Genomic DNA, 144,179 nt, shown 5'->3' with positions numbered 1-144,179 from the left:
CTTGTAGAACGAAAAACAAATGAAGTAGAACAACCTACTACAGTGTATTAGAGCATCCACAGTGGCCAGACTATTCTGCAGCAGTAAAAATTCATCTAACCCAAGCTGGCCCAAACAATTTACAGTGAAAGTAAAGTGAAAGTAAACTTGGAGTTCTGCTTTAAGCAAAAGCATTTGAAGTGACTGTTGCTGTGTCTTATCATGAGCTACCTAAGAACTAAAAGTTCTAAAAGACTTATGTGCCAGTTGCCTGTTTTGTTGTCAACCTGGATTGATTTGACTACTCTTTTGACTGCCTTGACCCCATCCAGAATCTGACTACTCTCTCACCTGCCTTCTGGCTTGAGCCCTGCCTGGAGCAGACTACTTTCTAAACTGCCACACCATGTCTTCCTGTTCTTGACGAACCCTGGTGGGGTGAGTTTGTCGGACTCAACCTGGTGCCAGTTGCAGCAGAGGGCTACCATCAAGAGCTGTGGTGAAAACCAACTGTTACCTAAACTCCATGCCTTAGGTGAGAACTCGTCACCTGCCAGGGGGCACCATAACATCAACATTCTGGATTTAACTTTTGGGTTTTTTCATTCAAATATTGCTGATTATGACAATTACAGAGGGTAAATCTCCCTAATAGGGACACAGTTAGCAATAAACACCTTTAAATTAACACTTCACCACTCTATCCAAATAAAAAACATTGTTTTACTTTAGTAATAAAGTTCACTCAAAGTTTAAAGTCAACTTTTTGTCCATGTCGCATAGATATACATATGAAAAAGGCCAGGTTACCTAAAACAATCTTACCAACAGGGGCGGACTGACAACTCATGGGGCCCCCGGGCAATAGGCGATCATGGGGCCCCTGTGTCTTTGCCCAAACTCAAAAAAGCCTATGAAAAAGGTATCAGGGGCATCTCATTGGGCCCCCTACTGACCCCGGGCCCTCGGGCAGTGCCCGAGTTTCCAAATGGTCAGTCCGTCCCTGCTTACCAATGTATATTCAGGCATTAAAACCATGTTTTCCTGCTATTGAGTTACTTGGGGACAGGTCAAAGCTGCCAATAGATGGATCACAATTTCAATTCATCTTTGGCAATTCCTTCTTGGCAGATGTCAACTTCTGTCAAATGGTACTGTTGGAAAATGTATGTCGATCATCCAGCTGCAGTTGCTGACCAATGTATTCTGATAACAGGGCTCCAGTGGATTCCTCCATCCATCTCTATTTTTTTCTATCAACCCTCTGGCTAAGAGAAAAAAAAATAGAGGCGTCTAAGGCCAACCTTAGCTTTAAAAGAGAGGTATGAGATTTAAACAATACAAACATTTATACTCACCTAGGCAGATGTAGTAGGGGTCTGATGCTACATCTGTCCTCTGCCGCCTCTAGACTGAGAACTGAGCAATAAAAGATTGATGAACATTCAGTTGTCAGTCCTCACTGAGCAGAAAGCCAGTAACTATCAGTCACCAGTGCTCTGCTCTGCCCCTCCAGTGCTTACTGGAGTGCTGGGCTATGGAGGGGGTGAGCCAGCTGCCAGTCAGGCATCTGGGTGGATCCCGACATTAAACTTGGGATCTCTCCAGAGCCTGAACCAGCTGAGTAATGGCCATCAACAGTGGACTTTAGCCTACAAGTCACAGGAGTGCAAAAGTAAGTGGAAACCTGTGACCCACAGGAAAAGTAGGGTCAAAAGAGCTTTAGCTCCTTTAAGTAATGCTTCACAGAGCTGTGCCTTGCTGATCTCCCTATCTCACTGCAAGTCTTCTGCCAGCAAACACTAGACTCTCTGCAGTATAATTATTAACGTATTTAAAGGTCAATAATTCACCAATGAGACTTTCTGTAGCTCCCGTAGCAGGCTGCCACTTCCTATTTCCCTGTAAGCCAACTGATATCAGTGGAATTTACATATGAATCACATGCTGTGTTATTTATCTCTGAAAGCAAAATGGATGAGATATTAATACCAGAATTGCCATGGCCAACAAAAGTATACAGTTTGCCTCCTTCAACAGCCCATTCTGTTTTTTTTTTCCTTTATCAGAGTCATGAGCACAGTTGATTACAAAAGGAATAGAATCTTATCAAAACAGTGTGATCAATCTCATATACCCAGGATTTCATGGCTCCCATATAAAACCCTGCAGAGATCTTTCCTTTTCATTATGACACAACAGGTTTTTTTTTACCCTGTCATCCATGTACAGTTATATATATATATATATATATATATATAAAACCTATTTATTTAAAATAAAATTTTCATTTTATGATATTGGTCAACTGATCTATATTACCTAATCAAAGAATAAATGGTGAGCGCAAGACAAAAAAGGAAAAAGTAAAGCAGCTAACACAATATGGCAAACCCTCTGTCTCCACCAAAACAAAAAACTATAATATCAATGTGCAGCGCTAATAAAAATGTGTGTTATAATCAATGATGACCAGTGTGATTATAAAAAAGAAAGGAAACATCATAAAAAAGAAATAGAGAATTGTGAATACTCAAATGAAGAAACAAAATGGAGGGTATAACAAATGAATATATATGTCTTCTAAATATCATAATAGTTCCAAAAATAGTGATGTGATCAAATCAACAAAATATAGTGACTTCTGTGACTTCCGCACTGCACCTCCACCTTAATGCACTCACCAGAAGTAAGTAGCGAGCAAGCCCAGAGCGGAATGACACTAAGGGTTGTTCCTCCTGTCGGTGATTGGCTCACCGAAAGGAGGGACAAGCAGGAACACCCCTTAGTGTCAGGGTTTAATATCACTTTAATTATGGACTTTTAGGAGTATGTCTAAGATACAAACTATTGTCTGTAAAATCTCCCCAATGGTGTCCCTAATACAAGGTAGGCGTATGTGGGTAATTTCACCTACTTTCCAAAATTTAGAGTGGAATTGCCCTTTTGGTTCATAAAAACGAACGAAACTGATAACATGTTAAAGTCTTGTAGAATTGCAACATATGGTTGTCCTGAAGCTATTAATGATTTGTCATCTGTACAGTCACCTTGGTTCGTTTAGTGGGTCAATTACTGGAGGTTAAAGGAATGGATACACCCATATGATCTCTTGGCAGCATTCCTGGATAAATTAACTACAAGCCAAACAGTCAGTGCTATTAGTAACCGTTTGCTCATCACTCTAATAGATTTTGCAGGCTTATAAATGCTGTTTGTTTATTCCATTTGTGTTTAATTGATGCATGTAATGCAAACCATATGTAAGTACAGCCCCCCTCAGTCCCATACTCTACACTCTGTATTCACTTAGTGAATGGGGGTGAAGCTTTACTGACTTCCATCATTCATTCATGTGCATGCAAAAATACTTTTTTTTTAACTTTCATTGTGTTGGGCATTTTTTGAAAAGTGAACTCTCACCCTATTCACTAAGCTAAGGGAACGCTAAAGCAAAAATTCCCTGGCAAAGTGAACAGCTTATTTGCCTTTAGTAAATCAATCACTATGAGTCCATTGGCAGGATGAAGATGAAGAGAGAACGGTGTCAATGGGGGATCCCAGAAGGGGAGGTTCAAATGTCATCTCTTACCTGGAATATCACTATGCCTTGGCGGCTTTGTTCTTCCAAATACTGTCCCATGTAGTAGCCGTGTCTTTACTGATATCACTGTTTTCTGCAAATTCATTTTAAAGTGATTGTAAAGGCTTCCTTTTTTTACCTTAAGTAAAAAAGAGGTTTACACTTACCTGCTCTGTGCACTGGTATTGCATTGATTGGCCCTGAACCTCCGCTGCTGGGATTCCCCCATTGACACCGTTCTCTCTTCATCTTCTGTGTCTGCCACCTTAGCAAGCCACTTGCTATGGGGGCATGATCCCATGCCAGGTTGTGTGCTGCCCTGGAAAGGAGCTTCCCTCTTGGGACCAGACCAGCCAGGCTGAACCTCACTCTCTGAAACAGATGCTGTCTGTACCTCTTCTTCGACACATCTGACTACATTGAACTGTGAGTTATTTGGCTCCCACCAGGCTGTTTGTAACATTGGCTTTCTTATTATTACAATGTTCCAAGTTTTAATTACTGCCCATACGATGCTGCACCTCTCCACATACAACTATGCTGCTGAATGCATATGCCCTCCTGTATGCCATTATCATGACCCCGACAGGCACATGTAAACCCTGCCCTCCTCAGTTCTCAATATTCAGGTCTGACCGTCTTGCACATTTATTTTCATTCTTTCCATAAGTTTCTTCCACATGCTCTGAGAAACTTTTATCAACATCCTTTACACCTGCATTCTTCTACATCTTGCCAACATTGTGCCCGAGCTCCCCAGTCCCCCAGCTTCAGAACAGGAACTCTGATTTACTACCTAGGACTCAATGACCTGCAAGCAAGGACATTCACATATAAATATTCTGGAGCCATTCAGACAACAGATCAAGTTTTATACTGAAAGCACTGCAGCTATGCTAAAATCAGAAAAGTTGCTAAATTTTCCTTAATCTGAGTTCTCTGAAATATAAAGCTTATAATTCCTCTTTGAAGTATAACTAAAGGGAAAACTTTTTTTTTCTTTTTGGACAGAGTGGAGAGGGATTAGAAAAATGGTTTTTAATGCTGTCTTTTTCCTTGTTAGAAAGATTCACCCTCTCTATTTGTTCTGTTTACCATTATCATCAAAAGTAAAAAAAGTCCTAAATTTTGGGTTGTCCCCAGAGAGGGGAAACCTTCCAATGGCACACTAGTTCTGATAGCCTGGGAAGGGGGGCCCTATGGATTCCATTAATTTTCAGGTATTTCCTCCCAGTCTCTCTTTTGGCTATGAGACAGGAAGTGAAGGTAAATCTCCCGGATGGGACACAGATGGCATAAATAAAACAGGGGTTATAACCTTCCATTACTCTACCCAAAATTAAATAAAAGCTTGTAATTCTACTTTAAAAGTCAGATAGGCAAAAATGAACCGACATCTTCAATTTTTTTTAAACCATAGACAACAGTTCCCAAAGTTTTTACATGAATCCAAATTCTCAGATAAAAACCAGTCTAATAATACAGGACCGCTATAAATTGGGAAATATGACTGTATTGTTTAAAGCAAATCTGAACTCTTAAAATACGTTTACGCCAAAACAAAATAAAGAAAAATAAGACAACTAGCCAGGATGTCATCCATCCCTGTGTGCTAAAACAATTAAGTTCAGTAACTGATCAGTCGCTAGCTCTTAGTTTTTTAGCCCACTTAACAGCACAAATGAAGGAATCTCTGCTATCTAAACACTCAATCAAAGTCGGTATCTGATTGGATGCAGTCACTGTTTGGCCGATAATTTTCCACCAGCTCTGTCGATTTTTCAATCTACATTGGTTGGGCCAGGTAGTGCTTGTATGGCGACCCAGAGCTCTGATTTCATTGTGGCTGTGTTTCATGTTACACCCTAGATTTGGGTCCTAAAGATGGACTATGCCTATAAAGAAAGGTGACAATATTCCCTGTGGCTAATGTACATTCCAGGGGTGGACTGACCATTTGGCAACTCGGGCACTGCCCGAGGGCCCGGGGTCAGTAGGGGGCCCCTGAGATGCCCCTGGTACCTTTTTCATAGGCTTTTTTGAGTTTGGGCAAGGACAAAGGGCCCCATGATCCCCTATTGCCCGGGGCCCCATGAGTTGTCAGTCCGCCCCTGGTACATTCTGTCCTTGGGTTCCACAAAAGGTAAACATTTCTCTTAGGCTGAACTCACACAGGCAAGTGGGGATGAATAGTAGATTCCTGTGGCAGGAGACAGAGTTGTATTCAAACAGCTGCAGCCAGAAAACCTGTACAAAGCAATGACAGGTGCCACGGCTGTTCATCTGTATCCACACATCCAAAGATTATAGAGACAGATGATTAGCCTTGGAGGCAGAATAAATGTGTGCAGGGATGATCATCTGTCCTTAACTGCAGGAAACCACTTTATTTATTTATTTCAGGTACTTATATAGCGCCATCAATTTACGCAGCTCTTTACATATATATTGAACATTCACATCGGTCCCTAACCCTCAAGTGGTGTACAATCTAAGGTCCCTAACCTACATTCATACACACACAAACTAGGGCCAATCCAGACAGGAGCCGATTAACCTACCAGCATGTCTTTGCTGTGTGGGAGGAAACTGGATTACCCAGAGGAAACCCATGCAGGCACAGGGAGAACATGCAAATTCCAGAAAGGTGGTGTCATAGTTGGGATTATGAACCAACTAACACTAGTGCTGCTAGGTGGAAGTGCTAATCATTTAGCCACTGTGCTAAATGGTATGATATGTGGATACATACAAACAGCCTGTCATTGCTTGAACAGGCTTCCCAGTTTCCCCAGATGTTTGCATACACCTCTGTCTCCTGCCGCAGGAATCTGCTATTTAGCCCCAATTTCCCTTGTGAATGTTGTCTTGTAGTCATTGGGCCTGGCCCAATGTAATCACCCACACAAATGAATGGTGAGAGGATGGTTTGATATGATACGGCTTCTATTCTGTTCTCTCTTTTGTTATGGTACCCATGTTAAATAAAAGGGCATGTATTTTTTGGTGTTGTTAAGATGTGCTGTCAGCCTATACAAAATGCTGTGCGCAGCATGCATTAATGCACAGTAATGTACGCATAGTGTGAATGGAGCATGAGTGCACATTAATGATGTTTTTATCCTGACCAGAGTTTTCTTTAACTTAAGTCCGTCTCAGTTCACAAATCTAATTATGTTTGGTGACTATACAGTATATTACTCTGTATGTGACTGGATATACATTGCTAGTAACTAATGATCACTGCCTATGGTTAGATCCACCCTACAAGCCTTTAATGACCTCTTTCCATCTGTGACACTCTCCACCCTTGTAACACTTTCCTGCCTATGGGCACTCCTACCATCGGGAGCTTTTCACAATACTACAATGTAGCTGAGAGGCATGTGGTAGAGGAAATGAGTAAACATGCCATTTATGTCATATTTGGGTCATGTGATGTAAGCACGGTGATCATGGACTATAAGCCACAAAAGGCTTTATATAAGACTGAGTCACAATGTTGTTTTGAGCCCTATGGCAATATAACTGGTAACTTTAAAGTAAACTTGTCACGGAAAAAACACAGGCCATTACTGACCTAAATCTGAAAATGCTGCTTCTATGCTGACGCCCACCTTCATAATTTCCACATCTACTCATGAGGATGCTAATTCAAAGATGGAAAAAAGTCCTCATCATCTGTATATTTGTTAATGACTCACTGTATTGTAGCAAGAAGATTAGTATGGCAGCCAGGCAGCTAGCATTTCCAGAATGATAGGTCAGCGGTGTGTGTGATGTAACGTGAATCAACAAGTAACCAAAATAACCAAATAACCAAATCTTTTTATTTGAAGTAAAGGTGTTACAAATGTGGTTGATGAAACTGAAGATGTGATGAAAAAATGGTTAAAAGAGAAGTTCGGGAATCAAAATAAAAAAAAACATCTGCCAGTCTGATGCTGCATCTGTCCCCCACAACTTCTAAGACTGAGTGATCAAAGACTAGCTGATCGCTTAGCTCTCGAGGCGGTGACTGTCATTCACAGGCTCTGTGCTCTGCCCCTCCAGTGCTTATTGGAATGCCAGGCTGTGGAGGGGGTGGAAGTGGCTGGCTCAGGCTCCCAGCTGACAGGCTGAGCCAACTGCCGATCAGGAATCTGGGTAGATATTAATATTAATATCAGGATTTTTCCAGAGTATGGAGCAGCTCTGTGACGTCAACCAACAGTAGGCTTTAGCCCGCTGTCAACTGAAAATGAGTCACAGGAGTGCAGAATGAAGTGCACTCCTGTGACAAAGAGCTCCTAGAAGCTATTTGCTAAATAATGTTATCCTATGTGTCCATGCACACTACTTTAGGCTATTAGCATTTGTTTGAGCTTCAGTATCTAGGAGTAGAAAAAAATTGTTTTTGTAGAGGTTTTTGAAGCGTTTTTCCAGCATAAAAAACGCTAAACCCTGCTAAATGCTCCTAAACACTGCTAAATGCTACTAAAACTCTCCTAGTAGCTTTTTTATAGCTTTTTTCTATGTGTACTGTAAAAAAGCGAATAAAAAGCTAACAATCATAAATGCTTCTCAACGCTACTAAAATGCTACTAAAATGCTACTGAAAAACACTATTACCAATTTTTTTTATCCAGCACTTTTTCCACCATTTTTTGAGCTTAAAAAAATGCTAGTGTGTATGGTGCCTTAAGGGTTAGTTCACCTATACTAAAAAATTGCCTAGGCAGATAAGGGGTGTCTGTAGATAAAAACAAACTGTGCAGTCACCACATCTAAAAGCTAGTAAGCTGTAATAGATTCAATTATGTTATGTTTTGTTGAATTTAGATATACTTTATCAATTACTTTATTTTAACAATGATTTCAGTATGGTACACATGAGTAAAGCAGGCCATGCACAGAGTGAATTTATTTCCTGCAACCAACCAGTCAGTGTTACTGGGGTAATCCCCTCTGTCAAGCCATTGTATTCTCCTGGCAGGAGGGCAGGGGAAGCCACCCCCCCCCCCCCCAGAAGAACATTGCCTCCTCACCACCTGTCAAACACCTTAAAATAGCATTCAGTTCATTTTTCATAGGAGTGGCAGTTTAGATCTAAGTATAAATTTAGTCTCAGTGGTCAACAAATGTTCCCTCTCATGCTACAATGTGTCCTGGATAGTTGAGCCCTAGGTGTTTGTACTGGACTACATAGACAGTTTTCTTTAATATATTTTTTTAAAGGCCTTTTTTTCTACCATTATTTAATAGATTGGCCTCAGAATCAGCACATGGCGAACGTTTGACAATCTACCAGGAAATAATTGGATTTTTTTTACATACCAACCTGTAAAATCCAATTCTTGGAGTATATCACAGGATACAGAGCAGGCTATTCATGACTATGTGGGTTATAGGCCTCCTATAGGTGAATGGACACTGGCCGACCAATCAGAGAGGAGGTTCTCCCCCATATAACCCCTCCTATTCAGGAGGTTTTTGTAGCAAGCAATGACATTCCAGAGAGAGGGGTATGTTTGCAAAGAAAATCCAATTTTCTTTATCGTACATCACAGGATAGCAGGCTATTCATGACAATGTGGGATGTCCCAAAGCAATATTACATTTGAGGGAAGGGTGACACCATGATAGCCACCATCAATAATCCCTCAGGACCTACTCAGCCATCTGTAAAACACTGTGGCCAAAGGCAGAATCATCTGCGGCTCTGACATCCACCTGGTAGAACCTTATGAATGTGTGAGTCAAAGACCATGTAGAGGCCTTGCAAACCTGAGCCGCTGATGCCTGATGGTGGATTGCGCAAGATGCCCCTACACTCCTGGTGAAGTGTGTTTCACTCGAAAGGGTGGGACTTTACCTTTCAAACCATATGCTTGGTTTATCAATTGGCGGATCCAATGAGAAATAGTCGCCTTGACAGCACAAATAGAGCATCTGACCTTCACACCTGTGCTGTCACCTTCAAGAAGACCCTTACAGCATGAACCACATCCAAGGTATGCAGAGACCTTTCTCTTGCTGACTGAGGCCTAGGAAAGAATGAAGGCAGAACTATGTCGTGATTGAGATGAAACCAGAAACCACCTTTGGTAAAAAGCATGGATGAAGTCACAGGACCACCTTATCATGATGCAAAACCAGAAATGGTTCTCTGCAAGATAGAGCTGCCAGCACCGACACCCTTCTTGCAGAATTGATTGCCACTAGAAACAACACCTTACGAGTCAACAGGACCTCTCCAATGCACAGTAGTGAATCTCTCCAATAGGTTTAATTGGGGGCTTTTGCAAACCCTACAAAACCTAGTTCAGGTCCCAAGGACATAAAAGGCAACCTGACAGGAGGAGCCATACGCATCACTCCTTCTAAAAAAGGGTTGGCCAGGGTTGGACTGACCATTTGGGAACTCGGGCAATGCCTGAGGGCACGGGGTCAGTAGGGGGCCCCATGAGATGCCCCTGATAACTTTCATGGGCTTTTTTTGGATGTGGTTTGAGTGTGGGCGAGGACACAGGGGCCCCATGATCACCTGTTGCCCAGGGGGCCCATGAGTTGTCAGTCCACCCCTGGTTTTGACCAAAGAGTGAGACGCAATGGGCCTCTGGAAAAAAATAGTGCTAAAACCTGGCCCTTAATGGTACAAACAGCCAAATTTTTCTGCAACCATGTCTGAAGAAACAACAGAATCCTGCTAATCACATACTTTCGTGAACATCACACTAGTCAATGTAAGCCTTCCAGGTTCTGAAATAAATGTTCCTAGAAACTTCCTTTCTAGCAACCAACATGATGGGGATGATAGAATCCGACACTCTCCTATCCTTCAGGATCTGGGTTTCATTAGCCAAGTTATCAAATTTAGCGACCATAAAGCTGGGTGCAATATAGGACCTTGAGACAACAGGTCTGGTTGATATGACAGGGCCCACGGCCCGTCTACTGCCATATTCACTAAGTCCACATACCAGGCCCTCCTGGGCCAGGCTGGAGCAATCACTATCACTGGAATAGACTCCTCAGGAATCCTGCGTAAGGCAGCAGCTGGATTGGAGGAAAGGCACAAATCAGTGAGAAAAGGCTCCAAGGAATCACTAAGGCGTCTACCCCTTGCCATGCGAGGGTTCCTTACCATGGACACAAAAACACTGACCTTGTTGAATCTGGATGCCAATAGATCTACATCCGGGCAACCCCATCACTGGCAGATTTCCTTGAAAATGTCGAGTGCAAAGCCCACTCCCCTGGAATCAACTGCCAGCGACTGAGATAGTCCGTCTGCCAATTTTACACACCGGGAATGAACACTGCTGACAGACTTGGAACATATCTCTCTGCCCAGGTCAGAATGTAGTTCACCTCCTTCTGAGCACCTCGACTCCTGATACTGCCCTGGTGGTTGATGTAAGCCACTGCTGTGGCATTGTCGGACTGAATCCTTACAGGCCAACCCTGAAGTCTGGATGTCCAATACCTCAGAGCCAGCCTCGCTTGAAGTTCCAGGACATTGATTGAAATAATCCTTTCCTGCGGCAGCCATGTTCTCAGAACTGTGGCCTAATCCAGAATGGCCCCCCAACCTGAAAGGCTGGCATCAGTGGTTACCAACTTCCACACCACTGGCTGAACAGATCTTCCCTTCTCCAAATTGTGAGTTATCAACCACAAGTTCAGGCTCTGCTGTACCTCTGGAGACATGCAGTAGTCCAGGGCTGAAATCTTTTTACTCCAAACAGACAGAATGTACCTTTGCAGCGGTCTGGGGTGGAATTGGGCATAGGGAATAGCCTCGAATGAAGAAACCATCTTTCCCAGCAACCTCATACAGAGGTTACCTCTTGGCCTTCAAACTGCCAACCTCATTCCTCAGGGTGGCACATTTCCCTGGAGGCAGAAATACCTTTGCCTGAACTGTGTCTAGGATCATCTCCAAAAACTGCAGGCTCTGCACTGGTTCCAGGGCCAAACAGCCCAGCTTTTCCAGGATCTGCATCGTAAGGACCACATCCTGCTTCAGATCTGGCACCGACCAATTTCTGAACAAGAGATCGTCTAGATAACCTGATACTCCACGAGTTCTGAGTAGCCCCAATACCGGAGCAAGAATTTTTGTGAAAACTCTGGGAACTGTGGTCAGCCCAGATGGTAGTGTTATGAACTAGAAATGCTGAGCCTCTACTGCTAACTGCAGAAATCTTTGGAGAGGAATGAATATTGGTACATTCAGAAATGCGTTCCTGATGTCTGTGGACACTAAAAAAATCTCCCTCCTGTAGGGAGGCCACTACTGACCGAACCGATTCCATACAAAAGGATCGGACATTTAGGAACTGATTTAGCTCCTTGATGTCCAAAATGGACCTTACATCCCCATTTGGTTTTGGGACTGTAAACAGGTTTGAATAAAACCCCTGAAACCTTTCACCCACTGGAACCTCCGTGATTACTCCTTGAGCCAATAGGCAATCGAGTGCCTGAAATAAAGTTCTTTTCTCTGGATTCATTGGTACATTTGATCTTAGAAACCAGGGAGAGGGAAATACCCAAAACTCTAGTCTGTACCCCAGATAAATCATAGAAATTACCCATTTGTCTTGGATTAGAGCCCTCCATGTGGCCACAAAATTCAAAAGCCTTCCTATTAGAGGGTAGAAGAGTACTTTTAGCCCCAATATATGTTGGATATATTTGTCCAAATCTTCCCCAAACAGCTGTTCCCCATAAAAGGGAGAACCTGTCAACAATTTTTTGCATGGCAGTTCTGCTGACCAACTCTTCAGCCAAAAAAACCTGCGCATGTGCACTGATAAGAGGACCAAGCAAGAAATTTGCTGAACTGAATCCTTAAGAGCATCAACCACGAAACACTAAGCACGCAGAACATCCTCCAAATCCTCGGCCGAGCATTCCCCCTGCACTGATGATCTTCCAATCTGCTGCTTGACATGGTCAGAAAGACTCTGGAAAATGGCAAAAGCTGCCACAGCTGGCTGTGCGGCAGAACCTGCCAGGGAGAAAGAGGCCTTTAGGAGAGACTCCAGCTTCTTATCCTCTGGGTCCTTAAAAACCTGTACATTATGCACAGCACATGTTAAAGATTTATTCAAGGATGAAACAGCTGCATCCACTACAGCCAACCCCCATTTCTTAACAAACTTTTGTTCCATGAGGTACAAAACAGAAAACCTCTTTGGTGGAACAAAAACCCTGTGTGGGTGATCCCAGTCAGCATACATAATTTGTTCCAGAAGAGGATGCGCCGGAAAGTACTTTGTGAAGGCTTCAAAGAGCCCAGGGAAGAAAAAGTAACCTCAGAGGTTTCTATTGAAGGTAGCCTGAATCCAGACTGTACCATATCAGGTCTTGGACTAAAAAACTCTGAGACTGGGAGGAAGAGACCTCCTGCTTCTTCTCAGGCTGTGACTCAGACAGAAATTCTACTGCTTGACCTTCCTCCAACTCTTTCTCATCCTCAGGCTCCACCCATTCCTGCTCCAGGATTGGTGGTTCTAGTAAATGGGATCTATCCCGCTTCTTAGTCCCCTGAGAAACTGATGCAATCATCCCAGCGATCTTATCTTTTAAACCCGATAAGGCTGAAGCAAGATCATCCTTGGTTACATATGTTGAGGCAGACATAATGCCAGATAGAGGTAGCGGCTCAGACTGCACAGTCGCTTCTGGCCTGTCAGGAGAGGATATTACAGCGGACCTTAAGCTAGGTTCCTCAGAACTTGGTGGTGGTACATTAGTGCCCTTTCCTGCTGCATCTCCCCCACTTCGCTTTCTGGAAGACATTACTTCAGATAGCACAAACCTGTGCACCTCGACTAGTAACACAGATCACAATGCAAATAGTGTGCTGAAAAACACTCAATGCAATTGCTGCCTTATGAGCCACGTAGGGCGGTTCCTGACTGACTGATCCACGCTTTCTCCTCAGGGGAGTTCTCTCGTGCCCGTACCGAATAGCCTGCTCTGTGTCCCGGCCACAGGAGATTCCTCAGCAGCAGCCGCCCACGTGTGTCCGAAAACAGTCTGAAAACTAGTGGCCGAAAACAAAAATAGCAAGAACGTCTCGGGAACAACAGTGAGCACTCCCCCTTTTCCCTTCAAATTAGAGCTTATGTTTGTTTCTCCTTACAGAGTCCCGCCGCAGGTCCCTCAGGCACCAACCTTCACCCATCACAGCAGGTATTGTCATATAGACCTTCAAGGACTAAGTCCCCATGCTGAGGGGCTACTGCCTTGGACCCATATAGCACCCCACTGGAAACACCTTAGTCAGATTTACAACTGCACAGGTTTCCATCTGCATGTGGTCCAGCTCCGTAAGACTGCATTACAGGCAAAACCTTGAGGATTCTTCTCCTTATCCAGCGAGGCTCGTGTACCATCCATTTTAGCTTATAGCCTTCCAAATGGATCTGATTAAAGTCCCTGATTCTCGAATGGAACTGTTCTGGACTTTCAGGTATGCTTCAAGAGCACAGCAACATTTCAGTGACCATCCACCTTATAGACACTGGCAAAAAAAAAAGTCAGGTACTTCCTGTATAGGAGGGGTTATATAGGGGAGGACCTCCTCTCTGATTGGTCGGCCGGTGTCCATTCACCTATAGGTGGCCTATAACCTACATATCCATTAACAGCCTTCTCTGTGTCACATGATGTATGATGAAGAAAAACTGTTTCTTGTGCACGTAGCAGCTCACTAATTAGATATGTAGCAATAAGCGAATAGTGCATTCATTGGTACATAACTTTGGAGAAGTGCTTGAGGACCTGACTAAAAAAAGTTGGAAATTGAGTACTAGCTCTCCAAGGGACATAAGACACATCAGCACACGTATTAGAAATTAGCTTCATAATGTGACATAGCCCACACAAATGACATTGACATCTTCAGGCAGGTTCACGTTCTTCACATATTTGGCATTCGCACATGTGGAAAATGTGTTGTGACATTGCCTTCTATATACACGATTCACTATGAGTGTAAAAGCCATTGTAAGGGTGTCTAGGTTTTTTTTTTTGAACTGCAGATTTTCACACGGCGACACCATTATTGAAGCAACACCAATAAAGTGGAAAGAGGAAGAAAATATAAGATGTGATGAGAGGAACACAGGCTTAGGCCTGATTTCTAATTACAGAAACATTCTTGCCTTATCTCTTAAAAAAGGAGTAAAGGAAGTGACAAAGTAAGAGAGGAAATTAGAATGAGGATATAGAGGCGGTGGAGAGTGAATGTGGTCCATGGCTGACAGGAAATGTGAGGACTGCCAAATTACTGATGTGAAACACAATCATGGCCACATCCCACAATGCACTGCAGCCTCCCCATTAGTAACATCTTGACCACAATTCTTGGACTGCTTCTTGGCATGGCTATTATCTTGGAGGAAACACCACTTGTGTGAAGAGGCATTCCTGATCCCCGAGAGCCATAATGTTATGTTCTTTACTAATTCCCAGCTTGTTAAATAAATGAGCTCATGTTTTCAAGGGTTCTGCATATATTTGTAAAAGAATGCTATTATCATCAATGAATGGCAAACCCTATGTCCTCACAAAATGGAAGAAACTGTTCATCACAATCTAGATCAGTCTTTTTCAACCTTTTGAAATCATTTTTATATCCTAGGGAACCCCTGCTAAATTATTACATCTACAGCTCACAGTGCATTAGCCTGATCACAGTAAGTTGAAAATATATAAAGATTTCTAAAAGAATAAAGTGGTTTTCCTAGCATATTTGACACTTTGTGCAGATAGTTCTGTTGTAATAATTGAATAGTAGTAAATATGTTCTGTGACAACATGTGTGTCTGCTAGTAAACAAAGTCTGATATGCCCCAAACCCAAAAACTGAAAGTGCAAATTCAGTGCAAATAATGTCATAATGTGCTAGTATGCATTGCATACTAGCACATTATGAAAGACTTACCTTAGAACGAAGCCCTCCAGTGGCATGCTGTCACTGCTGACAGGGCTTTTATCTTCACTCGTCTTTCTTCCAGATTTATGGGCTCTGGCCGCTTGATTGGCTGAGCCACGATAATGTCCCTCCTGCACATGGGAGTCTTGGCCGCTGTACAGAGCTCTGAAGGAATAGCACGGGTATGCCATTCCTTCAGAGCTCATGCGCCGCTGACGTAATTTGCTGCAGGGACACTGAATATCTCCAAAACAATGCACATTTAGATTTTAGTTGTACCTACAAGCTTTATTGTAAGCTTATCTGTAGGTACTAGTGTCCAGTGGGAGTTTACTTCCACTTTAAAATATTATGAAATGATGCAGTACCAGTGAATATAACAAAAACATACAACAAAAACCAAATAAGTAAACGATGTTCAATGTGCCAAGCGTGAAGTCTCTTAAATTGAAGTCCATAGACACTATATTGCCAAAAGTATTGGGACACCCCTTCACTCCCTGTGCCGGTGTGGGTTTCCTCGGGGTACTCCGGTTTCCTCATACACTCCGAGTATGTGTATGTATACATGTGAGATAGGGACCTAAGATTATAAGTTTCTTGAGGGCAGGGACTGATATGAATGGGCAATATACATTATATTGCCAAATGTATTGGGACACTCCTCCAAATCATTGGATTCAGGTGTTTCAAACACCTCCATGGCCACATGTGTATAAAACAAAGCACCTAGATATGCAGACTGCTTCTACAAACATTTCTGAAAGAATGGGTCGCTCTAAGGAGCTCAGTGAATTCAAGCGTGGTACCGTGATAGATTGTCACCTGTGCAATAAGTCCATCCATGAAATTTCCTTCCTACTAAATATTCGGTCAACTGTTAGTGGTATTATAACAAAGTGGAAGCAACTGGGAACAACACAACTCAGCCATGAAGTGGTAGCCCATGTAAAATGACAGATAACTAAAGACCGCCAAACTAGGTGTGACCTTCAGATTAGCAGAACAACAGTGCACAGGGAGCTTCATGGAATGGGTTTCCATGCAAGCCTTACATCACCAAGTGCAATGCAAAGCATTAGAGGCAGTGGTGTAAAGCCCGTCGCCACTGGACTCTAGAGCTGTGGAGGCGTATTCTCTGGAGTGATGAATCACGCTTCTCTGTCAGGCAATCCGATGGACGTGTCTGGGTTTGGCAGTTGCCAGGAGAAGGGTACTTGCCTGCCTGCATTGTGCCAAGTGTAAAGTTTGGAAGAGGGGGGATTATGGAGTAGAGCTGTTTTTCAGGGGTTGGTCTTGGTCCCTTAGTTTTAGTGAAGGGAACTCTTAAGGCGTCAGCATACCAAGACATTTTGGCCAATTTCATGCTCCCAACTTTGTGGGAACAGTTTAGGGATGGCCACTTCCTTTTCCAACATGACTGCGCACCAGTGCACAAAGCAAGATCCATAAAGACATGGATGAGCAAGTTTAGGGTGGAGGAACTTGACTGGTCTGCACAGAGTCCTGACTTCAACCCGACATAACACCTTTGGGATGAATCAGAGTGGAGACTGCGAGCCAGGCCTTCTCATCCGACATCAGTGCCTGACCTCACAAATGCGCTTCTGGAAGAATGGTCAAACATTCCCATAAACACACTCCTAAACCTTGTGGACAGCCTTCCCAGAAGAGTTGAAACTGTTATAGCTGCCAACTCAATATTGAACCCTACGGAGTAAGACTGGGATGCCATTAACCGCCTCCTGCCCGCCATATAGTAATATAATGGACGCAAGGTGGTTCTCTCGTTCTGGGAGTACGTCATATGACGTCCTCCCATTCTCACCGCTCATGCGCGGCTCCCGGAACGCGCAGTATGGCGATCGGCAGTGCGCTGTGTCCCTCGGACACAGCGGATCACTGATCCGCGGAAGGAGCCGAAGATATCGGCTCAGTCATGTGATCAGCTGTGTCCAATCACAGCTGATCACATGTAAACAGGGAAATGCCGGTTATCGCTGTGTGCCCTCACTGGGGGGATAAGACTAAGTTCACCAGCAGCTCTCTAGGGGGTGCACTATATGTACATTACAGTACCCCTTTTTTTGTTTGCTTATGTTGGCCATTGAAATTTGGGTAAATGTGTAATAACTTGTTGTTTATACATGAGTTCTTCATGCTCTTTGTGTTCAGGGAAATGGCAGAAGTCGATCTTTTCATAAATGTTTCTATTCCTCTTTCTAATCTCAGTGTAGAAGTGCTCATCACTCTTCATCCGTAGAGTTATTGGGAATTTAATAAAGCTGCTGCCCACTCTTTTGGCATTAATTTCTCTTGTTAATGTATTACACCTCATTCAAGAAACATCTGTGACAGCTTTGGTTCTTACAGCAACTCATGCATCACATTCCGGTAGTTCTAATTTGCTCCATTTACATTGTGGAGCAACACCTGCGTCAAAATAAAATACTAATAGTATATATATTACAAAAGTGGAGCTAATTAAGACCAACTTTCTTTTGGCGTACAGAGAAACATTTTGAGAAAAGATTTTGTGTGTCTCACCTGCGCTCTCAAAGTGGCACAGCATGCACCATATTCAAGTACAAGTTCTAGACAGGCACATGAATTTGGTGCACACTGTGTCACTTTTGGAGTGAAAGTCAGACACGTCTTTATGAATTGCAGTGATTGTGCTTTGTGTGTGGGTCATAAGTATGCTTTATTCTGTTATATGTAATCTTTTATTTATCATTTTCCCAGTGTCCTATATTTCTTATATTCAGTACTGGATAAAGTCCTATCAGCTGTCACACTGACCACAGGATACTCTCCAGCAATATGTTAGCATTCAAAACAAGAGGAAATTGACTGTTTATCTGTGTCCGGACACATGCATGCAGAGCTCATTTCATATCCATTTCAAATTATGCAAGCCTGAGATAGCCGTTGATGCTCTAAGAGGGAGATGTTTTTCCTTGAAATCCCCCCAGCAAGTTCCAATTAGTGCGTTTGAAAATAAACTTGTCAGCTTGGTCTAGCGTTGTGTACGCCCCGCAGTCAGTAGAGTGACTTAAACATGGGCTTCCCTCTGGGACATGTAATTCTCCTCCCTCATATCGTCACCAACCTTGTTCTCCTTGTAAATGTGATCGTTTCAATCCTCACATTCTGCGCAGCCGAGCTACATGGGCATATCACATTAACTCATTCATTGACAAGACGTCTACATCTTTCCCATGACACAAGCTGCTCAAAGGCACTTATTTATGAAGTAGATAACTAGACAAAGTGGAGCAAGGGAACACAATTGTATTGCTTATGACAGCCAAACCTTTTTCTTCTCTTATTTTTCCACATATATAGTTGCTGATTTCCAGGGATGATCTCTGGATCTGAAGAGTTGTCCTAAGGCAAAGCACAACATTTTCCATAAAGGTTAAGTTTTACCTTTTGCAGAAAATGGCCTATGCAGTTAATAAACCCCAGTGATTAAAAAAACAAACAAAAAAAACTATACAGCTTTGTAACATTTGTAGGCTATTTGGGATCCTTTGAAGCCTGGCTGAAAAAAACTCCTTGTTAGCAATCTCTTAGTCAGTGGAGCAACGGTGTGGAATGCCATCACGCAATGGATTACAGCCATCTTGTTGATTTGAAATTTTCACTTCTTTTATGTGATATGCCATTTTATATTTGACTTATGTAGGTGTATTACTTTTGAGTAAGTATGTGAAACACTATTTACTATGCTATGAGATGGTTCTGTTTCCTCTCTGGTTTACATATTATTGAGAGATAACTTTCCATCCAAGTGGAGTGGTCCTCGGTCCTGGGAGAGTTTTGCTGTATTAGCATACCTGTGGAGGGGGAACTTGGAAGTCGGGCCAACATATTATGATATCTGAATGTGCTTTTTGACCACTTGGCTTTGGTAGTCATAACTATGTGGTAAGAGGCTGTGTGCGGATTGAAGGTGGAGGATTTCTTCTCTGGGTTCTATCACACTCTGTAGCACTCTTACAGGTGGTCAGCTTTTATCTACTCATTGGATATCCTATAAAGGAAAAATCTGAAAGGACTTAATTTACGGTTCTAAGTATGGCTTACTTATCTAAATGAATATCGCTGCACCTTACACTTTTTGTGTTGTCTTATCCATTGAATATAATGATTAGTGCTGCACTTCTTTTCTAGAGTGTTTACTATTGGTTCCCGATAAATTGTGTCAGTTGCTTTCATTTTGATTTTTGCCTTAGCAAAGGTGGATATCTGTTATTTTGGTACATACATTATACAGTATGTAAAGCCACTATATCCTTACAGTCTCTACAGCAAGGTACACATCACATGTCAGTGATACAAGGCAGTGAATAATGAACAAAACTGTGAAAAAAAAAAAAAAGGTTTTATTGATACAGCATCCAATTAGTATGATTAGCCTTTATGGCAAGTTGGTCAGCACTCTGAGGGATTAATCTTACAATCATTTATGCAGGCTGTGCCACAGTAGATTAAAGGGTCAGGATTTTGGCAGGTTGAATCATTCATTGGCTTTTTATAGCCCTGTACAACACTGTCAGTGGGATCTCTGCACTTGAATTCTAAAGGGCTTGTTCTCACCTAGTAATTGCAAGGTTGCTCACATTCCCTGTTGGTTTTGCAGAATCCCAGACAAGGAAAGAAGCAGATCAATTATAAATATATGGGGATGTGATACTTGATCTGTACTATGCCCCTTATTACGCTCCACAGATGTTTGCTCCACTGACAGACAGAAAACACTCCTTATCCACCATGTGTTGGCCAGAGATCATGCCACCAATTACAAGCCATAACTGCAAAAGCAGGATTGGTTAATAGTTCTCCAATAGATAAAACTCTTTTAATTGAAGTCTATTTGTTCATACAAACTTTCCACTACCAAACTAGAAAGTGTTCCCAGACAGATTATGGTTAATTGGACTAAAAGCCCTCCACTAAACCTAGGAACTATGTGTTTCATTGGCAGAAATGATATGCATGGCTCCATCCACTATTCTAAAATAAGGTATAAACCTCTTTCTTTTTTTTGGATTGGCGGTAGACATTAGTCATGAAGATCCCTTCTGTTTCATGAAAGCTGTACTACAGAAGTTCTTACATTTTTTTTATGATTACAGACTGCCAAATGGATATGCCCCCATAACCTCTCCATCAGACTTTTAAAACCACCATTGTTATCTGTCATATTAGGCACCAGTATAAGTTTAAAATGTGTCAGTAATTTTAATCAGTAGAAGTTACCACCTCTCCAAATTCACACATCTCCCTCCAGCTATGGGTATTCTAGATGCCAGCCAAGGAGCCCATATTTTCTTCATGCACTCAAGCCCAAGAAGACAAATGGTACCAATGAGGTCACTTCATTCAAACTTTGTTGAATCAGCCAGGAAATACATGGACCTCCCCAAACTTATGGCCACTTTCCAGTGTGTTTTTATTTTGGCTGGGTCAATAACGTTTTTATGGAGATGTGACCTCACTATTTGTCTTCATGGACCTAATGTCAGTTGTTTAGTTTTAATTTACATATAGATGGCTGGTAACAGAACGACTGATATATAAAACTAGATGTCTATGGTCAGTGTCAGCAATTGTCTGCCATGATGTTGTTTGCGTACTCAGTGAAGCATGTGAAACAACAGAAGCAAAGTTCCTGATGGTTTATTGAAGCTGACCTTCTTTTGTACCCAATTCAGAGCGTCTTGGCTATGGTATGCAAAGGAGTGACCAACAGTGACACTGTGACCAACAGTGTACAGAAAAGTTTGATGTTTTCCTGAAACTGAACTAGGCGTACAGAAGCTGGTGAGATTAGAGGTTGTTTAATTGAAAGAGCGCATTCCAAAAGCTGCTGCATGTGGGAGGCAGGAAAGGGTGGATAAGGTTTGGTGCTATCAAGTAGTGGCATAACTTTGTCAGAAAAGCCTAACATGTGGCCACGACTGGAGTATTTCGGAGCCTGTTATAAGCATGTGTAGGTACCTCCTGGTTCCTTACCTTTATACCTGTAGCAGATTTTTTTCATGTTAAAATCAGATTATCTTCAAACCTCTAGCTCACAGCTAGTCTTCCATACACACCAACCACTGATACTGCTTTCTGCTGATCACTTTCTTGCTATGCAGTGGACCACCAAAAGGCCTCTGTGTGAAACAAAGATCTCAGCCCCCATGTTTCCATCATTGTTATGGAACAAGCAGGTTAAATACAATTTTTACATACATTGGAGAGGGTGGGACAGGGTATAAATTATTGAGACAGACTGGTAACCAGAAATGTTGAACTCTATTAAAGCTGAACTCCAACCTTCCCTTCACTCTTCTACAGTTGTACTGCCTCCTCTCCTGTACTAAGATTGCTTACTTTGATTTCCCTGCACACTGTAACTTTCTTATCGTGTGCACTAAAAGCTGCAGTAAGTCAGACAGAGCCCACATCATTTCCTGACTGGAGGACATATAGCATATTCCTCTCAGATGCACTGTCCCAGGCCTGCCACTTTCATTCATTGGATTTCAGTTCTCTCAATCATAAAGGCTCAGCATTTATTGTGGGCATTACCTATGGTTCTCAGCCTAGGACCAACCACTCTTCCAGACTGACATCCACTGTTAAGCCATTTAAATACTTGAATACACCTCCCAAAAGCCAGTCTGCTGCTTGCATCAGTGCTGAGGGTTCTTGCCTAGGGAAGCACAAAAACCCATAAGGTATGTAATGAAAACAGAAAGGTATATTTAAAAATTTCAGTAGCATGTTGATAAGGGGTAAAGGGAAGAACAGAGGAAGGAAAAAAATAAGCAAATTAAATTTCAGTTTTAAGCACTTTGGTGGTATTACTATTAATATTACAGCTTGTATAACTCTTTTCAAAACACATGGAGACACAGTACAGTTAAAATACAATTCAATAGAAGAGGGTGCAGAATACAATTTTGATGAGCTGTGGTATAGGTAAGTGTATTGATATTTATTTTTCTAGGATGCAGTTGAAATATTACAACATCATTTTTTAGCTCTTGATCAAAAGTAGGTTTCTTTTATTTATTATTATTTTTTTTTCAGTCCTGAGCACTGTATCAGTGCTAGACACATGGCATCCATGTGAATGACTGGCCAGAAGCTCTTAGATTAGAAATGGCAATTACGGATGGGAGAGAAAAGACCGATAATTATTGACTCAGGAAGGTTAGCATAGAGGTTAGTTTGCCCTTTTTTATGTATAACATTTTTTTGCATTTGCACGCTAAATTTGGCATATGACTGTGTTAACCTTCAATTTCTATGAAAGGCATTGATCTATCCATGTCCGAGTAGGATTCCATTAACATGGGAACCGTTTTCCTCTAGGGTTCAACGTCATAAGGAAGCTTGTGCATTCATAATGGCATAACTATTTATGCATGAAAAAAATGGTCTTGGCTTTGTGCCTCCACATTTCCTCTGGTCAGAAATAGATTTTATTTTTCTATATTGTTCACTGAGTTCTAAGACATGGAAAGCCATCCCTTTGCTTCACAGGGCTTGTTCTCTGTAAGTACCTAATAGAAGTAGAGTGATTTCTGCTAACCATGTTCACTGCCTGGGGCTGTTGGCTCTGGTAATGACCTACATTCTGCTGTTTCACATGAAAATCTGACAGTCCCATGACATACCCTCTGAGGACAGTTCGGCCTATCGGTGAGCACAGCTTAGTCACTATGCTGCATCCTGATGGAGTGCAGTGGCCTGGAATCTGCATTTTGCTATGTATTTTTGGCTGGGAAGCTATGTGATTTATTGCTGTCCTATCTTTTACTGAGCTCTGGTAAAACTAGTCAAATGTGGCAAGATCTTAATAAAGCTTGCCATACACAAGCAAATTGGACAGGGTGACGCTTCTCAGCTGCTGGAGTCCGGAACTGCAACAGGTTGGCCATCCATGTGATGGCAAGATCTGACAGATATAAATGTATGGCACGCATGCCTGTATTATACAAGGGATAAAGGATGTCTTATATCACATGTCAAAGGTTGCTTAATATCAGATGCCTTAAATTAGGGTTAGGCAACCTTTCAGGGACTGAGATATACCTGAATACCATGGACAAAATCAAAGCTCCCTGGGGGGTTTGGAGAGGGGCAGCACCCTTTTTAAAAATGTTTTAAACAAAACAAAAGTAAACTATCAAGCGGTAAAAAGACAGTATGAAGAATACAGTGTGTCACAGTAGTGTCCTCTGCCCCCTTCATATCACTCCGCCCACAGTAGTGTCCTATGGCCCCCATCCCAACAGTAGTGTCCTCTGCTCCCTTCACATCATCACCCCACAGTAGTGTCCTCTGCCCCCTTCATATCACTCCTCCCGCAGTAGTGTCCTCTGTGCCCCTTCATATCACTCCCCCCACAGTAGTGTCCTATGGCCCCTATCCCAACAGTAGTGTCCTCTGCTCTCTTCACATCATCACCCCACAGTAGTGTCCTCTGCCCCATTCATATCACTCCTCCCGCAGTAGTGTCCTATGGCCCCCAATCCCAACAGTAGTGTCATCTGCCCCCTTCTCATCATCCCTCCACAATAGTGTCCTCTGGCCCCCCCCATACAGTAATGTCCTCCACCTCCTTTCACATCACCCACTCACTGTAAAGTCTCCCCCCAGCAGTGTCCTCTGTCCCCTGTGCATCACGACCCGCTCCAACTGTAGTGTCCTGTGCCCCCACTCCCACAAAACAGTGTCCTTGGCCCTGCCCCAGCAGTGTCCTCTGTTCCCATCACATCACTCCCACCCGCTATCCTAGCAACCAATCATCTGCTGGTTAACTTAAAAAGTTAACTGAAGCAGCTCCCACCCTCCATCCAGTATTATGCTGCCTACTGCTTTCCGCTCTGCAGAGAAGATGTGAGAGCGACCATAGCTGGTGGGGAAGGACAGGCAAAGCAGGGCTGTGTTTGTGATCTATCTGTCGGCTGCCCACGGTCAATGGGTAGATAGTGATTGACAGCTTGCCGACTTTCCGCCTTAAATCATTCTATGAGGAAAATAGTATGATCATTCAAACACTGTAGACTTTATACATTTCTGTAAGAAATAACTAACACTTAGAATGGACACACATTTGCCATTGCGCACATAGAGCCCCTACACCCTACTTTTTCAGTTTCAACACAGAGGCTGGATTTAGTGGCAGCACTTAAGAAAATCCATTCCCTACAGCTGGCCATCAGAACACCTGACCCACCCAGAAGTTTAAAATGATTTAAATCAGATGTTTTGCATTTGCACCAAGTTGCTGAGTTTGGATCTCTGCATCAGTCACACCGTGACTACACCTTGTTCTATTGTACATGCTTATTTTCCACTGTGCTAGTTAAATTGCTGCTATTGGGTAAAGATCTGCACTAGTAAAATTCAGAAAGCGAAACCTTGAGATGGTCATCCACAAACATTGCCTATGCTAAGTATTTCAATGTTTCATCCAGGCTGCAATGCACTAATATTTCCCCCAATCACTTTTTTTTTTTAGTAATCTGGTGATCTGAGAACCCCCTGCTTGCAATGCAGTGAAACTATTCCAAGTACACCCACTGTGAGCTTCTTGCTTTTTCAGATATAAGATTGCATTTGCATTTAGCCTTACTGGTGGTAAGAATCTACTGATGTGCGGATAGCAAACAGTGTGTCCAGCCACAATCACCACTAGTATAGCTGACTGTGTGAACAGTCATGAATATATGCGGCTGCTGACAGCCTGTCATTACAATGGACGGGCTCAGTGGCTGCAACTATCCACATAAAGCTGTCAATCAGCAGAGATCAGCCGCTTTCACATGGGCGTTCCATTTGTCATCAGTTTACATCTTTTTTTCATCAGTTCATATCAGTTTTTCATCAGTTCATGTCAGTTTGTCATCAGTTCACATCCGTTTTTCATCAGTTTACATTCGTTTTTCATCCATTTTTCATCCATTTTTTATCTGTTTACATCCATTATTTGTCCATTTATATCCGTTTTTGTCCGTTTACAACAGTTTTCTGTCTGCTCCGTTTTTTTTAACAGAAGAAAAATAGGGTTTTCTTCCATTAAAAAAACGATGTTAACGGATGCGGACATTAATAGATGTAAACAGATGATGATCCGTTTACATCTGCTAGTCCATAGAAATACATGGGTGCCTGTTTTTCATCCATAAATGGACAGATGAAAAATGCACATACAGAACGCCCGTTAGAAGATTCTTGATGCTGGAATTCACAGCATGACTAAACACCTACAGTATGTTTATGCAGCCTAAGGAGTATCCTGCAGCACAAACCTGACTTAGAATTTGTTTTTTTTTAATAGGCAGATTAGTCAATGTTAAAATAAAAATGCAGATTTTGCTGCGATGCTCACCTTATCTCACTTATGCTCACTTACTGCTATATCCAGAAGTTGCATTCTGGGTAGACTTACAGCCAGCATCATCCAACTCACTTCCTATTGGTCAAGGATGTTACGTACTAATATGATGTCACCAAACCAGGCCATAGAATGCAGGATTTATGGTATGTATAGTTACAACGTCTTTAAAATAAAAGTGTGTGGTGTGTGTGTGTGTGGGGGGGTTAAAAAAAATAAAAAAAATAAATTACAAGCTAAAATTCAGCTTTAGATGTACGTCAGGAAGTAGTGAGTGAGGAATCTGAGTAGCACAGGCTTCAGGATGTACTCCCCCAGTGGATTATACAGAACTCACCAACTTGAGTGAACTGTTTTCACTGGAAGTGTTGGAATTGGGGCCTTCTCCCCTGGTACAGGATGACTATTGCCAGTTACAGCCTAAAATAATGCAATGGGTTATATGGGTAGCAATAAATAAATCCAACAATGCCCAAGCACCTGTAGCTGCTAGTAGTTTTCCATTGCATTCATGATAATATTTATTATGGTTTTTGCTTGTATGCCATTACAGACGTGCACCCTTTTATTGCTGTAGTTTAATTAAAGTAATAAGTTAATGGAACAGAGATCTATGCTTTTGTAAGCAAAGCTCCAGCCTTTTCCAATTCTTTGTTTTTTTTCAGTTTGTTTTTTAGTTGTTCATTATTAATATGCTACAACGCCAGTCTTTGGCCACTTGTGTAAGGTATATGAACCTTAAAGTGGTTGTAAACCTCAAACATGAAATATGAACAAAGCATATCCCTCTAAAGTGTGTGCTTGTCTCAATCCAGACTACAAAGTGTCATTTCTGTCCTCTCCCTCATTCCTCAGCTATAAGCATAAGTCACTTCTGACAAGTTTTTCTGACACCAAGAGCAAAATGGTGACAGGGGAGGGCACAGTCTGTGATTGACAGCCTCAGCCCGGTTCCTGTAAGCTGTGTGAAGAGGGGTGTGTCCCTTCCCTCCAATCAGCTCTCAGAGCTTGCCTCACTGATGTAACTTCAGCTCTCCACCCCCTGCTTTTCAGAGCTGTGAAATCCTGTGTAAATTCTGCACTTTGAATGGATGCGGGGGACAGATAGCTATGGATAAACAGGTGCAACGTATTTATCTATATCACCTGAGGCTAATCACTTCACTGGGTATATGTAAGAGTTTGCAACCACTGTAACATAGTTTTTTATTTTTGCAACCATGCACTATTATTATAGCTGTAGTATCGGCATACTTGTGTTTGCATAAACTTCGCACAAATGGTAAATTGGCCTTAATCAGTAATTATGTTAGGTAGGGAGATTATTGGTAACTATACTATGACTTCATCATTGTAAAGTCTGTTATTGCTTTTCCTATAAGACACAACACAGCATCCTCTTGTCCCTAAGTATGCAAACCATGCTGAGAGCCAGAGGCAGCAGAGAGGAAGGGGGAGGAGGGTAACATATGTTAGGCAACAATGGTGACTTTGTGCTATGGATAAAATGTTCAGGATTCGTCTTTACAAGGGGCAGTTTACCAAAGAAACCATCATCAAAGACACACATTCAAATGTTCTTTTGTTTCTTGTTTCGAATTCTAGCAATGGTTGCATACATTTACACTAAACCTGTTTTTTTTAACCTTTAAAGGAATACTCCACTTTGACAAAAATAAATGCTATAATGACCTTTGTATAGCAAGCTGTTGCTGTCTGTGATTTTCCAAAACAGACAAAAATTGAAAATGTGATTTCCTAGGAAACATGGAAACTGGAGGAAATGTGTACGGTTTGTGAATGGATAGATATTTCACCTCCTTGGGTTTACGGTTTACTACTGCAGAGTTTGAAGTCACATTACAGACAGCTTCTGCAATGGGAATGTTTATATTTGGGAACTCATTTTAAATGCTAATCCACATGTTTAGTGATAAAAAGGCCACGATTTCCTATTATTATGCTGACCAGTTGTAATTATTCTTGCAATATCTTCAAAACAGTGAAAGTAAGAATCTGCTAAGGTCTCTGAAATCCATGCAATGTTAAAGTAGAATTCCAGCCTAACACTGACTAGCCTTTACATTTTCTATCCCCTATCTTCCTGCCTATGCGCCCTGATCTGTATACTCACCTATTTTTAGTCTGCTGTGTTCCGGTCATGTGATCCCCTGTGTCAGTGAGCAGCAGCTGCAGGGGAGAGTAGGGAGTGCTTGACTACAGCTGGGAATTCTGTTAGCCATGGCATCACCTATAGGCTCCCATGTCCCAGCCATTGTTTAAGCTCTCACCTCTTCCCTACAGCTGCCAAACAGTGGAACCGGAGCTTCAGATCATGTGACCGAAACTGAGCAGATTGAAAATACAAAAGGAGGGGAAGGTAAAATTTTTAAGATTAGTTAGTGTTAAGCTGGAATTCTACTTGGTCAAAAGTGTATTGACACCTGACCATCACATCTATAGGAGCTTGTTGGACATCCTATTTCAAAAGCATGGGCATTAAAATGGAGTTTCTTCCCCACCCTTGTGGCTATAACAGTCTTCACCATCCTTCTGGGAAGTCTTTCCACAAGATTTGGAATGTGTCTATAAGAAAAGCCAAGTGTCATGGTGAGGTCATGTACTGAAGCTGGATGAGAAGACCTAGATCATAATCAGCATTTCAATTAATGCCAAAGGTGGTAACTAGGGTTGAGACGGTATCCAGTGCGGACCATTCACGTTTCTCCACATTAAACTGGTCAAACCATGTCTTTATGGAGATGGCTTTGTGCACAGGGGCACAGTCGTGGTGGAACAGAAAAGGTGGAACAATGGTGAAACAAATTGTTGCCACAAAGTTGAAAATACAAAACTGGATAAAATGCATGCTGCAGCATTAACAATATTCTTCCCTGGAAACAGCTGAACTCAATAATTTGGAAGGATGTTCACATATGTTTGGACATATTTACATTTACAAGGAAATATTCCCTTAGTTTAGTGAATGTGGTGAAAATTTATTTTGCAAAGAATACCCAATCATCCTGCATTTTTGCTTGCATATGATTGGAAGATGGAAGTTTAACCCCATTTACTAGGTTATTGGAAAATTCCCTTGCAAGGTGAACAGGCTATTTGCCATTAATAAATCAACATCATAGTGCATAAAATATTTTCTTTCGACGAAGGTTTACTTTAAAGTGACACTAAAGCTTTGTTTTTTGTTTTAAATAACAAACATGTCTATACTTATCTGCTCTGTGCAGTGATTTTGCACAGAGCAGCTCAGATTCTTTTCTTTTCAGGTTCCCATCAGCGCTTCTGGCTCCTCACCCTCAAGCAGCGCCCCCAGGAAAGGCCACTTACCCTGGGGGCACCTCTGCATGCTCTTCTCCGAGCCGCTGCTCTATGCGTCCATAAGACACATAGAGCCACGGCTTGGCCCCACCCCCGCTCTCTCTCTTTATTGGCTCACTGGCTGTGATTGACAGCAGCAGGAGCCAATGGGCTCCCACTGCTATCTCAACCAATGAGGAGGATGAGTCCCCATACAGACAAGGCTGTCGAGAATGTCACTGGATCGGAGGGGACTTAGGTAAGGATTGGGGGTTTAGCTGAGGGGGGCCGCTGCACATAGAAGGTTTTTACCTTCATGCATAGAATACATGAAGGTACAAAACATTGAGCCTTTAGAACCACTTTAAGGATTTATTCATGTTATAGTTTATAGCTTATTTCTCTTAGAATTAAATTTTACTAACTAGATTTAAAACAACATATGTAGAAGCAGACAACAATATAGATACTTCAATAAAAATGTCCATTTTCGGCTAAAACGGCTTGATACTTATTATACTTTTCCTAGAAGAAAGTGAACAAATATATTCTGCATTTTCATAACTTCAAAATTGTATTCCAGTAAAATAGATCAAAATGTATGTGTTAAACTATAATTAGGCAATCCAGCATCAATACAAATATTCAAAGAAGAAATGTTTAATGGTGTAATGTGTGGACATGAGCCATTCTACTACTAAAATAAATAACATTTCTGCTGAATCAGTAAGTGTCTGGAATAATGTTACAGTGTAATCTTAGGTTCATCCTGGGGACAGACATTTTGAATGTTTAACTGCAGTTTCCAGGCTTAGAATGGTTTTGAGAACTCCCAACTCCAATTTTCTACCATATGGATGGAGATATAAAAATATGTTGTTAAGCTGCATATATTTCACTGTCAGTGTGAATTTAAAAAGTGATTTTATGTCTCTCACCAATCTCACATTCCACAGGATTTCAGTACAATTTCAGGGTCCCATGGTCATGCACAGGATTTCCCAACCAGGTTTCCTCCAGAGGTTAAAGGGGTTTCTTGCACAACTGGCAATTTCTGCCTCTCAGATATGTTCCCACTGACACCATTGATCTTTTTAGCTATCTATAAGGGGGCAATTCTTCCCAATACCCACAAGTGTAAGGAGCATTCTTCTCATTGACCAGCACACTAATAAGTCATGAGTTGTAGATATAGTCATTTTTAGCAAGGGATCCTGGAGATCAGAAAATTAAAAATTGTTACCAATACTTACCATAATTTTCCTTTCCTGGCTGGTCCTCAAATCAGCACAGCTGGGTTCGGAGGAGAAGTAAACCCAGATGTGCTGACATGAGGCTGTGCAGGAAAATGGAAGATTGTTACCAATACTTACAGTAATTTTCCTCTCCTGGTCCGTTCACACGTCAGGACACCTGGGTTTACTCCTCCTCCAAACCCAACTGTGCTGACGTGAGGCTGTCCAGGAAAAGTATTTCAAGGGTTCATCCACGTTGAAAAGGTTGAGAAAGGCTGGTCTAGCATATGTTCTGCTTGGAACGCTTATAAATAAGATACCCAGGTAATCCACCGAACACCAATGTTTCCTCTTTCCCCGCTGAGCACTAGTGGGGGGTTTCTACTTTCGTCAGTATTAGTTTTAAAATTCTAGTGTTAGTATAGAAATAAAGTATCAATTTTATTTTTATTTTTTTATGACACTAATATTACTTATCTGGTATAAAGCAATGCAGTTATTTAAAATTAAAATAAAGACTCTTTTTTACATTTTGCACAATTGTTTAATGTAATAACCAAAAAAAATTAACAAACAAATGGAATAACAGTAAAAACAATATTAACGGTTTAGTAAAATCAGCAGAAAATGAATAGCCAAAGTAAGGAATAAGTATACATATATAAATATATATATATATATATATATATATAGTATATATAAACCCTCATGCTGTAAAACAACCCATTCAGTTTAAAATATTTGTATATACACAAAAAAATATAAATACATTTTTCCCCTTTTTATGAGTGATCACACATACCCTGTGTTCTCAGCTTCAAAATGAGCTTAGGGAGGAGAAACAGCAGTACACTGGTCTTCCCAATGAATGGCTGTGCAGGGAGGAGGGTGTCAGCAGAAGTCTGATCATTGGAGGAGAGTAGGCTGAGTTCTAAGCACAGCTAGAGAACTGACCACGCTGTGCTTTTATGCCTAGTGTGGTCACTTTTTAGTAGAAAAACAGAGAGACTGGCAGGAACACCAGGGATTTCACACAAAGTAAGCAATACAAAGAGAACAGGATACTTTTTTTTACACAAGTACATGGTACAGCAGGCACATATCAGGAATATGAAATGTTGGGTTTACATATTCTTTAAAATAGTTGTTTCCCCCACCCCCTCCCTAAACCCTTATCCTAATCTTCTCTCAATCCAGCGCTGTGCTCATCTGCAGCAGCATTATTCACTATCCCTACTTTCACAGGCACAGAGGCAGCAGCGGGAGCCATTGACCCCTGCTGCTGTCAATCAAGTCCTGTAAGGAGGGAGCAGGGGGCCGAGCCGAGCTACACTGTGTGTGTCTATGGACGCACACAGCCCCTATTGGGAGTGTACCCACACATGTCCCCCCTTAGCAAGCGGCTTATTATGGAGGCACAAGAGGAGGAATGGACAGCTCCGGTTTTCTAACATCCACCCAACAAACAGCATTTTAATATTTACACAATTCCTCTCAAGAGCCAGACAGCTGCTTGAATCAGGTTTGAGGGATCGTGAGTTACATACTGAGAAAGGGTGGTGTGATGTTTTCAGGAAGTTATGTACAGGACCCTGCCAACCACTCCCACCAGTCATAATTAGCCTATATTGCATAGGGAAACCCAGAAACCCAGTGGTGATGTCATTGAAACTAAAATTGGCTGTGTATCGAAAACAGGTTTTATTTAAGATGTCATTAGTATGTTGATGGGGTCGAGGGGGGTGGGGGTGGAATAAGGGAGGGTCAAATATAAGCAGAATAGATTTCAGCTTTAACTCTGTACAGCCAAATTTGTAATTTACACACATCTACCACATTACATAGCCAGACAGGTAACACACCATTCAGCTTCCTTTGACACATTCCCCCCTTTCTTATTTTATGTACAATGAATCAGCACCTTCAAATATGTCCAGTGAACAGCTTGATGATGCAGAAGTAGCAGAGTGATATGTGGCAAAGGTGTAAGATTCACAAGAACAGCAAAACAGAACTGAAAATTATATGGCAGGTAAAAATAGATAACATATATGCTTTAACCAGTAAATGAAACAGTCTGTTTTGCATTCCACTTTACAGAAGACTAAGGGGAGCTCAGATACGTCAAGCTGATTTTAGGAGTTCGGCAGATGTTTGCAACACGTTTACACATTTATACAGTACAGATTTTTGTTATAAAGCGTAGATAGAACTTTTTTCTCTTTCTGCACAGAAAACAGAGCAGCTCTTTCAATGTATATGTGGGAACAAATATAAAAAAGGTACTAATAAAAATAATTGGCAACATACTAATTTCATTAAACAAAAAATATACACTGAGATATTTGCTGTAGCAGATGTAATTGTTTACTGTACTTTACACTGCAGAGTCAATCACTCAACCCTATCTCCAAGCCCTGAAAGCAGTTGATTATGTTACCCCAAAAACGTTTTGGCTTTCAAGCTATAATAAAAGACAATCATGTGCAGCTAACCATCTCATCAATTCATCCTGTTCAGCACTTCTTTTCTTCGACACCTCATCTCTTCATCTAAGGGCCTTCAATGTGTGGAGAAGTCCTTCTCAACCTTTTCAGCACTTTTTTTCTTCTACAACTCATCTCTTCCCCTATGGGTCCTCAATGTGTGGATAAGTCATTCTCAACCTTTTTAACACTGAGGGACCCTTGAAAAAACTTTCTGGTTTCAGGGAACCCCTGATAAAAATTACTGTATCTACAACTCAGGGTGAAGGTCATTTGGAAGAAAGCTCCTTACATTTTTGGTCAGTGGGGAGATTTCCAACCCTACAATTCTAATTTCCCTATTTAGATCTTTAGTTAGACCTCATTTAGAATACTGTGTCCAGCTCTGGAGTCATCACTTACAAATAGATATTAAAGGGATAGAACGGGTCCAGAGATGAGCAACAAAATAAGTGAAAGGTATGAGGGATAAAACATATCAGGAGAGACTTCAGGAACCTAATGTGTACAGTTGTGCTCAAAAGTTTGCATACCCTTGGAAAATTGGTATATACAGAATGTACCATTTTCAAAGAAAACATGAGTGAGCAGGCATAACACATTTACTTTATTTCTTATTGGATTTATATTCAACTGTAGGTCATAGCAGTATGGCAAAATCATAAAACAAAACATGGCAACAACTAAACAAATTAAATGACCCCTGTTCAAAAGTCTACATGCCCTTCATTCTTAATATTTTGTATTGCTCCTTTGGCATCAATGACAGCATGCAGTCTTTTGTAATGGTTGCCTAAGAGGTGCTGAATTCTTGCAGGTGGTATAGCTGCTCATTCGTCTCAACAAAATGCCTCCAGGTCACACAAAGTCTTTGGTCATATTGCATGAACCACACGTTTGAGATCTCCCTAGAATGACTCAATGATATTAAGATCAGGAGACTGTGATGACCACTTCAGAACCTTCCCCTTCTTCTGCTGTAACCACTGGAGGGTCAACTTGGCATTATGCTTAGAGTTATTATCATGCTGGAAAGTCCAGGAGCGTCCCATGTGCAACTTTTCATGGTAACATTTCACAAGATTCCCTGTGCCTTTAGCGCTCACCCCCCCAAAAAACAGCAGTGAGCCACCACCATACTTCACAGTAGGGATGATATACTTGTCGCTATAGGCCTTGTTGACCCCTCTCCAAACATGGTTTATGTTTGTGACCATAAAGCTTTATTTTGGTCTCGTCACTCCAGATTACAGTGTGCCAGAAGCTGTGAGGCATATCAAGGTATTGTCAGGCATATTGTAACCGGGCTTTTGTGTTGTATTGGCATAGTAATGTATTGTTGTATTGTACTCCTCGAAACAACCACACCGTATTTTTTCCAGAGCAGCCTGTATTTCTCCTGAGGTTATCTGTGGGTATTTCTTTGTATCCTAAACAATTCCTCTGGCAGGTATTGCGAGATCCCTGAATTGTCAACTTCTTAATAAGTGATTGAACAGTATTGACTGGCATATTAAAGGCTTTGGATATCTTCTGATATTTTTTTCATTACCTTGTTGCGCAGGTCTTTTGACAGTTCTTTTCTGTTCCCCATGGCTCAGTATTTAACCTGCTCAGTGCATCCAGGTGAGAGCTAACAAACTCATTAATTATACACTTATACATTTATACACAGACACTAATTGCAATTTAAAAAGCCACAGATGTGGGAAATTAACCTTTAATTGCCATTTTAACCTGTGTGTGTTATCTTGTGTGTCTGTACCAAGGTCAAACATTCCAGGATTTGTAAACTTTAATCAGGGCCATTTGGGTGATTTCTGTTATCATTATAATTTTAAAAAGGAGCCAAACAACTACATGATAATAAATGGCTTCATATGATCACATCCATAAGTAAAAGAGAGCTTTTTTGGCATGATCAGTCATATTTTCAATATCAATGCCAAAAATGCTGCCAGGGTATGCAAACTTTTGAGGGCAACTGTAGAGTCTGGAGGAAAGAAGTGAAAGGGGAGACATGACTGAAACCTTTAAATACATAGGGGTAATACACAAAGGGGTTAGACAAGGTTCAGGAGGGATGTATTTTCAATATGAAGCCAAGATCAAGAACATGGGGCAATGACTCAAACTAGCATGGAGAAGGTTCAAAACTAATCTTTGAAAGTATTATTTTAACCAAAGACTGGTTAATGCTTGGATTGGACTTCCAGCAGAGGCAGTGAATCATTCAACAGTATATGGATTCAAATATGCTTGGGACAAACATAGATTTTAAAAAAAGCAGCAGACTCGACCCCACCACTTGGCCTTTTTTTTTTTTTGCTGTCACTCTTCTAAGTTTCAATGTAACTTACAGATAACTAAAAACTCATTGGTGTCCACAATTAATTGTCTAATAGGCAAAAATTGCTGGTTGAGATAGGCTGGTGTAAAGGGTAACCTTGGTTTGGGAGCAGCTAACTGCTATACAGACTCTGCTAACACTACAGTCCTCCACGTTGCCAGGGCTTATGGTCTCCCTCAGGTCCAGCTGCAGTCCCAATGAATCTCTTCTACTTTGGCGGCTCTGTACTTTGGCTGCTCTGTGCCTTGGTTGGCCCCTGTCCCAGGCTGGGCTCTGTCAGGGGTCTGTACCTGCGCTACCTGGGCTGCCTATACCTGTGCGAGGGGCTTCACTACCTGTCAAGGATCTTACATTCCCTCCCCCTCGAGGAGCTAGTGTCCTGAGATATCGTGGACAGAGTCGCTTCCCTCTGAGGGGACCTAGTTTATACTTCTTCAGTCATATGTGGGGGCCAACCAGCAGTGTTCCACGCCAATTGTTGTAGTAACCATTTATTCGGGTGATGCGACAGAATATTGGGGATGACTAGAGGAAAACCTGCGACCGCTGACAGAAAGACCAAAACTACGCAAACTGTGAAGACCAGCAGGCCCTTGGGGGCTAAAGCGGGGACCACCATGGCCGCATCCCCCTCTTAAGAGCCCAATACACCTTCTGCGCCGGCGGACTTTAATTCTCTCATGATGGCAATTACCAACTGTCAGGCGATGCTCACCACGAAAATGGAACACCTGCAGACTGATGTGGGGCTGATCCGGAGGGATCTTGAATCATTCTGGGGCTGAGTTGCAGCGACCGAGCAGCGTGTTAGTGATGCAGTGGACACTATCCTCGACCATTCGGCAGAGATGCAAGGTAATGTTGTCTCCTGACTACTCAGTCAATACCCAACGGCAACGTCGATCCTTTGATGTTGTTAAGGCTCAACTACGTGTAAAAGGCCTTACTTATGACATGTTGTTCCCTGCGAAGCTCAGAGTTCAAGATGATGAAACCATGCACTTCTTCACTGTGCCTGGGGAGGCAACATCCTGGTTGGAAACCTTACGATCTCAACGCTGATCTTGTTGCATCCTTGGAAGATTAGTCGATTGGCTACCTCTGTTCCACTCTGCAAGTTGCATTGGGAATCCCAGACATCTGTCTCACAAGTTATTATTTAATTTAGTGCCTACGAGGTGGAATCTCTTTAACATGGGAGCTCTTCTGACTTGCTCTATGTACTCGCTCCGTGGACATTCCCATGGCCTGTTGCCTATTTTTGTTTAGGGAACTATGACTCTTTTTTTGAAGGTTTTTTATGTTTTTTGAGTGTTTTTTTTGTTTTTTTCCTCTGCTGCAAGGTGCATTTGAATTTTTTTGTGCTTCAGTCTGTGCACGGTATTCAGATAATATACTGATCTTTCTGATTTTTGGTTTGCAGTTCTCTGTTTCCTTCCAGGGGTTCAGCCTGAGTGGTTACAAATTGATTCTCTAATATTTATCTTATGGCACCTCCTGATTTGAAATGTATCTCTTGGAACGTGCGGGGCCTCAATTCCCCTGTTAAGTGTTCCTTGGTCTTCTAATTTCTCAAATCCTATGCCCCACATATTTGTATTTTGCAAGAAACACATTTGACGGGCCGTAGGATACTGGGTCTCAGGAGAGCTTGGGTTGGTCACTATTATAATGCTACATACTCTTCTTATGCTCGAGGGGTTAATGTCCTTATACACAAGTCGTTGCCATTCACTCTCCTTTATCTCAGGCTGGATCTCGAGGGTAAATATGTTATAATCCATGAGATGATTAACTGCTTTGAAATGGTAATCGGCCGGGTAAATCTTTTTAAAATGATATTTTTACCTAAGTTTATCTATTTTTTTCTGCATACACAGGTGGAGATCCTGCAATCCTTTTTCCATCGTGTGGATGGCGTTGTGTCTGTGTTTATTTGGGTTCGTAGGGCCCCCAGACTTTCCCGCTTACCTGCACTTACCTATTGATCGCTGTGGCCTGGCACTTCCTAAACTGCTTTTATATTACTAGGCGGCTGTTCTGGTCACAGTGCAATGGTGGCTCTCCCAGCCTAGGTATAATGCTGCGGTGATCCTGGAGGCGGCAATACTGGGTTCATATGCTGAACTTCGTAACCTAATTCATAGAGGTCCAAAGTCCAACTCGGCCATCACTCTTCCTATGCTGATGACCCTGAGGATGTGGAGTCAGGCTAGAGTTTAATTTCGGGTAAATAACTCATACTCCCCTCATACGCCACTCTGGGGCAACCCTGCCCTCCCCCATCTGCATACAATATGGGATCCAGTGGTGTGGGCTCAAAATTACATTAAAACGTTGCACCTGCTTCTATTTGATGAACTCAAACACAATCATGGCCTGCCTAATGAAATGTTTTTCCAGTTTTTACAATTGCGTCATGTGGTGGCCGCTTAATTTCCTTCAGACGGATCCGTTAGAAAACTTGTTGTTAATGGAGGATTTGCCTAAGCCGTTATCCGCTCTCGATTCCCTGTTGATACCCCTCTCTACCCCTAGAATGCAGGTGCTATTTGATAAATGGCACGCAGACCTCCCTTTGCTATCGGAGGATGACTGGGAGGATTGTCTTCTACAGTGCCTCCCTACCATGATCTCAGCCAGGAACCACTTCATACAGCCTAAATTTATCCATAGAGTATATTACACCCCGCAGCGTTTGGCTGTGATATATCCTGATAGATCGGCCACATGCCCTCGCTGTGATATGGAGATGAGCAGGTTTCTCCATATGTTTTGGGAATGTTCCAAGGTTCTCCCCTTCTGGGTCGGGGTGCTAGGTACTATTAACGCTGATAGTAAACTGTCTATTCACATAGATCCGCTGATTATGTTGCTAGGTCTCTTGGACCTCGTGGAGACGTCTAAGCATAATAGAGATTCTTCTATGCTTTTTACTATGCTAGAAGAGAAATTTTGTTGAAATGGAAACAGTCAGCTCCGCCGACAGTCTTGAGATGGAAATCAGCAATCAACGGGGCGCTTCCATTGTACAAACTTACTTGTCTAGCTAAATTTGATAAAATATGGGCTGGGTGGGTGGAGGCTCAGGGCCTTACGGTATAACACTTGGATTATTCTCTTGCGGGTATGTCCAGTTTGAACTGTTTATTTGCTTGGTTATTGTTTATGATTTGCTTTTCCTCTTTGCCCCTCTTCCTCTTCTCCACCCCCATTCCCTCTCCTCCTCTTCCCTTTTTCTCTCCCCCCCCCATTCACTCAGGATGACCAGTTGACTCCATATGATCTTTAACGTTGGAATACCATATATATTGTATTTCTACTGCTTGCCATAAGTTTTCTTGTTCTTATGTACCTTGCTTTGTTATACTTTTGTATGATTTCAATAAACGCAACTGCTAAAAAAAAAATGTACTCTCACTTTGTCTCTGCTACCTACCACAAGGCAATATCTAAATTTTGCAGTTGGATCCTAAATCATTTATTTATTCTACATATTAGAGTCCATCAAGAGGTACTTAAATTACCATTTTTTATCGATAGGCAACTCCTATCCTCATTGATTAGTGGTTCCAAATGAATAATAACTACTGCAGTAGGGAACAGGCACAAAAAGATACACTCAGCATCTTTCCAAATAACTGTTCTGTTTATTTGGTGCAATTGAAGTTTTTTATACACATGATTACATAGGTATCACATTAATATTACAATTGTACTTTTATGGTAACAAGAGGCATTACATAGGCAGGCTAGTTTCTAATCAGAATTTGAAGGAACGCAAATATGTAATGAAAACATTATTAGTGCCATGTGCACAATGAGTGCAGTGTACAATACATAGGCAAAGTATTCAAAATAGAATACAATTTTATACAGAATTTACTAATTTCCTTTACACCATGTATATCTGTTGGGTACAGTTGGTAATTTGGGGTTCCATGATTCCACATTTAGCCTGGGTTCACACTGATGCGGTCCAGAATTTGCAGCGTTTTCTGTGCGAATTGTGCACCACATCAGAATTGCACCCTATTCATGCGAACTGCTGTGCGTATGTATGTTAAGTTAACAACATCCCAAATCAATCTGAAAAATGCGGTGCGATGTGCAGAATGGATTGCATAGGTGTGAATACCTATGCGATCCGATTCTAGTGCGGACCCAAAAAAGGGTCCTGCACCTTTTTGGTGCGGATGCAGTGCAATTTGAGCCATACATAATGTATGGCTCAAATCGCTCCGCACACAATTCGCATGTGATTTGAACAGGAACGTGGTGCGGTTCCTATGCGAATCACATGCGATGTACCGAACCGCATATATGTGAACCCAGGTTGAAAGTTTTACTAAACTCAGGACCCTGCATTCACTATATATGGTCACAGTACACACTACATGGAAATGCAATTATTTCAGTAAATATAAATTGCTAAATACCTTTTCTCATCAGAAGTTAGAGCAGTCTTGTGATTTCTATCAGTGTTCAGCAGAGCACTGGTTAAAGCTTGTAGGAGGAGTTTTCTTTCTGCTCTTGGAAGATGCAGAACCCTTGACCTCTGTCTGGACAGTGCTGATTGGCCCTGTGCTGATCACATGCACTCTCCCAAAAAAAAGAAACCTCTCTAGCAACACACACCAAACTGAGCATGTGCAGAGTGTCTCCACACAATATATCTTATCAGGAGATAAGAGGGGGACACTGAAAGGAGGGGAGGATCAGAGAAGTCAGGATCAAACAGCATTTTTACACAATGCAGAGGATTATCCGCTTAGCTTCCACAGTGAGTATATCAAACATGCTTTACTGCATATACAGAATGATTTTACTGTGATGGGTTCAGTAACACCTAGCAGCCAGTTTTTATATCTCAGCTAAAAAAATACTGAAAGGCAACCAATACTGAGAGAACAGTGTATACTCTCGTGGTTGACCTGCTTCTGAAAGTTCTAGTTACCTGACTGTTTACGGCTTTGAGTTGCAAAGCTGAAATAACGGTGTGGCAGATGAAGTCAGAGCAAATGTAGAACGTCTGGTCTTTTTCCAGATCAGCAGAAAAAAAGTAATAATGAAGCTATCACATCAGCAAACCTTAGCAAGCTGAAATGCTTACTATTACAAACACCTGATGCTTAATAGATCAGTCCTCAGATGAGGGCACTGAATTGGGTTATACAATCTATTCACTGTAGAGGGAATTGTAAAAAAAAACCCCCCAAAAATGTGTTTTGGCTCTTATGAGCAAATGTATTCATAATGTGGGGGAGATGTGCTGGTGCTCTCGCATTGCCCCTCTTTTAGCATGAGTCCACTTTGGTAAGAAAGTAGTCCATCAATTCTAATGTACTATCAAAACTATTGTATTTATTTTGCATATTGATTATTATGGTTTTGTTTGAGAATACATGCTGATTTTACTCCTGATAAAGCAAACAATATCTGCAAAATATGTAGAGGAGTAAGCATCACCCTAGGGGTGTAAAGCTACAGCATCTGTGGCTCTTGTATGGCATTGTAACCCTTTTGTTGGTTCATGTGATTTTTTATTTCAATATTTTTATTGAAAATTTTTAAGACATAACAATCATGTATGTACGGTTCATTGTCAAATATACAGTACAACTTAGTATGAATTACGAGATATATTCCCCACTAGTCGGCTGGGGATAAAAGTGATTTATACAGCGTTAGCATGAGAGGTATGCTCGGAGTGATCTGAACCATGTTGAAGTGTATAGGAAATCTAACAGGGGTGAAGAACAAGGATGGAGGAGTGGTGAGGGGGGGGGAGGGGAAGGGTGGGTACACCAGTCTGGGCATAGGGGTCATAGTAGTTCACCATTAGATTATCAGATTTTAACGGAGCAATTTGGGTTTTGAAGCCAACGAGACCACTGGAACCTAAATGTGTGGTAGGTGGAGTTGTTGAGGGCTGATCTTCGTTCCATGTCACATTGGTAGTTAAGGTCTGTTATCAGAGAAGTGAGGGAAGGGGTTTTAGTAGTATTCCACAGCTTAGTAATGTTGATTTTGGCTGCGGATAATGTATGGATAATGATGATATGAGAGTCTCGAGGGAATTTGTCAATTCCGATGTGGAGGAGCGCAAAGGCAGGGTCTGGGGTTATTGAAGTGTTAGAGTAGAGAGCATTTGGAAGACGTTATTCCAGAAAAAGCTAAGTGATTTGCATGTCCATAGTATATGGAGTGTTGAGCCTAATTCTCCACATTGTCTCCAACAGGAGGAGGAGTGTTGTGGGTGGTACAGTGAGAGTTTAACGGGTGTCAAGTACCATTGGTGTAGAATTTTCAGGTACGATTCCCAGTGGGAACTACATCGTGAGGCTTTATAGATAATGCAGAAGGTTTTTTCCCACGAATGTGATGTGGTCAGTCGTGAGAGAATTTTCTCCCAGTTAGATAGAGAGGTAGTTTGTAGGGTAAATTGTGAGTTCATTATGTGTGAGTAGAAGGTAGAGATACCTTTACCAGGGTATTTTGTTTTGTTGAAGAATTGGTATGCAGTGGTAGGAATTTTGGCTAAGTGAGGTAGGTTTACTGTTTGTAAGCAGTGAGCTATTCGTAAGTAGGTGAAATATTCAGTATCGGGCAGGTTAAATTTATGTAAGACTCTGGAATGACACCATTTTGTGGTCTGTGTAGAGGTCTATTATGTTGAGTAGGCCACAGTTTTCCCAGTGTATTAGATTTAGAGAGGGGGTAATGAGGTGTAGTGTGTTAATTGTGGTGGGTATATGTTTGATTTCTGTAGATGCAGTGGTTATGAGGTCATGCCAAGCTTGAAGTGAGGCTTGGATACATGGGTGTTTAAGTAGGTACTTGGTTTGGGGTGTGTGTGGTACAAAGAGTATGGTTCGAGGGGTGAGTGGGAGGTAGTGGAGTGTTTCCATGGTAGACCATAATTTTTCTTTCGTTGGGTGCCACCAGAAATATAATTGGTCAAGGAGAGTGGCATTGTAGTAGGACTTTAAGTGCGGGAGACCTGTGCCTCCTCTAGATGTTGGACGTATTAAGAGGTTTGTGGTACATCTGGGTTTGTTAGAGTTCCAAAGAAAGTTGGATAGGATTGCTTGTAGTTTAGAAAAGAAGATATTAGGAATGGGGATGGGGAGTGTGCGGAATATGTATAGGATTTTAGGTAGTATGTAAATTTTCAAAGTCGCTACCCATCCCAGTTTGGACAGTGTTGATGTACAGAGAGTAGCGAGTTCTCGTGGAATGGTTTTGGGTAATAGTTTGTGGTTTGAGGAATATAGTTGGTCTGTCGTTGCGGTGAGTTTAATTCCAAGATAAGGAATATTGTGTTGTTCCCAAGCGAAGGAGAATTGTTTGGCTAGTATTTTTTGGGTTTGAGTGGGGGTATGGAGATTTAAAATGGAAGATTTGGGTTCGTTAAGTTTGTAGTAGGATACTTCCGTGTAGCCTTGGAGATGTGAGTGTTTAGTCTGGAGTGATTTGCGTGGATTAGTTATCATTAATATGATGTCGTCGGTGAATAAGCTGATTTTGTGTTCTGCATTACAGTATGTGATTCCTGTAAATGTTGGGTCGTCTCTGAGTTTTGTGGCTAAGGGTTCAATGAGTAGGGTAAATATTATGGGGGATAAAGGGCAACCTTGTCTAGTGCTGTTTGAAATGTTAAAGGGGTCCGACAATGTTCCATCTGTTAGTACTCTGGCTGATGGATTGGAGCAGAGGGATAGGATTGCGGATAGCATCCAATCTGTAATGCCAAATTTTTGTAAGGTGAGCTGCATAAAATGCCATTGTATACGGTCAAGTGCTTTTTCTGCGTCTAAGGACAGTAGTAGGGAGGGTTGTTTGGTGCTTTCTAGGTTGTGAAGAAGGGATATGAGTCTTCTCATTAGAGACCAGGGATAAAACCTACTTGGTCTGGATGTATTAATGTGGGGAGGTAGAGGAGAAGTCTTTGGGAAATTATTTTAGCGTAAAGTTTTATGTCTGTGTTAAGTAGTGATATCGGTCTGTAATTCTGGACAAGTAGAGGGTCTTTGTTGGGTTTAAGGATGGTTGTGATTATGGATTGCAACATTTCTTTGGGAAATGTGCCTGCAGAGGCGGCGTGGTTGAAACGCTTGGTCAGATATGGTGAGAGGGCGGAGGCAAATAGTTTGTAAAATTTGTTGGTGAAACCGTCGTTGCCTGGCGATTTATTAAGTGGCAAAGTTTTGATGTTTTTTTCTATTTCTGTAGGAGAGATTGGAGAGGAAATAGAATCGAGTTGGGATGGAGTAAGTTGGAGGAGTTTAGTAGTGCTTAGGAATTTTTGGATGGATTTGAGTGTTGGTTGGGTTGTGTCTGGATTGTTTTTAAGATTATATAATTTTTGGCAATATGTCGCGAAGCATTAGCTATTTCCTGTGGGTTTGTGAGTGAGGCATGAGTAGTCGGATGTTGGATTGAAGAAATTTTGGATTTTAGTCATCGTTGTTTGATTAATTTAGTTAGGAATGAGTTTGCCTTATTGCCTAAAGAATATAATTTTGCTTTCGTTTTTTGTAGGTTCAGGTCATATTTGTAAAGTAGACGGCATCAGAGTTTATTTCTGTCTGAGGTGAGGGATGCGGATGTGGAGGGGTTTGGGTTTTGTTTATTCATGTCTTCTTTTAGTTTTATTGATGAGAGAAGTTGGCAATTTGTTGGGTTCTTTGTTTGGCGATGCGGGAATTTAATTGCATGAGGATACCTCTCATGTATGCCTTGTAAGTGGGCCATAGAGTGGTAATGGAAATATCAGATGTGTCATTGAGTTCAAAAAACATGTTGTGTGCATCCAGTAAGCGTTGTTTATCATCTGGATTCTTCAATATTGACGAATTTAGTCTCCAGATTTGGGGGATCAGAGAGTGTTGATTGTCGTCAAGGGTGATATTGATTGGAGCGTGGTCTGACCAAGTTATGGTGCCAATTGAGGAGGAAGTTATGTGTTGTAGGGTCCATTTGTCTGTGACGAAGTGGTCGATTCTAGAGTAGGATAGGTGGGCTGAAGAATAATAGGTATAGTCTCTTTCTGTGCTATGTTGACATCTCCAAATGTCATAGAGGTCATTGTTGTGTAAAAATTGGTTGAGGTTATGTTTGGAGGAACGTTTGTTGGATGTAGAGTCCAAAAGTGGGTTGCCGATAATGTTGAAGTCGCCACAGATGAGGAGTCTCCCTTGTTTTTGGGATGAGATAATTAGTTGAAGTTTGTTGTAGAAATGTAGTTGGTTGGTATTAGGGCCGTAGACGTTGACCAGGGTATAAACAATGTCATTGAGTTTATAGATCAGGATGTGATAACAACCTTGAGGGTCTACTGTTTCTGAGATGTGGTGGAACCAGATAGTCCTTTATAGCTGTGATGACACCATTTTTTTTTTTTTAGGGTTCATTGCCATGTATACATGGGAGAAGCGCAGGAGGTGGCATTTGGAAATCTTAGTCGATGCAAAGTGCGTTTCCTATAAAAAAAAGTATGTCCGCACGTAGAGAGCGAGTTTCTTTCATGAGCATTGATCTTTTGAAAGGGGAGTTTAGGCCATGAACATTGAGCGATGAGATGTTAATCATTTTAAGGGTTGATAATTGGAGTAGATGAGTAGGATAGTTGTTTCTTGACTCGTAGAGGAAGGTGAGCATTCTTTGGTCATAGATGGCGGTCTTCCATGGATAGGATGCTGTGGTTTTGGTGCACTAGTCGGATCACGTGGTGTATTTTTTGTCGTGTTGGGTGTTTTAATTGAACGGCTGGTTGACTCGAAGGACTGGTGGAATAGGAGGGTGAGGAGGGTGGAAAGGATAAAAAAGAACTTGCGAAAAATACAAGTAATATGAGTAGCGTGGCTTGCTACTTCGAAATGAGGGGGTATGAACAAGCATAGACCGTAAGATAGGTCATGCTGAAAGAAATCTTGTAACATGGAGATAACCGATGAAGGGCCATTTGCCAGCAAGTGGTATAACAAGGGAGAGTGCCCAGGATAATGATTATTTTGTGGTTAGAGGGCATGGTGGGTCAGGATCAGTCCGCATCCATTTGTTTTGTAATGGCGGAGGTGGATTGTTGAGATTCCACAGGTATTATTTTCCAAGCTTTTAGAAGATCGATGCCTGCTTCTAACGTTTTGATGGTGTAAGTTTTACCGTGAAGTTTGACAGTAAGTTTTGCGGGAAAACCCCATTGGTAGCCTATTCCATGGTTCCGCAATGCTTTGGTTATGGTGACTAGCTTTTTGCGGTTTAGGAGTGTGGCTTTGGACAAATCAGCGAATAATTTGATATTTGCATGTGACGGCGGGAGTGAGACGAGGTTTCTGGCGGCTGACATTACTTTTTCTTTTACATGGTAAAAGTGTATGCGTGCCAAAACATCTCTTGGGATGGAGGCTGGTAGGAATGATGGTTTAGGTATCCTATGTGCCCGGTCTATGGCGAGCTCCACATCCGATAGTGACGGTATGAGATGTTTCATATATTGTTGAATATACGGCACTAGGGTGTCGTTGACTACGGATTCAGGAATGGCTCTGAATTTAATGTTGTTCCGCCTGGAGCGGTCTTCTAAGTCCGCTAGCTTAAGATTAATTTATTCAATATCAGCTTCATGGTCTGCGTGCGCGTCAATCAGGTCGTTATGCGCTGTATATATTTCTCCCATTTTGTTCTCAATATGGCGTAAACGGTGTTCTTGCTTTTGTACCACAATTGAGATTTGGGATAGTGATGTCGTCATATCGTTGTGAAGCATTTGTTGCAAAGAGAAGCATGTTTTTCATGGCTATTTCAGTGATAGGTTGGTCAGAAGCAGGGAAAGATTCGATCAAAGATGGAGTAATATTGTGAGGTAATATTTGTGAGGAGAGGTGCTGACTGTCAGAATGGGAGTCAGTGTCCAGTCTGGGTCTGGATTTGGCTGGGCTACTTGTGGTGGGAGACAGGGGAGGAGAGGACTCACCCGGGTCTCCTGGGTACAGTGGTGCTCCGAGCCTAGGATCCAGCTGGTGCTGTGGAGTGTCTCCTTCATAGGTGCTATGGCCATTTGTTATGCAGCCGGCGCCATCTTGGCTGCATGAGGTGACAGCAGGGAAGAAGCTGGTAAGCTTCCCTGGCTGTCCTGGCACTTTGCGGCGGTGTGGCATTGTGTGTCGGGTGTCCCCGGATCCTTATGGGTTGGATCAGGCACTCGGTACTCCCTGGTGCTAGTGTGAGCCGCGTCTGAGCTGGCGGGTGGACGGAGCTCTGATCACAGCGTGTCCATCCCGGAGCCGGCCGCGCATGCGCCCCCCAGGTTCATGTGATTTTAAATATAAATTCATGTACATGTAAAAGAAAACTTTTTTTTGTTTTTTTAATCAATACTTATATGAGTTTTATACTTTTGTTTTGTCAATGCCTACCAGGATAGTTCATTTATTTCAGTTTGGGGGTTATTTTCCCCTTGTCTCCTTATTCATAATGTTGGATCCAGGGGCGGACTGACAACTCATGGGGCCCCTGGGCAATAGGGGATCATGGGGCCCCTGTGTCCTTGCCCAAACTCAAAAAAGCCAATGAAAAAGGTACCAGGGGCATCTCATGGGGCCCCCTACTGACCCCGGGCCCTTGGGCAGTGCCCGAGTTTCCAAATGGTCAGTCCGCCCCTGGTTGGATGAGATTGTAGTACACAGTGATTGGATATATTGAAAAGGTTAAAGCAGGCCTACCATTTTATACCATGAAAAACTAAAGGTTGAATGCTACAAAAAAAATTCTCAAAAAAAGTAAAACACTGATTGAAAAATAGAAATCTATGGCCAGCTCTGCAATAAACTTATTTTGACTGTAATCCTTTTATCTAAATATTCAGCACAATTGGTCGCTTGATTTGTGCGAAATTGTTTTATTTTTCTTCTCATGTCTGCAATAGAAACATGTTTTGCAGATAAAATAGATTTCACTGGTTTCCCTTCACTTTTGTTAACATACGGTGATGGTGAGTGCAGACATATCTACTATTTGATCTTCTGATTTTCTACAGAAAATAAATACAGTCTTTTCACTGCATACCTGAAAAATGTAGAGTAACAAGTTTGAAGTGATGTCACTTCCAGGAATGACAGATCCTTTGGGATCTGCCCGCCTTTAGGCATCCTAAGGGGCCTCTTGTTTATCTAGGACACCTGGCACCTGAAATATATGGTCTTTTAATCCGGGTTCCATTTATAGCAGGCGTAATGATGGGCTTCCAAGTTTTGGTTAGCTCAGGGCAAATGCCTTCTGATTAAAGGATGACTGCACCTGCATATAGCTACCTGCACCAACCCTTATAATTAGATACACTCTTATCATGTAAATGTGTTATTCCTTTTTCTCTTGTTACATAACTATGCGTGACTCATCACAGTAATAACAGTTTTATCAGTGATTATTGATGTATCAGTGACATGCAACAAGATGATTAATGCAGCATGTTACATCCTTACAGGGTTTGTTACTGACAAGCAATGGAAATGACTGTAAAGGATTTCTGATGATGCCTAATTCCGGGCTATGAAGGTGAGAGAGACTACCTACTGTTTTATGGCAGGAAACCCTATTAATTATAGGGTATGTCAGATAGTAGATCTTATCTACTCAAGTGTGCAAAATATCGCTAAGGATTGAAATACTGCATTTAGCAGAATGGGTCGATACATGAGTGGTTGGTTGGGTAAATCATGTCAACTGCATCATTGAGGCTTTGATGCATTGGCATCGCCTAACAGGATTAAAGCCAACTTCTGAAGCAGTGGAACCTGAAAACATGAATACCAAATGTGCTGTGTTTGCAGAACTCATGTGGATGAGCCTTAAAGCCTCAAATCCAATGATTCTTTTAAATTTCTGATTAGAGTGGTGAAGGGTTAGAACCCCTTTAAGGTTTTTTATTATTGTCCTTGTCCATGCTAGAGAGATTCACTCTCTCTGCTTGTCCTGGTGGTCATTGTCATCTGGACTAAAAGTAAGAATTAACCCAAATTTTGAGGAAAACAAATAGAAGGAAAATCTCTTAAAAGGGGAAGTTGTAGGTGACATGGAGTGGGTTTCCCTCACTGCAGAAATTTCCTATCACATCCTGTGGAGTCATTGGCCATACACTAGTAAAATTTTGTTTTAAAACTTTAATTTCAGGCATCTTTGTTCAATTTTTTGAAGTGTTAGTCAGGTCAAATCGATATTTGTTTTGGACAGAAGTGATGAGAAAATTTGAAGGAGCAAGATGGAAAATTTTTCTTGAACAAACAAATTTGAACAGTGAATTTGGTATTCATTCAGAAAATTTCATTTATTCCTAAATCAAATGTTAAAAACAAGCAACATTTTGAAGCACTATTGAATGTCATGATTAGAATTTTTGTCCGAATGTTTGAAAAGATTCTACTAGTGTATGGACAGCTTAAAAGAGAAGTATGGGTTTGTCAAGAAAAAAAAAAAAAATATATATATATTTATATACTCACCTAAGTGGATCTAATCGATGCGGTGTCTGTCCCCCACTGGCTCTGCACTGAGAACTGAGTGATCAAAGACTACTCATCACTCAGTTCTCAACCTTCATTGAGCAGAGAGCCGGGACTGTCAATCACTGGCCCTCTGCTCCGCCCCTCCAGTGTGAACTGGAGTTCCGGGCTATGGAGGGGGCAGGAGCGGTTGTCTCAGGCTCTCAGCTGCCGGTCCAGGTATCATGGTGGATCCTGAACATATAGTCGGGATCTTTTCAGAGAGCCTGGACCGGCTCTGCGATGTCAGCCAACTGTTGGCTGAAAATGTCTCACAGAAGTGCAGAATGACCTGAACCTCTGTGATCCATAGGAGAAGTACAGCCAAAATAGCTTTGGCTATACTTTTCCTTTAAGGTAAAAGGAACCGATAGGAATTGTCAATAGGACACAGAAAACAAAAACAAAACTGATAGGGTTTATCCAGAATTTATATTAAAAAAAAAGTGTTTATATTTGTTGATGGGCATCTTATTGGTGCTTGCAAACAGCATGTAGGAGGCATTAGTATTTTTAAAAAATTTAAATGGAAGGTAATTATTTGCTGGATTGGTTTGTTGTTCTGTGCCCTTAGGCTAAAGGTGCATAAGTTTATCCAGTCTGGCCAGCTAAGATACAAATGATAAAACAGATATCTCTAAGGCAGCTCAGTAATACTGTGTAAGATATGAGTAACTTCAGAGGTGCATGCAGACTGCCACCTCTCATTTATAGGATGGACCAATAAACACTAAAGGTATTGTAATATGTGCAATTATACTGTACAATAGTTTTCAGCAGGTGTGAAAAAAATGCTGTAAATTAAGAATGCTTTCAGAAATAGAAGTGTTAATAATTTATTTTTAACAATTAAAAAGTGTAAAGTAAAGGAACAGAAGAGAAATCCACACTAAATCAATATTTGGTGTGATCACTCTTTGCCTTCAAAACAGCATCAATTCTTCTAGGTACACTTGCACACAGTTTTTGAAGGAGCTCCGAAAGTAGGTTGTTCCAAACATCTTGGAGAACTAACCCCATATCTTCTGTGGATGTAGGCTACCTCAAATCCTTCTGTTTCTTCATGTAATTCCAGACAAACTCAATGTTGAGGGGCCAAACCATCACATCCAGGACTCCTGGTTCTTTATGTTGAAGAAAGTTCTTAATGACATTAGTTGTATGTTTAGGGTCATTGTCCTGCTGCAGAATACATTTGGGGCTAATCACTTGCCTCCCTGATGGTATGACATATTGGATAAGTATCTGCCTGTATTTCTCAGCATTGATGACACCATTGATCCTGACTAAATGTACAACTCCATTTGCAGAAATGTAGCCCCAAACTTGCAAGGAACTCATGCTTTGCTGTTGGCTGCAGACACTCATCATTGTACTGCTCTCCAGCTCTCCTGCTACAGCCAAATATTTCAAATTTTGACTCATAGGTCCAGAGCACCTGCTGACATTTTTCTGCACCCAAGTTCTTATGTTTTTTTTTGTGTGCATAATTGAGTCGCTTAGCCTTGTTTCCACATCCTATGCATCAAAACATAGAAACGCAGCCAAAGCACAACACAAATTTGACAGGAGCTCACAGGAAGTAGAACTATTGGACTTTGTAGGGGATGTGGTTGGAGGGTAGTGGGCTGCAGAGTCTATGTTGTATGTTACACTCTATGGGTGTAACATTAAACATGGTCAGAAAGTTGGACATAAAATAAAAAAAATACAACCTTTACTTACAGCAATACTGTCATAGCTGACCTCCTCCTGAAAATACTAATTGCCTGGTTATTTCTAGCTACAATATTTTAGAACAAGCATGAAAATCAAAGTCAGAGATTTTCCTCTTCAACTGTATACTTCAAGGTCAGTGAAAAAGTTCTGAAGCCTTGTGTTCAATATGACAGCTAAGCAACTATTTTATTTACTGCTCACCTACACATAGACATACAGTACATAGTTTATGTACCTCATGAAGCCTGACTGCAATATTCCCAGGACATTGCTTAGAGGCCTAATAATTACTGCTCACCCCCACCATCACAGGCGTGAGCTCGTTGTCTAATTCAAACCCCCTTCACAGGTGCTCTCTCCCCTGATGCAGTATATTGGAGTTCAGCATTTGAGAGCTCACTCCTGTGATGGTGGGGGTGAGCAGTAATTATTAGGCCTCTCTAAGCAATGTCCTGGGAATATTGCAGTCAGGCTTCATGAGGTACATAAACTATGTACTGTATGTCTATGTGTTTCTGCCAGCACAATTCCCTTTTAAAGCTGATAAAAAACTAATTGTCACATAAACCACTTTGTAATTTGATGTTATTAAAATTGAATTCTACATTTTAATCTGCAGCTGTGATGATTTTCTAAAACAAAAAAGTATCTGTAATTGCTTTGTAACTAGAGGCTGTTTTGCACACTGTATACAGAATAACCCCAAATATCTACTCCTGCTCATGTGACTGGCAAACGGCTTCTCCCCAAAGTCTGAAAAGAGCTTGAAGTCAAATTGCAGACTCTAGGAGCTTTATTTTTGGCGAGACACTTTAATCCTTCAGACTACTTTCTTCTTACTACTACCCTGGGACTGCTCAGTTTGTGCTAATGAAGTTAAATCCTTGCACTTAGCAGTCAGTTTGAGAAAGGACATGGTAAAACTAGGGCTACACTGACAATTATAGTGTGCTTCTAGGTAAAAACTTTTCTTATTTGGATAGAGAGGGGTAGGATAGACCCTCTGTCAAGTTTTTATTTGCTGTTTTTGCCAACACTGGTAAGATTTTCCACTGACACCAAGAAAGAGAGTGGGGAAAAATCCAACATTTTAGAGTTGTGCACAGAACAAGAGGTAAGAGGAACTCTTCCATTAGGAATACGTTTTGTGGTCCCTTCTCTAACAATGGAATTCCCCCCATGCAGCTTCTTTGCGTCTCTAGGACAGGAAGAGAAAGTACATTTCCCAAATAGTACATACACAGTAAAAGATAAACTGGCAGGGCTTTTAACATTTTCCTACACTTTTCAAAATTTAAAGAAATGTTTTGGATATACAGTACTGTGCAAACGTTTTAGGCAGGTATGAAGAAATGCTGTAAAGTAAGAATGCCTTCAAAAATATATATTTAATAATTTTATTAATTTACAACATTCAAAGTGAGCAAACAGAAGACAAAATTAAATCAAATCAAATATTTGATGTGACCAGCTTGGCAGGTAGATCTTCTGTGGATGTAAACTGCCTCAAATATTTCTCTCTTCATGTAATCCCAGACAGACTCGATGTTGAGACCAGGGCTCTGTGGGGGCCACATCATCAATTCCAGGATTCCTTGCTCTTCTTTACACATAAGATAGTTCTTAATGACTTCGGCTGTATGTTTGGGGTAATTTTCCTGCTGCAGAATAAATTTGGGGCCAATCACACGACTCCTTGACGGTGTGGCATGATGGATAAGTATCTGTCTGTATATCTCAGCATTGAGGACACCATTGATCCGGAACAAATCTCCAACTCCATTGCACAAATGCAGTCCCAAATTTGCAAAGAACCTCCAACATGTTTCACTGTTGCCTGCAGACACTCCTCATTGCATCAAGGGCTTTTATTTTCAGAGAATAGGTGCAGGAACTCAACCATGCCCCACAAGGGAACCCCCCTCCAAGCCCACACACAACTGCCAAACCCCATAAAATAGTACAGGTGAAACTCGAAAAATTAGAATATCGTGCAAAAGTTCATTTATTTCAGTAATGCAACTTAAAAGGTGAAACTAATATATGAGATAGACTCATTACATGCAACGCAAGATAGTTCAAGCCATGATTTGTCATAATTGTGATGAATATGGCTTACAGCTCATGAAAACCCCAAATCCACACTCTCAGAAAACTAGAATATTGTGAAAAGGTGCAATATTCTAGGCTCAAAGTGTCCCACTCTAATCAGCTAATTAAGCCATAACACCTGCAAAGGGTTCCTGAGCCTTTAAATGGTCTCTCAGTCTGGTTCAGTAGGAATCACAATCATGGGGAAGACTGCTGACCTGACAGTTGTGCAGAAAACCATCATTGACACCCTCCATAAGGAGGGAAAGCCTCAAAAGGTAATTGCAAAAGAAGTTGGATATTCCCAAAGTGCTGTATCAAAGCACATTAATAGAAAGTTATGTGGAAGGGAAAAGTGTGAAAGAAAAAGGTGCACAAGCAGCAGGGATGACCGCAGCCTGGAGAGGATTGTCAGGAAAAGGCCATTCAAAAGTGTTGGAGACTTTCACAAGGAGTGGACTGAGGCTGGAGTCAGTGCATCAAGAGCCACCACACACAGACGGATCCTGGACATAGGCTTCAAATGTCATATTCCTCTTGTCAAGCTGCTCCTGAACAACAAACAATGTCAGAAGCGTCTTACCTGGGCTAAAGAAAAACAGACCTGGTCTGTTGCTCAGTGGTCCAAAGTCCTCTTTTCTGATGAGAGCAAATTTGCATCTCATTTGGAAACCAAGGACCCAGAGTATGGAGGAAGAATGGAGAGGCACACACTGAAAGATGCTTGAAGTCCAGTGTGAAGGCCCAACACCGTAGTATGAAAAACATCCCCATATCATGATGCTTGCGCAACCATGCTTCACTGTCTTCACAGTGTACTGTGGCTTGAATTCAGTGTTTGGGGGTCGTCTGACAAACTGTCTCCGGCCACTAGACCCAAAAAGAACAATCTTACTTTCATCAGTCCACAAAATGTTGCGCCATTTCTCTTTAGACCAGTCAATGTGCTCTTTGGCAAATTGTAACATCTTCAGCACGTCTTTTTTTTTTAACAGTGGGACTTTGCGGGGGCTTCTTGCAGATAGCTTGGCTTCACATAGGCGTCTAATTGTAACAGTACTCACAGGTAACTTTAGACCTTCTTTGATCTTCCTGGAGCTGATTGTTGGCTGAGTCCTTGCCATTTTGGCTATTCTTCTATCCATTCGAATGGTATTTTTCGCTTTCTTCTACGTCAGCACAGCGGCTAAGTGATTAGCACTTCTGCCTGGCAGTACTAGGGTCACTGGTTCGAATCCCCACCACCTGCCTGGAGTTTGCATGTTCTCCCTGTGCTTGCGCGTGTTTCTCCGGTTACTCCGGTTTCCTCCCACACTGCAAAGACATGCTGGTAAGTTAATTGGCTCCTGTCTAAATTGGCCCTAGTATGTGTATGTATGAATGTGAGTTAGGGACCTTAGATTGTGCACCCCTTGAGGGTTAGGGACTGATGTGAATGTATAATATATATGTAAAGCGCTGCGTAAATTGATGGTGCCGTATAAGTACCTGAAATAAATTTTAAAGCATTTGCTATCATTTTAGCTGAGCAGCCTATCATTTTCTGCACTTCTTTATATGTTTTCCCCTCTCCAATCAACTTTTTAATCAAGGTATGCTGTTCTTCTGAACAATGTCTGCAACGACCCATTTTCCTCAGAATTTCAGAGAGAAATGCACTGTAACCAGCATGTACAACATTTGCTGCCTTCCTTCCTTAAATAAGGGCAATAGTTGCCACCTGTTTGTCAAAGAATGAATGACCTCACTAATAGAACTCCACACTGCTATTTTGAACATGCCCCTTTCAATTAGTGATTCAATTACACAGAATCAGCAGCATGCATGTCATGACTGTTGGGTCTGTTGGATTTCTATTACTCTACTACACCTGCTAGTAAATTATTTGCCTTGTATAAATATCATTTCTACCAAAAACAGTGATTGATCAGGTTAGTGATGTCTGACTGCTATTATTTTGAACACAACTGTATATGATTTTAGATTTCTGTAGGTGGATCTTACACAGGGTTGGGGACTCTCTCCCTGCCATCATACAACAGTGCTAGGCCAAGCACCAAATCGTATGAAAAGAGGAGTCCCTAACTAAGGGCAATGCAGCAGGCAGATCATATCTGCAATGTGTTGTATATCATTTCAATTTACTCCATATTTTTAAATTATTTTTACAGTGAATTCTATACTAATTGTATTAAACGACAGTGTAAAAACAAAAAGGTAGTTATGAGAAGAAAGAGGAAAGGATAGCAGCAATAGCTGGCTGTATAAGGAATAATCCCAAAGCTATTGAAAGAACAGTGCGTCGGTTATGTAGGTACACACAGGAGCTGCTCTTCAGTTGACGGTTATATCATTTGCATATGTTCATCAAGCTAACAGAAGACAGATATTTGTGGCAGAGCCTGTCCTCTCCCTGAGAGCAGACTCACACAGTAAAAGGTTTGTGTTCCTGACTATGAGCACAGCATATGAATGTGCTTCCAGGAAACAGACTTCTTTCTTTCCCTTTTTTACAGAAACTGCTTCTGTCAACTACGGTACATTAAAGAAAACCTGTCATGAGGGAAACATCGAGGCTGCCATTGCGGTCTTTTTTTTTTTTTTTTTTTTTTAAATGCTGGGTTTGAGTGGCCTCATGCTGACCCTACAGTTTTAGTACGCCAAAATACGGACCTGCAGCAAGCTTGCAAATGAGAAATTCGGACCTTCCCGATCTGCATACTTGTAATGCACAATGAGTTGGCGTCATTGGCTCAACACAGCAATCAGACAACTAGCATTTTCAACAGGAGTCATCAATGGCAACCTTGATCTCAGGAAAGAAAAGATGGAGCTCACAAATAAATGTGCCACATAATAGCTATACTAGACCCCAAACTGAGTCTAAGGTCCCTCATGGCATAAAAAGATAGAAAATCATAGTCTATCTTCAGATTTACCTTTGGAGCTCACAAGGATTCTCATGGAGTGCAACCAATCCTACAACTGCATTTATGGGGCACCCCCTATACTGGATATACCACAGAAGAAGCAGCATAAATGAATATTGTACAATGGGCAACCACCAGGTGGTATTACAGAGACCCTGTAGATGTAAGATGTACCACATTCTAATTGTAGACCAATATTGACATTAACAAAATCATGGACTTCATGGGCACAGGAAGAAACATATGTAAAATGCAGATCAACTTTATTAATACATGGTTAAAAACACTGAACTCTGAAAATGATTTTGAATAAAAAGCACATTTAGAAGAACATAGTATATTCTAGTTCAAGTTATTGAGCCATCCAGCTTTCATTATCATAATTGAAGGAGAATTACATTCAGGCGGTTCCCTGCAAAACATGTCGAGCTATTAATCAGACATGAGATCAAACTGGACATAGCACACAATGTCCTGCCACCTATATAATATTTTCTGGACATATGGCACATTGACCTTCGTTGTGGGCTATGAAGCTCCTAGTTTAGGCTCCATTAGGGCTACCTTAAATGGATATCCAGTTTAATCTTATGTCTTACATTGAGGGTGGATAGTCTATATATGTCTTTCCAATGCGTTTCTCTAGCCACAAATGCATTTGAGCTTTAACGGCAAAACATGTCGACCTATTAATTCAAGGAGAAAGGTTATAATTTTGAAAGCAGATGGCTCAGTAACTTGAACTAGTATACACTATGTTCTACTGAGGGTGCTTTTTATTCAAAATCATTTAACTTCAGTGTTTTTAACTATGCATTAAAAGCAGAGTTCCAGATGTTTCTGTGGTTATTAACAGTCAGCAGCTACAAAAACTGTTGCTGGTGACTTTTAATAAAAACACACACTCATCTGTCCCTGGAGTCCAGCGATGCTCTCACCCACGCTGTCCCTTCTCTCCTCCACAGCGCCTGCATCTCAACTGTGGGCACCAGGCTGTGACAGCTTGCAGCTTCACAGCCTGGTGCCCACTACACATGCACAAGTTACACTGCACACCCTAATTGGTCCGGCAGTCTCCTGGGACCTGTGAAAGTTCCCAGGAGCCTGAGGGAGGAGGGGGCCAAACGTCCGGCTCACTTTGCCACAGCGAGGAAAATAAGCGGAGCTTCTGCTTTTGAGTGGAACTCCGCTTTAATAAAGTTGACTTGTATTTTACATACATTTGTCTTTCTGTGCTTATAAAGTCCATGGTTTTTGTTAATGTCATTAGTGGCTACAGAAAGTTTGCGATATATGGCCTTCAATCCACAGGTGCCTCTGAATTAAAGGAACTACAGTGGGGAAAATAAACATGTGATTCCTTGCAGATTTTGTAAGTTTGCCCACTTACAAAGAAATGAAGGGTCTATAATTTTTATCATAGGTGTACTTTAAATGATAGAGAGAATATCAACCAAAAATCCAGAAAGGAAAAAAAAACAAAAAAAAAAACAAAACCACGATATAAATGTTATAAAATGAGTTGCAGTTCAGTGAGTAAAATAGTTATTTGATCCCCTACCAACAACAATTCTGGCTCCCACAGACTGGCTATGTGCTCATGGGGTACACAGATTAGTCCTGTCAATTTAAGAAGGTGCTCCTAACGACAATTTGTATATACATGTGTATAAAAAAAAAAAGATACCAGTCCGTAGAATCTCTCTTTCTTCCATTCAAATCTCACCACCATGGGCCAAAGGCCTGTCAAAGGACATCAGGGACAAGACTGTAGACCCAAACAAAGCTGGAATGGGCTACAAGACCATCAGCAAGAAGCTTGGTGAGGAGACAACTATTTGAGCAATTATTCGCAAATAGAAGAAAAACAAAATAACCATCAATCGCCCAAGACGAGTTCCATGCCTGATTTTGCCTCATGGGGTAAGGATGATCATGAGAAAAGTGAGGGATCAGCCCAGAACTACATGAGAGGAGCTTGTGAATGATCTCAAAAAAGGCAGTTGGGACCACCAAACCATTGGTAACACAATACGCTGCCATTGCCGAAATCCTGCAGTGCCTGCAAGGTCCACCTCCACAAGAAGGCGCATGTACAGGCCTATCTGAAGTTTGCCAATGAACATCTAAATGATTCGGAGAAAAACTGGGAGAAAGTGCTGTGATCAGAGACCAAAATTGAGCTCTATGACATTAACTAGACTTGCCGTGTTTGGAGGAAGAAAAATGCGGACTATTACCCTAAGAATACCATCCCTAGAGTTAAGCACAGAGGTGGAAACATTATGCTTTTAGGCTGCTAAAAGGTACAGGCTGACTTTGCTGCATTGAGGGGCCAATGGACGGGCCATGTATTCAAAAATCTTGGAAGAGAACCTTCTTCCCTCAGCCAGAATACTGAAGATCGGTCTTCCAGCATGACAATGACCCAAAACATACCGCCAAAGCAACAAAGGAGTGGCTCAAGTAGAAGCACATTAAAGGTCATGAGCCAGTCTCCAGACATTAATCCTTTAGAAATTTTATGGAGGGAGCTGAAACTTTGAGTTGCTAAGCGACAGCCAAGAAACCTGAAGGATTTTGAGAAGATCTGTTAAGAAGAGTAGACCAAAATCCCTCCCGAGATGTGTGCAAACCTGGAAAACCACTACAAGAAACATCTTACCTCTGTGTTGCCAACAAGAGTTTCTCCACCACATACCAAGTCATGTTTTGCTTGGGGATCAAATACTTGTTTCACCAACGGAACAGAACTACAACTAAATTTATAACATTTGGATCGTGTTTTTTTTCAGGATTTTTGGTTGATATTCTGTCTCTATCATTTAAAATACACCTACGGTAAATATTATAGACCCTTAGGGGTTTATTTACTAAAGCTGGAGAGTCCAAAATCAGACCCCCTTCTGCATAGAAACCAATCAGCTTCTAACCTCAGCTTGTTCAATGAAGCTTTGGCAATGAAACCTGGAAGCTGATTGGTTTCTATGCAGAAGGGAGTCTGATTTTGGACTCTCCAGCTTTAGTAAATAAACCCCTTAATTTCTTTGTAAGTGGGCAAATTTACAAAATTTGCATGGGATGAAATAATTATTTTCCCCACTTAATGTGTGTACAGAAATATGGGAGCTGGGAACTGCTGGCTTGATATTATTGGCCTGTGCCAGCTTTTGGTCACATCAGTTTTACATTTCCACGCAGGTCAGAAGGAGGTCAAAGGCATCTGTCAATGAATTCTGAATAATCTCATATTGGTATCAATGTAAGAAGCCACTCATATTGATGCCATCGATACAAGCCCAAAGCCTATTGACACAGGTATGGTATTCAAACTGTGTTCCCTATCCTGAGCACATCCTAATTAGTGACAGACCTTCATATTGAATCTCCACCTCCTTGTGATGCCAGGTTTTACTCTTAGACGATGCTCCTTCACAACAATATCTTGTGCCAGCATTTAAATGTATCCACTCCCAAAAACATAAATGTAATATACTGGCGCTTACCAGTTCCTAGATTTTCTTCTAACAGGTGAACAAGCAAACACATTTCGTCCAAGCCACTGGTAGACTTTGTCAGGACATGGCGGAAATGCATTGGAGTGTTCTCCTGTTAGTTCTGGGACACTTCAATTACAGCTGTTTGGGCTACATGGGGGACGATAAAAAGTATGGCAGAAATAGTTTGCATTATACCGGCTTCTTTTCTACACAGTGGAGTAGTTGTCTTCATCTCTACCATAGTTATAGGACTATTGAACCCCATCATGAACATTAATAGATACCATGAACCATTTATTTGAAAAACTATTTGGGCTGTACGTCAGTCCTCAAATTCTTTCACAGTATTTAAATGATTATGTTATAGATCATAAAATGTGGCCATCGTTAAATTGTAAATGCTCATATTTTTAAAAATAACATACATGTTTTACTTACCTGCTCTGCGCAATAGTTTTGCACAGAACATCCCCGACCCTCCTCTTCTGGTGTCACCAGTTGGTGCTCTTGGCTCCTCCTCTTTTTGGTGGCACACCTGCAGGCTCCATCCTGAGCCAGGCAGTGTGCATCTATTGATGCACATAGTACAGCCCCATCCCCCACTCCCTCTTCTCATATTTCACTGACAGCAGCAGGAGTTAATAGCTCTCACTGGTCTCAGCCAAGTTGTGAGAAAGCAGAGAGAAGAACTGAAGCTGGGCACAATGCTGAATCAATACAGGACTTGGGTAAGGCTGGGGGGCACTGCTGCTGTAAGGTTTATTACCCTAATGCTGAGAATGCATTAAGCTGAACAAACTTTTAGCCTTTACTACCACTTTAATTGTGCATTTTTAGTCCAGACGGAGGTGTTTGTGAAAGGTTTTTAATTTAACTTGATGAACAATTTGTGAATTTGTAATTTGATTTGTACTCATGTAGAGCAAGTAGTAACCTCCAGCATCTGAATAAGAAACCTGGTAATTAGTCACATACTGAGAGGAAGCGCACTACATACTGTCAAAAAAGAAATTACATCATAAGGCAGCAGCTCATAGAATATTTGCAGGAGATAAAAAGGGAGATTTAGCAGTGCATATGCAAAAGATAGAGGATGAAGGGCCACTCTCCTGTATCTACCTTACGCGTCAAAGTTTACTGGTGAGGTTCTGAGTTTCTAGCAACTATAAAATACACAGACAGATGAACTTTAATATGGAGAGGATTTATTATACAAAAGTATAAAGGCAATCAGCCACCCCCTTCCATACAATACATTAATTCTTCATTCAACAGAGATTTTTTAGACAATAAATAAAAAAAAATACAACAAAATAATTCAGACACACTATAGAACATCAATATCACAGTTGCCAGATCCATCACACGGTTTCTAGATCTAGAATTGTCAATAGGTTCCAGATTTTCTACATAAGTAATCATGTCATTTCACCGTAGCACCTTCACTGTACTGTACAGCGCTGGATATGGCTCGTTAGTCGCACTGTTGTAAAACCCGCCACAACAAACTGTGCACAGCAGATATTTATTATTGGCACTCCATCAGTAAAATAGTTTGTACGAATGGCTATCAGAATTTAGACAAATTTTATCAATTATTCTGGGATAGTGCAGGTTATTCTGTAAGATAACATTAAAAAAAAAAATGAAACAGCTCTAAAACTGCCTAATAATAACTAAGTACCTACTGATCTGTGATTGCTAGTCTTCAGCACCACACTGATCTTATAACTAGAAACAGGTTGTTTCTGCTGAGGACCAGAAGAGCCAGATCTCACCCATACATCTGCAACCAGTGGAAAGAGCGTGGTGCTAGTTATGGGATCAGTGGGGCTGCAGCCCATAATAATGCATGCAGGTTACACAGTCCATTAGTGTTACTACAGAGACCTGTAGGTACTTTGCCATCATTAGGAAAGCAACCTACAAGCCCATTGTCAACTCTTGTATCCCTTTTGCACTGAAAAACAGATAAGGGCATATTCCAAATCAAATATAATTTGACAATTAGACCAACTTGCAGCCCCCAACTTATTTTTGCATTGGCCACTATGCTCAATGTAGTAGATGTGATACTCTGAATAGCCTTAAAATGGGGATGATGAGAAGGTAAGCCTGTGTGTGTTCTCTGGTTCAGAAACTGTTCTCTCCCTTTGTCCTTATACACTGAAGCATGTTAGGGAGGTAGCAGTGTTGTACCATTATCATGTGACAAAAGGCTGCAGTCCCCTGCAAGAAGCTGTCCTAAACTAGCTGACTGGTCTTTTATGAAACTCAGATGAATGGAAGCGGACTAGACTTTGATTTAAATGCAGTGGGAGAGCATGGTCAGTTTATTGGTCAACTTCATAACAGTAAACTAAAAGAAAATGGGAGCCTGCCACTGCAGACCTTCTTCTGAGAAGGCTACCTACCTGGCCAATATAAAGACTGTGTAGCATTAATGTTTATTCACTAACAAGAAACATGTACCCAGGAAAATCAAAATTCTTTATCTGCACACTTGTTCTAGATCAGTGATAGAAAACATTAAACCAAGATAGTTATACTAGAAACTAGCAATTTTCAAAAGATCAGCAATAGCAGAATTCAATTTTTCGGCAAAGATTTCCTTTTACTTAATAAATATTCAATTTGTCTTGTTTAAAAGAGCAGTAGCAACACCTTCCAGTTGAACATAAATTAGTTTCAGAAGGCTGCCAAACCATGACAGTATCCCACAATAGGTTATCCATTATGTAATTTTTGTTTTACGTGTGCAATACAATGCCATATCGAGAACAGGCCAATAACAGAGCTGCGCACATATTTTATGGATTGATATGCCAGAAGATTTTTTAGTGAAATGTATAGATCATATAGTGCCACAGCACACCTATTCAACACATCACATCAGACAAAGAATTCCTGTCATACGACTGATCAGTAACAGAACCCCCGGATAAGAAATCATCAGAATCAAATCCCAAAGCTGTCTCGCATATTTAATTATCAAACGGTCAATTACAAAAGGAGTAAAAAGGCTATAAAATTTAGAGTAGAAAATCTTGCTGCCACTAGAGGCCACGTAAAATACAAACAACCCTGGCAGCCATCTAGAGGAAAAAAGGACCACAAGACATGGTCCCACTTTGTCACGTGGCATTTTGCATTTTGTTGAGAACTTATTGGCTTTTACTTGTTTCTCTCTTAACATTGACCCTTTTGTAGCCAAAAGACTCATTCAAGTTACCAGTTAAATAATCATCCTTGCACAGGACTCCAGCACCACAAATATTCCTGAGGTAGACCCATCTCTGCTCTATTGCAAGGGGCACACCTCACAGTTCTCACTCTGATTGGACACTTTGGCTTCATCTTAACACCTGGTCTTTAGTTCTGAGTGATGAGCTCTCAGGTAAAAACTGCTGTTGACCTCAACAACAACATAAATGCCTAGCAGAGCCTTCCACATGTCACAGTTAAACCAGTTATCCCTTGGTGCCAGATGTTTAGATATATTGCACCAACCATATGTAAAAATCCACTGTTGTGTGGCGCAAAGGAATGTTATTCAGTATAGGCACCCAATGTGTTATTGTTAAATGCCACGTGGCAGTTTCAGACTATTGCAGCAATTATCACACTGTTCCCAAAAGAGAAGAACAAAGGTGAGCATTTTGGTCATATACACATTTTGCTCTTTATTTAGGGACACCATCCCCCCCAAAAAAGCATTATTGGTGCAGTGAACCACCAGTTTTCACAAGGCATCACAGTTGACTTGGTCATATTAACTCAAAATTAACTGTTCACTGGCTAGAGGAGAAGATATTTGCAGCTCTTCTGTAACCATCCTCCTTTGTGGAGCAGAGCATCTTGAGTAGTGATCACGAACAGTAAATAATGAACCAAAACACTACTAATTTCTAACAAGAGTCTATGTTTCCTCTTTACATGTCCCAGCTTTGTAATTATGCAATTATTTTCTGAGGGATATCTACAGACGCTCGAAGGAATACAGCATTGTCACGTACATAGTTACGTTTCCGTATGTCCTCATGAGAGATAAATTTGGGGTATCCAAAACCAAGTGTACTTTCATCCAAGGAATTTCTAGAGCCACTTGGCTTCTGGAAGTTCTTCCAGTTAGGGTCAGGGTTGAAAGTTTCGGTAATGTGCTGGGGTTTGGACAGCGATGGATCACTCTGGTCAAGAAGGGAAAATGTAACACGATAGGAAAAAGGCCATTCCAGTAGGTTGTCATACTCTCCGGGAAGCACCCTAATATACACTGAAAGGTAGCTTCCTTCACCACTGCCATTCCCATTCAAAAAGGCAGAAACCTGGAGCTTGTAGCCATATCTGTGTGTGTAGAAGGGTGGACTAAAGGACTCATAATTGCCTCTGACTTTGGCTTCCTGCAGTTTGCGAGAGTAGTCACTGATCTTCCAGATAAGAATCCCTTCACTGCTCACAGACAACTCTTCCACCTGCTTCCTCAGTTCTTGGATCTCTGTTCTCTGACGACTTACCAGAGAAGACATCATGCTGAGGTGAGCCCTCATGTTCTCTTCCAGGTGCCTGCTCATGCCAACCTTGGGGCACTAAAATACAAGTTGAGATACAACAAAATTAACTTCTCAAAACTTTTTTTTTTAAACAAGACAATGTATTTTATACATAAAAGCAGTACTGCTCAGCAAATATATAAGCATTATACTAAACCTAGTCATAGATGGATCAAAATGTGGCCGGTTCAGCAGGGAGTAGCCGAAGTTTAGTCCATCTGTGGGCAGACTGGTTGTACAGAAATCAAGCTCTTGAACAGTCATATTTCCCCCCCCCCCCCCCCCATTTGATCAGTGCCAATGGGTATAGCTGCCAATAATAATCATTGTATTCTGACAGCGGGGAACGCTCCCTGCTGTCAGAATGCAATAGCCCCACAGGAAGGAAAACTGTGTTGATGGGGGAGTCAAACCTTTTTTTTCTGTTCATCCCCTTGGTTGAACAAATAAAATGCATCATCTATGGCCTGCCTGAGTAGTAAAAGAGCTGAAAATTATTTTCAAGTATTTATGTTAAAGTAACTAAACAGTTCCTTTACTTATTTAAGGGGTCAGTACAAAACCGAACATTGTTTTAGATGTTACAGTATCAGCAGCTCCAGCAATAAAGGTGCTCCTGCAGAGACCAAGGCTTTGCCCGACCCCTGCATATACTCTTGCTCTTCTTTTTATAGCACACAAGTCAGCTCACTCCACATCTACATGCTCCTTATTGTAAAATGAAGATGTGATCATTTCTGTATTAAAAATGGGTAGACATTAAAAACGAAGGTTCAAAGATTCCTAGAGCTGGATTCCCACTAAGCTATAACCAGTGGGTGATTCAAACAGCAGGCATCTAAGTAAACCTATAATAGTTGCGACTTCAAGCCATTGGCAGATAATGATTTAATAACAGCACAAAGAATGACAACCATAGCAACCATGAAATCCGTTCAGAAAAATGACTGGTTATTAGGCATTACAAAACATTAATGCTTGTTTCTTACCCTGTGTTTACATCCAGAATCTTTGAAAGGGCAGAGCACTAATGCAGAACTACAACTGTCCTTCAGGTGCCCACTGAGGTCTTCTCTGGCAACGTTGGCAATGCCACACTGGTTAGGACAGGAAACAGGGTACCGAGGACACTGGTACTGGTGACTCTGCAAAAAAAAAAAATCAGTCATACAATTAGTCCTATTATGCATTGTCTTCCACTGCAGTCATCATTGTTCAAGAAAACTCTAAGCTCTCAATATCAGTAAACACAGTGCATTTCAATGTGGTCCACCATTTTGAAGGAGTATGAAGAAGAATATAGAAGACAGGACTGCATCTACATCAATTCTGATCATGGTGGGGGGGATGAAAGAAGGAAGAGAAATAACAGCTACTAGTGTGCTTGCACTGAGGCTTAAGGAGAAAGAGGGGACCTTTTAAGTCAACTGTAAAGCTGTGAAGCAATAGGCCCATCTATAGGTACCTGGGGCCTGGCCATCTCTGAAGGTAACCACTTGCATCCACAGCACAAAGCAGAACACCTGTGTTTGCATTACTTCATCTATGTAAATGACTAGTTAACCTCCATAAAGCTGCCATTTACAGTTGCCCATCATGACAAGCTGTCACCTTCAGTGTTTTCCTGTCATAATTAGTTTTAGAAAATAGATGTGGCGGTGTAACCTCACATGATTTACAGAATGGGAAAAATGTATGCCTGAAAACATATTTCTATATAGAGTGAAAAGAACAGTGTCTATCTGGTTAGCACTTCTGTCTAGCAGCTCTAGGGTTGCTGGTTCGAATCCCAACCATGGCACTATTTGCATGTTCTCCCTGTGCCTGCGCAGGTTTCCTCTGGGTATTCCAGTTTCCTCACACACTCCAAAGACATGATGATAGGTTAATTGGCTGCTATCTAAATTGGCCATGGTATGTGTATGTATGAATGTGAGTTAAGAACCTTAGATTGTAAACTCCTTGATGGTTAGGGACTGATGTGAATGTACAATATATATGTGCTGCGTAAATTGACTGCACTATATAAGTACCTTTTATAAATAAGGAGATTAGAAGCTTTTAAGAAGTCATTTACAAATAGGGCCACATCAAACAAAAATTCACTTTAACAAAACTAGTGATACCTATTATAATAAAAGAAAAAAAAATTGTTGAAGGTTAAAAAGGGACTTAGAAGAAAGATAACTTGAGGCCATGTCAGGGTGTTAGTATCAGAAACCCACAAACAGTCATTATGACTCACATTACAAAGACGTCACAACAAAGTTCAAATATATTACAAAAAACTTAAAACAGACATTTCAGGCATACCATATGTATATACAGGGAGGAAGAGCCAATTTATCCATCCTAAATCATTGAACAGTTCAACATTCCAATCATGCATGTACAGATTATTTTCCTGGTTATGTGAAATTCCCAGAACAGAAGCAGTGGATGATTCAATATTCCTATAAAAGCCCTATGAAATCATTAGAGACCAGCAATATCACCACCACAGGAGGCTTTGCACCCAATACCCAAGACATGTTGCTAGTTAAAAAAGAACTGGTAGGGTAGGTATTGGTTTGCCTAAAATATGGCTTCATTGTAGTTTTCAGCCTTCTGACATCCTCACTCTTCAAGAAGAATCACCTCTATATTATAGCCCACCATGCAAATTATTACCTGTATAGTGTCATAAACAAATTCCTTGCTGCAGTACGAGCATGGCTGAGTACGCTTCGGGCACTCCGACAGGGAATGCTGGGACAAAACACGTCTCATCATACGAGCGCCACACTTGTTCTCACAATAAACGCTCTCTTGAGGACAGCAGCCTTGGTGTTCCTACAGGACAAGAGGGTTGGAACGGGTTAAAGCACAGAACCATTGGAGTATTCTCTGCTGAGACAAAACGGGCACGACGTACTCAGCGTGAGAAGGATGAGAGGCATTTAAATGTTTGACAGTGCTAATACATCAAAGATTATCGCTCCAAATTGTAAATGTGTAAGTCATTAGCTGGAAATGTGAAATATTAGGCCAGGGAAGGAGCTCAGAAATAGTGGCCTGTATTACAAGAATTTTCTAGGGTAAAGTAAACGGCCTTATATGGTCTCAAACATAGGAAATTAAAGATTAAATAAATTCATTCAAGTGTAAATGTTTAGTGAAACACATGGATATAATCCAATTCTCACCAAGTAGTTTATTGACATCTGTTTTTAATAGACAACAAAACAATAACACACACACACACACACACACACACCTCTAATATGTCATATGCAAAAATGCAAAAAACTAATGGGAATTTATTGGAACAAAAAAGACGGACAACCACATGTTACTGTATAAAACATGTTTATTGAAACATATCTTCCAAACAGTTACCATAAAAACAGTGTTTGGCTAGTCAGCCCAATAAATCACAGCATTGTGTATTATGACATCTAAATCCTCCAGATGTCGACGCGTTTTGCTTATTAGCTTCCTCAGGACCCTGAAAGTTTGGAAGCAAAGAAGTCCAATGCCCTAACTGGAAGAATATAATATATATATATATATATATATATATATATATATATATATATATATATATATATATATATATATATATATATATATATATATATATATACACACATACATATACATACATACATACATACACACACACACACACACACACACACATATATATACACATACACAACACCAGTCATACAATTATGATTATTACAGAAATCTTACAAAAGGAAACCTTCTCCACAAACTCACGTCAACATGAGTGGTGATATAGGGCAGCAGCATCCACACAGCGGTCAAAGGATGGTCATGGATGAACATCCATACACAAAGCTATGTCTATGGATGTTCTTCCATGACCATCCTTTGACCGTTGTGTGGATGCTGCTGCCCTATATCACCGCTCATGCTGACATGAGAGTCTGTGGAGAAGGTTTATTTTTGTAAGATTTCTGTAATAATCATAATTGTATGACTAATGTGTATCTATGTCTATCTTCCAGTTTTGGCATTGGACTTCTTTACTTCCAATATTTCAGGGTCCTGGAGGAAGTTAATAAGCAAAACGCATCGACCTCTGGAGGACTTAGATGTCATAATACTGTGACTTATTGGGCTGACTAGTTTGGAAGAGATATTATATATATATATATATATATTTATTTATTAGAGCAGGGTTTGGGGGCTGTGTCTTGTGGGGCCAAGCCATGGCTCTATATAGAGCACCAGTGCCCCCCATAGCAAGCGGCTTGCTGTTGGGAACACTGGTCAAGGAGACGAGAAGAAGAGGATCGGGGCTGCTCTGTGCAAAACCATTAGACAGAGCAAGTAGGTATGGGAAAAAACAAATCCTTTAATATCACTTTAACTGCTGCAAAGGAAAAGATCACCATTCTATATGTGCAGCTTGTGTAAACTCTAAGGACTGGATGAATAAAAAGAGGTACCCTGTCATATGGTCTTCTATATGGGGCACACAGAAGCAAATCAGTAAAAGATGGGTTGTACATGTGTTCTCACCTCGTAGGCCTCTCCTGTAAAATCGCTGCCACAGAATTCGCATCGAACTTTGCGCTTGGGACAGTCGTGCTGCATGTGCTCTGGCAGATCTCTGCGGATCAGTTTGGTGCTACAGCGATTGGGGCACGGGATCACATTAAAGGCACAAACACTGAGATGAGTCTGAAGAGACAAAAATTAAGATTTAATGACATGGGATTAATTTTAAAAAAAGAAATCGCAAATGTTAATTTGCAAAGGGAACATATTTCTTTAGCCATGATGTTTCTTACCAGTGGAACTTCACCATCTCAATCAGCATTGACCATTTTTAATCCTTATGCTGCTGGCATTAGTAAATAGATAGGAACATATACTATATTTATTGGTTCTAAGCTTTTTACGTTTCTTCAGTTACTTCCTGGTTTCTTGCCTAGAGAAATGATGTCATACATCCCAGGAGTCTTCTAGAGGGGAGGAGGGGTTTTCTCAGCTAGGGACGCCCTCCAGAGGGATTTCTCACCAAAATAAAGCATGGAGACATGGATGGATGGGCGAGTTTGCTTTTAATCTTAAAACTGAATTAAGTAGTATTTTTGCTTTGTGATGCTCGGATGCAGTGTAGATCCACTTTAATGTATAATGTTGAAGAGTTGTTGAGAGGCTTAAAGTCACAAACAGCACAACATTTTTTGCCTTAATCAGTTTGCCACCTGCAATGGTAACGGAGTGAAGATTACAACTTAAATTGGACCTGAACACAAAAAGTGAAGATTTGCCATGCCATTGAGAATATCTAGAGGTGCTTATGGTGCATAAGCAGTACTCTGAAAAATGTACCTTGGTGTCTGGACTGAAAAACAGCACTGCATGTCCTGGTGTGCAAGGGGGCCTATGGTCTCCTGTGCCTACAACCACATAGCTGTGTCTAAGCAGTGTAAGATCTAAGGCACTACAGCTTATGACAGCTGGTCTCAGGAGATCTTCACTATTCTCAATGCAAAAGGCTCTGACAGGAGGAAGGATAACCTTGCCTCTACCAAGATGGCCACCTTCATATAGAAACACAATGCAGAACAAGGCATTGTAAGCCACTACTGAAGAAAAGATCAGTCAATACAGGGGGCTAGTCCAGTTCATTTTTAATGTTGCAGCAATAGTGCAAAGAGCAGCCCCAATCCTCCTCTTCTGGGGTCCCCCCGACAGCTGTGCTGCCTGCGTCTATAGACATAAACAGCATGGCTGAGCCCTATCCCACCTCCTCGTTACCGGATTTGATTGACTGCAGTAGGAGTCAATGGCTCTCGCAGTCATCAATCTGACCTGTGAGGAGAGAGAGAACGGAGTGATCCGCTGCTTGCGGGCATAGCACGGGATTGAAATTGGGCTAATGTAAGTATGGAAGGAAGGAAATGGGCCTGGGGGGGATCCTGTGACACAGAAGGTGGTTTACCTTACAGAGAATGCATTAGAGTAAAAAACCTTAAGCCTTTAGAATCACTTGAAAAATATCAAATTCATTTCTGGAGAAAATACATGCTAGAAAATAGAATACCCTAAATGTTTATGCTACAACTGGACTTTAGTACAACATACAAAAGAGAAGTACTGCACTGCAGCCAGAGAACATTTCTGCAGTAAGGCAGCTGGTTCCTCAGAGTGCACCATTCCTCAAAGAATGACATTAATACAGAAACTCGTGCTTCTTTAATAAGTCATACAGGCTAATCCAATCAGGCAATACTCATGACAATGGGAACCTTGCTCTTTGTTTTACTGAATAAATCCAGCAATAATTACCTCTGGTACTCTAAATATAGCTGCCAATTGCCTCACCTGGAGCTGCTTCAGCTGCCCACTCCAGCGACAACCCTCTTCACTATGTATACATCGTATAGACAGACTAAGGACTTGAGTTTCCAGCTCTCGATCCGGGTAGATCTGCAAAACAGTCAAAGAAAAAAAAAAAAAATAGAACTTTCAGAAATAGTTTCTCACCAATGCTAAAGAGACTGTGTATGCTGCCTAAAACAAAGAAAGCATTTTCATCTGGGTGCCACCTGCCGTGTACCTAGTATGTCCAGAGCTAAATCCATGCCAGCGGTCATTTTCCTGAGAAGTGTGTAGTAGAACACATGTGACAGCTGCCAGTTCAGCTGTGTCTCAATCATTCAACGAAGCATTTGTCACAGACTGGCACCAGAGGAAAATAAGCCTTTGTAATATCATGTCAGAACATTCCATCAATGGTACAGAACATGTGCAGCAGGAAAGGGGTACAGATATAGAAGGAGGAAGGGTAGCGCTAGGTCTCCATGGATAATGATAGACCATGCTGACATATTCCGAATAGCCATTCATAGCACAGCCCTATACACACCAGCACTGCCTCTCCTGTAGTGCTGCTACCACAAAGCCTCTTTCTCTCGTGCATCTCAATACTGTACTGACATTGCTTTATCTCCAGTCAGTGCTGGGCTTGGCTCGGACACAAGGCACAAAAGCACGGTTTATACTCCTCTAGGAGCTGCATTTAAAAAGGCGCCTGGAACAGAAGGGCATTGTTGTGGGTCAGGGTGTCGCCTGGGCTCAGCTTATAGTGGTTCTGGAGACGTTTTCTTTGGCAAGGGCTGCATTGGCTGGGTCTACTTATTGGCTATTTTAGAAGACAGACCTTCGAGTTGAACAAAAAATATATCTGTCACTGAACAGCAGAAAACTAATCTGCTGCATACTAACAAACTAATCCTTCCAATGACTTGGAACACTTCTTCCAAGATGAAACAGTCCTTTTGTTCAGGTATGACATTCACGCATAGGACCATGTTTACCAAAGCTCTGCAAATAATAATGGAAATATAAAGCTCCTTTCTTCAGTCATCACTGGAAATCTTTCTTGAAAAACATACTTTCAGAGACCAGAGATGGGATTACAGTTTCCGGTCATGGTTTTATGGCATTTGAAACAGACCGAGACTTGGATGTGTAGGAATGAAAGTGTTTTGCTATACCTGTTTAAAGCAGAGGTCCAGCTAAAATGTAAAAAAAAAAAAAAAAAAAAAAAATTAAAAAAAGTCATCAGCTCCAAAAACTGTAGCTGCTGACTCAAAAACAGCCACTCACTTGGCCCATGATCCCATGGTGTGTTGGCACTGGCCGGTTTCACCAGCCATCCTGTGTCCCCAGCATCTTCAGTGTGGGCACCCGGCTGTGACAGTTTGCATTGGAAGTGGGAGCGTGTACCTGTCAAATTCGGGTACCCCCTCCCCCCCCCAGTTTCCTAAAGGTGCCAATTCTCAATGGGAAGCGGTGAAAGAGGCCTTAAAGTGGAGCTTCCCCATTTGGATGGAGCTCTGCTTTAAGTGCAAAAAAAAAAAATCTCACACACACACACACACACACACACACACACACACACACACACACACACACACACACACACACACACACACACACACACACACACACACACACACACACACACACACACACACACACACACACACACACACACACACACACACACACACACACACACACACACACACACACACCCCTAGTTGATCCTGCCAGAAACATAACGGTTTGTGCTGCACTGAAATCCTAAACAATTCAATCATCCTTAACCAGTTCAGTCTGTGGGCTACAGAGCCTCCAACATTGATATGAGGAGAGAGGAAACTGTTCTGCAATCCTAACCCTTTTTTCACAAGGCTTCTCCACAGGCACAGAACAGTGGGAGAGTAAGCATTGTCACCCTAGGACAGGAAGTGTGATGTTACTGGCAGGATCACAAAAAAATTAAAATAAATAAATAATATTAATTCAGCTACTACATCGAAGGCATGCTGCATTATAGACTGAGGCGGATTTAATGAAACCGGTGCACACAAACACAAAATCTGGTGAAGCTGTGCAGAGTGACCAACAAGTTTCCAACTTCAGCTTATTCAATTAAGCTTTGACAATAAAACCTAGAAGCTGATTGGTTACTATGCACTACTACACCAAATTGTGCGTGTGCCAGTTTTAGTAAATCTCCTCCATAGTGTATGTTCTTGGGTTTAAACACACTGTAAGGAGAAAAGTATAGATAGTGAGGGAGTCTGATGTTTGTCAGATAAACTATGCTTCTCCATATTTTCCAGTTAAATGCCAATTCTCGTGAATATGCATTTGCCAATTTGTTCACTTCCGGGACAAGCAACAAATTCAAGAATACCAGCAAGCAATTTGTATTTGTTAATGGCTTAGTTCTAATTCTGCTTATACATATTCAGATAATTGCCCCAAAATGATACACATCTCTACTAACCATACACGCTTCATAAAGTCTCAAGTGTGAAAATATATCTGCAATATGTACAAGTAGAGATTGATTAGAAGTGAGAGTCTAATGGCCTTATTAATAAGCCAGTGCTTAGCGGAATGATATGTAAAGCAAAATAATTCTAACAATCATATTCAGTTATTGCAGTCAGATCAGTTAGGTCATTATCTTCAAATTGTTGGCACTTCATAGCTCTCTGCACTGCTTTACTAGATCATTTTGATTAGAGAGAACATAATCTGTAGCAATGGCTGTAGATTTCTTACAGTTACTTGGTAGGTCACAGATATTGTCATATTATCTGACATATTTAATAAGATAAATGTGCAGTACTGAATCACAATCCATTAGAACAAGGATGTCCAACCCATGGCTCCAGCACATCTGGAGAGATTCCGGGGATGCCATTCCAAGTACAGCAGCCTTGGCTCCAGGCATATACCGTTAGCTGCAGTGTAGCTCCCCTTCGGCTGTGCATCCTCCAGAGGTTTCGGTTTGTGGCTTTCCTTTCCATTTTCCTGACCAGGAGTAGGATCACTGTCTTTTATCTGGGACCCCTTCACTGGGCATACACTGGTTTTTATGTGTAAATGGATTATTTGTTTGTTTAAAAAAGCTGCTATTCGCTATTGATTGGAGTCCCTCTGTGTTTCCCTGTCAGATACCCCCACAGATCTCCAGGTTAGTGCCTGGCCTCCATACAAGATTAGCCCTCGGATGAGACAGCTCATCCAAGCTCTCTAGCAGTGCAAGCCTTTGGATATGGACTTCACATGAACTCCTTGCTATGTTTCCCAATACATACAGTCATTATCAACTATTGGTTTCATCTGCAGAAGGAGTTGTTGAGCTTTTTTTATGTGTGGCCCAAGAATTTCTCTTTTTCCAATGTGGCCCAGGAAGGTCAAAAAGTTGGACACCCCTGTATTAGTCCTCATGCACACTGGACATTTTTACAGCTGCTGCTTTTGAGTTTTTTTTCTATAGCCAGTAAACTTCCCAGCATGTTATCCTATGTGCCCATGCACACAGACTGTAATCAACATTTTTTTGGCTGGGACGTTTTTTGGCTGTAAAAAAACCCAGGACTAGTGGGTTTCTAGAGGAGTTTTTTAGCTGTAAAAACGCTCTAAACGCTACTAAAAAAAGAAAAAAATGTTTTGTTTTGGTACAAAAAAAACCCTAAAAACACTAAAAAAGCAAATGTGAAAAAACACGGCTAAACGCTAATACATAAACACTACAAAACGCTGAAAAACACAAATTTTTTTTTACAAAGCTAACATCACCAGTGTTATTAAACGCCCAGTGTGCATGGAGCCTTAGAAGGAGAGTGATAGCCAGCACTTCAGGCAGTGGGAGAAGCTGGTTATCACATGGAGAAATACTGCAGCTTGTGAGCAGACCTCTTCACAGAAGAGTTAGGGGTCAGGGCTGGATACAAAGTACCACGTATGCACTGCAGACAGCACTGTGCGAGGATTATTATTGGTTCCTGTTGCTCCCAATTGAGTGAGGGCAGGAAAAATATCTCCCCTTCCATTGTTTATATAGAAATATTTGCTCCTTTATAGCCAAAGTTTGTATTTGTTCAAAAAACCTTGGGCTATCCACATCAAGAGTTGTTCAACAGTTTTGGTTAAAAAGGAAAACAAATTGTGTCTTACCTTTGCGTAGTCTAGCGGAAGCTGATCTTCTGGACATTTAAAAACACCTTCACTGCAAAACAAAAAACACGATGTTTAAATATACGGAAACTAATGAGGAGCTAGTATCAAGCAGAAAACAAAAATAATTGCAGTTCGCTAAACATATGTATTGCAGAATGGAAGATCTTCTAAACTTCTCTTAATTCATTCAGGTCCGTGCCTTGCACAAACCTCCTGTGATGCAGTGTGTCAGTTTCATTAAGATCGTTAAGAATATGAAAAACGTCACTCGATGGAACTTCCAGGAAACACTGAGAAAAACAAATCATCATGGGAAAGAGAAACTGTGCTAGCTTTACTAGCCATGCATGAGATAAATGCTGCATAACCAAATCACAGACTGGGTTATGCAAGAGACCAATGTTACCATTGACATCATTTATAGTTAAACATTCATAAACATTTTAGCAATAAAGATAACTGTGATAAAGCAGGGAGGGGGGAATAAACCATACTCTCTTATCACAATTACAGAGCCACTATTAACAGTAACCTGCTTCGTCTAAAATCATTCACAACACAGAGCAACTCATTGTGGTTGAAAGACCATTTGCGTTTTATATTTACAGGTCTTTAAGAAACTCCAATGCCATACGATTACCTGACAGCAAAGCCATACACATGCATTCATGTTAAAAGATAAATATACTGCATGGAAATTGACAATTTCTAACATATCTGAACAGGCACATATTAGGTCGCCATCCAAACAGTGCCAACAGATAAAGGTGATATACTTAAACAAATTACACAGGTGGAACCTACATTATTTAAACCTCAGATATCAAGTGTCTCATCTTCACATTGCTATGGATTTGTGTGGTGTAATCATGCGAATCTATGGACTCTTTGAGGCCCTCAGAAAGAAGGTTACCTAGGAGTCTGGCAAGGGATTTAAATAGACTGACAAAATTTTTTATATCAATCATTCTACTGTAAGGAAAATAAAAGGACAATAATTTACAAATGTCTTAGATTTCAAACAATTTCTAGGTTGTCTAGGACTGGCCAGCTTAGAAATTCAGGCCAAGAGCTGACTGCTTGATGTTTAAAAGAAGTCTTCAATAACCCCAAAATTTCATTAACTCCTGAAACAGCGTGAACGTGTATGCATCTACAATCATCTACATGCTTCTACAATCAGGAGACTGCACCAATTAAACTTACATAGGACGCATAAATGTGGAAAAAGCCTTTGCTGTCCACAAGTACAATGGAGCCAGACTACCATTTCCCACTAGAAGGTCTAGAACAATGTGCTGCAGACTCCCACAAAGATAGTGGTTTGGCCAGAGTAACAATAGACAAGTTTGGCTGTAAAATGGCAGTTCATGCAAGGAACCCAACAAACATCTTGCAAGTGAAGGAACTTTTAGCTTGAAGTGGCCGAAAATTGGATATTGAAAGACTGGTAGGCAATTAGGCAATATACCTACAAGAAGTCATTTTTGCTAAATGGCTTAATACCAGCTTCTGAGGTCACGGGTGTACTTACTTTAGCCACAGAACATCATTACATCTGTTACCTGATATTTTGTTGAATAGTTAAAATTTTCTTTATGTTCATTCTTTTATGAGCAGACACTTTGAGTGAAGATTGAATGTTTGCTTGCTCAATATGTTGAAAAATCAAAGAAACCATTTCCACTGTCTTTACATAATTTTTCACTTGACTATAAAAATTATACACCATCAGTTATACAATGACCTCATATACCTGTGTATATGGTCATTATAAAAACACATTTGCATTATCACGCGCATGATTTTGAAGATCAGTATGATATTGAAGGACAAAATAAAAAAAATAGTACTATACAATTCTAGGGCACTTTTTTTTTCTTTTTTCTTTTTTTTTTTTTAACTGGGCAGACCAAGATCAAGTCCAAAATTAGTATCCAGATCTTTGGATGAATGGGCAGCTGTAAACATGTTTAATCCCCTTTAAATTAGAAGATTCAGTTACCAAACTTCTATTGTATGGAAACAGTGTCTATCAACAGTCATCTATACAGAGGGAATAATCTCAAGTATCATATGCTATTATTTTCTAGACCCTACAGGAGGATCTTGTGATAATATTTTAGATTAATTAAAATGAACATATCTAACTTTTCTGGAAAAAAAAAATGTTCTCTTGCTCCTCCATATGTTTAACAGAAAAAAAAAAAAAGAAACAAAAAGCTATGCATCTGTTAAAAGCTGCCACATGGTTAATTTTCCCTTCTATGTTCCGATCTGAATCTAGGCTAACTCTTCTGCTTTCAACTACTTCCAAAAAATGAACGAGAAAGACCAGTACTTATTTATAGGGCAGAAAATATTTAGCGGCCAAATAACAACTTTGAAAACAGCCCACAGTCCTAACCTTAATAATATGAGAGAAATGTAAATTCTGCCTCAATTCAGCAAGCCGGTACGTTTTTCATGTTTTATATCAAAGACTTTAGCTTGTCACTAAGTTTAGCATTTGCTATATTTAATGAGCGTAAAGTACAGTAGTAACCAAACTGAACACGAGATGGCTGGCTCCAGGCCATGTTCTATAATGTAATAAAAATATAATTATGTATATCAACCACAACAGTATTAAAAGAGTCTTTACTTCAAGATAATTAGAAGGAAATTATATTATTCCAAGTTTGCAAATTAAATAGTGCACGAAAAGCAATTTGACACAAAGTAACCCTGGACTGTAACTAAGAAGCACTTTCGATATAATGTGTACTCTAGTTTAGAACATGTGAGCAGATATACCCATGCATGTCAAATAAATTGACATCACTTTCAGGCTTACGCAATAACCCATAGCAACCAATCAGAATTCATCTTTCGGTAAGCGGTCACAAAATTCAGAGGAGGGTCACCCCGGTATCCATGTTTTAGCCTATAAAGCAGAAAGGAAGAAAACAGCCAGATGCACCAAGTACTGCACATCTCAGAAAAACAACTAAAACAAAACAAAAAAAAACAAAACACCACTTACTGGAGAAGTCTTAATATGTCCACTCGACTTCTCCTCCCCAAGATCAGTAAGCTTGTAGCATCTGTTGGATTCACAGACATAAGATTGTTGACCGAGCTAGCTGAAAGCAACAAGGTTTAGGCTGGCAAAAGATGGCTAGAGTTTCGAAAGAAAATTCTTAGGAAACATCTTAAGAAAATTTATACAAAAATTCTTAGACCACTCGAATGTCATTTGAGAGATTTTGTTTGCTTTTAACATTTGATTTTGGAATAAATTGAACTTATTGAATGAAAACCACATACACAGTTAGAAATTAGTGCAATCTGTCTGGTTGCGCAAAGTCACAGACATCAATGAGATGGAAGACCTGATCGCCACGGAAAGAGGCCTACATGAAAAATGTCTTAAGAAATGGTATTATTGGCATGACTTTCTCTACTCGGAAGAGGATATTACTCTGCTGAGATAGTTGAACTCAGGAGTTGGCATTGCTGACTTGAAGTAGCTGGAGAGGGGGAGGCAGTGAATGGATCTCCCTTTTCTCCTCACTCCCCTCTTTCTCCCCCTTGTCTCTCCCCCCCCCCTTTTCTTCTGACGTTTATAAGGTAAAATACAACACGGGGTGCAGAGACTCTTATCAGGACCAGGGGCGGACTGACCATTTGGAAACTCGGGCATTGCCTGAGGGCCCGGAGTCAGTAGGGGGCGCCATGAGATGCCCCTGGTACCTTTTTTGAGTTTGGGCAAGGACACAGGGGCCCCATGATCCCCTATTGCCTGGGGGCCCCATGAGTTGTCAGTCAGCCCCTGATCAGGACCCTTAAGATACTCTAGCCAATGTCCACTATCTCTCCAGAATTGGACCTAGATATTCTGATCTCTCTCCAAGATAGTGGGTAATGAATGACAATGTACAAAACAGACCCATGTATAGAAGAACAAAAGTGTACACAGTAATTGTAGAGATGTGGATATTCTTTCTTGGTCTCTGTACGGTTACCATGTGTTGTAACAAAAATAAAGTATTTTTAAAAAGAAAAAAAAAAATTAGTTCAAGAAAAAATGTTCCATCCTACTTCACGTTTTCTCATCACTTTGGCTGAAAACGAACATTGATTTGATCTACTAATGATTAGAAAAACAAGTTTCTTAGAACATTCCTTTCCTAAGAATACTCATTCGAAATTTTACCCATCTATGGCCAGTTTTAAATAGATGTCTATAGTTGGCGTGGTTAGCCAGCAATAAAAACTATGTAAAGCCACCCTAGAGTTGGGGTTTATTGAAGGAACCAAATCACATATCTTTGGCCAACTGATGTTTGGAGGAAATTATGAGGTCTATCAGTTGGTTGGGCTGTTTCCCCAAGATAAGCATACATAGGGGCATATGAGTAAAAGACATACGTAAACACATTCATAACAAGAGTTAACATCGGTCCTTCATAGGGAACAGATGCCTCTGAAAACAATTAATGGCCTTCATGTTCGAAAGTCGGTTCTTTTAATTTTCAATACACAGGGCTCTGTTCTGGAGCTTACATACAATACTTCATACAAGCTTGTGTCACAGCTACATGTTATAGTGCAGCAGCGCTGCTCAGCATGTGAAACATCAGCATCAGCCCATGGATGTGACAAAGTGTTAAGAAACAACCTGTTCTGCCAAGATCTTCTCTTTCTCCAAGCTGTTGTAGCAGAGGTTTTGTCATGACATACATTTGGGTGAACGTTTTTGGGTTTTTTTTTTTGGTTTTTTTTTTTTACAGGCAGACAGTAGGAATGGCATATTACATATCTTCAAATGTTGCGCACTAATAAATATCTTATATTTTTTTTTAGACAAATTTAATGAACAACTAGATTTATAATAGTTTTCCAGAGGGTACAATATCTGTAGTTTACATACACAGACATAAGAAGACGCCTTAGAAGAAGACACCTTATTGTACTGGAAATGGCCTTACATCAAGTCTGGTTGTTTTTCGGCTTTAAAATATATTTTGGCAAAAAGCTTGCAGTAAAATTAAGATGAAATTTGAAGTTATCATCCATGCATTATTTAGGATATCATCCATATGAGTACCAAAATAAGTATTAGAACAGTAAGCCGAAGCCCTGCAGACCTCATGTCAAGTTTTTCCCGAGGGAGCCTAGAGGTCTCATTACATGAATACGCACTCTTCATAACCCAACATACAATCTCCCAGAGGTACGAAGATCTGTTGAGAGAGATTTAGTAAACTAGTTTCAATATATCTGGCACTCCTCCTATGCTACAAATGATTCAATATGAACCCAATTACTGAGCACATCTGGGCTAACTTGCAGATGCTTCTACAATCTACTCTGCCAGCTGGCAGCTGAAGGCTTTCATTCTGAACCCTCTCCCCCCTCATGTAACTTCCTCCCTCTGTATAACCTCAACTCTGCTACATAAGAAAATACTTGACACACTGGCTCATGTGTTTCATGCAACATGCTGCGTGTTCCGTCCTCATACAAACTCCGAGGTGTGATTAACCCACCAAAAATGCTCTACAGTAGATCTGAACAAAATGATTAAGTCTGTTCTACTGGTCCAAACTAAGGCAATCAAACTTCTCAACTGTTTTTATCCCCCCCAAAGTATCCAATGTTCTCTGTAGGTTACATAGTTATACAAATACATAGTAGATAAAGGTTGAAAGACCCAAGTCCATCAAATTCAACCTGTGTTTGTGAGTTATGTATGGATTATGTTCGAGCATTTTTAAACAATTTTTCATTAGGGTTGGTTCATACCAGAATGCAGTGTGGAAAGGCACATTCTGTGAGCGTTTCCCACACAGTGCGCAAAAAACGCATTGCCTTTGCAATCTGCTGCGGGTGCCAATACATTGCTATCGTACCCCAAATGCAGATTGCAAACGCAGTGCATTTATGGGCACCAGATTGCATGGTACTGCAGTACAATGCAATAGGTCTTTCAAAAGTAGTGCATGCACTACTTTTGTGCATTTCTGTGTGATCTGCAGCTTTTAGTTTAGAAAAAAAAAAACAACCCATACATTAACATCTTTTGTCTTAAAAGAAATAAGACAAATAACAGAGTTCCGCTGGCCACCAGCACAAGGGGGCAAAGTTCCGCTGGCCACCAGCACAAGGGGGCAAAGTTCCGCTGGCCACCAGCACAAGGGGGCAAAGTTCCGCTGGCCACCAGCACAAGGGGGCAAAGTTCCGCTGGCCACCAGCACAAGGGGGCAAAGTTCCGCTGGCCACCAGCACAAGGGGGCAAAGTTCCGCTGGCCACCAGCACAAGGGGGCAAAGTTCCGCTGGCCACCAGCACAAGGGGGCAAAGTTCCGCTGGCCACCAGCACAAGGGGGCAAAGTTCCGCTGGCCACCAGCACAAGGGGGCAAAGTTCCGCTGGCCACCAGCACAAGGGGGCAAAGTTCCGCTGGCCACCAGCACAAGGGGGCAAAGTTCCAAGTAAAACAAATGTATTAAAACTCACAGCCAGTCCAATCAATATATATCCATGGCAACGCACTGAGCAGCCATACGAAAGCTTGAACGAGTTGCGGTTAATGAGTCGCGGCTCGTGACATCATCACCTGGTGCTGCTACTCCTTTCTGAGCATGTTCATGGCCCCTATGTGCGCGGTTATCAATGCTCGGCTGCTGGGGCGACTTGGCTCACGTGCCGACAGATGGCTCTGCATGCCCACTTCGGCACGCATACCACAGGTTCACCACCACTGGCCTAGGCAATCTGAGCAGAAGTTATCTTCACGCCTCCCTTACCTACAGTCTTCTGGGACCTATCACAGGTTCCAGAAGACTACAGGACCATTCACAAAGCGCAACATTGCTCGAGCATACCCAGCTGTGAATCTGCAGGCAGCAAAGTCAGTTGCCCATAGTTAGGATACCAGCGCTGTTAACCCCACAGCTAGCGAGGAAAAACTAGCCCAGATGATGGTGCTGGATCCCTGGACAGGTAAATGTTCTTTTATTAGGTCCCCGGTCACATCGGTGCTAATTGTCATACGATTTGATAGTTTAAAATTGCATTACAAGTCGCACCCTATTGTCAGCAATGGAAGTGTCAGAGTTGCACTGATTTTGAAAGTAGTTCATGCAGTAGTTTTTGCAAGTTCAGGTGCGACTTGCATAGACAGATGTCTTCCACGTTGCACCGACATCCGCCTTTTGAAATTGTGCAAATTCAAGTAAAGTCGCACAATTTCAAACTCGGATTTGGTGTAACTGAAGACAAAAAGTCAACAGCTACTGAATTTGTAGCTACTGACATAATTTTTTTTTTTCCCCCCCAGAGTGAAGAACCATTTTAAATTACAGGTATTTAGGCTCTGTTCACACTTGTGCAATACAGAACAAACTCAAAATCGAGTGTGTTCCCGTAGTGCACTTTTTGGCGGGCATGCAGTGGTGCCATTAATTGCCAAGTGGTACTTTGATGCACCTCGCTAAAGTGTGTGAATAGCAAAACAAAAATGCATATTAATAAAAACACCATGTGTTTTGGTGCAGCATGAGGTTTACAAAAATGGGCCATGCATTTCTTTGGTGCAATGCAGGTGCGGTAGGCAGTCCATTCAAATGAATAGGCTGCTCTACAACGCACATAAATGTGCGGCAATATATGCACGCTGAAGCATCAAATAGATGTGAACCCTGCCTTGGGTCTTGTTTACATAGGTGGCCAATGGGCATCAAAAAGAGGCAGTTGAGACACAGTTTTACCACTCCTCTGACCACAGGGCCACAAGTTAACATGGCCTGCGACTAGCGATGTTAGTACACATCGCTGCAGTGGTGGCACTGTAAAAGATATATAACCTATTACATTTGGCAGGGTAAACTGCCACCAAACACAACCTATTCAAGTGCATGAGATTCCACTGCAACTGCTCTGCAACAGCATGTAATGCATGTGGTTGCCGAACATGGCTATGGGCTTTAACTAGTTAAATCGTGCCTTCAAAGGAGGTGGCATATTTCCTCCAAGTTTTCTGTCAACTACTCAGGAAACACTACCACACAGGTAAACAAGGCTTTACATATTGTATATTCACATTGGTTCTTGCCCTCAAGAACAGTCTAAGGTCCCCATCTCACAAGCATGAATACTCACAATCACATGCATGGGACAATTTAGAAAGGAGCCAAATTAACCTACCAACATGTCTTTGGAGTGTGGGAGGAAACCGGAGTACCTAGAAGAAACCAACTTAAGCACAGGGAGAAAATGCAAAAACTGCATGCAGACCGTGTCTAGGCTGGGAGAAATGAGGACCTTAGTGCTGCAAGGCAGGAGTTTGGTGGCATAAAGCCACCAAAAACATATACAATGTTTCTCACTTTTTTTTTAGAAACAATGACCAAAAACACAGTTCAGATCTTCACAGCTTCTGATCACTGCCCTGATGTTGGGGCTCAAACAGTACCCAGAGTAAATCATTTTAGGTGGACACCCTAAATCAGGGAACTTCACAAATACAAGCTCCAGACCATCTGTGCATCCACACTTCAGAAATTTCCAAAACACAAAATCTGACTGTTCGTATATCACGCCTTACCCCGAAAGGAAGAGAAATGCTTCAATTTGCCACTTACCTTCACCATCAGTAATAATAAACCCCACAAAATAAATGAGAAGTTTGCATAATCTGAGCCAGGCTCAGTGTCTCTACCCTGCTGAGAAGAATACCCCCTCCGAGATAATATTTAACTTCACCTCTTGCAGAGAAAATAAAAAACAGCCATTTGAATAGTCAAATACAAGGACACAGAGGTTACTGGAACTTTAAAGCAAACATTCAGTTTTCTCTAGAAATGTAACAGAGTTCACATCATCCACCCACCTCGGAGATCAGAAGCCCGCAGCAGAAAACCACCAAAACCAGAAACATGGGACAGGACCATACCGAGAAGGATGCACTGTCTAAATTCCCACGAAGGAGTTTTGCAACCAGCACAACAATCCAGCCCTTCGTTTGCAGCAATGGGAATAGGGCCCTCCCTGATTCTGTCACTTTCAAGTTATGACACATATCACTGATATATTACCGGGTCCAAAAGGGCAAGATGAGAACAAACCCTGTTAGTAAATACAATTTATTTCCACTTCGGAAGATTCCAAGAAAGTTCCCTAGAGCACGCAGTGCCACGCATAGCATATTTCTGTAAAAGCCAGATTTCTTTAGTGTTAACTGAATATACACAGAACACTGGATGCACAGTATATTCAGCCACAGGGGAGCTAACAGGAGATACAATTGTTTTGGATACATTCAATTTATTATATAGCTACAGCTCATATTTTACACTGATTTACCTACAACCCTTGCGTGACAGGAAATGATAGGTTTTCAACAGACCGGACAGCAGAAACTGTTTGATTTCAGGCTGTGATTATAAAGAGACTGATTAGATGTGCATACTAATAGTTGTGGGAAAAATAATACAAATACTACATATATAGTTCTAATGAAACAAATACAAAAATTAAACATTCTGTATTCTAGCCATGCCCCCCTGCAATATTGGGGAGCTGCAATTGCATGCAATGCACACGTGTGCCATGCTGGTGGGAGGTTTACAGGGTCAAACAGGCAGTGAGAAGGTGATATGACCTGACAAAGGCCCTCAGAAGATTATAATTATTGAAATTTTTCACATTTTGTCATCTTACAAGCAAAAACCTAAATGTATTTTATTGGGATTTCATGTGATAGACCAACACAAAGTGGCACATAATTGTGAAGTGGAAGGAAAATGATAAATTGTTTTCAAAATTTATTTACAAATCAATATCTGAAAAGTGTGTCATGCATTTGTATTCAGCCCTCCTAAGTCAATACTTTGTAGAACCACCTTTCGCTGCAATTACAGCTGCAAGTCTTTTTGGGGATGCCTCTACCAGCTTTGCACATCTAGAGAGTGACATCTTTGCCCATTCTTCTTTGCAGAATAGCTCAAGCTCTGTCAGATTGGATAGAGAGCGTCTGTGAACAACAATTTTCAAGTCTTGCCACAGATTCTCAATTGGATTTAGGTCTGGACTTTGACTGGGCCATTCTAACACATGCATATGCTTTGATCTAAACCATTCCATTGTAGCTCTGGCTGTATGTTTAGGGTCGTTGTCCTGCTGGAAGGTGAACTTTTGCCCCAGTCTCAAGTCTTTTACAGACTCGAACAGGTTTTCTTCTAAGATTGCCCTGTATTTTGCTCCATCCATCTTCCCATCCACTCTGATCAGCTTCCCGGTCCCTGCTGAAGAAAAGCATCCCCACAACATGATGCTGCCACCACCATGTTTCACAGTGGTGATGATGTGTTCAGGGTGATGTGCAGTGTTAGTTTTCTGCCACACATAGCATTTCGCAAACTGCAAACGGGACTTCTTATGGCTCTCTTTCAACAATGGCTCTCTTTTCTTGCCAGCCATTTATCATTTTCCTTCCACTTCACAATTATGTGCCACTTTGGGTTGGTCAATCACACAAAATCCCAATAACATACATTTACGTTTTTTGTTGTAACATGACTGGGGTATGAATACTTTTTCAAGGCATGTATGTACGTATATTTTATTTAAATTTTTTCCCCCATTTTTTAAAGATTGCAAGTGACATTACTAGTTTAAAAAAAATACAGTTTTCTATATTTGACCAGAGCTAGTCTTGCCAGGTTCACTGCTGTGCACATTTATTGTAATAATTACAGACAAGTCTATATAGGAAAAGTTTTCAAGCCAGTATTAAATTCATGTGCACATCTGGAGCTTATAATACATCTTTATTAGTCTTCTCCACACTACCAGTGTTTCCAAGAATCCTTTTACGGTCAGATGGGGGAATGAGCTGATCCATGGCAAGAGTAGTGAGTGTTAACAACAGGAGGCTCCGCAATACAAACAGCTGATGTAACACACAATAGTGTGTATCCTACAAAACCCAGAACCTCATCTCCTGTGCCAGGCAGCTGCTCCTCTCCACACCCAAGAATGCTGTGGGAATTCTCTGGAATTTCCACTTTTGCTGAAACGGGCCAAAGCTTTTCCCTGCCAATCACCTGCTGTGTGATTTGACATCGGAATCCCCAATGGAAGCATTACAGTATCAAGTGTGTACAAGGCTCGGACACCTGTCCTACTGCAAGGCCATATACAATGCACAGTTCTTGGAAAATTAAATGGACCAGGCTGTCAGCCATAAAAATGTATTTCCATTCACATCACTCTAAGTGGATGTATAGAGGTCAGATGAAGTTCAATGTACCTACAAGTTCTAATAAAGTACAGATGTAAGGCTAGTTTCGGCTTCATTATGTGACTACGTCAAACATTAATAAGTCAGACCATACACAGGTTTCATTGTGACAATATCAGACCACAGGTTTCACTGTGACAATATCAGACCACAGGTTGGCCTGCATCCTTACATTTCTCTTATGAATGAGCATTCTCAGGGCTTTTACAGGTAAGCAGCATGCCTAGGAAACACTAAAGGCACATATATTCCTATGGGAAGATCTTTGTTGATCTGATCTCCAAACTGTGGCCGCAGCCCGGATGCAGGACTTTGCTTGCCTTTATCTGGCCCACTTGGGCACTATTCCTCCCACTGATACGAGACACTATCCCTCCCTACTGACACCAACTATGAGGCACCATGCCTTCAACTGACACCGGCAGTGGGCAATAATTCCTCCCACTATTCAAAAGGTGGGGCACTATTCCTTCCAATGATGCCAACAATGGGGCATTTTTCCCAGTGACACCAATTATTTGGCACTATTCCTCCCACTGATAACAATGATGGGGCACTATTCCACCTACCAGCCATAGTCCCAACCCCCCCCCCCAAAGTCTAAAAGGACAATGAACTGACTCTTTAAAGAACCCTGCTCTAAGGTATCAATCCCCACAAGCATTTTTATGGTTTCTCCAAATATGTAAAAAAGTAATACAAAACCATCAACAGCAATATGACACCAAAAACTGAAACAGCGGAATTTTTTTGGTTTGCTTCCAGAAGATTTCTCTGACTTTCTCTTTTTTTGAAATATGTCAATATCTCTTTAAATAACCCCCCTGCACACACACTTAATATCCCAGTCTAAACCGTTTTGCTTAGGGCGAGACAATGAACAGTTTTTTTGTTTTTTTTTAATTGTCAGTTTCCTCCCACTCACCAACATAAAGCCCTCAGACAATAAAGCCACACACTTATGTGTTACATTTTCAAGCAAGTAACGCGGTGATATGAATACATTTACAATGAGTAGATACCAAGAACACATGTTGACCTTCACACTAATAAAGTCATCTTGCATTTGAAATAGAACAGTCCCCTTAAGTTTTAAACATTGGTCAATCTAGGGAAAAGAAAAAAAAAATTCAGTTATAGTTGAAGTCTGGTGTTCTGCTTCATCTAATAAATGTTTCTACCTCTTGAGAATTCCATCAAATAGCTTGGAAAACCCCACAATAGTTTCTGGCATTGTTGTCAACCACCTACTATGGTGTCTCCTTGAAAAAGGGACAGCTAGAAACAACTGTCACATATGTAGGCGCAGTTCTGGAAACTTAGATAGCCCATGAGCTGAACGTAAGAAAATGACTAGATTCCCCTATCCACACACTTACCATAGATAGGGATTCCCTCCCACTGTGGTATTATATTCGACAGTGGGGCACCTTCCCTGCCATCAAAATACAATGATCAGTGTAACAGCTATAGCCAGTGGCACTGATCAATTGGGAAAGTGGACAGATCGTCTTCTGTACAACCATGGCTCTAAGTGTCAGGTAAACTGACAAGAGATAGAGGCAAGGAGTGCATTGGCACAGCATTTTGTAACTCCAAGCAGGAAGCCCAGATAAGCAAACTGACCACACCAGCATGGATCTGCTTCCATGGCATGGTCAGATTGAAACAGGAGAAGGGGAACATACAGGATCACCAGGCATCTCTTAGCAAGAGCAGAAATAGTAAAAAGGAAAAAAACAAAAAAAAACAAAAAAAAAAAAAAAAAACAACTTAAATTTACATTAAAGCACAAGACACATATGAAATGCCCGTTTTTGGGATATACTTTAAGCAATGACATTTCACCACCAGAAACCTTGTTAGCGACAAGATTATACTGAAAATTAAATACAAAGTTTTGGGAGGGCTTATCCTTCAACCTTTTAAAAAGTAATACATAACCTTATGGTTTTTTTTATCCTTGTTAATTTGGAGGGGGTCAATGCACAGAGATCCACTGCAGTCTATAATAATGATTTTGACACTTTCTTTGCTGCGTTATTTTAAATAACAGGATAAAAAAAAAAGTGAGGAAAACATATTCAGCACCAAGGAATCAAGTTTGAGTGGAAAACAGCGCTGGACTGGTGCTGCTGGAGGCTGCCTAGTGAATTACTGTGTGGAGGGCATAGAGAAAATTGCTTCCAAAAGGTTAATATCCCAATTGTAGCTGGTGGGTGATGCACTCTGTTGGGGGTCTAGGGTTGCTACCTTTCTGATAATGACAATGGAGGCGTTACCACAGGGAATACTTGGAGGATTGGAGAGGAGCCCTGTAAATCCAAAAAAAGTCTCACTTGATGTATTTTAGTTGTTTATTGAAGATAAAAGTAAACAAGTAGAGCCAACTTGTTTTGGGGGAAGAAGGGTGAGCCAAATCCCCTGAAGCACATTGAAGATAAAAGTAAACAAGTAGAGCCAATGTGTTTTAGGGTATTTGGCTCCACCTTCTTCCCTCAAAAAACACATTGGCTCTACTCGTTTACTTTTATCTTCAGCAACTATAACATTTATCAAGTGAAACTTTTTTTGGTATCGGGTACGCCTCTCCAATCACCCAAGAGCACCAAGCAATCAATCTAATCACAATTGGTTGGCCATCAATGGTCTCAGATCCAGTGCCCAATATTAAAATAGGCCCATTTATGGGTGCCTAGTGAAACAATAAGATCACGTCTGATGCTATTTTCACAAGTCTTTGAGTGACCTAGCAATTTCATTCTTTTGGATGAGTTACACAATACAGTGGAGGTCCTACTGTGATATCTGGCCCATCTATAGCAAGCCTTTGTTCTCCACCATGCAGAGAAAGATTGAGCTATCCGAATAGCAGTAACCGGCTACTCAATCAAGTGAAACTTTCCAGTCAGGTTTACACCTCCAGGCTCTAACAGAAAACTGCAACTGCTCTTTATCAAATCCCTCGTCAGTTATATGAGGACAACAGATCTATTTAACAAAAACATTTTAGACAAAGGGCATATTTTGTATGTTTGTGTGTGTGAGGCAGTTACTTTGATTGCAATGCAATGATGCCCTACAGACACATGCCATTTGGAGTAACCCTTTCCAGGTCATTTTATCAACAACATCAGCAATGCGTATCTAGCCCTTGAATGGAACAATTTAATTTACTTATATAATAATGATATGGGTGTCCTTTAAGTGGGCAACCCATCCCCTTTACTTTCTAGGAGGGCAATCCATTGCAGTTAGTGGCATTCAATGCTATGTGGAAAATACTACGAAAGGATAATCTAATGAAAGAAAAAAAATAAATAAATCAAAAAAGGGCATATAAGATTGTGTGTAGGATGAAAGACCACTGCTAAAACTTACTGCATCCATTTCACAGAAATGGTCAGCCAAATATAGTGAAGCAATAGCAATACGGTGCTGGGTAAGACAAAACTGAAACAATATACATTGAACAGGCCCTGCAATGTGCCTCACCTGTGTAACCCAATATAAGTTCATTATCTGATGAGCTGCTACTCCCAAGTCATCGAGACATATATGTGACACAGAGCTACCTCAACAAGGCATGAAAGCTAGATACTGGTGTCAGAGAGCTTCTGAGTAGTAGCCAGATCCTGGTGTCAGGAAAAACACCAAAATGAATGACTTGTATCTGACATCCACAGTGCAAAGAGAAACAGAGGGGCCGTTTACCACATCCGAAAACAATAGCATCCTTCTAAACTCAAATTAATCCAAAGGATGACTTCATTTGATTATGTGTTGGAGAATCACAGTGAACTAAAGTAGATTAATTCATCACTCTGGCAAACGATTCTTAAATCCCAAAATAACTTGCCTTGTTTATGTATTAAAACGTAACTCAAGATATCATTGCAAAATTTGTCAGTGAACTCTTAATGCAATCCTGGAAGGGCTGTTCCTTAATCTTTCTGAGGCAATTCTTTGTAGCCACAGCTCCCACAAGTGCTTTTGGCAGCACTGTAGCCACTTGTTACATGCTTCTATGCTAGGAAACTTACTGCTCTGTCTTTGGTTAAGAACTGAGCATACAGAAGGTGGAATGGAAAATACTTGGCTTGTGTATCTCCAGGCTCAGAACCACGGTTCCCATATTGAGACTTTATTGGTGAGAAGCAATGGGTTGGTTTGGAATGTTATAAACATAAGAAATTAACAAGACAAACCTTGGAAAGTATTCTCTGCATAAATAGGAGCTTGTTACCTGGACTTTGGCACTGAAAATGTATTGTTGAACATTACACTTCTCATCTACTTCAGTTTACAATCACTGGACCTTTACTAGAATCTAAATAAGGAAGAGGCTGGAAGAAACCTCTAACTGTGCAGGTCCTCTTCATGAAGGTGACAACACCCTGAAACTAGGACTTGTGGGTCCTCAAAACAAAAAAAATGATACATAAAGCCTGAAAACTACATTGCAGAGTGATTGCCTATTTTTTACCATTTTTTTATAATGACAACACAACAGTTGGCTGTGCACCCAAATGATCTTATTGCCTTAAAGGAATGTGTGAAGGATAGACACGAATAATGATTATACCAGAATCTAATGACATCAGTTTGTGGTGGGATGACAGAGCTACTTCCAGCCTGCAGAACTGACTATCATACTCAAACAGTATCCTTAATGATCAGGTATGTAATGCAGAGCTGCCCTTATGATGCTGTTGTCCTCCATACCAGCCAATTATTATACGAACATTATCACTATGAGGTTCCTGTATTTTTGAGAACTGTATTCACCAAACTCACATACACACTACTGCATGCACAGATTGCCTCAGAAATACAGGGTGTTGGACAAAAAATAAATAAATGGAAACCCTACATGATTTGCAGGTGTGAAGGTGACCACATGTTTTGCGTCAAAAGCAGAAGTGATGTAACATTCTTTTACTTCTGTTGTATGATGAGACGCCTAGCTAGGTACAATATCAAAAGGTTAGAACAGCATATACAGTTTCTTGGAAAATGTCATCTGATAAAGGATAAGCATGGCCAACTGATCAAAAGAGACAAAAGGACATTTCGCAGGACTGTGACCAGGAATAAGAAAACTACTGCTTCAAAAGTGTTGCAGAGCTCAATCTGTCTTCACAGGACTGAGATTGAGCTCGGCAGTCACTTTTGCAGCAGTTGTTTTCTTATTCTGGGCCACAATCCTGCGCAATGTCCTTTTGTCTCTTCCAGTCAGCTGACCATGTCGACAGCGCTTATGCTTATCAGACGACATTTTCCAAGAAACTGTATATGCTGTTCTAACCTTTGATATTGTACCTCACAACACAGTAAATAAATTGGCACCTTCAGTCACAGAGGCACCAGCCAAGTGGCCACCAACAATCTGCCCTCTTTGAAGCTCAGTAAGCTCTGACATGACTCCATATTACTAGCAGTGCTCACAATTAATGAGGAAAGTGAGGCTTCTCACCTGTTAGCTAGGTGTCTCATCCCACAGCGGAAGCAAAAGAATGTTCCATCACTTCTGCTTTCAACATAAAACATGCCATCACTTTCACACCTGCAAATCATATGGCGTTTCCATTTCGTTGTCTAACCCCTGGACGTTTCTCAGACTGAAGAATAACCATTTTCACACTCAGATATATACTGCCCTAGGATCTAGGTCTTAAAACTCATTAAAGTAATAATGGTGAATAAGGCGGCATAGTAAGACCCATGAAAGCTTCCACGTCACGCCTACTGAGTTTCTGTAAATCTCAGCTAAGTGCCATTGGAGCTGGGAAGATACCATGCAAACACCAACTTTGCACATGCTAAGGAACACGCTCACCCCCATGTGACAACGCTCAGGCATGGAGCACTGCATTATGGGATGATGGCAGGGCCTTACCTATTCTTCCATAACCAGAAAGGTGTTTTTTTTTTTGTGGCTCCGGAAGTGTTCATAAAGGGGTGTGCAGCAATGTTACAGGCTTCATAATACAAACTTACTTTGACTGTTTTTTCTAAAAAGCAGAGGCTAGCTTTACATAGCCTGCAGACGTGATGGCAGTCACTGGAGCCAGCTTGGATTGGACAGCAATCTCCATGCTGTACATGGTGGCAGAAAGATGTCAACCAAAGGAGAGCTTGTGAAAGCGTTGGGGTGGGAGTTACACCAAACAGATTGGAAAAAGTGAGATAGTGTTATATCTATTAAAAGACAGACAGACAATGGTTTTTTCAAACTAGTACAGTTCACTGATAGGATGTTGTAGGTAAACAACTTCAAATACTGTTGTAAAGGCAAACTTTGAACTCCTCTGATTGACTGGTTAAACAATTATGGAGCACCGACCTGAACTTTAAAAGCACATATGCAGCTAGTTGTCTGAAGCAGTCACAACTGTTCGTTCTTTGTGTCCAGGCCCCATTATTAGTCCAATTCTCCATTTCCGAGTGAGAACTACATATGACAGATAAGGCCTGCACAGGCTAGTCTCCATGCAACAAAGCCTTCACAGCAAATCCTTATTCACAAGATAAGCAAGGGAGAAAGTGCTACATTGTAGTGTGTGGCGGACACAACATCACATTTCCTTCCCATTCACCTCAATGATTCCAGCCAGCGGCACTTCCAGGCTGGGGTTATTCTGGGGCAGCATGACAATAAGGAGATTCTGTTCTCTTACAGCTGAGTTCGCCAATACCTGCCAGCATCTGACAGCTCCTATCAGAGAGATTTGGCTAGGATGTTTGTGGTCAAAGAAAGCAGAAGCACTTAGCTTTGAAAACGAATTAGCCAGCATGAGGATAAAAGACATTTTATCTTAAAGCAAAAAAAACTATTGTTCACATAAAGCTGGAGAAGTGAAAAGAGCTTTTATTTAGCGGATAAGCCAGTCAGACTTTTTTGAAAAAAAAGTCAAAGAGGTTCATATAACCTACATGCTCCTCCTCTATTCTTCAAAGTCCAATGGGGTGCAGCAGCCCTTATCAATCAATCAAAATTTCCCCATTCATCCATTAAACCAGAGAACAGAGATTGGTTACCAAAATACTGAGCTTTGTTCTTCAAAACAAAACAAAAAAGTACATTTTATTAAAATGTGTTTGTTTTTGTCCAGCCCTTAAAAATCTAAACAACCACATCAAGATCCATCTGCTAACAGGACTCGAATCCCACCCCCCCCCCCCCCACCCCCACACACAATGAGAATATCAGATGACTCGAATGATCATCCGTTTGTTTTTGCATGCTAGTCACGTATCAAAAATGAAGAGATTACTAAAGTTATGAAAATTCTTGTACAACAGAACACAACTTCAGAAGTGATGCAATGTATTCTTTTGTTTCAGAGCATGTGCGGTCTTGCTATTCTGATTTTTGTTTGGATGAATACTGTACTAATTAAATGAAAATTGTATGATCTGGTAGCATACCGAAAAATATTTTCGTGTCTGTCCCTTCAAATAATTTCAGACTAAAGCTGTGTATGAACGATCAGATCATCATATGATCGCTTTGAAAGTGGTGTTTCTTGTCCAGTTTTTTTTATCGTGTATACTAGGCCTTAGCTTATAAAACACACGGTTTGTGTTTGTTATTTTTGAAAACAGAAAAAAAAAAAAATAATAATGCTGTTTTGTTAAGTTTTGAACCTGCACTAGATAAACAGCAAAACACACACACACACACACACACACTTTTCTTGTGCATTAATGGTAGTAGCTTTTACAAATCAAACCCATTCTATGTGAATTGCGAGACTGACAGATTGTGCTTCCGGTTTACCATGTTCACCAGCCAAAAAAATTAAGATCACATCCAGTTCTCAATACTGCCAATACACAGTAGAGAGCGTCTACCAAAGCTTCACTGAGCGCACACCAATCAATTCCTGCAATGGATACTACATATTCTAATAGCAGTTGTAAAAATCTGGTATTGTATGAATAACAAATTAACTGCAAGCACAAGAAAGCTTTGCAGCATGGCAACATAAATATCCCAGCACCCAATGCTTTAACACTGTACTCTGTACCATCTATTAAAAAAAAATTATATATATATATATATATATCTCTATCTATCTATCTATCTATCTATCTATCTATCTATCACAGGGGTGGGCAAACTTTTTGACTTGAGGGCCGCAATGGGTTCATATATTGGACCCGGGGGCCGGACCAAGAGTAGATGAATGATGCGTATGTGTGAATTAATATAAATTAAAATTTGTAACATTAAATGTTTAGATTAATTTAAGGTACAAAAGCATAAAAAGAGTTATTTTACAAAACTTTTACGCCCCCCACTAGCTGCTGACCGGCCCAGCCACTACCATGCCATCCATAGTAAGTATAGTAATATTCCCCCATAGTAAGCATAGTAATTAATCCCCCATATAGTAATTAATCCCCCATAGTAATTCATCCCCCCTATAGTAATTCATCCCCCCTATAGTAATTCATCCCCCCTATAGTAATTCATCCCCCATAGTACTATTCCCCCCCAAGTAGTAAGCCAAGTCCTCCCTGTGTCAATTTACTTACCTTTGCTCCGCGCGTTCCTCTCGCCGTGTTCCCGCGCCGTTCCGGTCTTCAGGGCGGACTGTGAGAGGAGCCTAGCTCCCCTCACGTTCGTCACACTGCCCCGCCTACACACATCCTGACAGCCAATGTTTGCCTGCCCTGGCTGTTTTTTTTTTGTATCACGCTCCGCGGGCCGGATTAAAAGTTCCGCTGGGCCGTATACGGTCCGCCGGGCCGTAGTTTGCCCATTGCTGATCTATCATATACATACATACATACACACATATACATACACACACATATACATACACTCTAAGGCTGCTTTCACACGGAAGAAAGTCACGTGACCATGTATTCCTATGGAACTCTGCACTAATCCATTGCGAGTTCAATGCGTTTTTTAAATCCTGCTTGCTGCATTTTTGGTGCAGTAAAAAAAAATTAAACACCGCAAATGCTGTAACTGCAGATCAGCATGAAAGTAGTCTTAGAATTACATTTTTTATTACATATTTGAAATCTACAACTGTTACAAAAATAATAATTGCCCATGCAGGGCTGGTTTTTGGTTTGGATCAGCAGACAGACTCAACAATGTCCATGTCATTTATGCTATTGGATAGATCTGACCAATGTTACCATTCAACATGTGTGCCATATAAGAACTGGAAAACGGTATTAATGGTGCCCATGTGTCTGAATCGCTGCATAATATATATATGAAATAAAGGGAGCAGAGAACAATTAAGCTTGGTCAAAGCCAAATGGTCCAGCTCTGCCATCAGTGTCAGTTTCAGTGATACTGGACCTTTGACCTCTGCTCAAACACAGAAGGCGAAAACATATTGCAGAAAACATTGACGCACCAACAACCATTAGGCCTCAGAGAAATCAAACACGATATTGGAGGATCGCTTGACACTTCCAGCACCTTCCCCCTGAGTTCTTCACTCTGGGGAGGCTGATCTTCAAGCAGTACATTCAATTGTAACAGAATTTCATGCGGGAAATTATCATTTCTTTGCATAAAAAGGGACAGCAGCCAGAGCATTGACAATACAATGCAAATGATAGAAGAGCCGCTTTCCTAGGAAAGAACAATCCATAGCCATCCTTTCTTTGTTAGAAAGGCAGATCCTAGAACAAAGCCTAGGTCTGCCTCCTAACACCTACTCTGAGTAAGCAGATGTCAACATGGCTACACCATCTGTTGCTAGGCAGAATGTGATCACCGAGGGGAAGTGCAACCTATGCAAAACTTCCTAGCCGAAGGATTACATTCTCCGAGATTTTTTTTTTAACTCTGCAATTAACCTGCAGCACTAAGATTATGGATTATAATGGGCCTCAACCTAATTGATTTCTGTCAACATGTACCTCATTCTGCTATGCAAGTTTTATTCTATATTGAACACGCAGCGGTCGCTCAGCTGGCTGTCGCGGAATGTTGCAGCATGTAGTTCCTTCAGAGTTTAGGAAGCCAATCTCTGATCTTCAGCTACTCAGCCTCGGAGCGGCAAATTGTACAACCTCGGCAAAACCATCCATAAACATGATGCATTTCTGCAGGGGCAATAGAATCTACCATATGAGAACACATTAATATGAAAATGGTGATTGTATACTTGTATCTACAGTCAATTTGTCATCCAGGCATATATGCATTTCTGAGAATTTAGCTACAGCCCACTCAAGAATGCGGGTGATGCTGTTGTACCTAGAAATCCACACATGAGAACTCTACCAGATTAATACAAAAAATGTTGAAGTGTGACACTGAAACAAAGGCACTGGTTCAATGCTTTCAACAGGGTCCTCAAATGAAAAGTTTTGGATGGATGCCAATTCTCTTGCGATTAAGAAGAAATAAATTTGCCATGGACTTTAGAAGGGGGGGGGGGGTTTGGTCTTTATTAATGGAACATCTAAATGCCTTTGTGGTTTGATGCTGCAGAGCGCACGTAGTTGAATAGCAAAACTGGTAACGGTACACGTTTTAGAATCAACATACAGTTGTGATCAAAGTTTGCATACCCTGGCAGAAATCATGACATTTCTGCAATGATATTGAAAATGACTGACCATGCAAAAAAGAAAAAACTACTTAGAACACACACACACACACACACACACACACACACACGTTTTGCAATTTCTTATGTCACACGGCATTTGCACAGCGATTTTTCAAATTCTATTTTTGTGAAAAAACACACACATACAAAGGTTTTGAATTTTAAAGCAAAAAAAACAAACAAAAAAAAAAAAAAAACACAACCCATTTTTTTGTAGACTATAAAAGATGATGTTACGCCAAGTAAATAGATACCAAACATGTCACACTTTAAGATTGTGCATGCCCGTGCAACGGCGGCAAACGACGTCAATTTTATGATCCATAGCCGACACTTTCAAAGCCTTTACAGGTTACCACTTTAGGATATACAGAGGCGGTCTGGTTCTAGAATTACTGCCCATGATCTGAGGCTCGTGGTTATACCCAACGTGTGGGTTGATCGCGGCTTGCGCGATTCTGTGCCGCACTCACGCATTTACCTTTCCGTGCGAGCACTTTTTTTTTTAATCACTTTTACTGTGGTCACAAGAAATTTAAACATCCCTTGTGACAGCAATAGGCATGACAGGTGCACCTTAGGGAGAGATATGGGGTCTATAGAGACGCTAAATACCACCTCTGCACTTAAAAGCATTCTAAACACCAAGATCGATGATTTGAATGCTTTTATTTATCTTTTTTAAAACGGCTCCGTTTACTTCCGAGTAAACTGGAAGTAATATCAGGCCATAGTTTCCTCTTTACTATAACAGAGAGCCGATCCAGACGAGAAATAGTTAAGAAGTGGAATTTGGATCTCTTGATACCAAGCCAAGGTCAGGTAGACCAAGAAAGATTGCAGCCACAACTGCCAGAAAAATTGTTCGGGATACAGAGAAAAACCCACAGGTAACTTCAGTAGAGATACAGGCTGCTCTGGAAAAAAAGACTGTGTAGTTGTTTCAAGCAGCACAATACGATGATACCTGAACAACAGTGAGCTGCATGGTCGAGTTGCCAGAAGTTTTTACTGTGCCAATTCCACAAAAAAGCTATTTTCAGAATCGAGTGATATTTGAAAAAGAAAAACATAGTCATAGATGAAATAAAAATCCTTAACCATGCGTTAAATCTTTGTGAATCAAGCTCATTATATTGTATTGTGTTACAGGCCTCCAGTTAAGCACCTCTAGTCCAGGACATCTATTATATAACAACAATTACATGAAAACACAATAAAACCAGCGATTCATTCCTCAGTACAGCCCATTCTAGGAAAAATGTTTGTTGCTCTTTTTACGTCAATGCCATTGTGCCTCCCTTGTGGTATTAGGGTGCTGAATGCACTCACAAAGAAAACACATATTCAATAACATGTATGAAAATGGAAGAGATTATAAAGACTAAGTCAATAAAAGCGGGGCAAGTAGTAAGAAAGTGAGACTTTGAACAACTTAAACATGAAGTCACGTAATATGTTTATAATCATACGTGCATCCATGTGTATCGCTGTCACGTTCTATGCCGATAGGACAGGCACTAGCAAGCCTCTTCCCTGCTCCTCATGCTTTCATCACTTGAGGCTTACACAAGACTCAGCCTGCTACCCACGCTTGTTGTACAGAGTGTGGAGAAGAGCTTCAGGAGCTGTGATGAGAGGTAATGGTCATCAAGATAAGACAATTATCCCATCACTTTTAGGGCTTCTGGCAAACACTACAGGGATGTCTAAATGGACCAGCAACCATTTCCAAAGTATATCTGTAAAGCATGGTAGAACTAGAAAGATAATAGAACTAAAAGACTTGCCAATAACAAGCAGTCCTATTTCATGGTGCAGGTCAATAACCGGACCTACATGTAGCTCTTCTATAACTTTGACAGTTTGTCTGATATTAGCACCTTATATCCATTAAAGTGGCCTTCCTTGACCAGGGTTCTATGGAACCCTAGGGTTCCTCCAGAGGTCGCCATGAGGTTCCTTGAGCAATTTTCACCTCTCAGATAAGTAATTGCTGACGTAAATGATCTTTCAAGCTATTTGTAACAAGGGTTCTTCCCAGTGACCACAAATGTAAGAAGCATTCTTCCAATCACCATCACAGTAATACACCATGAGCTGTAGATGAAGTAATTATTTAGCAGGAGTTCCCTAAGACGGTAAAGATATGTATTTCAATGTAAAATGTTAAAAAGATTGAGAAAGGCTACATTAAAGTGTGGCAATATTAAGTGTTTGGAATTTTCTACCGTAGGGTCTGACCGGGAGGGAACACTTTGATGCAGCTGTCCGGTTAGAGTATGTACTGCAATATGTGCAAACCACTAATCTCTATTTTTGTTAATGCAAACTTTGCTAGATATATATAGCAGTGTGAAGAGGGTTAATTCAGAATCCTGCTCGTTTCCCAAGAACATCTATAACATGGGGCAGCACAATGGCTAAATGGCTAGCACTTCCACCTGGCAGTGCTAGGGTCATCGGTTCAAATCCCAACCATGGCACCACCTGCATAGAGATTGCATGTTCTCCCTGTGCCTGCGTTTGTTTCCTCCAGGTACTCCAGTTTCCTCCAACACGCCAAAGACATGCTGGTAGGTTAATTGGCCCCTGTCTACATTGGCCCTAGTATGTGTACAAATGAATGCGAGTTATGGATCTTAAATAGTACGCCCCATTAGGATTAGGGACTGATGTGAATGTACTAATATATATATATATATATATATATCTGCATAAATTGATGGCACTATATAAATACCTGTAATAAATAAACATGCTCATGACTTCCTGCAGACCCATGTCAAAAATTAGATTTTAAGTGCACCGGTCCTTGCAACCAGGGACAAACAGCCGCATAACTGCATTCTGCTGCACACAGTGCTGTGACCTCAGACAAGACCCACACCAAAAATAGGAGATCTCAAAGTGCACCTGTCCTAGCAACCAAGGACATCAATGAGCTGCATTCTCAGGGAAAGTATTTTTGCCCGGAAAGTAGCAACAGTGCGACGATGACAGGTGTAGATGAAGAAGACAGTAATCCATTGCAGCCAATAGAAATAAATGCCATTTCAGTAATGTTCAGTCTACTGGGTGCTACGGGATATTGCTGTTTGCACAAGATTATTCCTCTTTACACCTCCTCCTGGAATATTCCTGCTAATGAACAAACTGAAGTAGTCATGTTTAAAAAAAAATAATTATATATATATATTTTAAAATTCCCATTTCTTCTCCTGTCAGATCTTGTGGAGAAGATTTTTTAGAACAGATCTTTTATCTGACAAAATCTCTACTCTAGTAGTTTACAATAACTAAAATAAACATTCAGAACCAATATAAACATGAGGAATGCCTCAAAGCACTTTTTCCTCTGTACTTTGCCACAGCAACATGTATTACATGTGATTGCAGTGCAGTCTGATTCATGTGAAAGGGGAGCTAATGGCAGCTGTAAAAAATTTGCCACAACACAACTGCAGCAAAGTTTTCAGACATGTCTGCTGGCAATATTAACTTATCGGTAGGTGGAAAAAAAAAATGTAACCATCTGTGTTTACCGCCCCTCTGAATGAGGCCCAACAGTGTATGTGCACAAATCGCAACATATGGATATGGAAGAGTTGTCCCAAATAGTTTTTCACCATAAAATTATAGAAAGCAAAAACAAGTACACCGAGAAAAAAAAAAATATGCTACATATATATGGCCATCTGGCATTGTAAAAACTCAAGTTCATATCAACATACTGTATGATTTTATTGCTCTGTGTGTACAACCAAATTTTTCATCCATTGTTAACCCATAATGGCAGCACAGTGGCTAAGTGGTTAGCACTTCCACCTGGCAGCACCAGGGTCGTTTGGTTAAAATCCCTATGACACTACCTGCCTGGAGTTTGCCTGCGTGGGTTTTCTCCAGGTACTCCGGTTTCCTCCCACACTTTAAAGACGTGCTAGTAGGTTAACTGGCTCCTATCTAAATTGGCCCTAGTAAGTGTGTGTGAGTTAGGGATCTTACATTGTACCAGCCTTGAGGGTTAGGGACTGATGTGAATGTTCAACATATATATGTAAATCGCTACAGAAATTGTCTGCAATATATAAGGACCTGTAATAAATAAATAAAATTCTCTATTTTCACACACAGCACGTGTTCTTCATTGGCCATTTAGATTGTTGCCAGCTACGGCTATAAGCACTTGTACTGAACATGCAAAAGCTGATCCCCCTATTGCCAGAAACCCTAATGAACAATCTCTGAATCCTTCACAGAAATGCATTAATCAGACTGACAAGTGTGTATAAAGTGGCCCTGGGCAAGCAGGGAAGGGGGTGGGGGGTATCCACCATACACGTGTGCAAAAAGCCATAAGAAAAAAACAGCTGCTGAATGAGCCCCCTGCCTCCTCTCCTTATGATTAGCCAACTCCTCCCCGTGTCAATCACAGCACAGCGACCATTGTGTGTCAGCCAAGTGGTACTTAATGAAGTCAGGGATTGAGAGGGGATGTTCATCAGGCCCAAGACCATGATGGGGGAGGGGCTGAATAAATGGCTATGGTGCTCTTATCTTCAACCCCATGCTTTACCAATAAACTAAGCAATCTACTTCACACACACACAGTAGTATTAAGTACTGTGCAATGACAAGAACATACTTCTCTACAGGCTTCATGAACAGAAGACGCAGGGCTGAAGACAAACATAACATTTCTGTAGAAGATCCTGCTCTATTTTGCAGATAGAATGATGTACAATTTAAAAAGCACACAAGGATGAGGCCAACTGGTTCAATCTGCAATAGCATACTGACCGCTGTAGATGTTCATCATTTGAGATGAATAAGAATTCCATAACTATGAGGTCCTTCTACAGGGTTGCATCCAACACTTTGCATTGCACTTGGTGATGTAAGGCTTGGATGCTGCTGCTTGGCCATGGAAACTCATTCCATGAAGCTCTCTATGCACTGTTGTGCTAATCTGAGGGCCACACAAAGTTTGGAGGTCTTTAGCTCTGCAGACATTTGCCGACTTCTGCGCACTTCAGCATGCGCTGTCATTTTACGTGGCTTACCACTTTGTGGCTGAGTTACTGTTGTTCCCAGTTGCTTCCACTTTGTTATAATACCACTAACAGTTGACCGTGGAATATTTAGTAGCAAGGAAATGTCACGGTTGGACTTATTGCACAGGTGGCAACCTATCACGGTACCACGCTTGAAGTCACAGAGCTCCTGAGAGCGACCCATCCTTTCACAAACGTTTGTAGAAGCAGTCTGCATGTCTAGGTGCTTGATTTTTAAACCTGTGGATATGGAGGCGATTGGAACACCTGAATACAATAATTTGGAGGGGTGTCCCAATACTTTTGGCAAGTGTGTGTGTGTTTATATAATAATATTGAGTAAACCTTCTCCTTTAGCATAATACAGAAGTCAAGGGGGTTAAGGGCTTATATAGTGAGATATATATATATATATATATCTCTATCTATCTATATCTATCTCTCTCTCACTATATAAGCACATATATACACATACACAAAAAAAAATGTCACTATGACTATCCCCCTTGACTTCTTTTTTGGGGGGTATGCTAAAGGAGAAGGTTTACTTGATATTATATACATATTTTAATAATAATAAATATATGTAAATATATGAATCACCTGAAGGAACGCATCATGAACGAATGTGCTCAAATTGACAGAAATGTGGAGTTGCTGCATCGGGTTCATATGAATCTTGCAAGGGTATGGAACTATGCCTCACAAATGGTGGAAATCACACTGAAGATGTTATTGATTAATATTCCAATGAAATAAAATGCGGATACATTTTTTGAAATTTATTGAAAATATGCATTTTGCCTATGTGTCGAGACTTTAGGGACCCCCTGTATAATCACCTAATTCTATATCAATATGAATAACCTTGGAAGCTGGAGCTTTATAGTACAACTACACAAGCAGGAAGAGTAGGCCTACATCTACAAACAGTAAAAAAATGCACAGAGGGGAGTATAACGGATGACATACATTACTAGAGGGAGGACCAACTTGACCTCCTTAAAGCAGAACTAAAGTTTCGCTATGATACACAGTGTGCAGGTAGGCATTTTATTGCAGTTTATCTGTAATAAAACAAACCTAACTGCTTTCTCACAGAGATCCCTGAACTGTAAACTGAGCTGGGCATTCACAGCTCAGTTTACAGCAGCCGGGCCAATCCTGAGTGCCAGGTGACTAGTTCAGTGACGCCATCCCGCACTGTCCAATGAATATGGCCGACAATTGGCACACAAGAGATATTGGTGCCAGCATGGGAGTGTTGGGAAGGAGAGTACCCTCCCTTTAGTCTTGTTGTAAGCAGCCTTCCACACCTAGGCCTTCTGTAGTGTTTATGCTCAACATGTAAAGTCCCATTGTTTGTAATTGTGCCTGTTCACATTTCAGCACTTGTAGCTTGATATCCTACACTCAAAGAAGTACATGAGCTATTTTTTAGTGTAATCATGCCTGAGGTTTGGGACATTTTGGTGTGTTAGAAGCCCACGGATTTCAATAGGATACCTTGTGAGGAACACTTCACATAACATACATTACGACACTGAATAAATATACATGGGCCCTTTGTTCACTTTGAACACCACCTCCACCTCTTTGACTCGCCATTGGAGCATTCCAAAAATCATAGGCAAATATTTACTTTCTGAAAGGGGGCAAAGCACCCCTTCCCCCACAGGACAGTGCACACGCCTGGGAATAAGGCAGGCCATAGATGAGATTTTTCTTTCCTGCAACCACGAGCTACAGGAAAGAAAAATCATTTGATTCCCTCATCAACATAGTCAGTGTTGATAGGGGAATCCCTCCCACAGAGCTAGTGTGTTCTCCCAATGAGGGGAGGGGGGATGGGCACAGGAAGCTGTCTCCGCCAGGGAAACACACTGATTATTGCTAGCCTGCCCATAGATGGTTTGAATTTTAGTCGGTCCCTGTTGAACCAGCTGGGATTCGAACTATCTATGACCAGCATAGGTCACCCAGGCTCCCTATTAGATTACCAACAACTACATAATGGAAGAAACCACCTAACTGGAAATAAATGGAATGGATTGCTTAGTTAGGTCCTTACAGGCCCTGTGCCATCCATAAAGTTAGTATTGGAGGCTGCCCCATTGGAAGCAATCATGAAGATATAGTGGGGGACAGCAATGAGGCATGAGTTTCTATAGTGGAAAAAGTGCGGCCCCTGGGCCACACAGAGTCATTGTTCAGCCCCAGCAAGGCCCTGGACCCTCACTCTCCATACTGACTGGGGATTATACATAGATTGCACAATCAGAAATCTACTTTGTGAAAAGTAATGCGGAATTTGATCAAAGAGGTAACACAAAATCCACAGAATGTGCTAGTGCAGTCTTATCACCCAGTGTCAAGCTACTACACATCTTTCATTTGGAGGTCTGCTTCCAAAAATGCTCTTGTGGTAAAATGGGTTAATTGGTCATCAAAAGTCATTCAGAAGTTTCCAGTCTGCCCAGATACAGGAGACGACAGGATCTGCTTACACTTAGCACACAGAAGGACACTCTGGGATGAAAAAAGGCTGTTAAATGTGCAAATATTTGCTCAGGTTGAACTGTTTCGCATAACTTGAGCAGAACAAGCCATAATAACAAGAACCTTCTTCAAGTACAGTAAGAGCCAAACTAAGAGAAACCACATATGAGCTGCACATTGCATTAAACATTCATAATCTCTCCACTCAGCTGTATTAATAATCTCATGCAGAGTCAAGAATGTAAAGCTCCCCCTCCAGCAGACCTGGGATTGTAATCACTCACGTGTGTTGTAATAAATGATATAATCACAACTACTGAACATTTCACATTGCCTTGGTACATTGACTTAATGTTCATTTTGATTATCCAATAGAAGAATCTGTACACTGAAGAGGATTGTTGCCTGATCTAGCCAATTGTTCCGAGGGAACTTTGAAGTCTACGTCAAGGAACATGAAATCTCCGCTTGTGGCTATTGTATTCAACAGCTACAGCACCCACACGGCTCAGTAAATTTTTAAGATGACTTTTGTTGAGCCAGATGGTGCTTGTAGGGCCACCCACTGCTCGAATATGAGACATCTATGGCTAGGTTCAGGTTTTACTTTTGTTTGTTAGCGAGAGCTCACATTATCTCCTGCCCAGCCAATTTCCATCACTGAGGAATGAAGGGATAGGAAATCTCCCCAACAAGAACACAAAAAGCAATGAAAAAAAAAAAAAAGAAGAAGAAGAAGAAGGTCAGTATTTTTATAAAGCTGGCCAAATACTAAGACTTCTCTCATCCTGATATTGTATTCTGAAAAAGTCAGCACCCAACTACTATGGAATACTTCACTTTTCCTTGAAGGGTTTGATGCCACCACTGTTCAGCCAACCCATTTTCTACCCAGTTACTTCAATTTTCACACTGAAGAATGTCGGGCAGGAAGGCACCAACAGCACCACCCTTGGCTTGAAGTTCCTGATGAACCAAAATTTGCTTCATGTAAGGTCAGATTTGCCGTCTGTGCTCCTGTTGGAGAGATTTCCTTCACTTCCTGCCCTGGTGACCATGATCGGGAGAGGGTTAGATCACCTTTTCCAAAAACTGCCTATGCAGATAAGGGGCATCTGTAGATACAAGCACGCTGTGCAGCTTTGACCAAAGGTGAATTATGCCAATACTATAGGTGTAGGTCATTTACATACCTCATGAAGCCTGCCTGGAAAACTATTAGGACATTGCCAAGAGAAGCTTAATGTCACTTTTCACCTTCACAAGGGCATGAGCTCAGAGCTACTACATCAGGGGAGAGAAAGCGCATGTGAGGGGGTTTGAATCCAAGAAAGAGCTCATTCCTGTGATGGTGAAGGTGAGCAGTAACACATGGCTTCTCTTAGCATCCTAGAAGTTTTGGTAAAGGTAAACCAACCCTTTAGGGAAGGGTCTTGTTAGACCTCTCCATACATGTTTTAGTCTGATGAGCCTTTTCTAAGTACAGTGCATCCAGAAAGTATTCACAGCGCTTAACTTTTGCCATATTTTGTTATGTTACAGTCTTATTCCAAAATGGATTCAATTCATTTTTTTCCTCCACATTCTACAAACTATACCCCATAATGACATCGTAAAAGAAGTTTGTTTTGAAATCTTTGCAATTTATTAAAAAAAAACAAAAAAACAAAACCAAACACACCACGTACACAAGTATTCACAGCCTTTGCTCAATACTTTGTTGAAGCGCCTTTAGCACCAATTACAGCCTCAAGTTGTTTTGAGTATGATGCTACAAGCTTGGCACATCTATTTTTGTGCAATTTATCTGATTCTTCTTTGTAGTATCTCTCAAGCTCCATCAGGTTGGATGGTGAGCGTCAGTGCACAGCCAATTTCAGATCTCTACAGAGATGTGAAATCAGGTTCAAGTTTGAGCTCTGGCAGGGCCACTCCAGGACATTCACAGAGTTTGCCCATAGCCACCCCTTTATGTGGGCTGTGTGCTTAGGGTTGTTGTCCTGTTGAAAGATGAACCGTCGCCCCAGTCTAAGGTCCAGAGCGCTCCGGAACAGGTTTTCATCAAGGATGTCTCTGTACATTGCTGCATTCATCTTTCCTTCGATCCTGACTAGTCTCCCAGTTCCTGCCACTGATGGTATTGGCCAGGTGGTGAATGGTGTCTGGTTTCCTCCAGACATGACACTTGGCATTCAGGCCAAAGACTTCAGTCTTTGTTTCATCAGACCAGTGAGTTTTGTTTCTCATGGTCTGAGAGCCCCTCAGGTGCCTTTTGGCAAGGTGGGCTGCCATTTGCCTTTTACTGAGGAGTGGTTTCCATCTGGCTGTTGGTGGAGTGCTGCTGAGAAGGTTGTTCTTCTGGAAGGTTCTCCTCTCTCCACAGAGAAATGCTGGAGCTCCTTCAGAGTGACCATCGGGTGCTTGGTTACCTCCCTGGCTAAGGCCCTTCTCCCTCGATCACTCATTTTGACCGGGTGGCCCGCTCTAGGAAGATTCCTGGTGGTTCTAAACTTCTTTCATTTACTGATGGAGGCCACTGTGCTCATTGGCACCTTCAATGCTGCAGAAATTTTTCTGTACCCTTCCCCAGATCTGTGCCTTGATACAATCCTGTCTCGGAGGTCTACGGACAATTCCTTGCCCTTCATGGCTTGGTTTGTGCTCTGACATGCCTTAGGGCTCGTTCACACTTGACTTTATTTCTAACTCTTGCCAAACGCCCCTATAGCGTTTGACAAGTGTTAGACAGGCGTTTGTGAAGCTTTTGTAATGCTCCGCAAATGCTCCCAAAATGCCTATGTGCGGTTTTGAGACGGTTGATAGGCGTTTGCCAAGCGTTAAAACCGCACCACAAACGCCTATAATGAAGTTTAAATGGTATTAAATGCTCTACAAATGCAACCGCACCGCAAATACCGGCCAGGTGTTTGTGGAGCGGCACCATAGACTTGAATGGGAGGCTTCAACTCCTCCTGACTTGACCAGAGGCGTCAGTTTTGCCACAACGCAACGCTAACGCTTCTGTGTGAACAGCACTGTGTGCTGCCATGTGCATAATTTTCAGAGGCGTTTGAGAAGCGTTAAAAACGCTTCCCAAACGCCTGTCTGATGCCTGCTGACAGAGCTAGTGTGAACGTAGCCTTATATAGACAGGTTTATGCCTTTCCTAATCATGTCCAATCAACTGAATGTCCCACAGGTGGACTCCAATCAAGTTGCGGAAACATCTCAAGGATGATCAGTGGGTACAGGATGCACCAGAACTCAATTTTGAGTGTCATGGAAAAGGCTGTGAATACTTATGTACATGCATTATTTTTGTTTTTTTATTTTTAATAAATTGCAAATATTTAAAAACAAAAAACTTTTCACATTGTCATTATAGGGTATTGTTTGCAGAATGTTTAGGAAAAAATTAATTTAATCGATTTTGGAATAAGGCTGTAACATAACAAAATGTGGCAAAAGTTACGTGCTGTGAATACTTTCTGGATGCACTGTAAATATATGGAAGCTCATTGTAGATCTCCTTCCACAGAGAATAAACGTCTAGCTGTTAAGCGATCCTCTGATATGAATGCTTCAAAAACAAAAAGGTATGCAGAACAAGAAAGTCAGACTTCTTTTCTGCCTACACGTTCCAGGACAGCATATGCAGAAGTAAGGGCAATGTGAGCAGTGTGATGTTGAGGGTGGAATAGGTGCCTGGCTCATTTGTCCAGTCCAGGATTAGGGTCATAGAAACGATTACAAAACATACAAAAGGAAGGCAGTTGCAACTTCCTCTTTAATTTACATTCAGGTGTTTTAACAGAATAGGCTGAACCTGCAGGACTGGTCTTTTTCAGTCTTACTAGGTTACTTTGTAATGCAGTAGTTCTAGAAACATTCCCCCAAGGGGTATTTAAAAAGAGTTAAAAAACTGCAATAGACAGCTGATAATGGTGACCACTTGACATGAGAGCGAGTACTCTGCACAGTCCTATCTCCAACCTCTCAGACAAGTCCACGGCTCCTATGACTCCCTTCTAGCTGAAGAAGTCCTTGCATCTAATAAGTATTTCTATCAAACCCCGACAACGCGCAAATGACAGCCATATGCCAGGAAGAATTATCACAGTGCGAGATCACCTTGAATGCTGACAAGTTCTCCAAGTTCCCTCTGGTGGCTGCCATGAGTGTTCAGCAAGGACAAGAGGTACAGGACGGGCTCGCACATCGCACAAAGGAAACGTAACTTTTCACAGCTACTGCAGATCATTTCCTCAATAGAAATGTTTATTATATTTCTACATACTAAGGCTACATTCACACATGCCTTCTGCGTTTGGTTTATTTAAATGCTGGAGAAATTATCTGCATGGTAGAAGCACACTTTATGCTTCCTAGATCAAGTTCCCCTGTGATTAAAATGTACTTGCGTTTACATGCATTTGGACGCACAAATTTCTCTTTTCTGTAAAATGTGGCTAAACTGTATGCACCTAAACACAGGTGAATGCAGAGTGTGAATTTAGGCCTCTTGCACATCGCCACTGGAGCCTGCCGAATGTAAATTCTGGCGTATTTACCACTACCCTGGAAAGCCCGGGTGTTGTGTACAGCCACCCCCAGACATGAATGGCTGGTATATTTCAGACCTCAAGTAAGGAAAAGTTTAAAATGTTTTATCTTGGAATATGCCTGTATATTATACTCATGTTTTACACGAGAAATGACTACAGATATTCAGGTCTATGGGTGGCTATACACAGCACCTGGCCTTTCCAGGCAGGGACCATTATTATTATACAGGATTTATATAGCGCCAACAGCTTTCTCAGCGCTTCACAATATAAAGGGAGACAATACAGCAACGATACAGTTAAAAACAAGAGGGTTAGGAGGGCCGTGCTCCTTGGAGCTTACAATCTAAGAGGGAGGGGCAGATGGTACAAAAAGGTAAAAACTGTGGGGGATGAACTGATATGAGGAATAGAAGATTCCGTTATTAGCTGAAGGCAGGATAGGCTTCCCTGAAGAGATAGGTTTTCAGAGATCGCCTAAAAGTCGGCAGACTAGGCGATAGTTGGATAAATTGGGGTAGTTCCAGAGGATGGGGAGGCTCTGGAGAAGTCCTGGAGATGAGCATGGGAGGAGGAGACAAGGGAACTAGAGAGCAGGAGGTCGTGGAAAGAGCGGAGAGGACGGTTTGGGTGATATTTGGAGACAAGATTGGTGATGTAATTTGGGGCAGAGTTATAAATGGCTTTATATGTTATTGTTAATGTTTTGAATTTTATTCGTTGGGCAACGGGAAGTTAGTGGAGGGATTGGCAGAGAGGGAACATATGCCAGAAGGTACATTGCACAGGCTCAGGAATCCATACGCAAAAAACCTGGTGTTTCTGGGCACATGAAGGCACAGGTACAGTTTACGGTTTTTAAAATGGTTCTAAAGGCTCAAGGTTTGTACTCTATGCATGAAGGTAAAAAAACCTGTGTGCAGCCCCCACCCCGGCACCGCCATTTCTTACTTGAGCCCCCTCCAATTTAGCGACATTCTCGACAGCCTCTGCTGTTTGGGGACCCTTCCTCTTCATTGGCTGAGACAGTAGCAGGAGCCCATTGGCTGGCGCTGCTGCCAATCTTAGCCAGTGAGCCAAAGAGGAGAGAGTAAGGGGGGGGGGGAGCCACGGCTCTATGTGTCTTATGGTAGCATAGAGCTGCGGCTTGGGGACATGCACACAGCGGTGCTCACAGGGCAAGCAACTTTCCCTGGGGGGGCAGTGCTCAAGGGGGAGGAGCCAGGAGCGCTGGCGGGAACCCAAAAAGAAGAGGCTCAGGGCTGCACTGTGCAAAATCATTGCACAGAGCAGGAAAGTATAGATATTTTTGTTATTAGAGAAACCAATGAAGTTGTGTAGACAGAAGCTTATGTGTCTAGATTGTATCATTACAACCCATGTTTATGGGACTACATTTTTAATATTGTATTTTATATTGTTTGCATACAAAAAAAATTGTGTTTTTATGAAATATCTTGTTATGTTTTATGTAGAACACTGGTTAGGTATATTTAAAGTGCCACTCACTTTCTCATGTGGACTCTGTTTACAGTGCCTTAAAAAAGTAGTCATATCCCATGAAAGTTTCCAAATTTTGTCATGTTACAACCAAAAACATAAATGTATTTTATTGGGATTTTATGTGCTAGACCAACATAAAGTGGCACATAGTTGTGAAGTGGAAGGAAAATGATAAATGGTTTTCTAAAGATCTCAAAAGTGTGGTGTGCATTTATATTCCACCCCTTGACTCTGATACCCCTAACTAAAATCTAGTGGAACCAACTGTCTTCAGAAGTCACCTAATTAGTAAATAGAGTCCACCGGTGTGTAATTTAATCTCAGTAAAAATACAGCTGTTCTGTGAAGCCCTCAGAGGTTTGTTAGAGAACATAAGTAAACAAACAGCATCATGAAGGCCAATGAACACACCAGACAAGTCAGGGATAAAGTTGTGGAGAAGTTTAAAGCAGGGTTAGGTTATAAAAAAAAAAAATATATATATATATCCCAAGCTTTGAACATCTCATGGAGCACTGTCCAATCCATCATCCAAAAATGGAAAGAGTATGGCACATCTGCAAACCTACCAAGACATGGCCATCCACCTGAACTGACTATAAAATACATTTATGTTTTTGGATGTAACGTGACAAAATGTGGAACATTTCAAGGGGTATGAATGCCTTTTCAAGGAACTGTATTATTTAGTTATCAAGGATGATACCAGTGAGTATGAAATCCTTGACCTATCATAAGTACAGTTTGCCAAAATCAATGACAGGCTGAAATACACAGCTGGACGCCATTCCACGCAGTACTTGCATTAGGACATATGCATTCAGGGACCTATGCCCCAAATGCAGAATCCCTATATTGGAGGTATTTATCCCCAAACACATATAGCCCTAAATGTGGATACCACTCGGAGCAGTATCCAGCCACCATGTATTTCAGCCTGTCATTGATTTTGATAGGCAGGTGGTTTCAAGAGTGGATTATAACAGTAACCATGTAGATAGAAGCAAGCACACGCCTCTCTAATTTCTGCGTATATGATTGTAAAAGGGTGGTTCCCCTCTAGGACACCATAAAAAAAAAAAAATTTATAAAACAACCCACAATACTTCTCTAACTTCAGAAGACCTGTGATGTGGGGAATCATCAGCCCTTACTATATACATACACACACCTTTAAATGCAACCATGAGTTGTCAGACATACTTCCAAAGAAAAGGAAGGCCTCCCTTCCCCCAGGCACTTCCGCCTGGTCAGGTACAATTCTAATTACCTATTGTGTGTATTTAGCAGTTTACTTTCAGTGGCAAATAAACTTGTAAATTCAGAGTGACCCCTCACCTATACATGATGGACATAGCCGCTACTCAGAGGGTCCATTCACTGGGAGCTAGGGGCTTTGCTACTTATTGACCTGCAAATGACGGATTCCCGATCACATACAGGTATGCTTTATTCTTTTCTTTTTTAAAGTCACAAACCCGCACTACAGACACGTAACAGGTATGTGACAGCACATGGCCCGCTAAAAATAGTTTAGCAACAAGAAAAAGCTCATACGTCGCCGGAAGGCGTTTCGATAACATCTCAATAAAACAAGGTGTGTTCGAGGGAAAGTGCTGCTGGAAAACACGGAACTGGAATAAAAAACAGCAATGATGATATGGAATGCACAGTCACATATCCACCACATGCGTTCTGTGAAAAGTGACGTCTGACTGGTTACGACTATTGGCCATGTCACTTTTCCTTGAAGGGTTTGATGTTTCAGAACGGGGGTGTCAAACTCAATTTCATCATGGGCCACATCAGCATTATGGTTGCCCCCAAAGGGCTGGCAGTATCTGGAAGACTATAAAACTATATCTATTCTATCATAGTAAATAATTGCCTCTGCATTTCATTATGATGGGTTTTAGTAAGAAGACGTAAGCTGTGAAGGGCAGGGGCAGCCCGGCACGGAGCCCATTAACACTCCTATAGCACATGATACGAGTGTGGAAAGGAGGGTGACACTCTGCTGCCATCATCCACAAGAAACGTTTATTGGAGACAGGACACCAAAACCATGTTCTGTTTGATCATTCTGAGCAGTCTCCAATAAACGTTTCATGCTGATGATACCAGCAGTGTGCAATCCTCCTTTTCAACTGGCAAAGAACTGTATTATTCTCATAATAAACATAAGCAAAGGTCTAGAGCATCCCCCACATCAGATGTCACGAGCCCTCCAACCCTCCCTTACATCACAATGCACCCTCTGTACCTTTGGCTGCTTCCGGGAAGAAGCTAGAGGGCAGAGCTGGGAAGCAGAAAGTGCAGAGTCTGGAGGAGGACCAGAGAAGTCAGCTGACAAAGTAAGGGGAGGAGGACATGAGGGAGTGCTGCAGCTGCACAGGATCTGTAGGAGTTCTGTCCACCTCTCTGCTGCTGACTGCTAAGACAAGCTTCTCCATGGCTGCACAAAGAAGTGCAAGATTTGTAGGAGGGGTTCTGTCCTCCTGTCTGCTGCCAACTGCTGAGACCAAAGAGGGGGGGGGGGGGTGTTCAGAGACGGGCCTCTCCGCAGATGCACGAAGAAGTGCAGGATCTGGCGGAGGAGTTCTGTCCTCTCTGTTGCCTACTGCTGAGACAGAAGTGAGGGTGTTCAGAGACGAGCCTCTCTGCAGCTGCAGGAAGAAGTGCAGGATCTGTTCTGTCCTCCTCTCTGCTACTGACTGCTGAGTCAAAAGTGTGCGTGGGGGGGGGGGGGGGGGTTCAGGGTTTCAGGGATGAGCCTCTCCACAGCTGCAAAAAGAAGTGCAGGATCTGGTGGAGGAGTTCGGTCGTCATTTCTGCTGTTGACTATTGAGACAAAAGGGGGGTTTCAGGGATGAGCCTCTCCGCAGCTGCATGAAGAAGTGCAGGATCTGGTGGAGGAATACGGTCCTACTCTCTGCTATCGACTACTGAGACAGAAGGGGGGGGTTTCGGGGATGAGCCGCTCTACAGCTGCATGAAGTGCAGGATCTGGTGGAGGAATAATGTCCTCCTCTCTGCTGTGGACTACTGAGACAAAAAGGGGGGCAGGGGGTTCAGAGACGAGTCCCTCTGCAGCTGCATGAAGAAGTGCAGGAACTGGTGGAGGAGTTCTGTCCTCCTCTCTACTGTCGACTACTGAGACAAGGTGGGGATGGAGCAGCAGCAGCTGCATAAGAGGGGCAAGGGCCACATGAAATGGCCTGGTGGGTCGGATGTTTGACATGTGTTGTAGACAGACAGACATTTTGCTAATATGGAACTTGATGGCTTTCCAGATGACTGCCAAGAAAACACACCACTAAGGCAACACAGACACCAGTGCAAAATAAATACATCTTTTTTTATATATAGTACTTCTGCAACACTGAGACAGACATCGCAGTGGATACATAGCTGTCATTTAATGACATTTCATTTCAGTTGTTGATACCATGTGCCTTTGCATACCGTTTCACGCTGGATTTGGCATTTCCCATCTCAGAGAACATTACTGGGTTCATTTAAGGTACGGAGCAACATCAAGTTACCCAGAGCAGCCAAACGTTTTATCATTAGAAATACTAAAATGTGATGCCGCTCACCGCTATGTTCAGTGCCTGCATTCACATTGGCGCTCCTGCGTTTGGGGGGATTAATATGGGAAGTATGAACAAACTTTGAAGTCCATGTACATGGCTGTAATAGAAACTACTGATCAGAAAGATCCAGTGCAAAAAAGACACATGAAATGGGACGCAAAGTGCTTGCATTTACACGCATGCAAATGAATAAACAGCTGCACAGCATTTAGACGCATAGCATTCTATATTCAATAGATTTACGTTCATATGCATGTACATGGGCAGCACAGGGGCTAAATGGTTAGCACTTCTGCCTGGCAGTACTAGTGTTGTTGGTTGAAACCCCAGCCACGACACCACCTGCCTGTGGCTGCGTGGGTTTCCTCCGGGTACTCCGGTGTCCTCCTACACTCCAAAGACATGCTGGTTGGTTAATCGGATCCTTTCTAAATTGGCCCTAGTATGTGTATGTATGACAGTGAGTTAGGGACCTTGTACGCCCCTTGAGGGTTAGGGACTGATGTGAATTGACAGCGCTATATAAGTACCTGAAATAAATAAATGTACATTGGTTTACTGGCACAGCAATTAGATTCATACAGTGTATAGTTCCATCACTATAAGAATCAATGGGGCCCATACATTTAACAGCTGTCCCTGAGGCCATACATATCTGCAGATCCTTCATGTGTAAACGCATATGTGCATTTATGTGTAAAATCACTAGAAGAACTATACACGCCAATAAGGCTGTATGTGTCTAAACACACCCAAATGTCAGTACTTTACCTGCGTATATTAGACAGGAGATTCTGCTAGCTTCACCTGCAAGGACCTGTGTTCAGTGCAGAAAATACGCATTTGTGAATGAGCCCTATATGTGTACATCCCTAAATCACTGACTGGATCTGAGTGCAGTGCACTTTTACTGATATGTAAAAAACAGTACTAACAACAGCCCAGCTTTTTCTGGCTGTGTGTATGAAACCCTGTGCCTCCCAGATGACGTTCTCCTACGTTTAATAAAAGTACTTGTATGTACATGCGTTTAGACGTATTTGGAGTATCTATACTGCCTCTGGCGCACAGAATTCTATGGTCTCCAAGGGCCAGTTCACACCAGAACGCACATTCCATGCACGTTTCCAGCGCTGTATTCAAAACGCACTGCACTTTCAATCTGCAGCGAGTATCCATGCAATGCTAAAGACACCCCAATCACAGGTCACAAATGAATGGGCTGAAATCGCACTGCACCGGATCGCATATGAATCCACAGGAACGCACAGCACATTCCGGTACAATTCATGGCATGAACCAGCCTTAAAAGCAGCTAAACTGGATGCACCTAACCACACACAGTAAATTATACCAGTTAAAACCATCACATGCAACGCATGTATACACTCTGGATGTGTTTCTGCATGCTCATTTTTGATGCGTTCCAGTGAGTTTTTCCCCCTATTGTTTTTTTCCTTTTAGGGTTTTTTTTGTTGTAATGTTGTAATGCGTTTGGTGCATTTTGTATGCGTTTTTTTTCCCAACGTTCCAATACAGTTCAGTGCAGAGAACAAAAATGTGGCATGTTCTAATTTTTTTTTTTACTGCACTGGAGTGCGCTGCACCAGGGTGAACTATGCCATTGGAACCCATATAACCTACTGTCCATGTGTGTTTAAAAAAAAATAAACTGCACTGCATCTAGCCATTAGGAAGCGCAGGTCTGTCAATGCCAATGTGAATGAGGCCTTGTTGGGTTTATTTAAGGCACGCAACAACTGCAAGTTACCCATAGCAATGAACATTTCATCTTTTGAAATACTGGAATCTGATGCCAAAGCACTTTTTTGCACATCATCACCCCTATATATGTATTGCCTTATACAGAAAGATACACATTTCTACCCATTCCCCAAATAAAGGGACCTGAACAAGGTTTCTATCAAATGCACAAGAGCTTCACACAGCCAAGCAGAGCAATCCCTGCAGACTGCCATGCAGGCTTGCGTGTTGATGTCTGCCGGAGCCGGCATACGTTGGGGAATTGCTCTAGCAACCCAGATGAGGTTTTTGGCAGTTTTACAAGCACCAGAAGAGCTGAGGACACTGTAAATCCTTCTGACTGTAAGAGGCAGAAGGGATCTGAACAAAGGATTAAGTTGAAGGACACGCACAGCCCCTTGTAGACAGGATTCCACTAGAACAGCTTCATCACACCTATCCCCCCCAATGTATGGTCCCCTCCGCTGCACAGGGCGCATTCACTTTTCTGTTTGTTGACAACCAACAACAATGCAAAACAATGAGAGAGAACGCTCCATTCAGATCTCTTCCTTGTACTGGAGGTGACATTCAACCACAACCAGTAGAGCAGCTTCAGGAGCCCAGCTCCAGGGGAGGAAGGAGGGAGCAAAGCTTCATATACAAAACATTTACATTCACTATACACAGTATTTACAGCCAATAGACACAACATATACAGCCAAACACAACATACATTCACCATACACAATATTTACATTTACATTCACCACACACAATATTTACATTCACCATACACAACATTTACAGCCAATAGACACAACATATGCATTCACCATACACAACATATACAGCCAATCAACACAACATACATTCACCATACACAATATTTACATTCACCACACACACACACAATATTTACATTTACATTCACCATACACATTTACAGCCAATAGACACAACATTTACATTCACCATAAACAACATATACAGCCAATAGATGCAACATTTACATTCACCATACACAACATTTACAGCCAATAGATGCAACATTTCCATTCACCATACACAACATTTCCATTCACCATACACAACATTTAAAGTCAGGAGCAGCATTGAAGAAACCCTCCAGCAGGTTAGTTTTGAGTCCACAAATCAACTGCAGAAGAGATTCCTATTACCTGCGGTCTATACCCAACAACAAAAACTTGACATGGGACAGTGGTCCTTAGAAGTGGCGTCTGCCTTACTTTTTCCTTTTTCGTATGCTCAATACATTTTCTGTAAGTACAGGAAAAACTTTTGTTCTGCCAGAAATCAGTATCCTTCCCGTGCATTAAACTCAAACCTGTTCTCAGCTCTCACTGGTATTCCTTTGAGAGCGACGGAACACCTCCCCTCTATGTTATGAAGATAAGGAGAGAGGGAGGTGTTGGGAGGTCCAGGGAGCAGCCTAGGGTGACAACGCTCCTTAGGTACAGTGTGACGAGTGAGAGTTGTCACCCTAGGACAGAAAGGGTGTAACTGGCAGGATCAGCAGGTGACAAATTAAAGAGGGAAAAAAGTCTGAAAAAAAGAAAACTAAATGCAATCAAAACACCTGAGAACAGGTAAGCTGCAAGAAATTTTTTTTCTTGGGTTTAGACAGATTTTAAAGTGGACCTCCGCCCATTGGAAGAATGTCTCCCCATTCTTTATTTTTTGACCCTCTGTACTTTTTTTTTGGCTCTGCAGCCCAATGCTTCCTCACCTAAAGACCAATGCTGCCTCCTCCTGGGATGTCCACATCAGACCCCCTAGGAGGCAGTGTGATCCACGCAGGCGCAGACATGGTGCTGGTCTTTGGCAGGTATTAGAGCTATGCAGCATGTCTGGGCATGTGCACAAACGATACAGGTCTATATAAAATCTCAGGTACCCCCAACCAGTGGCATGTGCAAGCATCCCTCACACATGCGCAGACATGACACAGATCTCTACAAGATCCCAGATACCCCCAACCAGCGGCATGTGCAGACACACCACACACATACATCCCTCACACATGCGCAGACACCCCTCACACATGCGCAGACATGACACAGGTCTCTAAGATCTCAGATACTCCCAATCAGTGACATGCGCAGACATCCCTCGCACATGTGCAGACATGACACAGATCTCTACAGGATCCCAGATACCCCCAACCAGCGGCATGCGCAGACACCCCACAAACATGTGCAGACATGACACAGATCTCTAAAGGGTCCCAGATACCCCCAACCAGCGGCATGCGCAGACACCCCACACACATGCGCAGACATGACACAGATCTCTAAAGGGTCCCAGATACCCCCAACCAGCGGCATGCGCAGACACCACACACACATGTGCAGACATGACACAGGTCTCTAAGATCTCAGATACTCCCAATCAGCGACATGCGCAGACACCACACACACATGCGCAGACATGACACAGGTCTCTAAGATCTCAGATACTCCCAATCAGCGACATGCGCAGACACCACACACACATGCGCAGACATGACACAGATCTCTACAGAATCCCAGATACCCCCAACCAGAAGCATGCGCAGACACCCCACACACATGCGCAGACATAACGTAGGTCTCAAATACGCAGTAGGGACCTATGGCACATCTATGCACACAACACTTAAAGATGGTGAAAATAGGTGTCAGGGTGAAATTCCTCTTTAAGAAAGGCTGGTGGGATCCCAGAGTGCAGACCGGTCAGGCAGCGCAGAGGACCGGTCACCCCCATGCCGGTCTTCTTCTTACCTGAGGAACTCCTGCAGACAGGTGTCACAAAAGCGGTGGCCGCAGGTAGACACTTGGACTGGCTCCCTCATCGCCTTCCCGCACAGCGGACACTGGAACTTGCGGCGGAGCTTCTCCAGGAACTTGTAGTCATAGCCCGGCATGGTGGACGGGAGCCCGGATCACAGCGGAGGAGGGTGGGGGGAAGGGGGTCCGGGATGTCACGGCACGGCCAAGGTCGCCGGAGTCACCGCAGCCCAGGAACATGTATGGGGAGGAGGAGGCCGGGTCCCCGGACAGGAGGGCACAGCATGCAGAGCACGGGACGGGGACCGATCGAGGACAGGTCCCTGCAGACACTCTCACCGCCGCCCGTCTATACGGACACTGGGGCTGTCTGCTCCAGCAAGGTGGACGACACCGACTGAGCCCCTCCTATGTACAGGCGGGGAGGAGAGAGACACAGCCACAGCGCCGCCCTCCTCCGACATGTGCAGCTACAACACAGACTGGAGACAGTACAATGGACGGGACTGACACCATGGCAAGAATGTCACCCGGATCTATAGGCAGGACTGCCTGCCACGAGTCTGTCTATACATCTACTCCATGTACTGAGTGCAAGCTCTGCTGCTCAGAATGAAAAACAGACTTGTCCTTATAAAAAAAGGAATATAAAATAGACCTGTCCTTATAAAAAAGGAATAAAAAAAAAAGAAATGTCCTTATGTAAAAGGTATATAAACAAAATACATGTCCTTATAAAAAAAGTATATTAAACAAAAGACATGCCCTTATATAAAAGAAATACAAAAGAAAAAGACATTTCCTTATCAAAGAAAGAATATAAAAAAGACATGTCCCTACATAAAAGGACTATAAATAAAAGACGTCTTTATATAAAAGGAATATAAAAAAAAGACCTTGAATATAAAAAAAAGACCTTTCCTTATATAAAGGGGATATAAAAAAAAGACCTGTCCTTATATAAAAGGAATATAAAAAAAGACCTGTCCTTATATAAAAGGAATATAAAAAAAGACGTGTCCTTATATAAAAGGAATATAAAAAAAGACGTGTCCTTATATAAAAGGAATATAAACAAAAGACACCCTTATGAAAAAAAAGAATATTAAAAAAAGACAAGCTTATATAAAAGGAATACTAAAAAAAAGACATGTCCTTCTAAACAAAAGAATTAAAAAAAAAAAGATGTGCTAATATAAAAAAAAAAACCCTTTACAACTCTCAGCTGGCCAAATGAAAAGAAAATCCTTAAATAAACATAGTTATATTGTAAAGCGCTGAGCAAACTGTTGGTGCTATATAAATCCTGTATAATAATAATAATAATTCACTAAATGGAATAAAAAAAATAATCACTGGGAGAGTAAAGTAGTATTAAAGAGAAGTCCCGGTCTAAAAAAAAAAAAAAAATACTGTAGCTGCTGACTTGTAATTTAAGGACACTTACCTGTCCAGGGATCCAGCAATCGAAAGCGAAAAGCAAACCGGCAGTGAAGCCTTCTGGCTTCACAGCCGGTTTCCTACTGCGCATGCTTGAGCGGGGCTGCGCTTTGTGATTGGTTCCCGCAGTCTTCTGGGTCCTGTGATGTGTCGCAGAATGCTGTGGGAGGAGGAGGGTCCAGAGATCGCTGTGGAAAACTAAGCCGGAAGTGGGAGTGGATACCTGTCAAAACCAGGTACCCATTCCCCCTCAAAAAGTGCCAAATGTGGCAGTGAAGGTGGGGGGAGGATGACAACAAGCAGAACTTCCCCTTTTGGATGGAGTTCCGCTTTAAACCCAAATGCAAACATTTATTGTATTGCAGCTTATTAATTCTCAGCTGTGATGGCTGCATTAGTTTTCTTTTTTTAGGCATTCTTTCATCTATTTTCACCAAGTAATCTAGTCGGTAAGTCTGTTATTTTTCAAAAGAACAAGCTCTATTGCAGATGTAGTAGATAAAGGAATGAGACAAATCATATACCACTGACAGGGGTGCTTACAATGATCAGCTTTTAATTATTTATTTAAACCCATTATCCCAAAGAGGAAAAAAACTGTTGATGTAACTGCTTAAAGATTCTAAAGATTAATTTTTTTGTGTGTAAAACAACAAACCTGTCTATACTTACCTACTGTGGGCAGTGGTTTTGCACAGAGCAGCCTGTATCCTCCTCTTCTTGGGTCTCCTGCAGGCTCTCCTGGCCCCTCCCTCCTGTTTGGTGCCCCCACAGTAAGCAGCTTGCTGTGGGGGAAACTGCTGCTCTATATGTCCATTCATATACGGAGCCGTGGCTTGGCCCCACCCCCTCTCTCTCCTCATTGGCTGACTGTCCGTGATTGACAGCAGCGGGAGTCAATGGCTCCCGCTTGCTGTCTCAGCCAATGAGGAGGCAGAGACCTGTGACAGCCAAGGCTGTCATTCACATCCCTGGATCTTGATCAGGGTCAGGTAAGTATTGAAGGGGCTGGGGGCACTGCTGCACACAGAAGGTTTTTACCTTCATGCATAGACTGCAATGAAGGTAAAAAACCTTCAGCCTTTACAACCACTTTAATGCCGGCCATCGAAGTCGAGTCCAAAAACGAACGTTCTGTCAACTGAAAAAAGAAAATACCGCATACAATTGTAAAATCAATTGTTTCAGTTTTCACTAAAAAAAAACAAAACAAAAAAAACCCAGCATGTTGGATCAGGCACTTTTGATTGCGGCACAAAATCAATCCCTGGATCTTGATAAGGCACTTTCACAGCTGGCACACCAATGATGCGAAAAAGGACCGATTTGACAATCTACACAAATTTTGTTCATTTTTTAACTCATCTTTGGCCAATGTTAGCTGGAGTTTGGCTTCAGTTTTGTCCGTGCATCTAAAGCTGGATGGATTGAAATCTAGCCAATTCAGAAGGGACCGGCCAAATTTCATACTATAGCTTGCAGCACTGATCAGTGTATTCTGATGGTGAAGAAGTCTCCCCGCTGGCAGAGGACAAAGGCTCAGCGCTGGTTGATCGAACTCTAATCTGCTAGTCCATCTAACACTCTTTATCCCTCAGACTGACAATGCTGCTGTCTAGAAGTGCCTTCTGTGCTCTTTTATTCAGAGTGGGGGCACTCTAATACAGGAGGTGTCTTATGGGACAGATCACTGGGCGAAAACAGAGGGAAACAGCTTAAAAAAAGAAAACTAATGCAGCCACCACACCTAATGATTTGTAAGCTGCAATATATTACATTTTTGGTTTTGGGTTTATTATTTATTATTATTATACAGGATTTATATAGCGCCAACAGTTTGTGCAGCACTTTACAATATAAGGGAGACAGAACAATTACAATACATTTCAGTACAGAAGGAATAGGAGGGCCTTGCTCGTGGAGCTTACAATCTAAAGGAAGGGGGAGGTGATACATAAGGTGATAGCTGCGGGGGATGATCTGGTGGAGGTGATTCAAGTACAGTTCTTAGGTGGAGGTGGTGGAGACTTCCCTGAATAAGTGAGTTTTCAAAGATCGCCTAAAGGCAGACAGGGTGGGGGCTGACCGGACATGCTGTGGTAGGGAGTTCCAGAAGATGGGAGAGGCTCTGGAGAAGTCCTGGAGGCGAGCGTGAGAGAAGGTGATGAGAGAGCTAGAGAGGAGGATATCATGGGAGGAGCGGAGTGGGCGATTTGGGCGTTATCTGTGGATGAGGTTGGTGATGTAGCTAAGGACAGTGTTGTGGATGGCTTTGTAAGCGGTTTAATACTGCTTTAAGGGCCAGTTCACACCACATGCAGTCTAGTGCATTTTTTTCTGCATCGAAACCGCATTGATAGTAGATCACAAGGTTTCCAATAGCATAGTTCACACCAGTGTGGTCAGTTCCAAAAAAAAAAGTAGAACAGGTTGCATTTTTCTGCACTGAAGTGTACTTGAACGCAGTAAAACACATCCAAAACATACTGGAACACGCCTAAATGCATGTTTTTATTTACGTTGCAGAAAAAGAGGGGGGAGGAGAAATAACTGGAACAAATAAAAAACGCATCAAAAACACGTATGCTTTTTTTGCGCAGCACTCTGCTAGGACAGCGACCCTTTGGGAAAGTCACCTCCAGGAAGCCTCACAGGTACATGTTGACGGAAGCACACGTTGAAGGAAGCTGTGCAAACAGATACAAAGCAGCATGTCCTTGCTGGCAGGAGAGAGACCTGTGTTGTTTATGCAGAGGTCTCTCCCATGTCAGCTTTGCCCGATATTTGCTGGGTGCGGGAATCTTGGGCCGGGACCCAGTGAGTGACATCCCTAGCCGTCAATGGAGGCGCGGGCATGGCTACCCAGAAATGCAATGTATATACATGCGATTTTTCACAGCCCTGCTGCCCTGTAGCAGTAGTTCTAATATAGGGTGCTGCCTGTTCTCTTTAAGCCCCCCGGTCACATCACAGTGAAGTCGCACGATTTCAAAATTGGGTGACTTGCCAATTTCAGTTGCGGTTTGCAAGACATCTGACCAGGGGCGGACTGAGAACTCATGGGGCCCCTGTATCCTTGCCCACACTCAAACCACACCCAAAAAATACTATGAAAAGGTACTAGGGGCATCTCATGGGGCCCCCTACTGACCCTGGGCCCTCGGGCAGTGCCCGAGTGCTTGAATGGTCAGTCCGCCACTGCATCTGACACAGATGTCTATGCAAATCGCAACAAAAGTAGTGCATGCACTACTTTAGAAATTGATGTGGCTCTGACCAAGCTGGAACCGCACCAATATGACCACTGTAATAGCGGACAATAGGGTGCGACTTGGCATACAATTGGCAAGTCTCATGGCTTGCAAATCGCATGCCAAGTCGCACCCGATGTGACCAGGGTGTAAAGCTCCACCTCTTAGTTAGTCTCACCCACAAGTAAGTCATTTAGTAGTTTAAGGAGAGGAGCCTGTACCCCTGTGCAAGACAGAAGAGAAGGATGGAGCTCATGTTAGAATAAAAAATGATTTTATATTAACAAAAAACTTTCCAGTATTTTGTCCAGGGTTTAACGTTTGATATAATAATAATAATAATAATAATAATAATAATAATAATGTTTTGCTTCCATTAATGGTAATTTGTCACCCAACATTCTAATTCTATTTCTAGACTCTCCTCTTTGAATCATTTGTTTTTTTTTTATTTTACATTAAAATATCAAATATCAGATTGGGTTTCTAATATCTATATGCTATATTCGAATTGAAATCAATGTAACATAGCATTAAATTCATCCCATATCTTGAAATTACTATGACTGATAGTTATGTTACCTTTTTATGTACAGCATTATCTGTTATGATATACTTTGATCATTGTATTTACCTGTTACTGCAAACTAAATACAAATTTACTAAAATAAAAAAACAATCCTTCCTGATCCCCCCAACGCAAACAAATCACTATTCTACATTGCAATTTCTTACATATTAGTAACATATAGTTTAATATTTTTATATCTAGTTTTGAAATAGTCTACTAGGTTTGCTACAATCAGTTCCCCCTGGAAGTCACATTTTCACAGCTCTTATGCAGGCCATAGACGGGCCGTTTATCAGCCAAATTGTCAGCCGAAAAACAAAAAAAATCAGTCGTTCTGTTGCCACCAATGCTTACGAAAATCGGCCGTTTTTTGTAGATTTTCCAGCATGACCGATAAAAGAAACGAGAAGGAACCGCGAAAATCAGCCTACGACATTGCCCACTAATGGTGCGAATATCGTCCGATTATTCTTTTGGACGAAAATTCGGCCGATAAACCACCCGTCTATGGCCTGCATTAGGCCCCATTCACATCTTGAGATTTGGGATTGCAGGCAGAACATGTGCGATTCTGCTCAAGTGGCAATCGCAGCACAATGCTCTGTGCGTGTTTTTAGGTGCCTTTATCCTCTGATGACTCCCCAAACGCAATGCAGTTCTGCTGCAATTGTCGCACGACAGGATTACAAACCTCACCTTCACAATTAGCGTTAAGCTTGACACCCAAAAAGGAGTAGGAGCTTCTTTCTGGGCAACAAACGAGCATAAGGCAGCCCACCCAAGTGAATGGGCTGCCCTGTGCAACACACTTTGACACAGAATATTGTGAAAATCGTGTGTCCAAATCTCGTTGTGGGACGCTTGTTCCAGCTACACGATAATGTGAATGGGGCCTTAAGCTGGCTGTATACCATGCAAACTTCATCCGATTCTTGATGATGCAGACAAAATTCGCTTTGTGGAAGGCTTGTCACCACCCTACTGCCCGACATCATTCAATTAAAAAATTGAAGGAGCCATGTAGAAAAAATTTTGGCCAAATAGTGGTTGCATCCAATCAGATGCAACCCCTGTTTGGGTATTCTGACAGCTGTAATGGTGTATTCATCCATAAGCGTGGGATATCTTGGATGGTATTTACTGACTCAGATTGGTGTCACTCAAAGCCAAGCTTGAGTTCCCTGATAGATGATACTGTTTTTATAGGGAGTGGTGTATTGATATTTGGGGGTGTTGTATGTTTTTAACTATTTTTAATTCTGTGGATACATCTGCATGGTGTTTTGTGACTTACAATAAAGTTTTGTTTTTATTCTTCATATATAGTCTTTTGGTGCAAATATTTGTTTTAGGGGTTTCCTTTTTTCTTGTGTTTTTGGTTTTGTTGCTACCTCTGAGATTTGTTGAGGAAGATCTTTCACTTCTGATCCCCTTGGCACTGGTCACCAAGACTGGAGATGAGGGAAAGTCAATGGAGCCTCGCTGGAACTGCAGTTACAGCACGTTAGTCCCATTATAAATCGCCTTTTGGCAAACAAAATAAGATGCGTAAAAAAAAACAATAAAAAGAAACAAGATTTTGGTAGAGGTTGCCTCCTGAATGCCTGGAAGCACTTTCTAGCCGCCATCTGAAAAGTAATGCACTGCTTTTTAGAGATGGCCACAGTGTGAACCTAGCCGGATTCTTCCCCACCATTCCCAGCTAAAAGAAAACAAATGGCCGGTATTATTCTTTCCAGTCATCAAACTAACAAGAATAGTGGACAACTATGAGCATCTTGAAGCAAAGATGTGGTTATAGCTGAGTGCTAATCATCCCCATTTCAGCTGAATTATGTGATAGGAGCACTTCAATATTGCTAAACTATCAAAATAATCAATAGCAATATAAATATTATGACCAATAAGAGCCATTTGTACAATTTCACATACAGCTGATCGTTAAGTTATTTACTGATCTTGCACTAGCAGATTTAAACCAAATACAGTACTTGCTGCCACAATCAGGCCGCATGCACACTGGGCTTAAAATGTGACGCTTTTACAGGCGTTTGGCATTTTTTTAGGACTGTAAATGCCCCTCCATATTAGCCTATGTGTCCATACATACAAGTGTTTAGAGGTGTATTAGAAGAGGAGAGTCTACAGGCTAGAGTGGAAGAGCAGAAAAAATGCTGAACGCACCATAATGTGTGTAAACACGTCTAAATGTGCCTAAACGCTAGACACTTTTGGCATGTTTGAGCATTAACATATTCCAATGGCCAGAATAAATTAATATTGCCAGTGGAATCCATTAATGCTCAAACGCTTGACGTGCCTAAATGTGAGTGCAATACAGAGCTTTACGCTAGGTTCACACCTAAGCGTTTTCTGCAGTGTTTTGCATTTTGCAGACATGCAGTACAGTCCAATTACTATGATTTCTTATGGGACATGTTCACACCTGTGCGTTTTCACCTGGCGCGTTTTTTGGAAAGGGTCAGGGACTTTTTTTAATGCAAAAAGTTGTTTTTGTTTGTATAGACTTCAATAAAAACACTGCAGAAAAGCATACATTGCGTTTTTGCTGCATTTTTGCTGCAATTGTGATGTAGTTTTGATATGTTTTGAGTTTTAAATCTGCCTAGCAACAAGAATAATTTAAAAAAAACGCAAAATGGATAAAAAATGTGGCAAAAACACAACGCAAAACACAATGCAGAAACGTCTCAAACACAACTTGCATAGGTGTGAACCTAGCCTTAAGGGTATTTTTAAGCAGCTTTTTTCCTGCATTTAGAGCAAAGCAAACTACTTGAACTGATGAAAAACATTAAGGCTAGGTTCACACTGTTGTGGGCGCAGGACAGAGTGTAAATCACACCCTGCACCCACTTGCAGCCAATGCGAGCGCGCAGGGCTGCCATTCATCCTTAATGCCACCCCCACACATCTGAAAGCTCAAAGCATTTCCAGGTGCTGGAAATCACATGGTTTAAAAGTACCATGCATTTTCCCTGCGGCTGCGTTTTAAAAAGGTGCAGGGATTTTTTACCTGCTGCACCCACACAAACACAAGCCACAGCATTCACATAGGTATGAACCTAGCTTTAGTGTGAATTCTGTACTTATATAAGCCTCGTTTAATATGTAGACCTTTCCAGAGTGCATAGAACCATCTGCATCAGTCTGTGCAATATGTGCCTGTTCACACCAGAACACAGTGCCAGAAACCTGTGTTTGGTGCACATTTCCAGCAGCACGTACAAAACACTGTGCATTTACGATTTGAAGTGGGTGTCAATGTTAAGCTGACACCCCAAATGCAGGTCACATTTTCCTGCACCGGATCGCATGGTACAGACGTTCTATGCCATCTGGTTGCAATGCGGTTTTAAAAGAAGTATATGCAGTATTTTAGCCCCGCTTCACATATATGCGGCCGTGTGGGCCGCATTTTGCGCGGGCACAAGAGCCCATTCATTTGAATGGACTCCCATGCCCCGTGACAAGCAGGGAAGAAGTCCCTGAACTTCTTTCGAAAATGCAGCCCGCACGGGAACCTCGGTTCCCAGTATGGTTGCATTTTCAAGTGTGGGTGGCATGCCATTAGAACTAATGGCACCTGCCCGTGGGTCCGCATTTCTCTGTGCAGGTGGTGCGGCTGCACGGATTTTCATGCGGATCCGCAGCGGCACCACCCTCACAGATGTGAACCTAGACTTAGTGTGTTCCAGTGTGCTTCATCCCGTTCAAAAAGAATGGGGTCAAATCGCACCGCACTGCGCCGCATGTGATTCCTGGTGTGAACCAGCCCTGAATGGGGATCATAGTCTACTCTCCCTGTTACACTCATACACACTGTAGGCCACTTTAATCAGCTATCAATTAACCTACCACTGGAATAGCAGAAATGATTACAGCAAAACAGGGTGCTAGAAAGTCCTTTTGTCCTGTATCTATTATTTTTGAAGTTGTAGGTAGATTTTTTTGATCTCTTGAATGTTTTTACAGGTATTGGCATTCAACAACCTATGGTCAAACTCCACAAAAGATAATAAAAAAAACAGCACATCTGCAGCTACACTGATATGAGTTAAAGGGCCTGTCCAAGTAAAAGTTGTATTTTTCAATTATAGGTGGTTCCTGAAAGTTTAGGTTTGACCTCTTATATGTCTTAGAAGTAGTAGTGGGGTGCAGTACATGGATTTTCATAGGTTATCAAAATGTGGACAAAGTCATTACGTGAGCTCAGTTGGCCTGTAATCAGCAGCTAAGCACAAGGACAGGGATTTCCCAGGACATTCACCTTGGGAGTTGGTAAAGTTAGTAGGTTGGTGCTTCCATGCTGTCTTTTGTGCATGGGTGATGTCCCCACTGCCATTGATTTTGATGGAACTTCTGACCAGCTAGGGCAGGGGTGTCAAACTCAATTTCATCACAGGCCACATCGATATTATGGTTGCCTTCAAAAGGCTAGCTGTAAGACTAGATGTCCAGAGCACCCCTTTAATCAGCAGCTAACCACAAGGACCGGGATTTCTCAGGACATTCACCCAAGTTGAAAGGACATTCACCCAAGCTGAGAAATCCAAGGACTCTTTTGCTTCTTCTACTGTGAACACCAGCACTGACTGTTGTGTATAACATCTTTTGCCTGCAGATCAGTCTACTTTACCCTAGGTGCACACCTAAGCATTTTCTTTGCTTTGCAGAAACGCAGTACAGTCCATTTAACATGATTTCCTATGGGATGTTCACATCTCCGTGTTTTTTCACCTGGTACGTATTTTGGAAAGGGTCAGGGACTTTTTTTAATGCAAAAAGTTGCGTTTTTATTTCTATGGGCTTCAATGGAAATGCTGCAGAAAAGCATGTATTGCGTATTTGCTGCATTTTTGCCATGTTTTTGATGCGTTTTTCATTTTAAATCTGCCTAGCAACAAAAACAATTTTAAAAAAAATGCGTCAAAAACGCAAGCGCAATGCAGAAACAGCTCAAATGCAACCTGCATAGGTGTGAACCTAGCCTTAGAGTACTTCTGAGTCCATTTACCATTCTGTCAGTCCACTTAGCCCTGATGAAGGGGGATTGTGTGACCCCTGAAACACGTTGGATGTCCTTTGCCCTGCTTGTTGTAACCAGTTAAACAATAAAGAATTTGGACTCCTATGAATTTTTCATTTGGTGCTCTTGTTAAACTATCACACTTGGATTTCTCTTAACAGCAAGATCTCCTTCCATTATTCCCAGCTGACTTGCTGTCCTCCTGAGAGTTTTGTGTGGTTTCGCTCAGCTTTGCATGTTCCAGGACATGTTGGATTCTCCATAATAAAAAATAAAAAAAAGAAGCCAAAAAAAAGAAATGTAAGAAATCAAGAGATTTAAGAAATTGTCACCATCCACCAAAAACCGAAATATCAGTTTTGGCTGGGTTGGCCCTTTAATAGTTTTGTTGGGGGTTTTCATTAATAAAAACTTTGTATTTCCATCAGTAAAACAAAATAACAGCCTTAATGCTGCATTTCCTCTACAGGAAAGAATGTTTTCCCATCGTCGCACAGTCTCATATATATGAAATGTGATAGGCTGCCCGAGGACGTATTTTGTTTCTGTTCTACTCGCTTCCAGAATATAACATGAGAACATTTGGTAACACTTAGGGCTTGTTTGTACATGAACTTATTTATTTATTTTATAAATACATTGTGAACGTGCCTTGTGACTATAGCTATAGCAGTGCATGTAACATTGGCTTTCACTAAAACTGGCCTGCCACCCATCAAATGCAGCTGCTATATGTTAGGCAGGCCATGTGGCATTTCCGCAAATGCGCCTCTAAATATTCTGCATCCAGAAGTCCATCACAAGGCTTGACACTAGAAGTTAGAGAGCCTTTAGTACAACCTTTAGCCTGGTAATATGTCATAGTGTTGTACGTTGCAAGAAAAAGTATGTGAACCCCTTGGGATTACTTGGAGTTTTGCATGAATTGGGCATAAAATGTGCTCTGAACGTCATCTAAGTCACAACAATAGAAGAACACAGTCTGCTGAACATAATACTACACAAACATCAGATGTTGCCATGGTTTAATTGCACATAACATGTAAACATTCACAGTGCAGGGAGGAAAAAGTATGTGAGCCCCTAGCTTAATGACTTCTCCCAGAGCTAATTGGAGCCAGGAGTGAGCCAACCTTGACTCCAATCAGTGTGATGATATTGGATGTGTTGCTGAAAGCTGTCCTGCCCTTAAAAAACACACACCTGTTTTGGGTTTACTGGTTTCAAGAAGCACTGTCTGATGTGAACCATGCCTCGCAGAAAAGAACTCTCAGAAGACCTACAATCAAGAATTGTTGACTTGCATGAAGCTGGAAAGGGTTACAAAAGTATCTCCAAAAGCCTTGATGTTCATGTGTCCACGGTAAGACAGACTGTCTACAAATGGAGAAAGTTTAGCACTGTTGCTACTCTCCCTATGCTTGCTCGTCCTGTAAAAATTACTGCAAGAGGACAGCGCAGAATGCTGCATGAGGTAAAGAAGAGTGTCAGCTAAAGACCTACAGAAATCTCTGGCACATGCTAACATTTTTGTTGACACATCTACAATAAGTAAAACATTAAACAAGAATGGAGTACATGGGAGGACACCACGGAGGAAGCCATTGCTGTCCAAAAAGAATATTGCAGCACATTTGAAGTTTGCAAAAGAGCACCTGGATGTTCCACAGCACTACTGGCAAAATATACTGTGGACAGATGAAACCAAGATTGAGTTGTTTGGGAAGAACAGACAACACTATGTGTGGAGAAAAAAAGGCACAGCACACCAACATCAAAACCTCATCCCCACTGTAAAACATGGCGGAGGGAGCATCATGGTTTGGGGCTGCTTTGCTGCCTCAGGGCCTGGACGGATTGTTGTCATTGATGGGAAAATGAATTCCAGAGTTTATCAAGACATTTTGCAGGAAAACGTACGACCATCTGTCTGCCAACTGAAGCTCCGCAGAGGATGGGTGATGCAACAGGACAATGACCCAAAGCATACCAGTAATTCAACAAAACAATGGCTGCAACAGCACAGAATACGCCTTCTGGAGTGGCCCAGTCAGAGTCCTGACCTCAACACGATTGAAATGCTGTGGCATGACCTTAAGAGAGCGATTCACACCAGACATCCCAAGAATATTGCTACACTGAAACAGTTTTGTGAAGAGGAGTGGTCCAAAATTACTCCAGATCGTTCTGCAGGTCTGATCTGCAACTACAGGAAACGTTTGGTTGAGGTTATTGCTGCCAAAGGAGGGTCAACCAGTTATTAACTCCAAAGGTTCACATACTTTTTCTTCCCTGCACTGTGAATGTTTACATGTTACGTGCAATTAAACCATGGCAACATCTAATGTTTGTGTAGTATTATGTTCAGCAGACTGTGTTCTTCTATTGTTGTGACTTAAATGACGTTCAGAGCACATTTTATGCCCAATTCATGCAAAACTCCACGTAATCCCAAGGGGTTCACATACTTTTTCTTGCAACTGTATTAGTACTTTTTGCATACAGATAATTGAAGGAAAATGCTCCTTTAGGGTACTTGCACATGAATGGTGAGAGATGCAAAAGAGCTCCGGCATAAAAGTCCCAACAGGTTTCTAAGCCTGGGGAGCAACAGGTGGTGCGTACGTCTGATCATAGAAGTAAATGGCTGTATGTACTTGTAGTCATGTAAACACCAATGTATTTTTGTATCAGGGTTTACCTGTGCTACCTGTGGCTGCCCAGGCATGGGAAAATGCCAGGAGTTCTATGCTATACCTCCCTTTTCAGATTCCCAGCTCCGCCCCCAGCTTCTTCCCAGCAGCAGCACAAGGTAAGGAGGTGCTTTGTGATATAAGGGAGGTTGGGGGTCTCTTGACTTCTGATAGTGGGGACCTTTGTTATCATAAAGGGCCATCCCACCCAAAACTGATATTTCGGTTTTTAGTGGATGGTGACAATTTCTTAAATCTCTTGATTTCTTACATTTCTTTTTCGTTTTCGCTTTCTTTCGTTTTTGGCTTCTTTTTTGAATTTTTATATTATGGAGAATTCAGAATTATGTCCTGGAACATGCAAAGCTGAGTGAAAACATGAAAAACTCTCAGGAGGACAGGATGTCAGCTGGGAATAATGGAAGGAGTTCTTGCTGTTAAGAGAAATCCAAGTGTGATAGGTCAAAGAGAGCGCCAAATGAAAAATTCTTTATTGCTTAACTGGTTACAACAAGCAGGGCAAAGGACATCCAACGTGTTTCAGGGGTCACACTATCCCCCTTCATCAGGGCTCAGTGGAATGGCAGAATGGTAATGGACTCAAAAGTAGTCTAAAGTAGACTGCAGGCAGAGGGTGTAATACACAACAGTCAGTGCTGGTGTTCACAGTAGAAGGAGCAAAAGAGTCCTTGGATCTCTCAACTTGGGTGAATGTCCTTTCAACTTTGGTGTATGTCCTGAGAAATCCTTGTCCTTGTAATTAGCTGCTGATTACAGGGTTGCTCTGGACCTGAAATTGAGTTTGACACCCCTGCCCCCCTGCCCTAGATGGTCAGAAGTTCCATCAAGAGCAATGGCAGTGGGGACATCATCCATGCACAAAAGACAGAATGGAAGCACCAACTTACTGCATTTACCAACTCCCAACCACGCACTGTAGTTTTACTGCTACAGTGCAGGCCGGCTGTGCAGAGTCACGTATATATAAGTGATTTTTCATTTCCGGGTAGGGAGCAAGCGCATGCCTGCCAATGGACTGTTAATGGCTGCAGCATATGCCGATCACTGTGTCCCAGCCAATGATTTAGGGCTGGGACCCACCGATTGGCAAGTGAAAAGAGAGGACAGGAGAGAGTTCTGAGTTGGTAAACAACAGCTCTCTATTGATAGCTTGTGCAGAGCGGATACAGACACAGCCCGCTGTCCTTTATGGGCTGTTGGATGGAAATGGACCGCCTGTCTGTTTCCATCCGACTGTCATCCGATCCGATCCACCAGATGGATGGGGAACGTATCTCCATCTATCTGTTTTTAGTGGACAGGATTGGATTGGATGCAGGCGAGTGTACTTGGACACATGTCTGTGTACACCCACCACTCCATAGAGAGCAATGAAGCATCCGATCAGATCCGCATAAAAAACGGACAGGTGGACCGGATTGGTCTGCTCATGAGAAAAGGGCCTAAAAGCACCACACAGTCAACACATTAACACTTGCTAGACACACAATAAACCATTTGATGGCCCTAGATGTTAAACCCTTCCCAGCCAGTGTCATTAATACAGTGACAGTGTATAATTTTAGCACTGATCACTGTATTAGTGTCACTGGTGATGTCAATGTCAGTTAGTCAGTGCCCACAAAGCATCAGTTAAATGTCAGATCGCCCGTCGCACAGTCCCTATAAACTGCTGATCACTGCCAATGCTAGTATAAAAAAAAATAAAAAATTCCAGTATATATCCCATATTTTAATATAGGAATCATCCCTATTAAAATTATATATTCAATTTTAATACATATAAAAAATTCATGTGAAAAGAGAGTTTGTGTAGAAGAAAAAAGAAAGTCCCAATTTCCAATGTTGATGACAACTAATATTCCTCTAGATCGGATCTTCCCACAAGACTTCACCAGTGCACATCACTCCATGCAAATAAAGGGAGGCTTACCAGGAAAGTTTGTCCCTAGGTTTAATGAGAAGTCAAACAAAGCTTTGTGAGGATACATCCTGCGGTTCCAGCTCAATCCAAATGGATCCACTTATGGTCGCCAGAAAGAACACATGCACAGGTCGAGATCCACTTCCACGGGTTCAAACATCTACGCAAAAAACAAGCATGCTCTTCATAGTATGAAACCAGCGATTCCGAAGTTTTATTAGATTAAAATCGCACTTACTAGATTTAAAATGTCATACCAGAGTTGTATGTAAAAACTACAATATTGCCCACATCCAAGATGGCTGCTGTTCAACGTGCATGCTTGGTGGCATATGCCCTGGCTCCTCCCAATGCGTTTCTTCAGATGTGACGTTATCAAGGTTTCTATTCTTTTTATTCTGGTCTATTATATTCTTTTCTTTCTATTATATTCTATTTTACTCTGTTCTTTCCTGTTCTATTTTTTATTTTCTATTCTTTTATTTTCTGTGCTATTCTGTTCTGTTTACTTTATTCTATTCTTTAATTTTCTATTCTATTCCGTTCTATTTTACTCTATTCTTTTTTATTCTATTATTTTATTTTCCATTCTATTCTTTTCTATTCTATTCCTTTATTTTCTATTATTTTATCTTCTATTCTATTCTGTTTTATGCTATTCTTTTCTATTCTGTTTCAATTCTATTAATTTCTATATTATTCTGTTTTATTCCATTCTTTTCAAAATTCGCCTAGGCTATCGCAGTGGAAGTGGGAGCTGGTACCTGTCAAATTCTGGTACCCAGTCCCCCCCTGCTCCCCAAAGGTGGCAATCCTAATGGGGAGTGGGGGACAAGGGCTTAAAGTGGAACTTCCCCTTTTAAGTGGAGCTCTGCTTTAATTAGGATTTGTTTAAATCCATTACTACTGCAACTCAGAAATTCAGCTACATGCAAATTTCCAAATATTGAAAAATTTGTCCGAATTTCGATTCAGAACAAAGCGAACCGCACATGTCTACTTATGATAGCTTCTCCGGTTGGAGCGTTTATGCGATGAGCCTTTTACATATGCATGCTTGTGAATATAATCTATTTTACTTCCTATAAAATAAACAGTGCTTTGGAAAATCCACTAGGCTGGTGCACCCTATCTGTCTTTTGTGCATAGAGTGTCCTGGATTTCCCAGGTCTAAGGGGGGCTGCAAGGCGTAGTGAGCACTGGATATCCTGGGCAACCACCAGAGACTATGAACACAGAAAGTTTATTTTTCCACCACGTGTCCCCCACTTGAGCACTGTGGAGTGTAGTAGTTGTGCTCTGGGACATCACCCATCCCTGAGCACATTGACTGCCGGGAACCAGCATAATCTTCACCAACTCAGGGGTGCATGAATGCTGAAATGAGTAACAGTAAAAGAAGTGAGCAGTGCCCACTCACACAAAGAAAGTTTCTTTTTCTAAGAAACTGTCAATCCTTGTATGCCATAATGATTACTTCCAATGACAAAGAGCAGGGGTCTCCAAACTTTCTAAACATAGGGCCAGTTTACTGTCCATCAGACTTTCAGGAGGGCCGGACTGTGGCCATTGGGAGTAGAAATTGTCCCGGCATCAGTGGGATTAAACAATGCATCTTTGGTATTAGGGGGAGGAATAGCACCCCTTCATTGATGTAAGTGGGAGGAATAGTGCCCAATTGTTGGTGTCAGCAGGAGGAATACTGCCCAGTTATTTCAGTGGGAGAATAAGGGCCCAGGGGCAAACTGACCATTCGAGCACTTGGGCACTGCCTGAGGGCCCGGGGTCAATAGTGGCCCCATGAGATGCCCCTGGTACCTTTCATAGGCTTTTTTGGGTGTGGTTTGAGTTTGGGCGAGGACACAGGGGCCCCATGATCCCCTATTGCCAGGGGGACCCCATGAGTTGTCAGTCTGCCCCTGATAGTGCCCCATCATTGGTGTCAGTTTGAGGAATAGTGTCCTATTGTTGGTGTGATTGGGGGGAAATAGTGCCCCATAGTTGGTGTCAGTGGCAGGAATAGTGCCCCATCATTGGTGTCAGTGGGAGGAATAGTGTCCTATTGTTGGTGTCAGTGGGGGGATATAGTGCTCCATCAATGGTGTCAGTGGGAGGACTAGTGCCCCATTGTTGGTGTCAATGGAAGAAATAGTGCCTCATTGTTGCAGTCAGTAGCAGTAATTATGCCCCGTTGTTGGTGGGAGGAAGTAAATAGTGGGAGGAAAAGTGCCCAAGGGCAAGCAAAGGGCCACATCTGGCCCCCGGACCACAGTTTGGAGACCACTGACAAAGAGCATACACTGTCACCTATTAGGGAAGGAAAAATCACCCTTTGGTTGTGCCAAGCAGTCAGCCCATGACATTAAATCACTTGCGAAGTATAGAAGATTTATTAGTCACCTTAATATGAGATAAATGTTCAAGTTGATATTAGTCAGCAGATAGCGGGGAGGTAATAATTGGAAATAACGAGAAGAAAGCAATAGATGTAGGTGTAGTATCCCCCCACTCAGTATAGTAGGATGAAGTTGCAGCTACGTGATAAATGTAATGCTGTTAGTCACTTAGAACTGTGGCTGAGTGTGGGCTTTGATGCTGAACTACGCATACAGATTGTTCCGTACTGTACCACAAGCTGTATAATTTCATAGTATGGGCTGGAGGATTTCACATTTCATTTTAAATGACTCATTGTCAAAGTTTCTTTCAACAATTAAAAAAAAACACTATTAGAACTTTTAGAAAGTCACCCAAGCACAAGGTAGCTGGGCTGTTTACTTTAGACCTGATCTAGAAATAATCCCTCATGCATGTTTGAAAGTAAAGATTAAATAGAGGCTTACTTAAAAAAAGTTTTGTTTGCAATCACAACCTGAACTTTGGAAGAAGAATACTGTGTGAACTCTATGTCATTTGCAGCACTGTGTGTATGAGAACTTCAGTTTTTCATTTTTTTTTTAATTGGAAGAGCGGAGATTTGCTTTAAGGGTCAGTTCACACTACATACATTTCAGTTGCTTTTTTTCTGCATCCATAACACACAGAAAGTAGGTCCTGTGGTTGTCAATGTCATAGTTCACATCAGTGTTTGCAGTTCCAGTGCTTTTCAGTTTCAGAAAAAAAGTAGAACAGGCTGCATTTGTTCTGCACAGAACTGTACTGGAACGTGGTAAAACACATAAAAAAAAGTACTGGAATGCACCAAAAATGCACTGGAACACATATGCCCCTGTTTAAAATGAAGAAAAAGAGAGGGGGAAAAAATGAACTGGAATGCATAAAAAATGCACTTGAATGCGTCAAAAATGCATCAGATCGCACCAGAATGCGTGAAAAACATGCATGCAAAAAACACATCCGGAACACATTTGGACTACATTTCTATAGTGTGAACTGGCCCAAAGGCCTAGTTCACACTAGGTGCAGTTCAGTGCGCTTTTTTTCTGCATCAAAAATGCATGCACAGTGTTTTCCATGTATTTCAATGGCCCTTCTTCACACTAGAGCAGTCAGTTCCAGTCAGTTTCCGGTGCAGTAAAAAAGTAGAACATGCTGCATTTTTCTGCACAGAACAATACTGGAACACAGCAAACTGCCTCAAAACTGCACTGGAACTGCATGTGGTGTGAACTGTAAGCAAAACCGTATCTGAAATGCATCTGGAGTGCATCTTTGTAGTGTGAAGTGGCTCTAAGGGCCAGTTCACACTATAGAAACACCGTCCAGATGCATTCTGGATGGGGTTTTGCACGTGTGTTTTTGACACGTTTCCAGCACATTACGGTGCATTTTTTATGCGTTTTTGACATGTTCCAATGCATTTTTTATGCATTCACGTTCATTTTTTCCCCTCTCTTTTTCTTCAATTTAAATAGGGACATGTGTGTTCCAGTGCATTTTGGTGCGTTCCAGTGTGTTCTGGTGTATTTTGATGCATTTTACTGTGTTCCAATACAGTTCTGTGCAGAAAAAATACAGCATGTTCTACTTTTCTTTCTGCAACTGGAACGCACTGGAACTGCAAGCACCGATGTGAACTATGGCATTGAGAATCATATAACCTACTTTCTGTGCATTTTGGATGCAGAAAAAAAGCAACTGAAACGCATTTAGTGTGAACTGGCTCTAAATGTTTAAAGTGTACTTGTTTCTTTCTTCATTTAGTTATAGGTCAGAGGTCTCCAAACTTTTCAAAGGACCAGTATACTGTCCTTTAGACTTTAGGAGGCCCGGATTAGGACCAGCGAGGATTGAAAATGTCCTGGCCCCAGAATCAATGAGAATAAACATGGCTGTAGGGGTGATGGTCAGCAGGAGGAATAGTGCCCCATCATTGGTATTCGTGGGAAGAACTGTGTCTCATCATTGGTTTCAATGGAAGACGTACTGCCCCATTGTTGGTCTCAGTGAGAGGAATAGTGCCCCAAGGGCCGGATAAAGGGTAGCAAAGGGCCACATCCGCCCCTTGGGCCACAGTTTGTAGACCCCTGTTATATGTAATGTATTGCTTTATTCCTAAGTATATTTCCTTTGTTTATGTATAATGGTCAAGACCAAAAACTGCATTTAAAAATATTTTTAAATTTGTTTTTAAGTCTGGTAAATATTTTAGATTTTTTTTATTTTTGCAGAAAGATCTGGTACTGCTGAGTTTCAGCTAGATGTTTACTGCAGTGCTATGAAGACTGCCCTGAATATCAGTATTTCAGATTGCTCTGAATGAGCTTGAATAACTCAGGGACTCAGGGATAGAGGGATACCTCCTTCTTCCTCTTCTTTTTTTAGAGATAGTGTCATCTAGATTTTCAGTCATCAGGGGTGTTCAAGAAGTGCAGAGCTAATGCTGGGCTTCCCGATTTTATTTATATATATATATATATATATATATATATATATACACACACAGGCGAAACTCGAAAAATTAGAATATCGTGCAAAAGTTCATTTATTTCAGTAATGCAACTTAAAATGTGAAACTAATATATGAGATAGACTCATTACATGCAAAGCAAGATAGTTCAAGCCGTGATTTGTCATAATTGTGTTGATTATGGCTTACAGCTCATGAAAACCTCAAATCCACAATCTCAGAAAATTAGAATATTGTGAAAAGGTGCAATATTCTAGGCTCAAAGTGTCCCACTCTAATCAGCTAATTAAGCCATAACACCTGCAAAGTGTTCCTGAGCCTTTAAATGGTCTCTCAGTCTGGTTCAGTAGGAATCACAATCATGGGAAAGACTGCTGACCTGACAGTTGTGCAGAAAACCATAATTGACACCCTCCATAAGGAGGGAAAGCCTCAAAAGGTAATTGCAAAAGAAGTTGGATGTTCCCAAAGTGCTGTATCAAAGCACATTAATAGAAAGATAAAGTTAGTCCCCATTCAAAAGTGTCCTTTCACAAGGAGTGGACTGAGGCTGGAGTCAGTGCATCAAGAGCCACCACACACAGGCGGATCCTGGACATGGGCTTCAAATGTCGTATTTCTCTTGTCAAGCCGCTCGTGAACAACAAACAACGTCAGAAGCGTCTTACCTGGGCTAAAGAAAAACAGACCTGGTTTGTTGCTCAGTGGTCCAAAGTCCTCTTTTCTGATGAGAGCAACTTTTGCATCCCATTTGGAAACCAAGGACCCATAGTATGTAGGAAGAATGGAGAGGCACACACTGCAAGATGCTTGAAGTCCAGTGTGAAGTTTCCACAGTCTGTGTTGATTTGGGGAGCCATGTCATCTGCTGGTGTTGGTCCACTGTGCCTCATTAAGTCCAGGGTCAACGCAGCCGTCTACCAGGAGATTTTGGAGTACTTCATGCTTCCTTCCGCAGACGAGCTTTATGGGGATGCTGACTTCATTTTCCAGCAGGACTTGGCACCTGCCCACACTGCCAAAAGCACCTAAACCTGGTTCAATGACCGTGGGATTACTGTACTTGATTGGCCAGCAAACTCACCTGACCTGAACCCCATAGAGAATCTATGGGGCATTGCCAAGAGAAAGATGAGAGACATGAGACCAAACAATGCAGAAGAGCTGAAGGCCGCTATTGCAGCATCCTGGTCTTCAATAACACCTCAGTAGTGCCACAGGCTGATAGCTTCCATGCCACGCCGCATTGAGGCAGTAATTGCTGCAAAAGGGGCCCAAACCAAGTACTGAGTACATATGCATGCTTATACTTTTCAGAGGTCCGATATTGTTGTATATTGTACAATCCTTGTTTTATTGATTGCATGTAATCTAATTTTCTGAGATTGTGGATTTGGGGTTTTCATGAGCTGTAAGCCATAATCATCACAATTATGACAAATCACGGCTTGAACTATCTTGCTTTGCATGTAACGAGTCTATCTCATATATTAGTTTCACCTTTTAAGTTGCATTACTGAATTAAATGAACTTTTGCACGATATTCAAATTTTTCGAGTTTCACCTGTATATATATATATATATATATATATATATATATAATTAGGAACTCATGTGAATGTACTATATATATATAGATATATAGATATAAATATGTGTGTGTAAAGCGCTGCATAAATTGACAGCGCTATATAAGTACCTGAAACAAATAAATAAATGAAAAAAATAATTTTATATATATATAACATTTTTTTTTTTTTTTATAAAATTTATATAATTCAAAATTACCCAAAATGACTACAGTTTCTTGGAATAACACAATCAGATTGCGTGGAATGTGGAATTCATGCAGGATGAATGGAAAGTGGAATTGCCTGTCCGTTAAACACACTGGGGTTGAATTACTAAAACTGGAGAGTGCAGCACTGCCTAGAAACCAATCAGCTTCCAGGTTTTATTGTCAAAGCTTTATTAAAGAAGCTGACGTTAGAAGCTGATTGGCTACCATGCACTGCTGCACTTTGCGCTCTCCAGTTTTAGTAAATCAACCCCACTTTGTTTGTTGTGCTTCTTAATTGAACAGCATGGCACAAGCAGATATTGTGGAATTTGTTGTGGGGGATTTATATTACACCAAGATCACACTATAGGATTCACTCTTCTGGTGAAATATATGGGAGTGGTGCGTCGACCTGAGTCCCCCCCCCCCCGGTCCCCGTAGCTATGGCAACATTTTTTGCCACCACTGAGTGTGAGGATGAGAAACAAGGGCTCAGGGTAAGGTGAGCATAGGTGGTTGGTTCAGGGCTGCTGCCAAATGATATTTTCCCTAAAAATGCACGAAAATTATTAGTGAACACAAACACAACAAATTTCCTGCTAAATCTAAAAGATAAAAAACTGTTTTGCATTAATAAATAAAGCTCTGTGTTTGAATGAGGAATCAGTGGGTTGTTTATGTGGCCGGAGCCGCCTGGAGCTGTGTGCAGGCAGTCCATCGTACGCATTGGGGATGCAGTAGCTACAGTGGGGATCGAAAGTTTGGGCACCCCAGCTAAAAATTTGTATTAATGTGCATAAAGAAGCCAAGGAAAGATGGAAAAATCTCCAAAAGCCATCAAATTACAGATTAGACATTCTTATAATATGTCAACAAAAGTTAGATTTTATTTCCATCATTTACACTTTCAAAATAACAGAAAACAAAAAAATGTTGTCTGCAAAAGTTTGGGCACCCTGCAGAGTTAATATCTTGTACTGCCCCCTTTGGCAAGTATCACAGCTTGTAAACGCTTTTTGTAGCCAGCCAAGAGTCTTTCAATTCTTGTTTGAGGTATCTTTGCCCATTCTTCCTTACAAAAGTCTTCCAGTTCTTTGAGATTTCTGGGCTGTCTGTCACGCACTGCTCTTTTAAGGTCTATCCATAGATTTTCAATTATGTTGAGGTCAGGAGATTGTGAAGGCCATGGCAAAACCTTCAGTTTACGCCTCTTGATGTAATCCCCCGTGGATTTCGAGGTGTGTTTAGGATCATTATCCATTTGTAGAAGCCATCCTCTCTTTAACTTCAGCTTTTTCACAGATGGCATCAAGTTACCATCCAAAATTTGCTGAAATTTTATTGAATCCATTTTTCCTTCTACTCGTAAGATGTTCCCTGTGCCACTGGCTGCAACACAACCCCAAAGCATGATTGATCCAACCCCATGCTTAACAGTTGGACCGAGGTTCTTTTCAAATTCTGTGCCCCTTCTTCTCCAAACGTACCTTTGCTCATTCCGGCCAAAAAGTTCAATTTTAACCTCATCGGTCCACAGAACTTGTTTCCAAAATGCATCAGGCTTGTCTATATGTTCATTTGCAAAGTTCAAACGATGATTTTTGTGGTGAGGACGTAGAAGAGGTTTTCTTCTGATGACTTTTCCATGAAGACCATATTTGTGCAAGTATCTCTTTATAGTGGAATAGTGTACCACAACTCCAGTGTCTGCCAGATCTTTCTGGAGGGATCGTGCAGTCAAACGTGGGTTTTGAATTGTTTTTCTCACAATCCTGCGAGCTGTTCTGTCTGATATTTTTCTTGGTCTTCCAGATCTTGCTTTAACTTCCACTGTTCCTGATGACTGCCATTTCTTAATTACATTCCGAACAGAGGATATTGACATCTGCAAACGCTTTGCTATCTTCTTATAGCCTTCTCCAGCTTTGTGAGCGTCAACTATTTTCAGTTTCAGTTTTCTAGACAACTGCTTAGAAGAACCCATGGTGCTGATTGTTGGGGCAAGGTCAGATGAGTCTGGGCATTTAAAACCTTTGAGATTGACATCACCTGGTCTTCCCAGACGATGATTGAGAACAATCCATGACACTGGCAGGTCTCAGCTTTGCAAAGGGGGCAGTGCATGTTATAAATTCTGCAGGGTGCCCAAACTTTTGCAGACGCCATTTTTTTGTTTTCTGTTATTTTGAAAGTGTAAATGATGGAAATAAAATCTAACTTTTGTTGACATATTATAAGAATGTCTAATCTGTAATTTGATGCCTTTTGGAGATTTTTCCATCTTTCCTTGGCTTCTTTATGCACATTAATACAAATTTTTAGCTGGGGTGCCCAAACTTTCGATCCCCACTGTATATGAACACAGCCGCTGTGTCCTAATCTGACAGGCATGTGGATGCAGTTGTATGCCCCTGAACACAGACCGTGTGTATTTCAGGGCCACTCACCACACCTGCACACTGTCAAATTAGGGCCTGTGGCTGTGTTCCTACAGCCGCTGCATCCCCTTAGACCAGGGATGGCAAACTGGTGGCCCTCCAGGTGTTGTGAAACTATAAGTCCCATCATGCCTCTGCCTTTGGGAGTCATGCTTGTAACTGTCAACCTTGCAATGCCTCATGGGACTTGTAGTTTGGCAACAGCTGGACCTGTGCCTTAGAGAAACAGCGGCTCCACCCACATGAACCATTCACTCATTCACATGGCCATAGTAACTGTATGAATGAGTCCTTGGTGCTCATTCACACATGAGGTTGGGGGGGGGTTAACACCCTATAGTTGAGCTGCACTTGTACTGCCCACCATCCGCTATCCCCTTTAGTATCAAAGGCAATAGATGCTGTACTTCACAGCTATGGCAGAAATTTTACCCCCATTGCAAAGCACACAGTAAATGAGGGTATATATCTCCTCACTTCTTGTCAAGTGCTCTCTGAAGAATGATCCAAAAACTGACCGCTCTTCAGAGAGCAAAGCACATGTGAATACGCCCTTAATTATTTTTTTTTTATTTTTTTTTTTTACTTTTTTTAGAATTGTAATGTGTTTTGTTTTTAACTGCCCTGTTTGGGGGCTTTGGTGAAATACCAGGGATCTAAACAGACCACTGAAGTCTGACTTTTGAGGACAGAGATTCCTCGGTTCCTTTCTCTGCAGCCTCAGCTGCACAGTGAGTGAATGAGAAGTGCTCAGAGGCTTCCTGTTCATTCACAGACTGAAGTATAGTAAACACAGTTTATTATGTTTCTGAATGAACAGGACACAGGAGTGATCTGTACCGATCGTTCACAGTGTATATTCAAGAAATGAAGGCATTTTTGCCATCACCTTCTTCCGCTCTACCCGCTTCATCCTATATTGACCCCCTTGTATGCCCTCAGCAGCTGCTAGTGGTAGGGAGAGAAGGGAAGCCAGTGGCACTGCAGGAAAAAGGGCACACAAGTAGGCCAGGACAGCAGAGGGGTGGGGGTGATCAGAGCAGTGGGGGTGCAGATACTAGAACTGATCGCCAGAGGGAAGGATCGGAGGAGAAACTGGCAGCACTGCAGGGGGAGCTACAACAGGATCGATGTCAGCAGTAAGGCAGTACAGCCGGACTTCCTGCTTGACAGGTGCCCAGGCCCCCCCTTTTGAACTAATAGGACCCAGGCCTGGTACAGGAGAGTTGGTTTAGTGTTAGAGATTAAGTGTTAGGTCAAGTTAAAGTGATTGTAAAGCTTCTTTTTGTTCTCAAAATAATAACCGTGGTATACTTGCCTGCTCTGTGCAATAGTTTTACACAGAGTGACCTTAAGCCTTCTCTTCTGGGGTCCGTCACCAGAGATCTTGGCTCCTCCTCTTTTCCAAGTGCCCCCATAGCAGCCGCTGCTGCCAGGTCTCCTGTGAGAAGAGAGAGAGGGGAGAAGAGATGCTGCAGATGAGTACAGTGCTGGATCGAGATCAGGATGTCAAGCAAAATACCTATACAGGGGCAGACTGACCATTTGCAAACTCGGGCACTGCCCGAGGGCCCGGGGTCAGTAGGGGGCCCCATGAGATGCCCCTGGTACCTTTTTCATAGGCTTTTTTGAGTTTCGGCAAGGACACAGGGGCCCCATGATCCCTTATTGCCCAGGGGCCCCATGAGTTGTCAGTCCGCCCCTGTACCTATAGCATGTATCCTGGGTTCTGTCAGAGCCCATGTTCAGAGGTAAGGGGATTTAGTTTAACTTTTAAGGTTAAGGTTAGCTTTAGGGTAGAGGTTTAGATATCAAAGGCAAGTTTACGTTCAGGCTTTATGTAAGTGTTAAGACATTAGTTAAAGTAAGGCTTCATGTTGGGGTGCATTAGTACAGGTGATAGTTTAGAATCTGCAGTTTTCACTGAAACTGATCTAATAAACCAATATTGTGGGTTGCTTAGTTATAGTTAGAGATGAGCGAATTATTCAAAAATTCGATTCGACTGATTCGGCGAATTCGTGAAAAAATTTCGATTCGAGTCGAATATATTCGCTGCGAATTTAACTTATAAAAGGGTGTTTCTAGGCTTCAGAGAGCCTTTATATTAGTGCAGAACACTACCTTTAATTTAAATGCCCTTGGAGTCTGCTGGGGAAGAGAAATAATACTGACAGTCAGTATGACATGCAGATGAGTGCCGTCGATCTTAGAATCACCGCACACTTCACTCATTTGGGCAGTCACGGGGCCAAAACCAGAGTGTGGAGCCACAGTGTGGCGGTGGAGGCAGCAGCAATGGGAGGCCATACAGCACCCTATGACAAAAATGGAAACCACCAGCAGTGTGAGGAGACCTGAAAGTGGCA

The 144,179-nt window shown here is 41.6% G+C and overlaps 1 protein-coding gene across 1 annotated transcript; it reads right to left on the bottom strand.

The window, feature by feature from the left end:
* Positions 1–60,263: 60,263 nt before the first annotated feature.
* TRAF4 (TNF receptor associated factor 4) lies at positions 60,264–118,173 on the bottom strand. Its single transcript, XM_089682988.1, has 7 exons — positions 117,767–118,173; positions 74,135–74,186; positions 69,974–70,078; positions 68,159–68,320; positions 66,296–66,457; positions 64,615–64,770; positions 60,264–63,661 (listed from the first exon to the last, which is right to left on the bottom strand). Exons 1-7 carry the CDS (start codon positions 117,907–117,909, stop codon positions 63,029–63,031), a joined length of 1,413 nt encoding a protein of 470 aa, XP_089539114.1. The 5' UTR covers positions 117,910–118,173; the 3' UTR covers positions 60,264–63,028.
* Between the last annotated feature and the right edge of the window lie 26,006 nt (positions 118,174–144,179).

The sequence above is a fragment of the Staurois parvus genome, unplaced genomic scaffold, assembly GCF_062004578.1.
Source record: "Staurois parvus isolate SC_StPar_1 unplaced genomic scaffold, SC_StPar_1.0 ptg000299l, whole genome shotgun sequence".
Lineage (NCBI taxonomy): Eukaryota > Metazoa > Chordata > Amphibia > Anura > Ranidae > Staurois > Staurois parvus.
Note: the sequence above shows the minus strand (reverse complement) of the source record. Positions and strands in the feature narration are given on the sequence as shown.

Coding starts and splice junctions, on each gene's coding strand:
- TRAF4 (XM_089682988.1), bottom strand. CDS start 117,909: ATGCCGGGCTATGACTACAAGTTCCTGGAGAAGCTCCGCCGCAAGTTC. Junction 74,187..117,766: donor TGTCTGCAGGAGTTCCTCAG/GTAAGAAGAAGA, acceptor TTTGTTTTGCAG/TGAAGGTGTTTTTAAATGTC. Junction 68,321..69,973: donor GGCAGCTGAAGCAGCTCCAG/GTGAGGCAATTG, acceptor TTGTCTCTTCAG/ACTCATCTCAGTGTTTGTGC.